The sequence below is a fragment of the Lampris incognitus genome, chromosome 8 (genome assembly GCF_029633865.1).
Source record: "Lampris incognitus isolate fLamInc1 chromosome 8, fLamInc1.hap2, whole genome shotgun sequence".
In the NCBI taxonomy this organism is placed as follows: Eukaryota; Metazoa; Chordata; class Actinopteri; order Lampriformes; family Lampridae; genus Lampris; species Lampris incognitus.
In genome coordinates this window covers 43,992,848-44,102,137 of record NC_079218.1, presented here as the reverse complement: position 1 = coordinate 44,102,137, position 109,290 = coordinate 43,992,848, and the positions used below count along the sequence as shown (strand labels likewise).

Genomic DNA, 109,290 nt, shown 5'->3' with positions numbered 1-109,290 from the left:
TGTTTCTGATTCTGATTCTGAAATACAATGTTTCTGATTCTGATTCTCATGCTTGGTAGCAAACTCCAAGCGTGCTTTCATATGCATAGTTTTGAGCAACGGATTCTTCCTTGCCACCCTCCCATACAGGCCAGATTTATGGGGAGCCTGTGATACGGTGGACTCGTGCACATTTACTCCCGTTTCAGCCACTGACCTCTGGAGCTCCTTCAGAGTGATCCCAGGATCATCTGTGGCTTTCCTCACCAGCCCACGTCTTGCTCGGACACTTGGCTCTGAGGGACGGCCTGTCCTACAGAGCGTCTGGGTGGTGTGAGACAGCGTCCACTTTCCGACAGTGGATCCGACAGTGTTCCGTGGGACATCCAAACACTTGGATATTGTTTTATATCCCTTTCCCGCCTTTGCATTTTAATCGCTTTGTCTCTGACTTCAGTATTATGCTCCTTTGTCTTCATTTTCTGCTGGACTTCACGCCCGGCTAATGAACTTTGGAGCCATTCCGCCGAATGGGTGCCGTTTGTTTGCTGCAACCTTTCCAAACTGAACTCAATTTTCTACCTTTTTTTTATCCCTGAATCTAATAACACACATATTTAGCTATTCAAAATGTGTATTGGTCAATCTCAGGCAATTTTATTTCATTTTTTACAAAGTTCGTAAGCGGAAGATGGTCGCATTTTAATCAGTCCTGTCACCAAAATTCATGCGCCATTTAAAACGCACGTTTAAAAGCAGGTGAACTAATTCCTTTGCTTTCCCCTCAAGAAAGGGTTTATTTTAAAGTACTAGTTGGCTACATGTTCAAATAACATATATTTGTGACTAAAAAAAAAAATCACTACATATGCACGCAAGTTGTATTTAAAAAAAAAGCGAAGCAATTTTTTTCTTTTTAAAGGAGACTGAAAACTCAAGTGTATATTTTTTTATCATGTAATTTGAAATTTATCATGTAATTTTTTTTTGAAAAAAACAAAAAACGAAACAAAAACTAAACCATTCAGTAACAGGAATGAACATTATGTAACAGGGGTGAACGCTGGGTAACAGGAATGTTACCCAGCGTGTGTGTGTGTGTGTGTGTGTGGCTTGTGCTCCTTATCCACAGTCGTGTGTGTGTGTGTGTGTGTGTGTGTGTGTGTGTGGCTTGTGCTCCTTATCCACAGTTGCCCACTGGAGATAAGACCCTTGACTCTCTGCACTGTACCGGCTAGAGATTGGGCAAGAGATGTCCTTGCACTCAGAGCCTTCTCCGTACATGCACTTTACATTTTCTGTGTCACATGTGATGGCTTTCACAAGGTCATCCAGATTGACGGGGTGCTGATCACTTTCAAGTGGTGCAGCTTCTGCACAAGAAAACACAGATTTTCATGCATCTTGCACATCCACTAAGAGTTGGATGAACAACCCAGAAAGGTGGGAGCAAACAGAAGAGTGAGTAAGAGATGCAGCTTGGTCCTTCAGTGAAAAACTTCTTGTGCAAAATTTTCACGTTATCCAAAAGGAAGCTTTTTGTTTGTCTTCCGAGTGAGGGTCTGCCTCTTCCCAGTTGTGATGTGACTCATCCCTTGAGTAGTTATCTCTCTCTCTCTCTCTGCTTATCAGACCATCCACAACCCGGTTGTTCCGCTTGAACCGCTTGCATTAGTTAACCATCTCCTTCTTCCCATTCTTCCATCTTTTCTTTGAAAAGCCCAATGCATTTTGAGTGAAGCATTGCAGCCTGTACTTTTTCAGGACTTTTCCTGTCAGTTTTGAAATGATCCGCCTTTCCATCTCCCCCTGTGCCGTTGTTCTTTAACATTTGATCCATTTCAGAAACTAAAACCCCTTTCCCACATGCACTGAAAGCTCTAAATCCACTGGCAATGTTCCACATTGGTGTAACGTGGGAACAGGGGCCGGGGTTGATTTATGTAAAAATTTGTTCTGTAAATTTCCTCACTCTCAGTCTAGTATCATCTCAACGTAATATCCGGTATTTCCTATTCTTGTGTGCTATAGACATCTCTCGCGTGAGCATTACCTACTGTACAGTCACCTAATGTGGGAACAGACACCATACAGAACTTCTCCAAAGGAGAAAGGAGGCCAATGTGTGAATGACTATCCACTGTCATTGCAGAAATGTTTTATCCAGCAATGTTATGGATTCCATGTGGGAAAGGGGGCTTAACTCTCATCCTGACCTGGAAGTACTTGGCTGTGGATCTAAAGCTTGCTCTGGTGATAGCTGGGGGCTGTGTGGCGGGTAGATGAGGTGGTGTAGTAGAGCTTTTTTTTCCCCGTCCTGGATTCTATGATAAGTCTCCCTCCACTTTCTACGATGTCTGCTTTTCACTCTCTCTCTCGCTAAGGTCATTGATGGTGTCTTCCTTTCTGAGTCTAGGTCCTTCCTGCATTTCTCATGTTCCTTCTCCGAATACGTCTTTCTCCTCTCTGGATCAGCATCGCGTCGAGCGCGATAGTGCCGCTGCCTTTCTGCAGCACTTAGTGGTGGATTGGCTCCCTGTAAGTATGGTATTTATATTGTACAACTGATCTTAAATGTCAACAACTTCAGTAATTTCAACAGTTACCACTACTACTTTTGGCTGCTCCCGTTAGGGGGGGCCACAGCGGATCATCTGTTTCCATCTCTTCCTGTCCTCTGCATCTTCCTCTGTCACACCAGCCACCTGCATGTCCTCCCTCACCACATCCATAAACCTCCTCTTCGGCCTTCCTCTTTTCCTCTTCCCTGGCAGCTCCATATTCAGCATCCTTCTCCCGATATACCCAGCATCTCTCCTCCACACATGTCCAAGCCATCTCAATCTAGCCTCTCTTGCTTTGTCTCCAAACCGTCCAACCTGAGCTGTCCCGCCAATATACTCGTTCCTAATCCTGTCCTCCTTCGCCACTCCCAGGGAAAATCTTAGCATCTTCAACTCTGCCACCTCCAGCTCCACCTCCACCTCCGCCTCCTGTCTTTTCATCAGTGCCACTGTCTCCAAACCATATAACATAGCTGGTCTCACTACCATCTTGTAAACCTTCCCTTTAACCCCTGCTGGTACCCTTCTATCACAAATCACTCCTGACACTCTTCTCCACCCACTCCACCCTGCCTGCACTCTCTTCTTCACCTCTCTTCTGCACTTTCCCTTAGTTACTTTGAACAGTTGACCCCAAGTATTTAAACTCATCCACCTTCATCACCTCTACTCCTTGCATCCTCACCATTCCACTGTCCTCCCTCTCGTTCACGTATATGTATTCCTTCTTGCTCCTACTGACTTTCATTCCTCTTCTCTCCAGTGCATACCTCCACCTCTCCAGGCTCTCCTCAACCTGCACCCTACTCTCACTACAGATCACAATGTCATCCACAAACATCATCGCCCACGGAAATTCCTGCCTGATCTCGTCCGTCAACCTGTCCATCACCATTGCAAACAAGAAAGGGCTCAGAGCCGATCCTTGATGTAATCCCACCTCCACCCTGAACCCATCTGTCATTCCAACCGCACACCTCACCACTGTCACACTGCCCTCATACATATCCTGCACCACTCCTACATACTTCTCTGCCACTCCCGACTTCCTCATACAATACCACACCTCCTCTCTTGGCACCCTGTCATATGTTTTATCTAAATCCACAAAGACACAATTTAGCTCCTTCTGGCCTTCTCTATACTTCTCCATCAACATTCTCAAAGCAAACATCGCATCTGTGGTGCTCTTTCGTGGCATGAATCCATACTGCTGCTCGCTAATCATCACCTCTCCTCTTAACCTAGCTTCTCTTACTCTTTCCCATATCTTCATGCTGTGGCTGATCAACTTTATACCTCTGTAGTTGTTACAGTTCTGCACATCGCCCTTGTTCTTGAAAATCGGTACCAGTATGCTTCTTCTCAACTCCTCAGGCATCCTCTCACTTTCCAGGATTGTGTTAAACAATCTAGTTAAAAACCCCACTGCCATCTCTCCTAAACACCTCCATGCCTCCACAGGTATGTCATCAGGACCAACTGTCTTTCCACTCTTCATCCTCTTCATAGCTGCCCTCACTTCCTCCTTGCTAATCCACCGCACTTCCTGATTCACTATCCCTACATCATCCAACCTTCTCTCTCTCTCATTTTCTTCATTCATCAGTCCCTCAAAGTACTCCTTCCACCTTCTTAGCACACTCTCCTCACTTGTCAGCACATTTCCATCTCTATCCTTGATCGCCGTTATGTGCTGCACATCCTCCCCAGCTTGGTCCCTCTGTCTAGCCAATCGGTACAAGCCCTTTTCTCATCCTTAGTGTCTAACCTGTCATACAACTCACCATACGCCTTTTGCCTTTGCCTTTGCCACCTCTCTCTTCGCTTTATGCCGCATCTCCTTGTACTCCTGTCTACTTTCTTCATCTCGCTGACTATCCCACTTCTTCTTTGCCAACCTCTTCCTCTGTATAATTTGTTGTACTTCCTCATTCCACCACCAAGTCTCCTTGTCTTCCTTCCTCTGTCCTGATGACACACCAAGTACCTTCCTAGCTGTCTCCATCACTATTTCTGCAGTGGTTTCCCAGCCATCTGGTAACTCGTCACTACCACCCAGTGCCTGTCTTAACTCCTGCCTGAACTCCACACAACAATATTCCTTCTTCACCTTCCACCATTTGATCTTCGGCTCTGCCTTCACTCGCTTCCTCTTCTTGGTCTCTAAAGTCATCCTACAGACCACCATCCGATGCTGCCTAGCTACGTTCTCCCATGTCCACCACCTTGCAGTCTCCAATCCCTTTTCTCCAATTACTGTTCAGTAATTTCAACAGTGAAACATAAAAATCTGTTGAATAGTATTATATCGACTAACATTTGCACTAATAGGACACCACTCACCCCTGTTACTGTTACTCAGTCATATATGAATAACAGGACGGGAAGTAACAGAACTGAGTTTTTAGCATAGAATTAGCAAATACATGAAATATGGCCACATGGCATCCATGCTAATAGCATGAGGACACTGAGCACATTGTAGTGATTTACCAGAAATGTGTATTTTTTAAATAAACAAATAACATCTGAGAAATAATTTAGGCAACAGGACAGTACGTTGACATAAAACTTTTCAGTCATAGTTACGACATCTTCTAATATACAGAAAAGAAAATGGGAGTGCTTACTGTTGGTCTTCCCATGGCATTCAGAAAATCAAGATGATGCAACTTCCTGTTGAACATGTGACTTGGGGAACGTTCCAAATGTTTCGGGGGGGGGGGTTACGGTAAAAGGACTGAGTGAAAACCTGGGGACACTAAAATGTGTATTTCAACTAAAATATTATGGGTTTCTTATGAAAAAAATGTACTTGAAGCATGGATGGGATACGGAGTCACAAAACAATGCAAAAAAAAGGTTTCTTTAGGATTTTAACCATATTTCATGGTAAAGTGTAGTGTTAGAGAGCGGCGACGGGTAACAAATGCCATTTTTTCAGTGTTCTATATAGTTTTTATGAATATTTTGAATCATATAGCTTAAACCTGCAATTAAATTATTGTGCAGGACCCTTTGCTTAATAATAAAATTGTATTTCACAGTTAATTTCCCTGCATATTTATACATAATGTCCTGAGGACGGAAATGGCACCCATTCGGCAGAATGGCCCTTTACACAGAGTACTTTTTATACCTATAAAGGAGACCGTTACTTTAATATCTCACAGGTGCACACTAATTATGTCCAATTGTGTTTACCTGGGGTTGTTTTAGGAATAATTTGTCATTTGTGTAAACTTGGAGCTTTCAGAGCACAACGGGCTGAATACTTATGCAAGCACTAAAGAATAGAATAGAATAGAATAGAATACTCTTTACTGGCCATTTTGTACATACATACAAAGGAAATGTACTGCATTTAACCCATCCTAGCTGTGTAGCTAGGAGCAGTGAGCAGCTGCCATGCAGCACCTGGGGGTCCAACTCCAGTTTTTTCTTCCTATTGCCTTGCTCAGGGGCAGAGACAGGAGTATGAACCCTAACATGCATGTCTTTTTAGATGGCGGGGGTAACGGGGCACCCGCAGGAAACCCACACAGACATGGGGAGAACATGCAAACTCCACACAGAAAGGACCTGGGACAGGGGGTGGGGGGCAGTGGTTCGGCCTGGATTCACCCTGTCCCGGAAGTGGCGAGGCGTCTCCGCCGAGGCTACCGGCCGGAGAGATGCGGTCGGCGAACGCATGCAGCACGAGGGTGGGTGTTCGAGCTAGAATAGGGACCGACTGGCCACTAAATTGGGAGGAAAGTCAGAAACAAATGTCCGAGAGAAAACAGCAATCAACCCCAATTTGCAAGAAGCAAATTGTAACAACAACGCCACGCTGCCTCCATGAAAACCCAACACGCGCTGTAGTTCAGAGGTCGCTTGCAGACGGAAAGAAGCTCGTTTTAGGGGAAGACGTGCAGGAGAGCGCGAGACACGAAAACAAAAGTGAGCTCAAACAGCAACTGCGAGCCGAGTATTTGCTGTCATTCACGCGATTAGGTCATAATGAGGAACATAATGAGGGACGGGGGGGAATCCCAGCCGAGGCGGCATACCGAGAGAAACCGATGTGGCGTGAACACACCTGGCACGCCGCTGCAGACCAAGGCGAGCGAGGACACGTAACAAAAGGGAACTCACGTGACTGAACAGGTAACAGCTTTACAGGTTTAACCGCCACCGGACGAGATACTCCTGCTGCTCGTCTCTTACATTGGTCTGGCCACTGATCCGCAGCAATTTGATTTAAGAGCGCGACAGGGGTCACTTCCGGGTCAAACAGCATGGGGTTCAACTTGACACATTAAAAACAAGAGGTAAGGGGGCGTAGCGTGGCGGTCTATTCCGTTGCCTACCAACACGGGGATCGCCGGTTCGAATCCCCGTGTTACCCCCGGCTTGGTCGGGCGTCCCTACAGACACAATTGGCCGTGTCTGCGGGTGGGAAGCCGTATGTGGGTGTGTGTCCTGGTCGCTGCACTAGCGCCCCCTCTGGTTGGTCGGGGCGCCTGTTCGGGAGGGGGGGTAGCCTGATCCTCCCAGGGGCTACATCCCCCTGGTGAAACTCCTCACTGTCAGGTGAAAAGAAGCGGCTGGCGACTCCACATGTATGGGAGGAGGCATGTGGTAGTCTGCAGTCCTCCCCGGATCGGCGGAGAGGGTGGAATAGTGACCGGGACGGCTCGGAAGAGTGGGGTAATTGGCCGGGTACAAGTGGGTGTAGTGATATAACGCCATGTATATCCACTGGAACTACACTAGGTGTTATGTACTACCCGGACTGTTATATGGTTACACCACTACCACGTATGGTTATTACGTCTGCCTACTGAGCCACGATTAAACCTGAGTTCTATAACCCGGTGTGGTAATTGATCCTCGACCAATACTACCCCAAGTATTACTTCAGTGGGGAGAACAAAAAAAAAGGGGGGGTAGCACCTAAAAAAATGAGCTATGCCTCTGGCCATGCCATTCATATTTCTGTCTCTAAATCTGAGTAACCCACATATTGACCTCTGACACAGACTCCCGGACATTTACAAAACAAGTGAAAACAACCCATATAGCGTGGTGTCCACAAACAGGTAACACTTTCCACAGGTAAACGGATGGTTTGACAGTATTTTTGAATGCTTCTGAGCAGCATGTTCAACAAGTCCAACAGGTGTGGCAATGACACGTCCCTTCACCAGTACATAAACACCACCACAGCAGAGCTGCAGCAGGCCTGGACCGACCTACAGGTACAGTATGCTGCCGTGCACTGATAACTATTGGTAGGGAGTAGAAAATAGAAATTAACTGTGACATCCAACTGACATTTATGTCATACCCTCAAGATATATCTCACTTTGTGCAGTATGGAATTTCACGCTGTTTCTAAAATTATGCTTTAATCCAATTTTTAATCAGTTTTTTTTTTTGATTGAAAATCTGGGTCTTCGTATTTCTCGGACAGATCCCGGAGAGTGACGATGACCTCGGGTTTGGCTGTGCTGTGTGTGCTGCTCTTGCAGGGCGGAGCTCTCGGCTTTGGGATATTACCGGGGAAGTCCCTGAACCACCCGAAAATCACCGAGAGAGCCGTTTTCAATGCAACTGTCCAGGTGTGCCGTAATCTGGCCCTGGCTGCTGGGACAGGCTTCACTTTCCCCGTAAGAATCAAACACAACCCAACCGGCGTGTGCAACAAAAGACGGCATGTTGATGTAAGGGTGTCTGTTCTTGTATTGTCTTCAGATGTGGTGATGGTGTGCGCGTTCTGTCTTTTCTAGTCACAGCCTTGGACCGCTGAAGCCGTTGCCGTCGCTTGTGGCTCGCCCTCGTCCTCCAAGACTTTCCGTCAGGCCGTTAAGACTATCAAGTGGAGGAACATACGGGTAGACATCCGCCATCCGCTCAACTCGAGCTTTCATTTTGATGAGGAACACTTCACACAGGGAAGGAAAATCATCACGGATGGTTTGTCAGTGGTCAAGGCCAGTAACAAACAAGAGAATTATGAGGCCGCCAGACAGAAGCTGGGAGAAATTTTACACCCCTTACAGGTAATTCTCCTCGTCCTCAGATGCAGAGCTGACGCCATGGTTTAGCAATTACATTTTCTATAACATTACGGTCCAAGTATTTGGGAGCTTTTAACGTTTGCAATGAAAAACCTTTGACTTTTTTTGTTTGTTTGTCAATCCGAAGGATTTTTACAGTCACAGTAACTGGGTTGAACTTGGCAATAAAATGCCCAACTCTAATCTCATCAAATCAGGCACCAGCATTGGCAACACAGCAGGTGAGAAGACCGGCGTTGTCTGTGTTCGTCTGTGAGGACAAAAGGGGACATTATCTGTGATCTGAATGTCAAAGATTGTTGCGGGTCTGTAGAAATATCATTCGCTCGAACAAAACATCTTGTCAAACGACTTTTCTACAGATTTGAACAGGGCAACCTGCCGCAACTGTGACGGGGACGACTGCAGGAACAACATCCTGGACGACATCCTAAAGGAGAAGATACTGACCACGGGCTACTTTGGTCTTGTGCCTTTTTTCTCAACCAAACCAAAAGGTAGAGGGGTCAGTTATCTTTCACAAACAAAACTATTTGTTTTTGCTCTATCGATCGTATGGCCTCTAGAAACGAAAGCCAGAGCTGAAGCAACCATGGCCCTCTAGTCTGGGGGTGACCAAACAGAGTGAATCCTGCAGCCTGAGAGGTTATGCCCCACATTAATCGCTTGTACATTTCATGTTCACTGGATAATCAGACACACTGGTGTATTTAATGCAAGACACATGCATTCAAGTTTTAAAAGAAGTTAGTTGATAAGAGGCCTGTGCTAACACTAAAAAACTGTCAGGCCTGCTGTTAAACCTGTGCTATTACACTCAACAAAATGAAATGTTGGATTCAAATGGTACCTACAACTGTGCAGAACCTCTAAGCCAGTGGTTCTCAACCTTTTTGGGGTCCTGGACCCCCTGTGTATTTTTGATCTACCCTGAGGACCCCTCCACCTGATCTTGGGGGAGGGGGGTTGCAATTTGATAGAAACAGTAGAAACTGCATTTTAAATTGCATTATAGCATTTATTCACTCCTTGGGGCAAAAATAAGAGCTTTCAGTTGTAACTTAGATATAGTTAACAAAACAGAATTCTTATGCAGTAACTTTCAGATATATGTAACAAAACAGAATATGTATTCAGTAACTTTCAGATATATGTAACAAAACAGAATATGTATTCAGTAACTTTCAGATATATGTAACAACAGAATTTTTATGCAGTAACTTTTAACAATGCAAACGGGAGCGAGATCTCTTATTAAAATACGATAAATTACACTTGTGAAACAGATGTAATTAGAGAAAAAAGTCCTGTTACCCTTTATAGTTTAGATAGATAAAGGTCTCAGTCACATTTGAGTAAAATAATCCTATTTCTATAAATGTCATAGGATCTTTTTTTTAAGATATTTTATTTTCACGGACCCCTTGCAATTACACCACGGACCACTAGGGGTCCGCGGACCCCCGGTTGAGAAACACTGCTCTAAGCAACTTGATTTATTCATATGTGATCACGGCGCTGGAATTTACTGATAAAGTTTCGTGGAACCTCTTGACAAACATTTTTAAATAAATCCAACATTTCTTTTGGTTTTATTTTGTTTTTTGGACCCCCCCCCCCCCTTTTTCTCCCCAGTTGTACTCGGCCAATTACCCCACTCTTCCAAGCCGTCCCGGTCGCTGCTCCACCCCCTCTGCCGATCCGAGGAGGGCTGCAGACTACCACAGGCCTCCTCCGATACATGTGGAGTCGCCAGCCGCTTCTTTTAACCTGACAGTGAGGAGTTTCACCAGGGGGGACGTAGCGCGTGGGAGGATCGACCAGAGGAGGCGCTAGTGCAGCAACCAGGACACATAGCCACATCCGGGTTCCCACCCGCAGACACGGCCAATAGACCCCCTTATCGCGTGACGTAAAAGCTGCGTTGTAAACAAGATGCCGCGCAGAACACGAGGCAAAACATGGCCGAGAAACAACGTGGGTACCTACGAAACTCACAGATGAAAGCGTATAAAACTTGAAACGCCCAACATCTCCTTTTTTTGAGCGTGGGACCAACAGAAGTCTAGCTTGAAGGTAAAGGTGGGAATTATGAGGTTGCCTGACTTAAAACTTGTCAATAGCATTAATAGTAAGTCAGCATCTCTGAGATGTTTGTTTGTATTGTTGTGGTATTCTTACCAAGGGCGCTCCTAAGTGGCATTGTTTGTTCGTATATGTTTGCAGCACCAGCCTCAGCTTTTTGGACCACAACCAACATGCTGAGATATTCTTGGATACTTGCGACATTTAATAAAAAATTGAAATCTACATTTATAGTTTTGGTTTCTACAATTATAGGAAAATGCAGCCATGGAGGAAAGCTTGATCAAACAAGTAGGATTGAGCCTAAAGGTGGGATCAATAAGGACTCCCAGACCTCCAGTCATGGGCATCTCCATTTTGACGCAGCCAATGTGGCCATCGCTGCAACCAGAGAGCTGCTGGAGGACGTCCAAGCGGCCGCTGGAGACATCGAGTTCCTGCAGTATGAAACATGGCTTAGTAATCAAATCAAATCAATTTTATTTGTATAGCCCAATATCACAAATTACAAATTTGACTCAGTGGGCTTAACAGCAACACAACATCCTGTCCTTAGTAGCTTATAGGGCTAATGTATAGTGAAAAGTTATTCCATGGATGATTCATCTTGTTTCTTAATATGCTCCTCTTTTATAGCTCCATCTCTTTGTCTATGTACGTTTGCATGTATTTATATATTGTAGCGAATTCGGGGGGCAGCCCGGGAACCGCCGCACCCAGGACGCGAACCCGGATCTCCCGCACCACGGCTGACAAAGTTAACCAGCCTATTTATCCGTGCACGTTACACTACCACCCCCGTCCTTCGGGAAGCGCGTCCCCGCGTTTCAGCATACCCGCTCCCTCACGCCTTCTGATAGCCTCACCATCCGACTTCTGTCACCAATGTAGCGGATTCGGGGGGGGGGGCAGTCCGGGAACCGCCGCCGCAGCCAGGACGCGAACCCGGATCTCCCGCACCACGGCCGACAACGTTAACCAGTCGACTAAAGGGTCCGACCCGTTAGCCAAGGGCCAGCGAGTCTATTCATCCGTGATCGTTACACTACCTTCGTCAGCCTATCAGCTCCCTCACGCCTCTGGGCGCACACGCTTCCGATGACCTCACGGTCTCACCATCCCACTTCTGACACCAATGTAGCGAATCCGGGGCAGCCCGGGGGCAGCCCGGGAACCGCCGCAGCCAGGACGCGAACTTGGATCTCCCGCACCACGGGCGACAACTGCGGCTGTTCCCGGGCTGCCCCCCGAATTCCCTACAGTATGTATGTATGTATGTATGTATGTATGTATGTATGTATGTATGTATGTATGTATGTATGTATGTATGTATGTGTGTGTGTATCTATCTATCTATCTATCTATCTATCTATCTATCCATCCATTTATCTATCTTGTCTCTTTGGCTCTCTTTCCATCAGAATGATGGGAATCTCTAAGGGATCCAACAAAGCTCTTTGCATTGTGATTGACACCACAGGCAGCATGGCAGATGAAATAGCAGCGGTGAAGGCTGTGACCTCTTTTATAATCGACAGTAAAGTAGGAACTGAGGATGAACCCTCTGTCTACATCCTGGTTCCTTTCAATGATCCAGGTGCAAGCTTACGTCTATTCTCTTTCTTTTCTTGTCAAGGCAAGGCCCGCTTGTGCTGTTTAGAGCAATGTTAACCATTTTATAACTGCCTGCCAAATCTATGAAGGTCATAACAATTAAATTAACACAAATCATCATGACTTTGTCATCCTAACAGATTTTATGATGTAGGCTTGCTCCAATTTAGCGGTATCAGCCTACAATAAGGCATGCTTTGTAAGTGGCTACTAATACCTTTATTAATGGTTAATAACTCATTATTTAATACATTATAAATCACATTATAATCAAATTATAGTCTTTTTATAACACATTGATAAAGACTTTATGCCAGGTTGGGTTGCCAGGCTTGGAGCCCACATTTTATCAATACAAGAGTCTCAATTGACATTGTCTTGGAAACTGTGACCGGCAAGGACCGCTGATTCAAGTTTTCCGTGAGCAGCACACAAAAACATAACTTGAAAATGCAGTGTAATGGTATAGTTTTTTGCACAGTAGTGACAGTAACTACCGTTACAGTGGTAAAGTTTAGGTTGGTAGCGGTTAAGTTTAGTGTTAAGGTTAGGTGGTGGTTGATGAGACTGCCATACCACCATTCAGTGAGCTTCGTCTAGTCACATGGTTTCTGGGAGAATGTCTGTGGAGAGTCTACCCATGTAGGCTCCCAACCTGGCAACCCAAAAAGCATTTTTGTTATGCATTATGACATTGAAATACTGATTTAAAATACATTTATAAATTACTTATCAACTATTAATAATGTAATTAGTAACCACTTATGAAGCCCTTTTTAGAGTTTGCCTTACTGTTAAGTGCTATCAGTTAATCACATAATCAGATGGAGACAACCAGGCAGTAATGTAGACTGGGAATTACTGTACCTGCAATGACCAGAAAACCAGTAATCAAACATTAAAAGCAAAAGGAATAAGTAAAGGATACATTTCTATCTCCTGCCCTCATGTGAACCCAAGACTTTGGGCCACTAATAAGGACTACAGACCCAGAAGTCTTCAAGACTCGAATTAATGCACTGTCAGAACACGGTGGCGGGGATTTTGCTGAAATGAGTCTTTCGGCACTTCAGGTACTGTGATACATATTGTAACATCGTCTACCGAGTCTACCTCCAATTCTGCCAGACAAAGCATGTTTATGAAGGATAGGCCAGGGCCGGAAAACCATCACATGTTCTCTCTCCCTTGTGTAGCTGGCTTTAACCGGTGCTCCTCCTAGTTCAGAGATCTTCCTTTTTACTGATGCCACTGCAAAAGACAAACATCTAAAAAGCACGGTGACTGCGCTGATTGAACGGACCAAGACAGTGGTGAGTAGTGTTGTCAATAACGTTAGACACTGCTGAGGAACTTGTTAACTACTATGGTACATGTCTATCTACTTTGGTCTACTCCATTCTCATCCACTTGACTTATTATAGGTGAACTTCATGTTAACAAATGTTTTGGGGCTACGTCGCTGGAAAGAGGGTGAAAAAAACCAATCTTACAGTCATACAAGGAGGACAGAGGACCAACTCTACAGGGAACTGGCTCAGGCTTCAGGAGGACAAGCTATTGAAGTCGCCAAAAATGAGCTGTCTCAGGCTGTTAGCATTATAACCAAGTCCTCCAGCTCCTCTCTGGTAACATCGAAGATGACTTTCTTGTACAAACCACATATCTAACTTAAAACAGAATTTACAATTGTTTTATCAAATTTCCCGTAGGTGACAGTTCTTCAGCTAGTTAGGAACCCAGGAACAGCAGAAAAATTCTTCTTCTCCATAGAAGAGTCTATGAGAGATCTTACCATTTACATCACAGGACGTTCCCTCACCTTCGCTCTCGTCAGCCCCTCAGGTGACACTACTTGAAAGGGAATACGTTTTATTTTCAAAAGTTAAAGCTGCATTCCCAGATGCTGTTTTATCATCTTATTTGTTTAATTTACTGACACCTATGGTGTTTTGTGGTAATTGCAGTGGTGTTTCACCACTCTAACTCCCAGAGACCATTCAAAATATAACAGTCTCCAGTTTCATATTAGCACCTCCTCCCCAAATAAAAATCTAGATTTGGGCAATTAATGTTATAGTATCTCTTGTTAAAGGTCTTTCAGGAGCTTGTTCTGCAATATCTGCTTGCAAGCCAATTTCTTCATATTCACTGCTTCATTTCTTCTTCTCCAGCATTTGCCTGCTATGGTGAAGACCCAAAATTTAATGTGCTGTATAATTTATTTCCCTTTCGTACTTCACAGTTACCATTAAGAACGAGCAACTATTAAAGCATCATGATCTGGGCACTTGTGGATTAGCCAATGTCTTCAATACAACAGCAACAGAAAATATTTAAAAGGACATTTGTTTTTTTTACACCCTTTTACTCCCCAATTTAACCCGGCCAATTACCCCCCTCTTCCGAGCCATCCCGGTCACTGCTCCACCCCTTCTGCAGATCGGGGGAGGGCTGCAGTCTACCACATGCCTCCTCCGATGCATGTGGAGTCACCAGCCGCTTCTTTTCACCTGACAGTGAGGAGTTTCGCCAGGGGGATGTAGCGCATGGGAGGATCACACTATTCCCCCCAATTCCCCCACCTCCCCGAACAGGCGTCCAGACTAACCAGAGGAGGCGTTAGTGCAGCGACCAGGACATATACCCACGTCCGGCTTCCCAAACGCAGACACGGCCAATTGTGTCTGTAGGGACGCCCGACCAAGCCGGAGGTAACACGGGGATTCGAACCGGCGAGCCCTGTGTTGGTGGGCAAGACTGTAACTTCTTGTAGCTACAATCCTGAGGCTTTGCGTACACAATCCAAATACTTCTATCTCAGATATTTTAAAGAACAAGCCTGTAGAGGACCTTTACCGACCGATACTATAAAAGCTAAATCCCAGGTTCAACCATGTTCTTTTTGTTTGGTGACTTCATTACCAACAAAACATCACTGACTGCCGTTTCATTTCTCGTTTCAAAGTGGTTTCTGGGATTTGGAGTGCTTAAACCCCACTGCAATTACCAAATATGACTACTGGGGTCAACAGGCACAAGTAAACAAAACCGTTTCCAGGACTGTGGCTTAAACTTGTAAAAGAATAAAGTGATGTTCGATCACATTTAAAACATAACACAGCTTTGACGGTTCTTTGTCTGCGGCTGTCTGTCATCACCTTTGTCTTCTTTCTTCCGAAAGGTGTGACCCAGATTAGTACTGAGAAGACCGGCTCACTGGGGACCATCCAGTCTGTGGGGAACTTCATAACTATACAGCTAAGCACGCAAACGGGAATGTGGGGAATCAAAATGGAGTCAGCAAACCCTTACACTCTGAAGGTCATAGGTAAGACTGGTCATCTATCCTCTTTTTGAGGGGGGGGGTATAAATGCTGACCCAGCTTGCAGTGTGACACACATTCGATGTGTTTTCCAAACGACTTTTTTTAATGAACTGAAGTCACTGGCACGTGTCGTCTGGGTTTTTGCTCCTTAACCAAACTGCGGTATAATCCCCGTACTAAGAGTCGCGCTGTGTGTGTCTGTACACGCTACAAGGTTAAAGGGGTCGCGCCATGTTTCACTTGTTGGGTTGCTAACTGGGCCTCCGGTGTCAGTAGAAAACATCTTCCACTTCAGCGGTTATGCAGTCCAGGCCTTTCCAGTCTCAGCAAACTTTTTTTTTTTCTTTTTTTTGTGATCAACAATTTTTATTTTTTTAAAAACAGGACACAACACACAAACAACAACAGGGCAGCACATTAATAACAATGTTTAAAATGACAGAATAAAAAAACCCGTATCCATAGTAGCTGAGAGTAAGAGACAGACATTCCCAAGGGGAAAGTCCCAGCAAACCTGAAATAATTGTTCCCCACAGGACGGCAAAATGACAAGTCAGCAGCGCGTGCCCATCTGTCTGTCAAACCAGACATCAAGCAAAACACCATGACACGCCTGACAGGGTTGGACAAGCAAGATACAGGCTCACCGATGTGTGCCGAGCCACGCGCTGAAGCAATACTAAAATCCCCAAAGACGTGGGCGTCCGGGTACCGTAGCGGTCTATTCCGTTGCCTACCAACACGGGGATCGCCGGGTCGAATCCCCGTGTTGCCTCCGGCTTGGTCGGGCGTCCCTGCAGACACAAGTGGCCGTGTCTGCGGGTGGGAGGCCGGATGTGGGTGTGTGTCCTGGTCGCCACACTAGCGCCTCCTCTGGTCGGTCAGGGCGCCTGTTCGGGGGGGGGCGGGGACTGGGGGGGAATAGTGTGATCCTCCCACGCACTATGTCCCCCTGGTGAAACTCCTCACTGTCAGGTGAAAAGAAGCAGCTGGTGACTCCTCATGTATCGGAGGGGATGGAGCAGTGACTGGGACGGCTCGGAAGAGTGGGGTAATTGGCCAGATACAATTGGGGAGAAAAAAGGAGGGGGAAAACTCCCAAAGACATAGGATAGTTAACTAATACATGTAGATGTGGGTCCCTTTGGTTGACTCATTTCTTCATATTCTTTCATCTGCAGGTCAAAGTGGCACTGACTTTTTGTTCGACTTTGTGGAGGTCTCCAAGGGCCCCTTTTCGGGGTATGAAGTTCTGGAAGCCCGTCCTAGAGCTGGTAAATGAGACATGATGTTCCTTTATCAGTATGGCATTGATGCCATGTCACGGTTTCCTATTCTATTATTCCATGCATGAACGGTATAAAAGTTAAAGATCTTTTTTCTGGAAGGTGTGAATGGCAGCTTGTTGGTTTCCCTCACGGGAAGTGCCGAAGCCACGGTGACAGAGGTATCTCTTGTGGAAGTAGCGGGGTCAGGAGAGGTTACCGGCACCATTGAGTCACTGGAAGATGGAGACTTCTTAGTTCACGTTGACCCGATTCCATCGGTGGAGTTTGTGGTTCGTCTTAAGGGGCAGGTGACCGTGATGACTTCGGCAACCACTTTTCAAAGACAGTCCTCCACCAGCTTCAGAGCCTCCAGCCTCAGTGTTACTGTGAGTACCCTTCCTTGACCACTGCCGACTACGGAACGAGGAGAGGCCACTCTGGTCGCACACAGAGTGGTGAACACTGACTATCACTCATATCTTTTATCCACATCTTTGCCTTCTTGCATCTCTTTTGCATACAGGCTGATGCAGATGACATCATAGTACCGGGGACGCCGTTCTCGGTACCCTTCACTGTTATGACCAACGGGACAGGGGGAAACTTCTCCATCCGAGCTACCAACGACCGCAGTTTTGACTCAACGTTTCCAACCAGCCTGATGGTGCCAGGTGTTGGCAGTGCCAACGGTACAGTGACCCTGACGGCGCCTCTTAACACGCCGTCTGGTAGCGATGTCACCCTGACCATTGAAGCAGAGGCTCCAGGGGCCACAGACACCAACTACGTTGTGATGCGTATCTCCATCGTCAACACGGTAATTCTCCTTGTGACAAGATTTCCACGTATAGGGCATCCGGGTAGCGTTAGCAGTCTATTCCGTTGCCTACCAACACAGGGATCGGCAGGTCAAATCCCTGTGTTACCTCCGGCTTGGTCGGGCATCCCTACAAGCACAATTGGCCATGTCTGCGGGTGAGAAGCCGGATGTGGGTGTGTGTCCTGATCGCTGCACTAGCGCCTCCTCTGGTCGGTCGGGGTGCCTGTTCGGGGGGGGGGGACTGGCGGTAATAGCGTGATCCTCCCATGGGCTACGTCCCCCAGGCGAAACTCCTCACTGTCAGGTGAAAAGAACCGGATGGCGACTCCACATGTATCAGTGGAGGCATGTGGTAGTCTGCAGCCCTCTCCGGGTCGGCAGAGGCGGTGGAGCAGCGACCGGAATGGCTCTGACAGTGGGGTAATTGGCCAACTGCAATTGGGGAGGAAAAAGGGGGACTTGTTGAGCACTACCAACACGGGGATCGCTGGTTCGAATCCCCGTCTTACCTTTGGCTTGGTCGGGCGTTTGCAGGTGGGAAGCCGGATGTGGGTATGCGTCCTGGCCACTGCACTAGCGTCTCCTCTGGACAGTCGGGGTGCCTGCTCGGGGGGGGGCTGGGGGGAATAGCGTGATCCTCCCACGCGCTACTTCCCCCTGGCGAAACTCCTCACTGTCAGGTGAAAAGAAGCGGCTGGCGACTCCACATGTATCGGAGGAGGCATGTGGTGAGTCTGCAGCCCTCCCTGAATCAGCAGAGGGGGTGGAGCCGCGACTGGGACGGCTTGGAAGTGGGCTAATTGGCCAAGTACAATTGGGGATAAAAGGGGGCGGGGTTTCAGGTATGCAAATGTGTATAGCGGCCATCTAATCTGTCAGCTGCATTAACCATGCCATAATTCTGCCCTCGTGTTCATTTGGCTAACTGACTGACCTCTTCCCGCAGGTGACTGATTTTGTTCAGCCGACGTGTCGCCTGGTCAGCCTTCAGTCTAGATGCCCAGGCAACTGCGCCTCATCTACCTGGGAGCTCTCCGTCAACCTGAGCGACGGGGCTGAAGGGACGGGCATCGGGCGTGTCAGCCTCAAACAGGGCAACGGGACCCTGAACACCAGCGCAGCAGTTGCGGCAAATGGCGAGAACATAACTCTGGTGTCTTACAGCGCCTCCTGCTGCTCACCCAGCGTAGAGCTTATGGTTGTAGACGGGGTGGGCAACGTAGGCTCCTGTTTCTTCACCCTCAGGGCAACAACAACAACCGACAGCCCACAGGTTGAGAACACTGTCACACCAGCCGCTTTGTCTGCGGCCACCAAGGCCCATTGGTCCTCCCTCATCCCCGTCCTCACACTGATGGCGGTCACACAGACACTCGGGGCCTTCATACCCACTGAACTGGGGATGCACTGATTGTTTCTGCGTTTTTCTGTTTTTTTGTTGTTGTTTTTTTTTTTGACAAATGTTTAACAACCATGTTGTTATGGTTGTTTGGAGTTGCTGTTTAACTAGTAAATATTTTCTGGCTGTGTTGTATCAAATCAAAGCTATTTTGGCATTTGTTTGTTAAAGCCAGACGTGACTGTGAAGATACTATGTTTGAAGGATAATTGTTTTGTTTTTTTTCCACAACCTGAGTGTTGTTTGGATAATTTTGGACATGGGACCACTGCTAGAAAAAATGTCCTTTCAACACCAAAAAAAAAAAAAGACCCACTAGTGTCTTCGTTAGAGCGTGGTACATGATTTCCCATGATGACTTTTCTGTTGCGCGGGCCAGGTATGGCTTCTCACCTACTGTAAATACAGGCTGCTCAGCAGTACCAACAACAGAATGACAAAGGCAGCAACACAACTGCAGTTTTCACCAGCAGGGAGATAGTTCCTGTAGTTTCGAGAGAAGCAGGCACAGGAAATATTATCAAACTCACATCTGCTATCCACCAAAACAATCTTCTTCTTATAATGGAAGGCCCCCCTGTGCAGAATACATGCTGGAAAAACTATTTAAGACCATTACTGGCCTCAAATCACTCAGCCGTTGATTATTAATTAGAAAGTTTCAACAAAATCAGAAAGTAGACATTTGTTTTTATTTGTTTATAGGTTTTATTTTTACTCTTACTTATTTGGTGTTAGTCTTATTTTTGCCTTGTCTGGTTTTATGTCTTTGTAAAGCACTTTGTAACTTTTTTTTTTTTAGAAAATTGCTAAATAAATAGTTATTCTTATTCTTATTATCTGCTGCGTACCACTTGTTTCCTCATGACACTCAGTCCTCACAGAAGACATATTTTTACCTAAATCTGGTAAACACTATCACAAAAGCACTGCACAAAGTGTTGCCTCTGCCTTTATTTATTTTTATTTTCATGTCTTCCTTAACGTGTCAGATAACGCTTATATGAGAGATCGGCGTGACGTCACAACAACCAACAACCTCTCTTCCGGGTGGCTAGCTTCGCGGTGTGCAATGTTTACACAACACAGAAGGCAAGAGGCGAAACGCGTCTGTAGCAAGGGGTCGGTAAGGTTGGTCCCATGTGTGTATGAAATAAAGAGCATAATATTGTAATTTTGAGTGCGGATTAAATTAAACTATTGTTTTTGTGTCCATTTTATCTTCAACTTGCTGTGAATAACGTGTGTAAACATCATTACAAAAGTTTGTTGGATTATGCTCTCTAGCCTATAGCTAGGCATATCATGCCCGAGACACGTGTCTCGAGACATGTGTCCACCTCTGGACGTTTTGCTCCTAACGGACATTTTGGATCGCCTAGCTGAATGAGAAGGTAAGGAAGTGTTGGCGACTAATTAATTAATAATTCTGTTGAAACAAAAATAAAGTAGTGGGCCTAGCTATAGAAAGCTGGGTGTTTCATCAACAATAATATATGTTGTCTTCATTAGTAATGTCGCGATCGGGGATTTACGTTACTTTGACTGATGTAAAATGTGGTTAACGTTAGCTAGCGGGTGAGATGGATACACAATCTCCCACTACACCAGGGCAACAATGTTAACTGTTACCTGTAATAAAATCTCTCCCACAAATCCGGTCATGAGTGGACAGTTTCCATCCTCCTCCCAGTTCAGCACAAGTAAGTCCTCCTGGCAAGTTCACTAACTTTGTAACGTTAGCAGTGCTCTTCGTCCCGTTTTACCCTCTGTACCCACAGACTTCGCTGGGGAGATTTAGATTTGTCTGATGGAAACCGGAAAAAGCCAAAAACCTTGTTTGCCGGGGTACATTTGGCATTACAGCCCCACACACACAGCACGGTTTCGGCATTTTGAAAATTTGTCTGTTCAACCGGTGCTATCCAACCGTTATGTACGTTAGCTACTAGCAAGGCACTACCCAGCTACTAGAATCCACCCGGAAGTAGCTTGGCGCTCCTTGTTTACAAACATTCTGATCTCTCGTATACCAGAGGGTCTACAAAATCAAAATCAAAAACGAAAAGCAATCTTTTTATTCTGTAAGGGACTAAAAGCCCATAGCGTCACCTTCTTAAAATAATAGCCTAGGTCATATTTTCAAGTTTTTTGAAAAACTTGAAAATATGACTTAGGCCATTATTCTAAGAAGGTGATGAAGAATAAACTGAAACTGAAACAAAATTTGTCAGTTTATTCTGCTTTTGGAAAAATTTGAGAATATAACTTAGGCCATTATTCTAAGAAGGTGTCGATATTGTAGTCCTACAGGAAACTCATTCAAGTCAATATGATGTTAAGTTCTGGTTTCACCAGCGGGGGGTAAGAATGATACTTAGCCATGGTTCTTCACGCTCAGGTGGAGTTGCTGTTTTATTCAACAACTGCCCAGGGAAGGTCATAGCTTACAAAACAAATGTAAATGGTTGTTGGATTGTGTTAGTTGTGAATATAGAGGATTCTTTTTTTTTATTCTTTGCCATCTTTATGGCTACAATTACAGCACACAGAACAAGGATTTGCTGTCAGATATTAGCACTTTGGTTGAGGAAATTAAAATCCTATATCTTACAGATAATATTATAGTTGGGGGAGACTTTAATATGACCCCCAGATGAATTGAAAGACAGGTGCCCATCAAGGTTTGATACAGATCACTATAGCAACACCATAATGGACTTCTGTAACACACTGAGTTTAGAGGATATATGGAGAGTCAAGAACCCTGAGAAAGTACAGTACTCTTGGTTTAAACCAAATAGAACATGTAAATCTAGAACTGATTATTGGTAAATTGTCAAAATCTGTCTCTGATTTATCAGTGGATATTGCCCCTTTAACAGACCACAGTCTAATACATTTGGAGCTGAAGCCAACTTATACTAATAGAAATAACAAAGGTTTTTGGAAATTTAACTCAAGTCTATTGCAAGATGAAGGTTACTGTCAGAAAATCAAAGCCATGCTGGAGGATTCTCAAAATGGCCCCTAAAATCCAATCATATGTAAACAAATGGAAATTCGTTAAGTATAAGGTCAGAAAATATTCAATTTCTTTTAATAAAGAAAAAGCTCTTATGGCTAGAAAGGAGGGAAAATATTTAATTAAGAAATTGAACACACATTGTAATAAAAGTAATCCCACTGAGGAGGACAGACAAAAAATTACGGAATTCCAAAACAAGCTTGATGCCATCTTTGTCTGCAAAGCTAAGGGTGCACATATTCACTCAAACGCTAAATGGATACAAGGAGAACAAAACATCTCTTATTTTTGCAAACTAGATAAAAGTAATCAAGAGAGAAATTTCAATTTCATAAAGGTCATAGAGACTTTGTACAAGGAAATGAATAGCCATGTTTCATTACTTCATGGTTCCTCGCCTCATTTTGATGTACAGAAAGGAACCCAGCAGGGTTGTCCAGTGAGTTCGGGACTATTCATTTTGGTGGCAGAACACAAAGAGCCATGGACATCAATAGCTATGATAATGACTCCAAAGAGGATAAATATCTGAGTTTCATCACCAGCCAGTCAGACTAGCTTGGTCTAGTCAGAAAGGCACGAACTGATGAAGCCTCTTGGATGAGAGGCAAAACGTCTTCACGGATATATACCAAGTCCAGTTGCACTTTTGCACAATTCCTTTGGATTAAGTAGAAAAACCATAGCTATGCATATTATAGATCATAACAGTGTTATTTCTGGTGTGTTATTAAAAGATAAAAGATTGGACCAGCTGATCAATGTTTTACTTATTTTAGCCAATTTTTTTTTTTTCATACAGCTAAATTTATTAAGACTCCACCCATCTTCATGTGCTACTCAACTCTATATTAAGTCCCTGAAATTAATGAAATCAAAATGTGCCAAAGCTCTCTATGGATTACTAGAAAATGATCTGACCAACATAATATCTTAAAAACTAAAGTCAATTCTTAGTTACAATTTAGTTATTTTATTGTTATTTTACATTTTATTCTGCTTGATTGATTTATTTTATGCCTTTTTTATGGTTTGTGTATATGTTTTACAGCTCTTGTGGTGCCTGCTCACCGTTTTCCGATTCAGTTTCAGACAACTTTATTTATCCCAGAGGAGCAATTCAGTTCTTACAGTCTACCCAGACCCTACACAAACTCAGACAAGCGGCAATCATCACCATGTCAGAGACAACAGACAGATCAGTACATGGGCAAGAGATGCACACTGTCACCCTCATGTGGCTGTGGCCCTCCCTGTATGTAGACACACACGAGGACCAAGCGAAGGGCAAAAATTCATATAAGTTAAAAGAATAGAATAATAAATAAATAAATGGAGCATTCTAAGATGTATTGCGGGTTACATTCCCCCACTACAGTCAGTGAACATACAGGCCCACAAGCCATGTGAAACTACAAACAAGGTATAAACCAACTATTGTGGTTTAAAACAACATAAAGCATTTATTTAAAATGACTACTCTCAGCATTTAACAGCCTGATAGCAGAAGGAATGAAGGACCGAGAACGGCGATCTTTTTTCCTAGGGGGCACTTTATAGCACCGGCCTGAGGGCATTACAATGAATTCACTGGACAGGACATGGTCAGATTGGCTAACAATCCCTTTTGCTTTCTGGGCCACACATTTCTGCCAGAGGGAGCACAAGTCTCTCTGCTGGACTCTGATTATTTTGGAGCAGACCTTAACAATACTGTTTAGGTGATTCCTGTCCTTCACAGTCAACCCATAAACCAGCAAATAGAGGAAAAAGTTAAAAGACTTTCAATAAATGACTGTTAAAAAACATACGATGGGGTTACAGACATTAAAGGAGTTAGGTTTCCACAGTAAGTGAATTCTCTGTTGTCCACGCTTGACAATTAAATCTGTGTTCACATCGAACTTGAGTTGGGAGTCGAACACGGTTCCCAAGTAAGTGTCAACAATTAGAACATCCTCGCCATGTATAGTGCTAGCTTTGGGTATATCACTGTTCTTCCTAAAATCAAAGTTCTTTAGTTTTTGAAGGTCAAGGAAGTTATCATCGCACCAATCAACAAAGGCAGGTAGGACACAACCATGATCTGACTCTGAGCCCTGAAGAAGAGACAAAAGTGCGGTATCGTCAGAGAATTTCACCAGGTAGCTACCCTCTTTAGAAGACCTACAGCTGTCTGTATACAAAATAAAAAGCATGGGGGAAAGAACGCAACCCTGCGGTGAGCCCGTTTGAGACCAGGACATTGGACATGACTCCATTAACTAAAATCTGCTGGGTTCTGTCTGTTAAAAAGTTTAAAAGTAAAATAAGACGCAAGCCGCTCGATCAAAATCTGAGGTTGCATCTTGTTAAAAGGCAAAGAGAAGTCAGCAAATAAAAGTCTCACATGAGAATTGGGTTTCTCCAGGTGCTTATATACTCTGTCAAGGATGAAGAGTTTTACATCCTCCACACCCTTGCCAGCTTGATAAGCAAACTGCAAGGGGTCTAGTTTGCCATCAACTAGGGAGACAACTTCATCTTTTAAAAATTTCTCAAAGGTTTTCATTCTAAGTGATCAAAGTGCAACAGGTCTGAACTCATTTAGTTCTCTGGAATTTTTTTATTTCAGAATAGGGATTACAGTGAAAGTTTTCCAGATTGAAGGTAACTGGCAACAGTTGGCACACATCTGAAAGAGTTTAGTGAAGACCTCACTGAGCTAGTCAGCACAGTAGCGCAGAGTGCGCCCGCAGGTGGCATCGGGGCCAGCAGCCTTCCTTATGTTCATTTTCTTAAATAAGGCTGTGGGATGTTTTTGAGATATCACAATATTCTGATACAGGTACGAGGGACTCCCTCAGCCTGGAAAAATTATGAGTAAAAATCAGACCTTTCAAAGCGAGAGAAAAAGGAGTTTAAAGTGTTTGACAGATCAGCATCCTCCACCCCATTAACACTAAGTTGCTTGGTCTCACTTGCATATTGGTTAATGGAGGCCATTGATTTGATCCCTTGCCAGGCTGCTCTATGGTCACCACTGCTATATTGCATTTCTATTTTTTTTCCCTATACCTCATTTTGGCCTTAGCTATTTCATTCCTCACTTCTCTTGACACAGTCTTTTTCTCGAATAAAAGATCCTTTTCTTTTTATTAATAACCAATTTGAGCTCTTTAGTTATCCAAGGTTTGTTATTTGGGCAAGTAACAACCTTTTTATTTGGGATAACTGAGTCAACACAGAATGTGATGTAAGACGAGATAGTGTCAGAAAGTTCATCAATATCATCACAAGCATCATAAAAACACTGCCAGTCAGCGCAATCAAAACATGCCCGAAGAGAGGAGACACTGTCCTCTGACCAAGTCTTTAGTTATTTCTGCCCACACTCAAGGTACCTGAAGAGAGGAGACACTGTCCTCTGACCAAGTCTTTACTTGTTTCTCCCTACACTCACGCGCCTGAAGAGAGGAGACACTGTCCTCTGACCAAGTCTTTACTTGTTTCTCCCCACACTCAAGCGCCTGAAGAGAGGAGACACTGTCCTCTGACCAAGTCTTTACTTATTTCTCCCCACACTCAAGGTACCTGAAGAGAGGAGACACTGTCCTCTGACCAAGTCTTTACTTGTTTCTCCCTACACTCATGCGCCTGAAGAGAGGAGACACTGTCCTCTGACCAAGTCTTTACTTGTTTCTCACCACACTCAAGGCGCCTGAAGAGAGGAGACACTGTCCTCTGACCAAGTCTTTACTTATTTCTCCCCACACTCAAGGCACCTGAAGAGAGGAGACACTGTCCTCTGACCAAGTCTTTACTTGTTTCTCCCTACACTCACGTGCCTGAAGAGAGGAGACACTGTCCTCTGACCAAGTCTTTACTTGTTTCTCCCTACACTCACGCGCCTGAAGAGATGAGACACTGTCCTCTGACCAAGTCTTTACTTGTTTCTCCCCACACTCAAGGTACCTGAAGAGAGGAGACACTGTCCTCTGACCAAGTCTTTATTTGTTTCTCCCCACACTCAAGGCACCTGAAGGAGGGTTTGTACATGGGATAAGATACACAATGTTATGGTACGACGCACCAAAAGAAGGCATGGGCAAGGACTTGTGAGCGCCGCACACTGAACCATAACACAGGTCTATCGTAGTGTTCTTTTGTGTGGTGGCACAGGTCACATACTGTTCGTATGGGTCAAGGGTAAATTTGAATCGAGCCTGTGTGTTACGGCAACCAGTTGTGCAGCGGCGGATGCATTAGCTCGCGGATGAATGTACGCTATCGTGAAGAACAGCTGTTGAAATTCACGAGGCAGTGAGGGCGGAGCGAGACTGACAGCAGGAGTACACATCTTCTCCCGAACCACACCGGCGTTACAGTACCTGTGGCTGACGAAAAAACCCACTCCTCCCCCTCGACTCTTCCCGGTAATCTCCGGTCACCGGTCCAGCCGAAATGGGCTACCTAACCCACTTATCGTCAGGTCCTCGCCCCGGTCCATTTCGTAAAGGCAAGAAGGCAGGTCTCACGTCTGTATCTGGCCCACGCTCCCAGCTCCTCTACCGTATGCCTGATAGACTGCACATCGGATAGCAGGACTGCTGGCCGTGGAGGAGGCCTGCGGCGATTGTCGAGCCTGAGGACTTTTCAGTTTGCGGCGTCCCCCTCCCCTTCCTCCTCTTTTTCGATGAGAAGTCCGACGAGAAGTCTTTTCATCCGGGCTGTACGGTATGTTCAGCTCCGTCGGTATACTCGCCGGCACACCGCCTTTCGTCGAGGTCCGTTGTGAAAGAAGGAGCTCGCGGCCGGAAGTGAGTCGTTTCTCGGAGCCGCCATGATGTCTTTCCGCGCCATGGCAGAAGACGCCCGGGGGCGATATTATGAACCCTACATAGCCCTCGCCAAAATCCCGTACCCTGTCCCAAATCTCGCGAACGGACGCCGGATTTCCGCTGCGTTGCTAAGGAAACAATCAACTATCAACTCGGTGCGAAGCAAAGCTAACGTTAGCTACCTTCAATTTTGTAATTTTGTATTTTTCGCAATTTTGGACAGCTGGCTGCTTTTGTAATTTTGGACTGCTGGCTGTCAACAACAGAACAGAGGTAAGTAACGTTAGTTGTCTGAAAATGAACATATATCTAATAAATAGACTTTCTCACATTTAAGAAAGCTGATCAGTAAGTTGTTACCTGTGTATAAAAAAATAATCAAAATATTAAGTTACATAACTTATGAATCGTCTAAAAAGTGAACCATGGGGTTGAAATTATGATTGTGAGGGAAAGAATAGCCTTAAGTTGACTAACCTAACAATTTTAGGTTACAAGGTCTGCCTCTGCTCCTTGGATACGTTATTGGTATTATAGTAATGTTGATTGTGGATAACTTAGACAGGTTAAATTGTGGGTGTACAGCGTTTCCTTGATGAGCGCTAACCCCATAACAACATATTTTCGCGTTGCTACGGTGGCGCACACGTGACAAAGCCAGAAACGGGATTTTGGCGAGGCCTATGTAGGGTTCATAATATCGCGCCCGGCGACAGCGCGTAAACGACCCCACAGCCCACATACCGAGTCTGACGTAACCTCTCTCACACACGCGCGCGCGCGCGACGTTAGAGAACACACTCAAAACATAAAAAAACAGCTAAAAACCGCTAGGTAGACTGCTTCCGGGTCGCACGCAGGAGCGCCCCACAGAGGATGAAAAGTTTTCAATTGTAATGTTTGCCTTATTGTTGTGGCTTTATTACTTGAATAAACAAAAATTGAAGAAGAAAAAAAAAACTACACAAAACTTTAAAAAAGACTGTTTTTATTGATGTCATAATGTTTCTTATGTATAATCCTTTGCAGAACACACAAAATTGTTTTTGGTTTTCACATTTTGGTATAAGTTCAACTTTTTTTTCTTTTTTCTCCATTTGTCCTTAATCGCTATTTACATTTTGAAAAAGGGTGTCAGAGATTCAGAGAGACTTATTTCCATGTGCTGGTCAGTGATAATCCTATAAGGATGGCAAGGTGAGTATACATATATACGCTGAAATGCATTGTGCAGATAGATGGCTGTGTGTTGTGTGTGCCCCTGTTACGTTCTACACGTGCATGCCTGTGTGTGTGTGTGTGTGTGTGTGTTTGGGCATGTGCATGTGTGTGCACACGCGTGTTTGTGTGCTTATGTGTGTGCATGTGTGTGCGCACATGTGTGCGTGTGTGTCCCTTTGCTTACTATTGGTGGCATGTGTTCATGGCTGTTTAGTTTGTGAGTTTCATGGGATGCAATCTTCTAAAAAGCACCTTGAGATGCCATTTGCACACAACCATTCTACACGAAAACACAAAGAAAAGTTTACTTTCCTCAGTCCTTACCGCCACACGTCTATCAAACGCACAACCCCCACTGTCCACCATGTAACCCTCGTGGGGTTCACCGTACACGCTACATACATGACCATCTATGAGTTTCTGTAACAGCATTAGTGGGACAGGCTTGTTAGGGCACTTTACTGTCCGCGGGTCAAAGGGGATGTTTTTCCATGCCTATGCAAGGGCAACGTGTCTCTGTGATATTAATATAACTGACTACTTCCTCAGCACGTGTGTGTGTGTGTGTGAGTGGGTGTGGAGGGGGGGTATGGGCGGGGGTGCTATCAGGCAGTGCCGTTAGTGTACTGGGAAAGCTTGTTCTCCAGGTCACAGATTCTCTTCTCCTGAGACAAAACTGTGGCTTTCAGGTTCTGTATCTCCTCCAGCAACCTCTCAATCAACTGAGGCTAGAGAGGAGAGGAGAGGAGAGGAGGGAAAAGAAAATGATAGACGAGAAGGAAAGAAGAAAAGGGAAAGAGAAGCAGATCCGGTAGGAGAGGAGGGGGATAAAAAGGACATAAGAGGAAAGGGGATACGAAAGGAAAAGGAGGAAAGACAAGTGGAAAGACAGGTCAAGGAAAGTGAACAACTGGAAAAAAACAAAACAAAAACAAACCAAAACGATGAGAAGAGCTTGGAAGAAAGGTGCTGGGGTAAGCAGGATCGAGAGAAGAAGAAAAAAAGAGATGAAGGAAAATATGGTAAACAGAGACAGGACTACAGAGTCAGGTAAAAGAAAGCGAGTGTAAGCAACAACAAAAAAAGGAAAGGAAAACAAGTTATGAATCGGTGTTATTATTCATGTCATATTCAAGAGATCTGTGGACTGTATTAACATGCAGGCACAAGAGATGGCGCCACACAGGACGTACACATAGCAACCCGCGCCATCACGGCACTTACTGGCAGGCTGTTGGCGTCACATGTGGACATGCTGCGTCGGGTGGAGGGTCTGGAGTCCAGAACGTTCTTCTTGGCCACTTTCAGCTCACGGCTCTTGGGCGGCACATAGCCCTGCCTCATGGACACCAGGATGGGGTCATCATCGCGGCCCTCCAGCCACTCCTCGGGCTCCATGGCCGGCTCAGGCCCCGCGGTGTCGGGGTATAGGTCATCCTGGAACAGGTCTGACTGGGGGACGGATAAGGCAAATTTCAAACAAAGGCCGATGAACCACTCATTGATCGATCCACCTACCTACTCAGACAGGAAGACCGGAGTGGAAGAAGATAAGATGGCTCGGAGTTCAGAGGAGAATAGAAGATAAACATACCAGCAGCGTAGAAATAAACAAATGGACATATGAGGGTGAGAGAAACTGTCTATTATTTCCTACAGGAGTAATAGAAGAGCACAACATATGTTAAAAAAAATGAATCCTGCAGGTGCAATTCAGAGGGGACTTTTTTTTGGGGGGGGGGGTTCCCCCCTTTTTCTCCCCAATTGCATCTTGCCAATTACCCTACTCTTCTGAGCCGCCCCGGTCTCTGCTCCACCCCCTCTGCCGATCCGGGGAGGGCTGCAGGCTACCACATGCCTCCTCCAATACATGTGGAGTCGCCACCCGCTTCTTTTCACCTGACAGTGAGGAGTTTCACCAGGGGGATGTAGCGCGTGGGAGGATCACGCTATTCCCCCCTCCCCCCTGAACAGGCGCCCAAACTGACCAGAGGAGGTGCGAGTGCAGCGACCAGGACACATACCCACATCCGGCTTCCCACCCGCAGACACGGCCAGTTGTGTCTGTAGGGACACCCGACCAAGCCGGAGGTAACACGGGGATTCAAACCAGGTCTATTTTGTTGGTAGACAACAAAATAGACCACTACGCTACCTGGACGTGGAGGGGACTCGTTTTGGGCTGAACTCTGTTTTTGTACTTACCTTTCTGGGAACTGTCATTGTTATAGGTTCACATTTCTTGTCATGGAGTTTGTATAATCTGAAAGGAGAGGACAGGAAAAGAGAGGAGGGCGAGCTGAGCTAAAAAGAGCAGATGACTTTTACAAAACTAAATTTGCGTTACTGTGTATGCGCTCCTGGCAGGCATCCCCGACAAACTTATTCACTTCAGCTCATCCAGAATTCTACAGCACGTTCAAAGTCCACTGACCCTGTCTGCCCCCTGCTGATTCAATTACACTGGCTTCCTGTATCACAGCGGATTAATTTTAAAATGTCATTATTAACATTCAAAGCTCTTCATAATCTATCCCCTGCTCATCTCACAGACCTCATTCAGACTTACACTCCATCTCGCTCCCTCCGGTCTTCACCAGCAGGTCTGTTGGTGCTACCAGCCATCAACCTCAGCACAATGGGTGCCAGGGCTTCCTCCTATGCTGCACCCATACTCTGGGACTCCATCCCCCATCACATCCGCTTACTGGACTCCATTACAGAATTCAAAACTGCTCTTAAAACACACCTTTTTAAAACTAGCATACTCACTTTAACAGCATTAACAGCATCAAATTCATCTTTTTTTTAACTCCTGCTGATGTATGTTCTATTGCATACAGTGTGTTTTATTGTTGATTCTACAAATGTTTTTACTGTTTGGTTTTATTGTATTTGATGTAAGGTGACCTTGAGTGTCTTGAAAGGCACATTTAAATAAAATGCATTATTATTATTATGACATTCTTGAAAGCTGCTGCATAGTTTACAATGGTTAATGTAGGACTATTTGCCAGGCAAACATCAGAGGATGGATGATGGATAATCCTTCAAATATGAAGGGACACATATCATATGTTGCAGGCCACATTAAAAACTAACAGAACAGACTTAGTTCCTCTGGAGATATTACTTGTGTGATACCACTCACTCAAATTAGAAATTGGAATGTGTCCATCAAATGACTCTCTACATTTCTTCTTTCTTTTGTCATTTTTAAAAAAAATCTAGAATCCATCCTCTTCTACTGGAATTAAGAGGGATGTAGTTTTGTCTTTGGATGATACCCACATGCTCTGCACAGATGTTCACCTTGACCATACAAACACTTAAGGTAAAACAACAATCACTGAAGCAAGCCTTGGATCTTTTGTCTGCAAACTCTGGCTTAACTCCCACACAGAGGTCCAGGAGGCTTGATGGTCATTTTATCAATAGGAATATCATCTAACATCGGCAACTTAATGCACAACAGAGGAGCTGTTTCCAGGTACTCATTATCTGGGCTGAGATGTGAGTGGAAGAAAGATAATGCCAATGCTGTCTCTTCTTACTCTGTGCAAATGTGTTGTGACTATCAACAAGGTATCTTTATGTTGTCAAAACACAAAAACACATACTACACCTGAATGTGGCTCTTTCTAATCATTACTGCTTTTTTGATGTAAAAGTCTTGATTTCTAAGATTGACACAGATCAGAAAGTAAGAAAGCGATATATTAATTCTGAGGTTACACAAGTGCTGCTACTTCTTCATGTAATGATTTTAGTGGACAGCTTCAATAATAGAATTAGGGAAAACACTGAAATTATTGCACCACTAAATATGAAAGTCATATCTGGGTAAAAGAAAGCACCCTGGAGAAAGGAAGTGAATGTTAGACTACTAAAAAGAAAATGGCAAAAATATGAGCATAAATAGAGGAAAACAGAACTTGACATTGATAAGCAAATATTCAAAGATGGCCAACACAACTATAGAAAAGAACTACAACTTGCAAGGTAATAATTTTTCTCCAATATCATTGAATATCACACAAATAACGTATATATATTTATTTTTTTTGTTTAGTACTATTGACTATCTGATAAACCCTATGCCTGCTATATCGTGTGACATACAGTATACTGCCAGATGTGAGGAATTTTCCTCCTTCCTCAATGATAAGCTCAATAATATTTGATCCAAAATCAAATCCACACAAAACAGCGGCTGAATTCCCATTTCCATCCAATGATGGTAACAAGGGCAGTGGTATAGTACCCTTTTCCATAATCGACTTGAAAACACTCACTGAAGTTTTATCTGCTCTAAAGTCATCTTCTTGTCCTTTAGAAACCTTCCCTACAAGCCTCTTCAAAACAGTTTTCAGTGGTTTGTCTGATGATATGTTAAACATTGTAAATTGCTCTCTGCAAAGTGCTGTTTTTCCTATTGGTCTGAAAACTGGCATTGTGAAACCAATGTTAAAAAGTTCAAACTGTTCCACAGTGAGTAACTACAGCCCTATCTCAAATCTTCTGTCTTTGTAAATTTCTTGAAAAAAAGTTGTGTATTCATAGTTAAATGACTACCTAAACAAAGCTGTTTCTAAGAATATTATCAGTCTAGTTTTCATGCACACCACAGCACTGAGACGGCACTAGTTAAAGTGACCAATGACCTGAGAAAGAACTCTGACACTAAGCTGCTCTCTATGCTTATTCTACTCGATCTAAGTGCAGCCTTTGATACCTTTGACCACAATATCTTATTTAGCAAACTTGAAAATTGGATTTGTCTCTCTGGGTCTGTACTTGACTGGTTTAGGACCCATCTGACAGGCAGAGACTATTTTATTGCTGTGGGCGATTTCGCCTCATGTGGTGCCCCGCAGGGGTCCATCCTTGGGCCTCTGTTATTTAATTTATATATGCTCCCTCTTGGAAAATTGATACAGAATAGAAATGTTAATTACCACAACAATGCTGATGACACAGCTTTATATATCTCTGACCTCGGGACTTACACCCCATACATTATGTAACTGTATCAAGGACATAAACCTGTGGATGTCTCAAAATTTCTTGCAGCCAAATGAAGAAAAAAATTAGTTTTTGATTTTACACTGAAGGGTAGTCGTCAAATTAAAAACCTATGTGTCATCATAGATGAACACTTTAATTTTCAGTCCCATAAAAATAGCATTACAAAATCTGCATTTTATCACCTAAAAACATCACTGAAGTTCGAGGTTTTGCCTCTCATGGAGTATTAGAAAAATTAGTTCATGCTTTTGTGACCAGCAGATTAGATTACTGTAATGCACTTTTCACTTGTCTCGCAAAGAAAAATCATTTATCATCTCCAACTCATTCAGAACTCAGCAGCATGTATTTTAACAAAAACAAAGAAAGGAGAGTACATTTCACTAATCCTACAAACCCTACACTGGCTCCCAGTTAAAGAAAGAATTGATTTTGAAGTTCTTCTCCTTCTTTTAGTACCCAAATATATTGGAGATATGCTCCTCAGCCAGAAATCTTCCGGACCCTTAAGGTCAATAGGTACTTCTGTTTTAAAAATCCCCTGGGCCCACATAAAACCTGCTGGGGATACTGCTTTTATCATCTATGCTCCCAGTTGGTGGAACAGCCTCCCTTGAGACATAAAAAAAACTTCCACTGGACCAAATTAAAAAAAGGACAGAAACATACAATTATTTCTTACTATTATTCTTAAAAAAAGAAAAATAAGAAATAATTGTGTGGTTCTGTATATAATTGTTCTTTTACAAGATGGCAGTGCTCGTGTGGTTTGCTCATAATCTAATTTACTAAAAAAACAAACTGGTAATGCTTTACATTAAGTGCTTGTAATAAGTGTTAGTTAATAGGTGATAAGGCCCTTATAAGTGTTTATGAAATGCTTATTAACATTATCATGCGTTAATAAGACTATATAAGTATTAATAATAGCATCATAAACATGTTTTCATCCACTGTCACTTGAGAAATACGTAAAATTTACTTTTTTAAACTCGTCTTGTAAGTCCAATCTGCATAAAACTTTGCATGTAGCATCTAACGACCCTCAAGATTAAAAGTTATTAAAAGAATTTTGTCTACAAAATACAAAAGTTATGACTTCTAAGGGCCTTATTACCTATTAACTAACACTTCTTAGATGCAGTTAATATAAAGTGTTGCATAAAAATTATGCAATTTACAACTTCATTTAGCAGACGCTTTTATCCAAAGCAACGTACATCTGAGAGGTAGCTGGCTTGTACAACATTAGGACTCTAAGCCATGGAATCTTACTGGAGGCTCATGCCAACCGGGGTTTGAACCCCAAATCTATAGCGGGAAAGCCTGCATTCTTGCCTACTGAGCTATCCAGCTGCTAACAGTTCATGAAATATCAAGTCATTTTAATCATGGGATACATTCTAACATCTATAATTTTCACATGTAGCATGCCATGTCGACGCCTTCAAAAGTGTAAATTAACAATAGCAAAAATCTTTCCATTTCCCATACACCCCTGAGAGACGCAGTCTCATTATCTGGGGGGTCTGTGGCCAAACGTGTCATATTTGCGCCCATTACATATACCGTATTTCCCGGACTATAAGTCGCTGGTTTTTTTTTTTGTTTTTTTTTTTTACTCGTCTGGCTGGTCCTGCGACTTATATTCCAAAGCGGCTTACACCATGTAATTTTGTTGGACGAATACGCTGCATCTCAACTAAGGCCACTAGATGGCACTGTTTAATCTTGTGACTAAATTGAAAATACTGTACCATCATATAAATGGGACTTCTACACCGAAGCGACTAACTTTTTTTTTCCTCGCGACAACACGTTTGTTGCTGAATGTAACTTTTACTCCGGTGTGACTTGTAGTCCGGGAAATACGGTAGTCAATTAAAGCCCCGAATCTCTTCTGATATTGTCTTGCCTAGCTTAGCCCTTGTTCACTGTTCTTTTTAATTCTGTGGTATGTTTAAGGTGGACAGGAGTGAACTGGAGCCGAGAGCCGCTGCACTAGATGAAGGTGTGTGTGTATCCTACCTGGCAATCTCACACTTGCTGACATCCACTCCTCTCTTGGGCATGAATCCCATTCCTCTCTGGGGCTCCTTACTGCTGAAGGTACTGAGGTAATGGACAAATGGTGGCTCCTCTGTGATCTCAAAGTAACGGATACTGCTGTCTCCCTACACGCACATATAAACGCAAACAGACACACACACACACATGCAAGCAAATACAGATGCACATGTAAATGTATGTATGTATGCATGTGCATGAACAACACACAGACACAGAAATACGTCCAAACAAAGACATACGGTAGACACATACAGGTTAGGAAAGAAAGAAGGAAAATTAACTGGCTACAGAATCATTTATTTTTGCACATATAGCATCCCCGCCACCCTGACAGCAGCATAAAGTGGTTTGGATAATGGATGGATGGATAACACACATTACCATACACTAACGACAAGGCCTGATATGTTTCAAAATGTACCCGTGCAAAGTCAGGCAGGATACACTGTACATTTATTGATCTGAATTAGAAAGTCAAACATCCACACTGAAGCAACGACACGGCCAGTACCTTTCCACAGAGGTAGACCATGTTGGCGTCTGCATCGTAGAAGGGCAACAGCACTCCGTTACTTGTGTCCAGCTCTAACAGTGCAATAGGCTCCTCGAAATTTGTCTGTGGAAACAGTAAAATGTATGAGAAGAGCATACAGTATTCGCTTGTGTGTGTGTCTGTGTGTGTGTGTGTGTGTGTGTGTGTGTGTGTGAGGGGTGGGGGCAGTGCGATGTTCACTACCGGGTCCCAGAGTCCCAGTTCTCTCTGGCTCATTCTGGTGAACCCTGTTGTGAAGATGTTTCCGTCTCTGGTGAAGATGGCTCTCATTGGTCTGATCCCCTCGTGCGGAGCCAGACGTTCCTATTGGTGGAGGGTGAGACAAGTATCACAGAGTTTAGAGGATCAGATCAGAAACATTCCTTCTGTTGTGTCCCTTCTCTCGTCCCACTTTTAACTCCCAGTCCCAGGCCCTGATAATGGAGACATTTGTCCTCATCAGTTGCTTTCTAGATGTTGTGGTTCTGGTGTGCACACTAGGAAAGTGAGTATGGTCCAGCATCACTTCCCTGTTGTCAGGACTACTACCTAATTGTGCTCCCTTCTCTGTCTCTGTCTGTTTTTTTGTCCAGCATGTCCTGAACTCCCTACCCGCCTGCTGGGATAGGCTCCAGCGTCCCGCGACCCCAACTGGGATAAGCGGCTTGGATAATGGATGAATGGATGTCCTGAACTCCGTCTGCCGCTCCGCCTCCTGTTTCTCAGCCATTACTCACTGACATGTTATTACCTGCCAACTTCTCAGCTTTCACCTGCATACCTGTCTCCCGTCAGCACTATCATCACATGTCTGTTTACGCCCGGCCCATGAAGTGTGTGCTTGTCAGATGTCTCTGCAGCCAGCGGCGGGTCCAGCCTGTTCTGCCTGGACTCTTGTTAGTTTGGTAGGTAATGTGCTCGGCCCGTTTTTGACTCTGTTTTTGCCACTGTTTTTGGCCTTTTCTGATCGCTTTCTTTGTTATTGACCCTGCCTGTAATCTGGACCAGGTTTTGCCTACTGTTTTGGATGTTTCATGGCATTAAGCTTTAACATTTTGAACCGTGATCTGATTCTGGTTTGCAACCGAGTTCCCCGGCAGTAAGCATTACACCTGTAATGGTTTTTTGGGGACCTGCTGTGGCAAAGTGTACACACTTCTCCTGAACCTATCTTTGCTTATTGGTTATTTGGGTCATTATTTGTATGCAGGACAAAAATCTTGGTCTCTTTTTCTGTTAGACTTGAAACTAGAGGTGAGACTTGATCGTGGGACTATCAGTCATGTAAACATCTTCCTGAATGGATAATCCCACCCCCCCCAATTGTATCTGGCCAATTACCCCACTCTGCCGAGCCGTCCCGGTTGCTGCTCCACCCCCTCTTGCCAAGCCGGGGAGGGCTGCATACTACCACATGCCTCCTCCGATACATGTGGAGTCACCAGCCGCTTCTTTTCACCTGACAGTGAGGAGTTTCACCTGGGGGATGTAGCACGTGGGAGGACCACGCTATTCTCCCCAGTTCCCCCTCCACCCCGTACAGGTGTCCCGACCGACCAGAGGAGGCGCTAGTGCAGCGACCAGGACACACCCACAGACATGGCCAATTGTGTCTGTAGGGACGCCCGACCAAGCCGGAGGTAACACGGGGATTCGAACCAGTGATCCCCGTGTTGGCAGGCAACGCAATAGACCGCCTAAACGGATAATCTTAAAACACACGCATATCCACCATAACAATGACGAGCAATATAATGAGTATCTTAAAATCCCTTCAAAATTTCAACCTCTGCTTCATGACTAACCGGTGCTCCACAAAATGGAGTCGGAGGAGACGCTCACTCACCGCGACCACCTCCCTTTTACGGGGGTCACAGACACGCAAGCGTCGATCCTTGCAGGTGGTGCAAAACAGGCTACCGTTGCGGTTCCAGCTGACGTTGTAGATGAGGTCCGGGTGGTCGTCCATTGTGATGAGGGGCTCCCCCGTCCCCACGTTCCAGATGATTATCAGGTTATCACTGCCTGAGAGGACGCGCGGGAGAAGATGGGGCATTAGCGGGCAGATCTTTCGGAAAACACTTAGCTTTTTTTTCCTTAATGCTTCCTCTGTTGGATTTCCTGACACTTGGCTGTTTGGTGATCATTTCCACAAATGATGTCAGCCCATTAAACCTCTGACTGTTGCACCAGCTACTACTGGCTGCTGGTAAACAGGCCTGGACTCTCATCTCTCTACTGTAGTGCTCAGGGTGAGGAACTAAGAGGAGGAGGGTCAGGTCCAGATTATCAGATGAAATGTTATTTATTGTTGTTGCTGTTGGTGGGGGTGTTGGTGTGTGTATGAGTGTGTACTGTTGTTCTTTTTTAGGGGGTAGTAGACCACCCCCCCCCTTCCCTTTCTCCCCAGTTGTACTTGGTCAATTACCCCCCTCTTCCGAGCCGTCCTGGTCGCTGCTCCACCCCCTCTGACCCATCTGGGGGGGGGGGGGGGGCTGCAGACTACCACAGGCTTCCTCTGATACATGTGGAGTCGCCAGCCGCTTCTTTTCACCCGACAGTGAAGAGTTTCACCAGGGGGACGTACCACAAGGGAGGATCACGTTACTCCCCCCAGTTCCCCCTCCCCCCTGAACAGGCATCCCCGACCGACCAGAGGAGGTGCTAGTGCAGCGACCAGGACACACCCCCATCCGGCTTCCCACCTGCAGACACAGCCAACTGTGTGTGTAGGGACACCCGATCAAGCCGGAGGTAACAAGGGGATTCGAACCGGCGACCCCCTATTGTTTTTCTTTGTGTGTGTCTGTGTGTTGTTAGTTGTTATTATGAATATTCATGTGTGTATGCCCATGCATGGTTGTGTGTGTGCATGCAAGTGTGGTTAATTGTTTGTCTATAAGTGTATGTGTATGAGAGTGAGTGTGAGCGTGAGTGTGGACATGAGGGCATTGTCTTATTGTGTTTGTTTAAGAGTGGTGTGTGTCTGTATGTGTTTGCGTGTCTGTGTGTGTGTGTGTGTCTGTATGTGTTTGCGTGTCTGTGTGTGTGTGTGTGTGTGTGTGTGTGTGTGACTGCATGTCTGTACGAGTGTGCATGTGCTTGTGTGTACCCGCAGTGAGTAGCATATTGCGCGCGGTTGGGTGCCAGCTGACAATGCCAACACGTTTGGAGTGGCCCTCCAGGACCACAATGGGCTCTGAGAGTGGGCGGCTCAGTGCCTGGTCTGGGATCTGCCACACCTGAAGGGGGACACAGAACACTGTTGGAACATTTGTATGGACGCTTTCACATAGCTCTTCTGTTGATTTGTCAGTGAGCACACACAAAATTCACACAGCGGACACAGAACACGCACAGAAGTGCAGAGAAACAGGTTTTGTGTCTTGTAGAGTAACAGTTACTGTCGAGTAACTAAAGTACTGATTCTTGTAGAGTGACAGTTACTGTTGAGTAACTAAAGTACTGATTCTTGTAGAGTGACAGTTACAGTAGCGTAACTAAAGTACTGATTCTTGTGGAGTGACAGTTACTGTTGAGTAACTAAAGTACTGATTCTTGTAGAGTGACAGTTACAGTAGCGTAACTAAAGTACTGATTCTTGTGGAGTGACAGTTACTGTCGAGTAACTTAAGTACTGATTCTTGTAGAGTGACAGTTACTGTAGAGTAACTAAAGTACTGATTCTTGTAGAGTGACAGTTACTGTAGCGTAACTAAAGTACTGATTCTTGTACAGTAACAGTTACTGTAGCGTAACTAAAGTACTGATTTTATAGAGTAACAGTTACTGTAGAGTAACTAAAGTACTTATTCTTGTAGAGTAACAGTTGCTGTAGCGTAACTAAAGTACTGATTTTATAGAGTAACAGTTACTGTAGAGTAACTAAAGTACTGATTCTTGTAGAGTAACAGTTATTGTACAGTAACTAAAATACTGATTCTTGTAGAGTAGCAGTTACTGTAGAGTAACTAAAGTACTGATTCTTAAAGCAGAATTCTTCTCAGCTTACAGCACATGGTGGGTGATCAGTTTGCACATGTGCAAAAGAACACACGTGCAAACACACGGACATAAGCACACCGCTGTCTGTCCCTCGCCGTGACACCTGTGCAGACATAAACACACTCTAATGACAGCCATTTTAGGTGGCACAATAATCCTTAACGGTAAAGTAACGATGACATCACAGTCATGGCCTGCCCTATCCCCACAGCGGCCAGAGAGCCAAGGCTGGACAGCTGCAACCCACTGCCTGTCTTTGTGCTGGACCAGCCTCTAAATTAACACACACACACACACACACACACACACACACACACACACACACACACACACACACACACACACACACACACAGGAATTACATAAAGGAATTACTGTGCGACCACATCGGACTCAAACACAGCATTACTGCAGCTGTTGGTGTGGAGACGCAGCGATTCGATCACTTGGTCACCATGAGATTCCTGAAATGTTTTAACTGAACAAGTGTGAGCGGGGTTCTCCTTCCTCTGCCAGATGTAACTGCTCAAATGCGTGTACTTTATGAGTATCCTGAAAAACTATACTTCCCCCCCCCCTTTTTTTTTAATCTCCAATTGTATCGGGCAAATTATGCCACTCTTCCGAGCCGTCCCGGTCGCTGCTCCACCCCCTCTGCCGATCCGGGGAGGGCTGCAGACTACCACATGCCTCCTCCCGTACATGTGGAGTCACCAGCCACTTCTTTTCACATGACAGTGAGGAGTTTTGTGGGAGGATCATGCTACCCCCCCCCACCCCGAATAGGTGCCCCGACAGACCAGAGGAGGCGCTTGTGCAGCGACCAGGACACATACCCGCCTCCGGCTTCCCACCCGCAGACACGGCCAATTGTGTCTGTAGGGACGCCCGGCCGAGCCAGAGGTAACACAGGGATTCGAACCAGCGATCCCCATGTTGGTAGGCCACGGAATAGACCGCTACACTGCCCGGACACCCCCAAAGAACTATACTTAATATAGGTATAAGGTTTATCTGGTATAGTCGTCACAGACAGACCAAGTAGGTCACATGACACTGAATGAGCTCAGCAGCAGTCGAGCTGGGTGACACCACAGTGGATCTGATGTCACAGTAAACAGATACCATTATGTTAAAAGCACAACCAAGGCACTGACATTCTTGCACACACACACACACACACACACACACACACACACACACACACACACACACACACACACACACACACACACACACACACACACACACACACGGGATACTTATTACAGCTGGCAAAAGTGAGTGTATCCTGTTCTTACAAGCTTTCTATAAAGGAAGTACAGCAGCTTTCTTATTGGGGATTCTGCGATAAAGAAATTGTAGCCTCCTGTTTTGGATCGCTCTAAGTACCTGGCTTTTCAGTCTAAAAAACAAGAAATCAGGAACCAGGAACATTTATTTGTCATTTCATTTCATGCACTTGCATACATGAAATGAAATGACATATCCATTCCCCAGCCCACAGCAGTGCAACACAAAGACAAAAACACATCCAAACTACAGAACACATAGTATATCCAAACTAACACATACACCCAACGCATTAAAAAAAGAAAAAAAAATCCACTGTCCAAGAAAGCGAACGCCAGGATGACTGTCGGAACTGCCGGTCTGCATGGGCTAGCAGTTAGCTTAGCCTGCCCCGCTTCCACGTCCTGTCAGACCACCCTCGGTGTTTCCTCCTTGGGCGCAGCTCCAGGCAGGGCCGTGGTCCCTGGACCCACCAGATGCAGCAGACCAGGCTCCCCCAGCCAATCCAACGCCAGCTCTCCCAGCCAGAGACCCTCGACACACCTCCCCACACTCCACACGACGACACCAAAAACACAGCCAACGCTAGGCGAGGCCGCCGCCAGACCGCCCTCGATGTTATCAGAACTGCCGGTCTGCATGGGCTAGCAGTTAGCTAAGCCTGCTCCGCTTCTGCGTCCTGTCAGACCGCCCTCAGGGTTTCCTCTTCAGGCGCAGCTCCAGGCACGGCTGTGATCCCCGGGCCCACAGGATGCAGCAGACCAAGCTCTCCCAGCCATCTCAAAGACACAAACTTTGACGCAGATGTTTGACAAAGACACTGCATGGACGGCACTGGGTCAGGCCGCTGCGAACATGAATTCACGCCGCCATCTTCCACTAATCCAGAATTTTACACTAAATATATGCTTTATTTCACAGAAGTGTCTACAGTTTTTAACAAGACAGAATATCCAGATCACCACAACAGGGAAAAAAAATATCAAAATCATCTGCTGCGTCAGAGTCTAGATTTCCCGATCATGAGCTTCTATATTTAGCAAGTCTAAATGACAATGAATAATAACTCGAGAATTTAAGAAACTTGACATGGCACCTTATGTTGCATCAATGAATAATCTTTCATTGGTGTCAGGAGTGGTATAATATTTATTCGTTAGAGACAGATACAAATTGCGCCCTTCCATAAAATGTTACTTTGTATTTACCATATGAACCCCTTCATTCATGGACCCACTCTCATTTGTCCCCTGACGATGGATGCATTCACACACATACATGCGTATCGTAGGTTCCTGGTGACATTCATGTCAAAAGCCGTGAGTTTAACCAACTTCATCCAACTAACCTATTTTACAACTACACTACAACCACGCCATATAACAAGCAACAGCGACCCCCTCTGGAAAGATACCACTAAGGCTCTTGTCCTGGCAAGAACTATGGCTTTATCTGAGCACGTCTTGCTTCAGTTCAAAACCAGTGTCTGTCAGAGTCAGTTCAGTTCCATGCAAGCTGGAATTACAACATTGTTAGGAGCACTCTTAAATGAGTTGGAAAACAGCAAATAAAGATTCATATATAATTTCCTTTTTACACACACACACACACACACACACACACACACACACACACACACAGAATAAGAGAGAGTGCAGCCTCTTGACATAACAACACAAGAGACTGCACAAAACTCATCTGCAAACCTCCATTGTCATAAAACCCAGCCACTGACGATGCACAAGTCAGTTCATCCTCAGTGCCGGTCCCAAGCCTTGATAAATGGGGAGGGTTGCGTCAGGAAGGGCATCTGGCCTAAAATCTTTGCCATTCAAATATGCAGATCATAAATCAGCTTTCCATACTGGATCGGTCGAGGCCCGGGTTGCCAACGACCACCACCAGCACTGTTGGCCAGCAGGGTGCCGGTGGAACCTATGCTACTGTTGGGCGAAGGAGAAGGAAAGGGGGAAGGCATGCCCAGAGGCAGCAGGAGAGGAGCAAGGGTAAGACTGTGGGGGTGAGAGTTGGAACTTTGAATGTTGGCACTATGAATGGCAAAGGGAGAGACTTCTCCTGGATTGCCAACTTGCCGTGGTGGAGAAACTTGCGTGTACCAATGATCCCAAGTGCGATGCCGTCCGGAGCTTGGCTCCTGGTAGGGTCACCCAAGGCAGATAGGTCAAGGGGGAGGTTCCAGACGAAGCGTGATCCAACAAAGACTTCAATGGTGGAACTAGTGGAAGATGTCTCCAGGTCACAACCGCAGTGAAAGCCGATGAAGGCTGCAGAGGGTGGTCCCCAGTCATCTTGGTTCTCCATGCCATTGGACTCTAGCCACCCGCTGCCAAGGACCATCTGGTAGCTGCAGGCACATCAGCCACTCCATGTAAAAAGCTGTCACACACAGGCCTCCTCCCATTATGCGGCTCCAGGATCGGCTTCTATGACCACCTGAAGACCCAGAGGGACCCAGAGGGAGGACAGTCATACTCGACCCTGAGTGACCACCAATGATGAAAGGGAGAGAGCTGGCTGACATAATGGACAGAAGAAGGTATATATACTTTGTGTGCAAGAGACCAGGTGGAAGGGGAGTAAGGCCCAGAGTATCGGAAGTAGGTTCAAACTCTTCTACCATGGTGCAAATGGGAGGAGAAATGGGGTAGGGGTAATTCTAAAGGAAGAGTACGTCAAGAGTGTATTGGAGGTGAGAGAGTGTCAGACAGAGTGACGAGTATGAAGCTGGAAATCGAAGGTGTGATGATGAATGTTATCAGTTCATGTGCCCTGCAAGCTGGGTGTGAGATGGAAGAGAAAGAAGAATTCGGGAGTGAGTTGGATGACGTGGTGGAGCATGTACCCAAGGAGGAGAGGGTGGTGATTGGAGCGGACTTCAATGGGCATGTTGGTGAAGGGAACAGGGTTGATGAGGAGGTGATGGGCAGGTATGGTGTCAAGGAGAGGAATGTGGGAGGACAGATGATGGTGGATGTCGTGAAAAGGATGGAAATGGCTGTGGTGAATATCTATTTCAAGAAAATAGACAGGAGTACAAGGACACGCAGTGTAAAGCGAAGAGAGAGGTGGCAAAGGTAAACGAAAAGGCATATGGCAAATTGTATGAGAGGTTGGACACTAGAGAAGGAGAAAAGGACTTGTACCGATTGGCTAAACAGAGGGAGCGAGCTGGGAAGGATGTGCAGCAGGTTAGAGTGATCAAGGATGGAGATGGAAATGTGCTGACAAGCGAGGAGAGCGTGCTGAGAAGGTGGAAGGAATACTTTGAGGAGCTGATGAATAAGAAACTAAGAGAGCGACAAGGTTGGATGATGTGGGAATGAAAAAAACAAGAAGAGCGATGGATTAGCAAGGATGAAGTGAGGGCAGCTATGGAGAGGATGAAGAGTGGAAAGGCAGCTGGTCCTGTGGAGGCATGGAGGTGTTTAGGAGAGATGGCGGTGGGGTTTTTAACCAGATTGTTTAACACAATCTCGGAAAGTGAGAGGATGCCTGAGGAGTGGAGAAGAAGCATACTGGTACCGATTTTCAGGAATAACGGCGACTGTAGCTCTGCACATCCAACTAACGTGTACATGTAACTACACATGTACATGCACATGTAACTACAGAGGTATAAAGTTGATCAGCCACAGCATGAAGACATGAGGAAGAGTAATAGAAGCTGGGTTAAGAGGAGAGGTGATGATTAGGAGCGGCAGTATGGTTTCATGCCAGGAAAGAGCACCACAGATGTGATGTTTGCTTTGAGAATGATGATGGAGAAGTATAGAGAAGGCCAGAAGGAGTCACATTGTGACTTTGTGGATTTAGAGAAAGCATATGACAGGATGGCAGAGAAGTATGTAGGAGTGGTGCAGGATATGTATGAGAGAAGTGTGACAGTGGTGAGGAGGTGTGTGGTTGGAATGACAGATGGGTTCAGGGTGGAGGTGGGATTACATCAAGGATCGGCTCTGAGCCCTTTCTTGTTTGCAGTGGTGATGGACAGGTTGACGGAGGAGATCAGGCAGGAGTCTCCGTGGACTATGATGTTTGCGGATGACATTGTGATCTGGAGCAAGAGTAGGGAGCAGGTTGAGGAGAGCCTGGAGAGGTGGAGGTATATGCACTGGAGAGAAGAGGAATGAAAGTCAGTAGGAGCAAGAAGGAATACCTATGCGTGAATGAGAGGGAGGACAGTGGCACGGTGAGGATGCATGGAGTAGAGGTGACGAAGGTGGATGAGTTTAAATACTTGGGGTCAACTGTTCAAAGTAACTAAGGGAAAGTGCAGAAGAGAGGTGAAGAAGAGAGTGCAGGCAGGGTGGAGTGGGTGGAGAAGAGTGTCAGGAGTGATTTGTGACAGAAGGGTACCAGCAAGAGTTAAAGGGGAGGTTTACAAGATGGTAGTGAGACCAGCTATGTTATATGGTTTGGAGACAGTGGCACTGATGAAAAGACAGGAGGTGGAGCTGGAGGTGGAGCTGGAGGTGGCAGAGTTGAAGATGCTAAGATTTTCACTGGGAGTAACGAAGAAGGACAGGATTAGGAACGAATACATTAGAGGGACAGCTCAGGTTGGACGGTTTGGAGACAAAGCAAGAGAGGCAAGACTGAGATGGCTTGGACATGTGTGGAGGAGAGATGCTGGGTATATCGGGAGAAGGATGCTGAATATGGAGCTGCCAGGGAAGAGGAAAAGAGGAAGGCCAAAGAGGAGGTTTATGGATGTGGTGAGGGAGGACATGCAGGTGGAGAGGACAGGAAGAGATGGAAACGGAGGATCCGCTGTGGGGACCGCTAACGGCAGCGGCCGAAAGTAGCAGTCGTAGCGGTCTCTTGTCATAAGGGACTGCTGGGCCTCTGAGAGGGATGAGAGTGTTCCCCTGGGGAGCGCATCCAGAAACCAGATCCTCGCTTCACCGTCAGAGAAGAGGTGAAATGAGTGCTGGCAGTGGGATGGAACAGGTGGGCAGGCAGATGTGAGTCATCGATGACCGATATGTCCCTGACTGTTCAGATGATGGGAGGGGAGGGCAGGCATAGAGACTTGAGTGAATAATAGCTCGGCCGACGATTATCTGAGTCACACATACACACACACACAGACACACACACACACACACACACACACACAGACACACACTCTCTCTCCCCCTATCTCTCTAGCTACCTCTCTGCTGCAGTGAAAATCTCAGCTCTCAAGAGTTGTAATTATATACACACAGTGGAAAAAAGCAGCCCTCCTCCCCCACACACCCCACACCCACACACACACACACACACACACACAGGATGCCATTACCATTGCGGTGCAGTCCTCCGAGCAGCTGGCTAGGATGTTGTCATTGTGGGGGCACCAGTCGATATCGAGGACGGGTCCAGAGTGGCCAATCACGAGGGGGTTGTTCTTGTCCACACGGCCTGTCTGCAACACAGATCAGTAGATGCAAATGCTGTTACCGCTGCTTTGTCTCACACTGCCATTTCCCCCAAGTCACATGATAAAATGAACAAAAGCTGAGAGCGGAGTGAAGTTTGTAAGTAGCTGTGCTATCATTATTATCATTATCATTATTATCATTATCATTATTATCATTATTATCATTATGATCATTATCATTATCATCATTATTATCATTATCATTATTATCATTATTATCATTATTATTATTATCATCATTATTATCATTATCATTATTATCATTATCAACATTATTATTATCATTATTATCATTATTATTATTATCATCATTATTATCATTATCATTATTTTCATTATCATCATTATTATCATTATCATTATTATCATTATCATCATTATCATTACTATCATTATCGTCATTATTATTATCATTATTATTATTATTATCATTATTATTATCAGTGTAATATATATTGCTTTGTTATTGTTATTGATTTCATATTATTATGATTATTATTGGATTATCCCCCCACCCCCCTCCTTTTTCTCCCAAATTGTACTTGGCCAATAACTCCACTCTCCTGAGCCATCCCGGTCGCTGCTCCACCCCCTCTGCCAATCCGGGGAGGGCTGCAGACTACCCCACGCCTCCTCCCATACATGTGGAGTCACCAGCCGTTTCTTTTCACCTGACAGTGAGGAGTTTCGCCAGGGGGACGTAGCGCGTGGGAGGATGACGCTATCCCCCCCCCTGAACAGGCACCCCGACCCACCAGAGGAGGCGCTAGTGCAGTGACCAGGACACATACCCACATCCGGCTTCCCACCCGCAGACAAGGCCAATTGTGTCTGTAGGGACGCCCGACCAATGTGGGGGTAACACGGGGACTCGAACCGCCGATCCTGTGTTGGTAGGCAACGGAGTAGACCGCTAAGCTACTCAAACCCCCATATTGTCATTATTGACCCATATGGTAGCTATGTCATTTGAAATGCGTCACTAATATTGTGATTTTCTAGAAATTGTCTTTTGTCTGGTAGAGAAATAGTTATCCCAGGACCCGGGCCAGTCAGGTGGCTGAAACGTTTGGCCGGGTGGGTTTGGTTTTTGCCTTTCTGGACTAAGTGGACTTGATGTGAACTGAACCGCGTGTAGGAGTGAAAAGCTTCAACCCAACGCACCACCGTACCGTACGTAGAACGTCACATGACCCGATGCATGGCCAGATGAGAACCCAGACCAATAAGCAAAACCACTTCCGGGTTATTCCATCTTTTCCTGCTCGGCTAGTGTGAACATGTATATCCAGCTTCTAATATACTACTCCCTCTACCCACACACACACACACACACACACACACACACCCTAGAGGAGTGTATTTATAGCTGAGTGATGAGGCGATGAAAGGGGAGTTTTTCTTTTGGGCTATTGGGGACCCGGAGCAGGGGAGACGGAGAGCAGGGCACTGTGTATTAATAGCCTGTCTGTCCCCCAGCCCACACATATATATTTAAAACCATGTCTACCTCTCTGTCTCCCTGCCTCTAACTAACTAACCAAGCAAGCAACCTGCCTTTTACTGCACACAAATCCTTGGTTTGCTTCACTCTATTTACCTCAGAGCCCCTTTCCCGTTCGGAAAAACGGGCCACAACCTTGCCCACCACGATCCGACTGGATGACTGTCGCCTGTGCCCACTGAGATAAGCATTTCCCCAACCAAGACCACTTCACCTGCAGGACACCATCTCACACTCCAGTATAAAAACAACAACAACTAATTAGCTTAGCATTCAAATGTTCCATAATATTACCTTTTCTTTTTTTTTTTAATATTTCATGACTTATTTAAACTACCATGTAGTACATTAAATTCAAATTATACCATCTTGCAGATAAAAGCGTTGCAGGATCTGGGTCTTGACTGGCGGGCGGCGTCAGCAGCCCAGCTCAGAGGGGTTTAAACCTGCTGAGCAGCAGCAGCAGCATTTCAGAGGAGCACGCCAACCAAATTACTGCAAACGTGGCCCTTCGGCGGAGATTCAGAGTGCTTCGGGGAGAAGGCCACTCGGCAGCCATCACCGCCGGGCTATGCGGAGAGGAGGGATGACCGCAACCGCTTGTGAAAAAAAAATGTTTCATTTTTGAACCCCTTCTCCACATTTGGACCACGTCCCCTTTACACCGCCCCCCGAGGGGAAGATCAATACAAGTTATTCAATACACCAAGCTTCATCTTTCGGCCCTGTATTAAGTTACCGTCTGCTCGTAAACAAGCAAACAGCCACTTAACACCCTGAGATCGAGTGCGTCGTGGTACACAAAGCACACTTGTACAGCGGCGAGACCACCGGACGTGTGGCCCGGTGGTCCCACAGCCAAACATCCCCCTCCCGCTGCATCGAGACGGTCACGCCGGCCTCGGCCCACGTCGTCCTGATGGCAGTTATGTATTTTAAGGAAATGTTATTATCGTCACACGGTCCCCGGAGCGCCCACGCACCACCGAAGCGTCCCGGCTTTAAATGTCTGACGACTTTCAACCCGCCGCTCCTTCTAACGCCGCGTTTCTATTTCAGTGGACCGGTACCGCTGCCCCGGGATTTAGCTCGGACCGCCCATGTGAACCAGCACCCTGCGGTTAAACAGTGGTAAAACTGGCTCATTAGTACTTTTTAAATGGGGGGGGCCGGGGGGGTACCTTTGAGTGGCTTTCGGGCCTCTTCTAAAAGCCAGCATGTAAACCTCACAGCGTGTCCGGCGAAATGTTGCGACCCGGCCTGAGGAGCGAAGGACTGCCATCCTCGCGGACGGCGACGCACACTGAACGTTAAGATATTGCAAACGTACGATACTCGAGCGCAAACGCGAGCGGCCACGGGACATTTTCTGACCTCAACGTGGGGTCGTGGGGTCACTTGCCAGAGAGAACTGGCGACCGCCAGCCTTTCCCGTTGGCCGCCGCAGGCCGGTGATTACGTAACGCATCTGTGGGGCGGCTGCAGCTGCGGATAGCCGCCATTACGCTGCACACGTGTGGCGGCATCGACGCGAGGCTGTCTTGACTTTGTTTAGTCATGATTTAGACAGCTTTGTCCCACCAGCCCGCTGGGGTCAAAATAGCCCAGCGTCCTCTGGACTGCTGGTGTAAACAATCTCACTTTGCTCTCGCTCCCTCACTCTCTCCTCTCTCTCTCTCTTCTCGCCCCCTCTCCCTCTGCCTCTCTCTCCCTCTGCCTCTCTACCTCTCTCTCGCTGTGTCTCTCTCTCCCTCTGCCTCTCTCTCCCTACCTCTCTCTCCCTCTGCCTCTCTCTCTCTACCTCTCTCTCGCTGTCTCCCTCTCTCTACCTCTCTTCTCTCTCTTGCTCTCTCGCTCCCTCTGCCTCTCTCTCTCTCGCTGTCTCTACCTCTCTCTCGCTGTCTCTACCTCTCTCTCGCTGTCTCTACCTCTCTCTCGCTGTCTCTACCTCTCTCTCGCTGTCTCTACCTCTCTCTCGCTGTCTCTCTCCCTCTACCTCTCTCTCTCTCGCTGTCTCTCTCTCTCTACCTCTCTCTCTCTCGCTGTCTCTACCTCTCTCTCGCTGTCTCTCTCCCTCTACCTCTCTCTCTCTCGCTGTCTCTCTCTCTCTACCTCTCTCTCTACCTCTCTCTCTCTCGCTGTCTCTCTCTCTCTACCTCTCTCTCTCTCGCTGTCTCTCTCTCTCTCGCTGTCTCTCCCTCTCTACCTCTCTTTCTACCTCTCTCTTGCTGTCTCCCTCTCTCTACCTCTCTCACTATCTCTCCCCCTCTACCTCTCTCTACCTCTCTCTCGCTGTCTCTCTCTCACTATCTCTCCCCCTCTACCTCTCTCTACCTCTCTCTCGCTGTCTCTCTCTCACTATCTCTCCTCCTCTACCTCTCTCTCGCTGTCTCTCTCTCTCTCTCTCTCTCTCTCTCTCTCTCTCTCTCTCTCTGTCTCCTCCTCTACCTCTCTCTCGCTGTCTCTCTCCCTCTACCTCTCTCTCTCTCGCTGTCTCTCTCTCTCTCTACCTCTCTCTCTCTCGCTGTCTCTCTCTCTCTCGCTGTCTCTCCCTCTCTACCTCTCTCTCTACCTCTCTCTTGCTGTCTCCCTCTCTCTACCTCTCTCGCTATCTCTCCCCCTCTACCTCTCTCTACCTCTCTCTCGCTGTCTCTCTCTCACTATCTCTCCTCCTCTACCTCTCTCTCGCTGTCTCTCTCTCTCTCTCTCTCTCTCTCTCTCTCTCTCTCGCTGTCTCCTCCTCTACCTCTCTCTCGCTGTCTCTCTCTCTCGCTGTCTATACCTCTCTCGCTATCTCTCCCCCTCTACCTCTCTCTCGCTGTCTCTCTCTCTCTCTCCCCCTCTACCTCTCTCTCGCTGTCTCTCTCTCTCTCTCGCTGTCTCTACCTCTCTCTCTCTCTCTCTTGCTGCCTCTCTCTCGCTCTTTCTCTCTCTCTCTCTCTCTCTCCATTAGACTTCTGTACATACCGCTTTATCTGTCTGACACTGCTTCAGTTTGTCTTCAAGTTACTGTCTTGACAAGGTGTCCCTTAAAAAGTAAAGACCAGTGAATCGAGTGGGACCACCTTAGTAAAACACAGTTATTACCGAGGGGAGTTCTCCAGACAAGAGAAGCCCCCAGTTGCAGAAATGATAAATCATGTCAGGGCGATGCACAGTAGAGGTATTAGAAATGAAATACGGTGTGAGGCGTTAGCTCTACAAAGGGCTAACTTGTTTTCGTCATTCATTATTTAGAAAACCAGTCTGTAACCTTTCTTTTCTGTATCTTTCAGTATCTTCGACTTAAACTACACCAACATGGCAAGACAGTACACACCACTCTCAGCGTATAAGACATTTGTAGTTGTTGATTTTTTGTTAGTTTACTTGATGCCCCCCCCCCTTTTTCTCCCCAACTGTACTTGGCCAATTACCCCACTCTTCTGAGCCATCCCGGTCGCTGCTCAACCCCCTCTGCCAATCCGGGGGAGGGCTGCAGACTACCACATGCCTCCTCCGATACATGTGGAGTCGCCAGCCACTTCTTTTCACCTGACAGAGAGGAGTTTCGCCAGGGGGACATAGCGTGTGGGAGGATCATGCTATCCCCCCCCCAGTTCCCCCTCCCCCCTGAACAGGCACCCCGACCGACCAGAGGAGGCGTTAGTGCAGCGACCAGGACACATACCCACGTCCGGCTTCCCACCCGCAGACTGCCAATCGTGTCTGTAGGGATGCCCAACCAAGCTGTGGGCGACACGGGGATTCGAACCAGCGATCCCCGTGTTGGGAGGCGATCCCTGTGTTTTTTTGACGAGCTCCCACAGTCAAACATTCAACATAGCATCACACTGCTTGAGCTGGAGCTCAGGCCGACTCCAGAAAGCCACTTCAGGTGCAGAATAAAAAGAGCAGCTCCTCCTCACCCTTCTCTCTGTTTCTCTACTTTCCAACGCCACCTCTTTCCCTCTTCCCCCCACCCCCCTCCCTCTCGCTCTCTCTCGCTCTCGCTTTCCTCTGCCCGATACGACAGAAACGTGATGCTGGTTGGATGGGGGAGGGCAATCCAAGACGAGAGGTCAAGAGGTGACTTGTCGGCTCAGGGAACGCGGAGTCCTCCGCGCCTGGTTTACACAGTGTCCTACGCTCAATTACCGAAACTCTGACATGAGCAAACATCCTGCATTTATACTCCCAACCTGTTGGTAGGGCATAAACAGGATGGGAGTATCAATCGTAGGGTTGATCGTGGGATTCTAACGTATTTCGGTCCTTCCCTATTAGAGAGGGATTGAAATGCCTTTTAATCCTGTAGTCCATTTAAAAAGGGTTTTATATCATACCAACTGTACTCTGGGCAGCCTTGTTGCGCTTTCCCTAACGCAGCAACCCTGTGAGCAAAGACTCAAACTTGCGGTAAAAGTCTGGAAAGACAGGTGCTCTGTATCCATTGACTCATCACGCCCACCAACGTCATCAGTTAAGAGGCAGAATTTTTCCTTTTTATACCTCATGACCCCCCCGGTGCTGTCACGGTCACATGTGCCATTTTATCTCCGTTCCCTCTCTACGGAGTAGCTCCAGACACTACATCCTGCTGAGATTCCAGGTTTTTTAGTCTCGGTTTCCCCTGTCTCTGGATTTGGGAAAGAGCCGTTAGTATTTGTAAAAACTAATTAAGGCGTTTGAAAAACATTTCGAATAACATAAGCGGCATTTTAAAGTCATGGCAATACCTTCTTTTATTTGATTGGCACTTATTGGAGCAGTGCATGGTCAGGAGCCAGCCAGGCTCAAGTCGTACGCCAGCGATGTAAGAGTTAAAGTGAATAACTGAACGACCTTCACACGCAAAATCAGTTCAGACAAATGTGACAGCAAATCTGTAGAGACTCGACTATCATCTGCTCCCTCTGTCGATTCTGTAAAAGCCCAACTTAATACCCAACTCTACTCCCTGGTTGTTACTGATGAGCCCTGCTGTATTGTATCTGCCATGCATATTGTGACATTTCCCCCTTTTTTTTACTGTTAATAATGATAATAATAATGGGGAGCCCCCTTATCTAATGGGTACAGCGCACACCACATGGCCACACCATCGCAACGTCACTGGTTCAATTCCAGCCGGCAACCTTTGTTGCATGTCATACCCCTCACTCGCTCCCTCATTTCCTGTCTACCTCTCCACTCCCACTGTCTAATAAAGGAAAATAATAATAATACATTTTATTTGTATAGCACTTTTCAAGGTACACAACGATGCTTTACACAAGATAAAATAAACATAAAAGCAACACACCAAAAACATGTAACACACGAAAATAAGCACACGTTAAAAGCAATTCTAAAAAAGTTAGATTTGATTAATGATTTGAACGTGGATCAGGTTGGTAGAGTCTCTGGTGTGTTTGAGGACGGAGTTCCAGAGAGAGGGAGGGGGCTGCTAGGGAGACGGCTCTGTCACCCAGGTCTGGTGCTTGGTGCTGTGTGGTGGAGACTGGAGGTTGGCGTCGGAGGAGCAAAGGCTCCAGGAAGGTGCATGTATGGTAATGGAGCAGGTGAGGTAGGAGGGGGCTGGGGGCCTCATGTATCAATTGTTACTATGGGCAAATTTGTGCGTACACACCCATGGGATTTTTTAGCCCTGAAGTTTGTCTCAGAGACCAGTGTAGAACCTGGGTAACTCCTGAATTTAGACACCGATTGGCTAACACTGATGTCTGTGGCTTTGCAAACCTGGGAGATTGCTCGTTGCAAGAGGTCGACAATAGATGTTAGGAGGAAGGAATTACAAATAACCATCATGCTTTGCTGCTGCCTGACAGACAATCTTGTGGGCTAAAAAGTTCCATGGGTGGGTACGCACAAGTTTGCCCATAGTAACAATTGATACATGAGGCCCCTGGGTATAGAGGGCTTTGTGAGTGAGGAAACAACTTTGCATTGGCTCCGTTGTGGGACAGGGAGCCAATGAAGGTTCTGGAGAACAGGGGTGATGTGGTCACAGGAGCGGGAGTGGGTGAGCAGGCGAGCAGCCGAGTTCTGGATGCACTGGAGTTTGTTTAGGACTTTGGATGATGAACCATAGCGTGTTACTACTGTTGCAGTAGTCAATTCTTTATGTGATCAAGGCACGGATCAAAGTTTCGGTAGCAGAGAAAGAGAGTGATGGGTGGAGATGAGCTATGTTTTTTCAGGTGGAAAAAGGCAATTCTTGTAATTTGATTGATGTGGTGTTCAAAGGAGAGGTTGCTGTCAAAAGTGATTCCGAGGTTACAAATGTGTGGGGAGGGAGACAGAGGGACGTTATCAACGATGAGGCAGAAATTGCAAGTGGTTTTGGTAAGGGATTTTGGACCGATGATGATCATGTCAGGTTTATCAAAATTTAGTTTGAGGAAGTTGGATTGCAGCTATGATTTAATTTCAGTGAGACAGCTGATCAGACTGGAGTAAATTGTAGTAGTGATGGATTTAGTAGAGATGTAGAGCTGAACATCACAAGCGTAGCAGTGGAAGTGTAGACCATGGTGGTGTTTGATGCTACCAACGGGGAGCATGTAAAGGATGAACAGGAGAGAACCAAGCACTGAACCCTGGGGGATGCCTTGGCACAGGGGAGTGGTGAAGGAGGTGCAGTTGTTGATGCTGATGAACTTGTTGTCTGATTGTGAGATGTGACTTTAGCCAGGGGAGGGCAGTACCAGTGATGTTAAGAGAGGATTCAAGGCGGGAGAAAAGAATGGTGTGGTTGATGGCATCGAAAGTTGCAGTGAGGTCAAGGAGGATGAGAATGCTGAGGTGGCTTGCATCTGAGGAGAGAAGGGTGTCATTGGTGACTTTAGAAAGGGCTGTTTCTGTTCTGTATGGTGAGCGGAAACCAGATTGAAACGGTTCGAATGGGCCATTGGAGATGAGGTGAGCTTTGAGTTGGGAGGTGACAACACATTCCAGTGTTTCTGACAGATAGGATAGATTGAAGATGGGCCGTAAAGTTGCTCATGATATCGGGGATGAGTCCAGATTTGATGATGAAGGGGGGGGACAGCAGTCAGTTTAAGTGTATGGGGGACTGAACCAGACCTGAAGAAGGAGTTAATTATTTTTGTGATGGGTGAGGAAATAGCTAGGAGACAGTCCTTAACAAGATTGGATGGGATGGGATCCAGAAGGCAAGTGGAGCTTCTCATTCATTAAGGTGAACAGCTCCATTGGGGACACATTGTTGAAGATAGTCCGAGTAGGTTTGGATATGCACTGTTAAACCAGTTTTTTTGGAGAGTCTTTCAAGTTGGCGCTTACAGGATTTCATTTAATGGAATTCAGGAGTATACCAAGGAGCTGAGTAAGTGAATGAGCCTGTTTTGGTTTTAATGGGAGCCAGCTGATCTAAGCAGGAGGAGAGTGTGTCATTATAATACTTGACAATATCGGAGGGATTATCAGACAGCGGGGGGGGGGGGGGGGCAGAAATTTTCTTGGTAAGAGAGGCAGAAAGAGCTGAGGGGACATCCATTTAAGATTTCTGAAGGACATTATGCATTTGACTTTTGAGATATGGATGTCAGTGTCCATGGTCATTGCCAGGTGGTTAGAAATATTAAGGTTGAAGCTGGGGAGTTGATGTATTGTGAGACTAGTGAAGCAGACCAAATCCAGGATGGGACCACAGCTGTGAGTGGGGAAGTTGATATGATGTGTGAAGTTGAAGCATTGTAGCAGTTCCAGGAATTCTATGGCAGTGTCCTCAATGTGGATATTAAAATCCCCCAGGAGGAGAACAGAAAGTGAAATGGCACATAGTTGGGTCAGAAAATCAGAGCGAAAGGAGGGGTTTGGCTTGAGGGGGTGGTAGATAATGGCAGTGACCAAGGGAGTGGGACAAGAGTTTGAAGGCATGGCATTCAAAAGAATGAGTGGCAGGAATGGAAACAGTGGTTGTTTTAATGTCACTCCTGTGAACAGCAGCAACACCACCTCCCCGCCCCTCAAGACGAGGTTTGTCAATGTATATGAATCCTGTGGATGTGGTCTGGTTTAGTGAGATATAGTCCAGGGGTTTACGCCAGGTTTCAGTGAGCCAGAGGAAATCAAGGTTACTGTCAGTTATAAATTCATTCAGAATTAGGCTTTTGTTATTGAGAGAACGAGAACTGAACAAAACCAGTTTCAGATGATGTTGCTTTGTGATAGGTAGGCATATGTGTAATGTAAATAGTCAATCATGAGCGGAGGACAGCACAGCATGCTGCAAAATAGCAGCAAGCATGCAACTACCTAGCATGTTCAGGTGAAGACTGTCTCTTCTAAACAGAGAGTAGTACTCCCAGAACAAGTCAAAGTTGTGAACGAAAACAATGTTGTGCGCTATACTCACAGACTGGAGCCACGAATGAAGGCTTAGAATTCTGCTAAAATGCCTCACACTGCAACCCAGAGTAGAAATTGGGCCCGAAATAAAAGCAGTTTTTCCACAACTTTTGTGGAGATTAACAAGTCGGATAAAATCACCTTTTGCCAGCTCACACTGCTGACAGGCGGTGCCATTGGAGCAGATGGGACTATTACTCTTACAACTGTTGGAAATGAATTAAGGAGTCCTGGGATTGTCTCCAGGATGTCAGGAGTAGTGGCTCCAGGGAAGCAGCATGTGACTGCCTTTAAGAAATGGATGGTTTGGACTATGGCATCCTCAATGATCAAGGTGGTGGGGAGGGGTGTGAGTGACTGATTGACAGCACTGCCTGGGACAGTCTTGGGAGGGCATGAATGTTGTTGGCCTGAGGGAGCAGCGTTGGGACTGGGAGTGACCAACCTGCCTGAACATTGGGGAGGACAGGGAAGGAGGACTCGTGCAGGAGGACCCGCGGTAGCCGTGGTAGCAGGAGGTGGGTCAGCCACCACAGCAGCCGGGTCAGCCGTTGCAGCAATAGTTTCAACTGCAGCAGGGACCAGTTCTTCTGGGAAGTGGCAACATCGGCCAACAGAACAGCATTGGCCACAGGGGCATCAACAGGGTGAGCCATGGCATCAGCCAGTAGCAGAGTAAAACAATGTGAGAAGTTTATGGTGCAGAGGCGAGGCAGCTCGGGGTCTTTCTGTCCTGCCACGTCTGACTACCACCTCCAACAGGTAAGCTTTGAGCTGGGAGTGAAGCAGGAGGAGGGCCGGCAACCAGATGATGGTTCTCAGAGGATGGTGTCATAGAAGGCTGAGTTCATGACTGAGATTGTTTTGGACTGTCAAGCTGTGGTGTCAATCAAATCGAATAAAACCGAGTCCTTTTTCGCAGTTCATCTGAGAGCCTTCAGATATCAGCCTTGATGTTGGTAATGTAATTTGTTGTTTTTAGGCGGTCCTCACAAGACTTGGTAATATTAGATGATCATAGAAAATACATGTAGCCGTTAGCGCCGTCAGCTGAAGGTTAAGTCCTTACGGTTCTCACCTGGAGTGCAGGGAGTCAGTGCAATAATTGACGATCGGGTAAAAATCCATAAAATAGGCAAACCATGTAATCAATTAAAATAATCCAAAGGTCTCTCACGGAGTCGTTAAAAGTTGTTAAAAGTTAAAAAGTAGGCAGAGCCACAAACAAACAAGCCACAGCCGCCAACCAGAACCGGAAGTGTAAAAACATTCTGTTCTTTCTGTCCACTGATGTTGTTCAGCCGTTTGATCAGCGTTAGTTGTTTCTAAGTGTGCTTTAAAAATAAATTTGACTCATTTGCATGCAGCTTTTTGTGTAGTTTTATCCCCTCTTTATACAAGCAGTTTACTGACCTTGATGAGGGGCAGGACCAGGAACGCACCTCCTCCACTGGATTCGACAATAACTGCCAGGAACTTTGGGTTGACGGCACAGAAGGAGCTGTCCCATGTCACCCTGGAGACCCGGATGTCATCATAGCCCTGCTCCGCTTTGACCGCCTGGCCGAAGACGTGGCGGAATTTACTCTGCCGCACGATGCTGCGACTCATCGCTATGGCGACGAGTGAGGGGGGGTGACGGAGGAGGAGATGGGGGAGGAGAGAAGGAGGACAAAAAGGTAGTAAGGAGGAAATGAAGGGACAAGGGAGAGGTAGGACAGAAGGAGGGCAGAAGGTGATGAGAAACAAAGTGATGAAGGAAAGCAAAAGAAAGCAGTGAGACGAGAGATGAGGAAGAGGAAGATGGGGGAATAAGAAAGAGAGTGTCATGGAGGTGGGCAGGGAATCCAGATTGTGCAGAAGAAAGAAAAGAGGGTTTGGGAAGGAGGGAAGAGAGAAGTCAGTTAGAGGTAAGGTTTGAATTTCACTTTCACGTTCATGAACAACAGCTATCACCAACACTACCTGGAATCAAACAAGAGCTCTTGTATAAAATGAGGACTATTCCTTTTGGTGTTAAAAGTGTCCTAATTTCTTAAACCATGGTCTTGGATTTTCTATATTCGTTTCAAAAACAACATTTTGAAAATACATAGAATTACAAAGGAAGGGCTGGCTTAGGCCAAGGGCCCACACATTGTGGGCCTGCTGTGATCAGTGACAGACTGCAGAGGCCGGGGATGACTGGTCATATCCTTCATGCTGAACATTGCCAGCACGAACTGCAACGCTGCACTGACGATAGTTAACCGATTTCACTTCCTGTCATCAAAAGTTTTCTGATGGCAGGTGTCTCTTGTTTCTCATAGGGTGTATATGTCATTTTGGATCAAAACTCATATCTTTCAGCATTTAACGCGGATCTGATTTCCTCGTATAAGCAAGATGAATACTGTCTAAATGAGCAATAGAATATAAGCAGAATAAGACTTCATCTTTCTCAAACGGTCTACCAATACACTAGTCAAGTCAAGTCAATTTTATTTGTATAGCCTAATATCACAAATTACAAATTTGCCTCAAGGGACTTTACAGCAACACAACATCCTGTCCTTAGACCCTCGCATCAGATAAGGAACAACTCTCTAAAAAAAACACTTAAACAGGGAGAAAAACTAGGAAGAAACCTCAGGGAGAGCAACAGAGGAGGGATCTCTCTCCCAAGACAGACAACGTGCAATGGATGTTGTGTTTACACAATTTACACAATACAACACTGAAAGAGGATAAGAGAATTATAATGGAGCTATAAAATTTATGAGGAATACGATGCGCAGGATGCCAAGCAGGGTCCAGACGCTAACACATCTACCACCATGTACATTTTATATTACACCAAGATAAAGTGTACATACAGGTACCACCTTTTTATGTGACGTTTTCCTGCTCTTTGTAATAATTCATGTGACTAAATAGTATTGGGACTATCTTATCCATCAGCATATATTTGATGTGCAGTGTTTTTAGCATGGTTTCAGAACACTGTTTTATCTTTTTTTTGGGCAACTGTCTATCAAATATTGTGATGAATCAGGCTTTACCTGTACCACCGTTACGTTCCTACAGAATAGAAAATGAGCTCAGTAAGCCATTTAAGCTGTTAAACTCATTCAAATATCTGTATATTTAAGAATATTTGTTTTATTCGTGTTGAGTATTTCGAGTAGCCCTTCGTGCAAATCTGTGAAGCACATTGTTTAGCAGGTATCTGATATTAGCCTGTTGACATTTTGTCCCATCATTTGCCTTGAAATACATTAGCATCAGGTCTTGATGCATGCTCAGTAATCCAGGTGCGAACATCAAAGAAGGTGGAATCAATTCACCTGGACACAATGTTTACTGACAGATACGTTTCTTACTTAGACGAGTGACGCAACAGTTCATTTGGATACATTTATCTGTCAATAAATGTATCCAAATGAACTGATTCAACCTTCTCTGACGTTGGCATTAGGCTTCCTGCTATTATTGTGTGTTGTACGGAGATTGTGTTTACTCGTTCCTGACATTTTACTAATCTTAGCTGTCCCGGGCTTTAGACCAGAGGGGCCGTGAGCCCTGAAAACACAGGAGGCATTTCAGAGCAGGGATCATCATGGATATTAATGGTCGATTGTCCCGGCCAAACATGCGGACAGAAAGCTCATGGGGCGAGAAAGTCAAGACAGCGTGTGGACGAATGGTACACAGAGGCGATATTGCATTCTGTCAGCTTGGTAACACACCCATAATGACGCCAACGTGCCCTGAGATGATGGACGAGGAGCGTGTGTAGTGTGTTAAACGCGTCTTTTGGTGTGTAAGACTTCCCATTCTGTGAGTGTGACGAGTCATCTACAGCCAACACTAGAAACTGAAAGAAGTAGGCCAGCGCCAGTCCCCGAAGACATCCAATAAATGCAGCAGGATTCTTTCCCGGGCGTAGCGGATGAGGGTAAACTCAAATTATCTGCTGCTAAAAAAAAATAAATCAAAAGAAATGATAAGCAAGCATAACAACGATATTAACCTCCAGCAAGGAGCTACGTCAGAGGTGGAGGTGTGTTGTGATTTAAAACTGTGGCCTTCTGGAGATGACTAAACAAATCCCTGCTGACAGGGCAGATAAATCCACCTCTTTCTTGGGAGGCCTCTGCTATCAAGGGCTTCCAGTCCAACAAGCACTGGGGAGTACGCCTTCCCTCAGGACAGTTCCCACTGAACCCATTTCTAACATGTGTGTTTGGAGGTGACAAGTCACCTGCTGACTTTGCTGTCGAGGCAAAAACAGTCTCCTATGAACTGTCTTTGATTTTAGCTTCCTTATGAGGGGGGGGGGTGTGCACAAGTTTGCTCGACTCTGGCAGCACGACACCACCGAGTTTCTGACTCGGAGTAAACTTTTGTTGTTTCTGGGCGACGGTTTAGTGGTCCGTCTCCCTTTAATCCCGATGAAGGTTTATGAGGTTAACCCTCTGGCATGGCTGCGGAGAGTGGAGACAGAGTGAAAGAATGACACGGCCACTTTCCTAATATAGACATGCCAAACTGTCCTGTCCCTCCCGGCCCGGCGCCCCCCCCCCCTCACCCACCCCCTCCTCCTCCTCTGCACTCCCTCCCGCCTGCATACCCCTCCGATTCTGCAGAGCCCTGCCATGAACCAGCGAGGTGTTTGGCTCTTTACTGTTAATGATACACAATAGATTTCACGCGCACACACACGCGCACAGATTATACGGGCACGCAAGACGCACACACCAAGGCTCCGTCGTATAAACTGTAGGGGTATAGATAGGGGAGAGCTCGCATGCCCCCCCACCCCCCCCCACCCCCAGACAAACCCGACTCCCTGATGTACAACGCGCTCCTTTAAGCCAACAGCTGCCGCCGCTTGACATCTCGACTGCCCGTGAGGGAGAGAAATGACGGCTTCGCGTGAAACGCTGCGATAACGTCCTGCCTCTCTCCGGTGAGCCTGGTGTTCGAGGCACCGCGCAGTGCTCCTGCGGCGGCGGCGGTGCGGCGGGAGGCGGGAGGCGCCGTCCACCCGCCGCCGCCGCAGGAGCACCGCCGCCGCCGCCGGCGCAGCAGACGCATGACGGCGCTGACCGTGCGGCGCCGGCTGATGATGGGACTTCGGCCGTCAACTCACCTCGGCTTTTGGAGACGTTATCCTCCGGATTCTCCCGCGCCCCCTGTCCTGGATAGTCCCCCTGTTTCCCGCGAGTTCAGTCAAGTCGGCTAGTTAGTTAGTTAGTTAGTTAGTTAACCCGGTTAGTTCCGACGTGAGCGAACTCCCTTCGAAGCCAGTTTGGTGGAGCCCGGACAACTAGCTACGTGACGCTCCTCAGCGGAGAGAGAGAGGGAGAGAGAGAGAGAGAGAGAGAGAGAGAGAGAGAGAGAGAGAGAGAGAGAGAGAGAGAGAGAGAGAGAGAGAGAGAGAGAGAGAGAGAGAGAGAGAGAGAGAGACTGTGTGTGTAAGAGAGACGGAGGGGTGGTAGAAGGTACAACAGGGGGAGAGGAGGGGGTGTGGGGGGGTACAAACTAAAGGGGTGCCATCTATTTTGGAAACGGGCTCATTCAGTACAGGGAGGCCTGTCGCGCCCACGGGGTCAAAGGTCGCGGACTGTTGAAAGAAAGAAAGTGCGTTTAATTGAGTTAGATTCTTGTGAATCTGGTCCATGCAAAACATTCTACTAATACTTAAAAAAAAACAGCCCCAGTGTCAACTTGCCTCTCCTACTTGTTAACTTGTGAGCGACTGGGGCGTATGTCTGCCAAGATGTCTTTATCAAAGTTAAATGACCCCCCCCCCCGTCCCTCCCTGACATCTGTCACTCTCATGCCCTCTTGCAGAAAGGAGGCTGTTATTCCTCCCTTCCTCTAGATGTCAGCAAAGCCTCAACTAAACATACCTGTTAAAATAAACCCATCCAGGTCGGTCAGAAGAGAGGGAACTAGGAGGAGGGGGTAGGGGGGTAATGCTTTTACAGCTACCTAAACGCTTAATGTAATAAGTGTGTTAAAGTTAAAGTGGTGGTAATGTTGAGGTCTCTTGTCCAGGAGTCTGGAGGTGTTCTTGTAGTTTTGGCTGGAATGTGATCTTGAGATTGGCACGTAATCCCCCAAGCAAAATGGGGGAAAACCAAGTGTAAGAAGTCTGTGAATGTTCTCATTCATCCAGGTCATGGTTATCCAAAGGACTTGAATCAAGTGCAACTGGACTTGGTATATATCCGTGAAGGAAAGGCACGAACTGATGAAGCCTCTTGGCTGAGAGGCGAAACGTCTTCACGGATATATACCAAGTCCAGTGAAGTGTAAGAAGATATATGTCGTTTTTAAACAGCGTGAAACGAGTCTGAAGTTTGAGATACAAAAATGTAACTTGTCAACTTTTAAATGAATGGGGAAATAGTGCTTTCTGTGTGTATGTAAGCGTATCAAGAAATTCCGTTTTCCCTAAAAACGGACTTACATTCAATTCAAGTTACGATCCCAAGGATTGGCGATTCTAGTTTACTGACGCCTGTGACGAGATCTGCGGCCTCCAAATCCCAGAGGTCCATTTGATACAAAACACAGACCACCTTCGCAACTAGCATCAACACGAGTCTGTCAGGTGGGGCCAGGTTGTGTTCGGATAGGGGTTAACCACACGAAGACACGACATGCAATCAAGACACACTGACGACTGTGATCGGAGGTGGTCTGACATGCATAGAGCACGTCACCATTTTGATACCCACTTATGATTAATGATCCACTCACATTTCAGCTTAATGTAAAAATGCACAGAAGTGTTTCAAATATGATCTACTGGGGCATCCAGGTAGCGTAGCGGTCTCTTCCGTTGGCAACCAACACGGAGATCACTGGTTCAAATCCCCATGTTACCCCCGGTTTGGTCGGGCGTCCCTACAGACACAACTGGCCGTGTCTGAGGGTGCGAAGCTGGATGTGGGTATGTAATAATCACTACATTTTCATAGCGCTTTTCAAGACACCCAAAGTGCTTCACATTGAAGGTGGGGGTGAGTACTGCATTGTGGATGACACAACTGGCAACTGTGACCCTGAGAGGCTACAGCGAGCCCCAAGTCACTTTCTGGGGCAGGTTTCAGTCTGGAGATTGTACAGAAGCTGGTCCTGCCTGAGCACTCCAAGAACGAACTCCCTCAAAGTTTGGGGCTTGCAGTGCTCCTTGATCCAACTGAAGATGCAGGCCGAGACTTCTTGGAAACTGTTCACTGATACAGAGTTGCTGAGGGATTGGAACACGGAGTACACGATGCTCTGAAAGATGCTAAACTTGACCTGGTCAGACACCTGCTCCTCCCCTTGCTGGGGGTTGCTCTGGTGGGCCTTCATTATGTGCTCATAGTTTGTTTTCATGATCTTTAGGGCCATCACTTCCTTCCCCAGTGTAGACACTTCCTCCTCTTGCGTCTTCTTCTCCTTGTGAAGAAACTGGATGTAGTCAATGGTGTTCTGCAATATGGTGGCCTTGCTTATTTTCTGTGTTCCCACAGCAAATTCAGACTGCTGCTGGCAGGTGGACACTATGGACTGAAGGTCATCATAACCTTTCTTAATAGCATCCCAATAGTATCTGTCCTGGTCGCTGCACGAGCGCCTCCTCTGGTCGGTCAGGGCGCTTGTTCGGGGGGGAGGGGGAATAGCGTGATCCTCCTACGCACTACGTCCCCCTGGCGAAACTTCTCATTGTCAGGTGAAAAGAAGTGGCTGGTGACTCCACATGTATCAAAGGAGGCATGTCAACAAATACACTATATGTACAAAAGTATTGGGACACCTGGCCATTACATCTACAGGAGGTTTTATGACATCCCATTCTAAATCCATAGGCATTAATATGGAGTTGGTCTCCCCCCCTTCGCAGCTATAACAGCTTCCACTCTTCTAGAAAGGCTTTCCACAAGATTTTGGAGTGTGTCTGTGGGAATTTTTGCCCAGTCATCCAGAAGAACATTTGTGAGGTCAGGCACTGATGTTGGATGAGAAGACATGGCTCGCAATCTCCGTTCTAGTTCATCCCGAAGGTGTTCGATGGGGTTGAGGTCAGGGCTCTGTGCGGGCCAGTCAAGTTCTTCCCCACCAAACTCACCCAACCATGTTTTAATGGACCCTTGCTTTGTGCACTGGGGCACAGTCATGCCAGAACAGAAAAGGGCCCTCCCCAAACTGTTCCCACAAAGTTGGAAGCATAAAATTGTCCAAAATGGCTTGGTATGCTGAAGCATTAAGATTTCCCTTCACTGGAACTAAGGGGCCTAGCCCAACCCCTGAAAAACAACCCCATACTATTATCCCTCCTCCACCAAACTTTACAGTTGGCCCAATCCAGTCAGGCAGGTAACGTTCTCCAATGCTCCAGCCCAGTGGCAGCGTGCTTTACACCGCTCCATCCGATGCTTGGCATTGTGCTTGGTGATGTAAGGTTTGCATGCAGCTGCTCGGCCATGGAAACCCATTCCATGAAGCTCCCGGCACACCGTTTTTGTGCTGATGTTAATGCCAGACGAAGTTTGGATCTCTGCAGTTATTGAGCCAACAGTGTTGGTGACTTTTATGCACTATGCGCCTCAGCACTCGTTGACCCCGCTGTGGGACTTTATGTGGTCTGCCACTTCGTGGCTGAGTTGCTGTTGTTCCTAAATGCTTCCACCTTTTCAATAATACCACTTACAGTTGACCATGGAACAACTAGCAGGGAAGAAATTTCCCGAACTGACTTATTGCAAAGGTGGCATCCTATGACAGTATCACGCTTGAATTCACTGAGCTCTTCAGAACGACCCATTCCCTCACAAATGTTTGTAAATGCAGACTGCATGGCTAGCTGCTGGATTTTATACACCTGTGGCAGTGGGTCTGAATGAAACACCTGAATTCGATGAAGAGGTGTGTCCCAATACTTTTGTACATACAGTGTAAGAGAAGCAACGTCCATAGATAGTTTTAAGAATCAGCTCAAGACCCATTTTATCATCTGGCTTTTAGTTAATACTTCTTCCTTTTTATTCTTTTTATCTTGTACTGCGGTTTTCTTTGTCTTGGGTTTTTTTGTGTGTGTCTAGGTCTGTGTTTTATTGTTTTGAACTGATTTTATCTGTATTGTTGCTGAGTTTTGTTGTTCCTTTTTTTATGTAAAGCACTTTGAACTGCATTTTGTGTATGAAAGGTGCTATACAAATAAAGTTTATTATGTGGTAGTCTGCAGCCCTCCCCGGCTCGGCAGAGGGGGTGGAGCAGCGACCGGGACGGCTCAGAAGAGTGGGGTAATTGGCCAAGTACAATTGGGGAGAAAGGGAAGTGGGGGGGGGGGGTGATCTACTCCCATGTCCAACAATGTTATTTGCATTCAATTATCTTTGAAGAGTTGAGGCGTTTGCTGGTGGGTATTTCAGCTTGTCCAAGGCAGAGTTGGAACAAAGTGCCCCTTCATATTTTTCCCATAACCGCCGTCCTCCAACCAGCATCCTCTCCCCAGTGTTGCGTGCCATCATGGCAGCATCAACTGTTGGTGTTGCAGCTTCTTTAAAGATAAAAACAGAAGTATTGAGGAGGAGGGGGGGGGTGATAGGAATGCAACAGCTGTGCTGATGAGGCTGACATTTTGCGACCCCTCTCAGGGTGGGGCTGAACTTAAATAATTATGGGAAACTTTATACAAGCATTACGGCAGTGTAACACTATAGGGAGAAAAGTTATAACGCAGTTTTGTCCAGGTTATGGAAAATGAGAATGAGGATATTTAAACCCCCCCCCCCACACACACACACAGAGCATGACAAACAAACCATTATTTGGATGCCACATTTATTTCAGCCTTTACTTCTCACATCTTTCTTTGGAGTTGTTGCTAAAACAGCATATTCCAAATATGATTGTCATGTTTGTCATAAGAGGTCGATTCATTAGTCGTCAGTAAAGTTACAAACAAAACAACAAAAATAAAATTTAAAAAAAAATTCCAGACGCTATCAATATCAATTTTTTAATAGTCACAGTTGAAACACAAAATATTTACAATTTAAAATGAGGGGGAAAGAAAATACACATCCTTTTTTACACAACACAGGCACATTGCTACTCACTAACCATGCTCCCAAATAGTAGCAAACACACATACACCCACACAGACATACACACATTTTTAAAAAAGGGAGTAAAGTGCACATTTGACAGACCTCCCTCCATGGATATTTGATGAAAATGGCAGAAAGCTGCACTTGACAGTCAGAGGCACACCCATACTGTGTACAAAAGATCATTAAAAAAAAAATGTACACATCCACATGGAGAAATTGTGCTAAACGTGTGCACAAGCCAGATAAAAAAAAACAAACATATAAAGATCCTAAAACGTCAACACGCACAATACAGATCTTCCAAAAAGTAAAAAAAAAAAGAAGAGAAAAAAAATGTCCTCCCCAAAGGGACGCATGAAAACATACACAAATTCAGGATAACTTCAACTACCAAATGATTTCCTCCTCCAAAACACACACACACACACACACAAAAAGACATGGGAAAAGAAACCCAGTTTGAGTGGCATCGAAACTCGTATCCGAGAAGTGTGCTCTCTTCAGTTAACCGAACAGTGAAATTGAGTTTGATGGCATTTCAGGATATTCCAGGAATTCAGGGCCTTCTGATCAGATGTGACTCTGGCCAACTGAGGTATTATGTATTGTTTTACAGATTTAAAAAAAAAACAAAACAAAAAACACACACACCCTCTTTGCATATCACACCTTTTGTGTTACAGTATGACAGACACGCAACTGACCAGGTAGCATCAAATCGTCTAAGTATTACGAGTCAATGGAAGGATGGCAGAACCCATTCGTTGCGTTTTACTCTCCAGACCTGCCGAGAGCTCCGGATCAGTTTCTTTGTGTGAGCAAAAGAGCAGTTTTAGACAAGTCTTCAGTTTTCATGTGGCCGGTCAAAGCCAATGGATTTTTGTTTTTTTGATTCTAGAGACTTGATTTGCAACAGGAGACTTTCTATGAATATAGTTCATAAGAAACCTGTCAAATAATATTTCCAAAATGTCTCCAGGAGTTTGCGGGTAGCTTAATTTCTGTCTGAATAATGCATTCACTTATATCTTGCAAAATGTTTCTGTAGTGTGGAAAATTCACATTCGAAACGGGTAGGCTGGCTTCAGGACTAAATCTGACTTAATGCATCAGACTGTACGAAGGCTGAAACTATGCCATGTGCTACGGTGTTTTGAATTCCTGTCCATCCAATTCGAGTGATGAAGACTGTACATCATGACAGCGGCAGTACAGCACGGGCAGGAGAATAACAGGCTACTGGACAGTTACACTCAGCGAGAACCTACTCAAGTCTCTTGAATCCATAGAATAAGGGTCTCGGATTGAAGACGACTTATTTTGATCAAACTAACAAACTTGGCTATGGGTGAGCTAACAATTTAAGAAGGGAATATTTAAGCTCGTGCATTTCAAGATACAGAAACAAACTACTCATCACAGTTGGACGATTGTTTGGCTGGTGTTTGAAGGACTTCTTGAGCAGATAATCATGTCCTATGGTTGCCTGGAAGTACATTCGTGGCAGGTCTGTAAAAAGTAATGCACAGGTCCAAAGAACCCTGAACCCAGCCCTTTAAAATAGTCAGCAAAGGTTTGCTTTTCCAGAACGTGTTGTGATAATTCATATGCACTCATTTTCCATCTGTCAGCACAGACACACACATATAGATACATACATACATAGTGAGGGTTACATGGTGTGGTAAAGGGTACTGACTGTCCTTTTCTTCAGCCTCCTCAGTGGGTGTGTCCTACCATACTGCTGCCTTGTTGCCATAGACATCAGCACTGGTGACTGTAGAGGGGTTTGGCCAGTGTCTGGGTGTCTCCCGCTTGGTTGGCTCTGTGTCAATGGAGAGAGTCCCGTTGGGGTTTTCTCAGCATCGCAGAGCCCCTCTGCTGCAGCTCCGAGGCCTTCAGGCTGGCTTTGTGAGGAAGGAGAGCTGTGGACACGTTGCTTCTTGGACTCGTCCGTGGCTGTGTGGGACACAGGCTCCGCTGTTGGGGACGCCGGAGAGGTGCGGCTCAGCTCCCACTCGCTCAGGTCATTGGCCAGCAGCTCAAGGCAGCCCAGCTTGGCCAGCGAGGCCGAGCGCTTCATCAGGGAGGGGGGAGTCAGTCCCGCCTGGCGAATCCTGGCCTCAACCTCTCGGACCCTCTGTTGGAGACCACGGTCCCTCTTCTGCATGATGCTGGGACATTGGCCCCAAACCTGTTCCGCACACCTGTAGTTTGTGACACCACGTGAGCTCACCTGCTGAAGGAAAGCCCCAAGTTCACACAAGGTCTCCCAGGTCTCCCTCAAAATGTTGTCACCTTGGGGCCCCTCTGTGGGGTAATCCCAGTCCGTGCCTGACTCATGCTCCGTCACACCCTCCAAACACAGGAAGTCAACGGAGGAGAGAGGAGCAAGGAAGGGGTGGATAGAGGGATGGAAGGATTGAGAGCGGTTAGGGGAGAAGGTAGAGAGAGATCTGCCACCAGCAGGTTGATATTTGTGCGTTGATGTACCTCTGACTTCAAATCCTGTCGCCCTCTCTTCCACTGGACAACACTTCCTGTGATCCTCCTCTTCCTGCACAGTGCTGGCACCCAACCCCTGCGAAAGAAGGAGTGCATCCTGGACATTAGAAACAGTGGGTGGAGTGGGCTGAGATACCGGAGAGTGTTCTCTGGAGTGCTGGAGAGACTGGGAGAGCTGCGGTGAGCCCGAGGAACTGACGGAAAGGGAGGGGGGAGAGGAGGAGGGGGACTCCTGCTCGTTTTTCATTCGTTGTTCAAGTTGCCTTTTGACACGTCGTACAGAGCCCCTTGTCCAGTCACTGGACAGAGGAGTGGGGGTTTCTTCCTTGGGGGTTTCTTCCTCCTCTTTGTTCTTTACTCCCTCCTTTATAGCTTCAGCCTGTAATAAAACTTCTCTCTCTTCCACTTCCTGCTTTGACCTCCTCAATTCCTTGTCCTGGGAGTCCCAAGGCCCTGGTTGGGTAAGGGGGCCAGGAGGAGGGTCTGTGGTCTGCAATACAGATTTTAGTTCTGTGACCGGCACAGGGACTAAAATCTCCTTTAACACAAACAAAACACAAAAAGTGAATTTCAAAATTGTACACCATGTATATGTGCAGTTGACACATCTTAGGAAATAATGATTTCCAATCAATTATTCAGAAGCAGATTAGATTAGGTTTTATTAGCAGTCCTTATCTTAATGCCACTAGATGGGACTCTAACGCAGGAATAAAAACCTTAATCATGGGCACAAAAACTTCCAATTTCTATTACACTAACAGGAGACTATCACCTTTAAACATAAAACAGCCTTACCTTTCTCCTCTCTTCTTCCTTTCGTGCTTCAGCGATGGAATCCTCCTCAGACAATGGTTGGTGGTCCTTGCCCTGACCCTTGAGCTGGGACGATTGCTGTGCTGCTGGCATGGCAATGCTGTGACTCTTACCATCTTGGGCGAGGCCCTGAAACTTCTCCCTGGCACTGAAAAAGTTGATGTGGTCTGTGCTGCGGGTAAACGACACCTCGAGGTCTTGGGGAGTGGCACTGGGGTGGCTGATATCATCACTAGTGAAAGGTGGAGGTGCTGTCAAATTGTCAAAAGACAGCAGAGATGACTGTTGGTCACAGTCTAGTTTCTCATCAGGCACTGGCACAGACAGACCTTGGGGCCCGGCCCTTTGTGTGCATGGTTTTGGGGTCGTTAAGGACTCAGGCACTGATGGGGGCATCTGTGGCTGGTGGCTAGTTTTTACAACACCCAAAGAGCAGGACTCCGGTGGCCTGACAGACTCATCTATGCAGGCTGGAATAGGAGACAGTGTAGGAGAGATAGGGAGGTGGTGTATGGATGGAGGTGGATGAGGTCGACCCACCAAAACACTCTCCACTATGCTCACTGTGGAGATGTCGGTCTTCCAGGCCTCAGGCACCACAGTGGCAGCTCTTGGCTGGGGGAGTGGAGGAGAGGACCGGTCTTCCTCAGAGTCACATAGGCCATTTGAGAGAGGAGGGGATGGCGGAGACAATGACCCAGCCAGCGGGTCAGGACAAGAGGCAGACATCTGAAGCTGGGCTACAGCAGTATGATTAGGGCCTTCAGAGACACCTGACAGAGCTGAAACCCCACCACTCGACGAAGAGGTGAGTCGTTCAGATTGGATTTCACTATCGGGCAAGCTAGTGGACAGTGCTATCCGGCTAGTGCAAGAGGAGGCTCCCAGTGGTTGCAGCAGCTCTGCAAGAGAGGGGGCAGTTGTGTTGCTAGCCTGGTTATGAGGGTCAGAGCGGCCCAGGCTCTGCGGCTGGGCGGAGGGTTTGGACAGCGGTGCATGGTGCTCTGACAGGTTGCTGTCCGAGTGAGAACGCCAGAGCTTGTTGTGCCTCTGCTTACTGCAAGGGTGTGTGTGGGGGAGAGAAAATTGAGGAAAATTTTATTTACTTTAAAATATTACTTTTCAATACAGCCTGGCCTTTACTTCATTGAATGTCAATTATCCGACACCTCTACCGGCTAACACAAATTTTGATTTCAGATGAAACTTAAAGCTGAAAGCCGGGCTTTTTCTCCACCAATGAATAGGTATTTTATCCATAAAGGCCATGCAGTCAGGTTACATAATACAAAACGGTGTTCTTTGTCATGGCTGGAGAAACTCTCCATATAGGCCTGCTGAAATTTTAGACCAGGTACGATGAACTCTGGTGCAAAGACATTCCTACTCAAACAGGGAAGAGGAACTCAGATATGATGACCATGTGGCTAAGCTTCTCTTGGTCAGCTAATCAACCAATTCTACAATCAATATCAGAGTACAACAGTGTTCCCCATGTTGTTTGATTTAGTTTGCTATACACTAGACTGCCTGTGATGGCGCTGGTCTCAGGATGCCGTTTTTAGGGGTGGGAACTGTTTGTTGCCGAGTTCTCACTGCTAGAGGGAGAGACGGATCAGGGAAATCACGGATTTCAGCTTCAGAGGTTCAAGTCAATGCTCCAAGTGCCGCGCTGACATGTATTACTCACAAAGCTACACAGCACCGCAACAAGCAAGTATACCTGGCCAGCAGTATGCCTTGATACTCCTCCAGCTGTCTCATAAAAGATGGGTTGGGCTTGGTAACGGCGCGACGTTCCTTGACATAATTGAAGGCTCGCTCCAGATCCCAGCCATATTCCTTCATCGCATAGGCAATTACTGTGGACGCAGAGCGACTCACGCCCATCTTACAGTGCACCAAACACCTGGCCCCGGCTTTCCTGGAACGAATATGAAGAATCACGTCTACGTGTCAAGCCTTCTGCCAACACCTGTATAACTCAGACTACCTGGATAAGTTCATCGTAACTAAATTAGACTAAATCCCCCCCAAAAACTATGAGTGTGAAAAACAGCAATCAAAAGAAGACTAGTGGGTCAAAGGGGCACAGCAGAGAACAGTTTGTGACTCACTTGGCTCGGGATATAAACTTGTAGGTGTCATTCCAGTAGGCCAGTAGGTCAGTGGCCTCCTCGTCATAAACACGGATGTTGTGGTACTCAAACAGACCAGGGAAGAAATTATCTATCTCCCTTGTTACATTCAGGATGTACTGAACCCTGTGTGTGTGTGTGTGTGTGTGTAGGGGGGGGGGTGAAGTAATGAGGAAAAGAATAAAATGTATGTAGGAGAGGGAGGCAAGAGTAAATCAAAGGGGCAAGAGAGAAGGGGAGCAAGGTAAACAGATGAATTGTTACAAAGAAAAATATGAGCAACACAACCAAGAGAATCACAGAAAGTTGAATCAGCTGAGAGAAATGGTTCATCATCATCTACGTGACCTCTTCAGTCTCAACTGACTGCAGGTATCCCCACCCTTATAAACAATACAGCGGCATAACGACCCAAACCAACGACCAGTTTCATATGCAAATTGCCATGACCATCAACTAGAATTACAATGGCCATGTGCACTATCCACCGAGGATCTGGGAATGTTTGCAATCAGCATTGTCAGATGGTGACAGATGTACTCTTAGCCCTCCCCCCCTCAGTTCAGGGATGGTCGTTCCCTCGTCACATAGATGTCCTCTTTGACTCCCCGTTCAAACCAGCATTCCTGCCTATCAAGTTTGTGCACATCCTCATCCTTGAAAGAGTGGCCACTGGCCTGTAGATGGTGTCGACTGTGGAGTCCTGGCCTGACGCGTTAGCTCTCCTGTGTGGTGTCATCCTCTTGGCCAGCGTCTGTTTGGTTTCTCCAATGTACAAGTCATGGCAATCCTCCTGGCACTTAACAGCGTACACTGTATTGTTCTGTTTGTGCCGGGGGAACTGATCCTTGGGGTGGACCAATTTCTGGCACAGTGTGTTTTGGAGTTTGAAAGCAACTGAGACGTGGCGTTTTGGAAAATACGCATCTTGGCTTTTCCGACACTCCCGCCACATACGGAATCACCACTGGTTTATGCTTAGGCAGCTGTTGTCCTTCTCCTCTCTTTGATTGGCTGGTGCACTGTTTGGGCGTCTTCTTAGCTTTGACAAATGCCCAGTTAGGATAACCACACTTAACCAGGGCCTGTTTAATGTGGGATTTCTCCCCTTCCCCGGCCACTGTGTCAGCGGGGATGTTGTCAGCTCGGTGGTGCAGCATCCTGATGACTCCTAGTTTGTGCTCCAGTGGATGATGAGAGTCAAACCTTAAGTACTGATCAGTATGTGCTGGTTTACAGTAAACATCAACAAAAAAATGTCCCCCATCACATTTTAATTCACAGTGTAAGAAGGCTAACCTGCCATTTTTCATATCCTCCCTGGTGAACTTGATGTGGTTGTCCACAGAGTGAATGTGGTCGGTGAAATGTGGTCCTGGGATTTAATTTTAACCCAGGTGTCATCCACAAATCTGAATCAATGGCTAGGTGGTGCCCCTGGATAAGACATCAGAGCCCTCTTTCCCACTTCCTCCATATATACAAGTTGGCCACTACAGGTGAGACTGGGGAACCCATAGTACACCCATGGCTCTGCCTACAGAACCGTCCCCTCCTTGTATGTGAAGTACGTGGACTGAAGACACAGCTTCAGGAGCAGATATACTTGGTCAGTGTTAAGGGCAAGTCAAACGTAACTAAGAGTACATCTGTCGCCATCTTACAATGCTCTGATTCTAACTATTCCCCAACCCTCTGTGAATAGTACACATCGCCATTGTAACTCTTGTTAATGGTCATGGCAATTTGCATATGAAACCGATCATTTTCGGTCATTATGCCGCTGTACTGTTTATAAGCGTGGGGATACCTGCAGTCAGCTGAGACTGAAGAGGTCCAGATGAACTGATTCAACCTCCTGTGAGTTCCTTACCTGGATTATTCAGCATGCAATAAAACATAAAGACAACCAAGGGGATGTTTGCTTGCATTACATAACTGCAGTAGATAGCCACAATTCTAAGGAAAAGTGAAAGGACCCCAATGGGGTGACTGCCTACATGCAAGTTGCTAGCCCATTAAAAACATCTGCCACTAAATACAAACATTAAGAAATCAACTGTAACAATAATCAAGTCAGTAGTATTGAATAATTGAGTAATTCAATTTAGTTTCCTATAAAGTGCATAAAGCAGAATTCGCAGTGAGCCCTTCATTTTAATAGCAAAATGGGCTATACATCACGATGTACTGCAACCCCCCCCCCTTACCCGCTGTTCTGCAGCTCCTCCAGATTGGATGCATTCCACTCAGATCCCTAAGAGAAAACAAAAGCAACCCTTAACTAGGTTCAGATCCTTCGACAGACCTTTTCATAATGCACAAATCCACTGGCAAGTAAAGCCCAAAGATTAGCTTCCGTTCCAACCGAAGACAAAACACCTTGAAATCAGGAGGTTAAAATCCAGCCTCTGCTATTTCCAATTTAGCGTAGCCTCGAGACACGGCTTAAGTTTATCCAGGACTGATTTTCAATTTTGATTTAAAATTACAAAAAAAAAAAAGTTGCAACAAGATTATAAGCGCTTTAATGCTTCTTCATTATTATATTCATCATAAAAAGACATTTCTGACACCCCCTCCCCATAAATCTAATCACTATGCAACATTTAGTGTTCATCCGGCATTAAAGCTTCAGAGATGAGCTGCGTTGACCTACCAGGTAGACATGGTCAAAGATCTCTGTTGGACTATCCATCTGTCCCAGGATCACAATCATCTCATTGTCGATGAATTCCTTGAATTCCCGCAGGTTACACGTCATGTGCATCTCCAGCTCCGTCCGGATCTGCACAACGTAACCCAACACGTGGTTGAAAACCTCAGGTGTCTACAGGGCCTCAAAAGAGGGATGTAGTGATGCCCGGCATAAAAGAGACGAGTTCACATCCATTAGAGAAACTACGGCAATGATTTATTCTAACCTCTTTGCAAGTAACATTTTCAAGGTCCTTCTGCATCATGATCTCCCTCAGACTGGTCTTGATGAGCCGCTCTGTCCGTTCCCTCTCAGTGGGCCTGCAAACACACCATACAGGGGGAATGAGCCTGCCAACATACCCGTGCATTTATACGAATGTATGAATGCAAATGCGCTATTGGGTCAATGCATTCAACCAAACCACCCTGAGAAACAACAAGGGCATTACGTCTTCACCACTGGAGCCCCAAGTTGGGACTGAAACCCATAAAGTTGGTAGTACTGGTGCCATTCCCTCTACTCTGAAATACAAGACAAGCACTGTTCAACTCAGACCTGAAAGACACCCCATTTCTCAACTCCTTCAACCTCCATTTCTATACTTCATATTTCTCCAACCTGTCCTTCCTATAACTTTTTTTTTTGTTGCAGGGGGACCCCCCCCTTTTTTTCTCCCCAGTTGTATTTGGCCAATTACCCTATTTTCCAAGCCGCCCCACTCACTGCTCTACCCCCTCTGCCGATCCAGGAAGGGCTGCAGACTACCACATGCCTCCTCCGATACACATGGAGTCGCCAGCTGCTTCTTTTCCCCTGACAGTGAGGAGTTTCACCAGGGGGACATAGGATGTGGGAGGATCACGCCATTCCCCCCAGTTCCCCCTCCCCCGCTGAACAGGCGTCCCGACCGACCAGAGGGGGCGCTAGTGCAGCGACCAGGACACATACCCACATCCGGCCTCCCACCTGCAGACACAGCCAATTGTGTCTGTAGGGACGCCTGATCGAGCCAGAGGTAACAGGGGGATTCGAACCGGTGATCCCTGTGTTGGTAGGCAACGGAATAGAGCGCCACGCTACCAGGACCCCACCTTCCTATAACTTTTTAAGCCCTGTAAACCTGGGAATATGTCAACGATGCAAGTTATGCAACTCAGATTTTAAATCGTGTTGTGAGAAAACGCAAGCGGCAGACAAATTTAGGGGATGCAATCGTTGTTCTGTGCTCGTCTGTTCAAATCTCAACACAGCAAAGTCCGACCTTATAAGCAGCGTAAAGCTTTTGTCTCGTGTACATTTCTGACATTGCATGACTTAAGCATGGCCGGACAATTGATTGTGTAATTGGGATTGTAATTTGTGTTGCAGTTTCTCAATATGTATAAAATGCCTGTGTGTTGCCAGTCCTGAAACACCTCAATTATATTGTCCACTGCTGCTGATCGTTTGAGGAACGGTTTCCAAAATGCAAAAGATTTCACCGTTGAAGAACATTTTTGGTTCGTATCAGCAAAATTATTCGGCCCATTAAAAGGCCTCTCTTGATAGATTTTACCATCAACCTCCAAAACAATGCAGAGATGCTCACACATCAGAGAAGAGGACGGGCGAGTCTGCGCGGTGTGACTGGACGTCCTGCATGGCGTTCCACTCGTTGATGCGCGTCTGGTCGGAGGAGATCCTGCTCTGGTAGTAGCTGACCCAGGTGAGGAACAGGCTGCCCGGGAAGTAGTTATGGCCACGGGCCACTTCGCATGCTTTATGAAGGGACTGGAGGGCCGACCTGTGAGGTGTGCAAAAGACAGCAAGATATGGGGGGGGGGTTGGGAATCATGGTGGCTGATAAGATTGACAAGTGTTAAAAGACATCAAACAGTTTTTTGTCTTTTTTGGGTGATTCCCCCCCCCCTCTCTTCCCAATTGTACTTGGCCAATTGTCCCATTTTCCGAGCCATCCCGGTCGCCGCTCCACCCCCTTTGTTGAGCTGGGGCGGGCTGCAGACTACACATGCCTCCTCTGATACATGTGGAGTTGCCAGCTGCTTCTTTTCACCCAACAGTGAGGAGTTTCACCAGGGGGACGTAGCACGTCCTCCAGTTCCCCCTCCCCCCCGAACAGGCGCCCCGACCGACCAGAGGAGGTGCTAGTGCAGCGACCAGGACACATACCCAAATCCGGCTTCCCACCCGCAGACACGGCCAATTGTGTCTGTAGGGACACCCGACCAAGCCGGAGGTAACATGGGGATTCGAACCGGCGAACCCCGTGTTGGTAGGCAACGGAATAGACCGCCACACTACCTGGACACTCCCATAAAAATTAAAAAAAAGAAAGGCATAAGTGGAATAATCCAAAATACTAGGATACAAAGTTATCAGACAAGATCTGTTCTGACGGAGATCCTCCAAAGTCTAATGACGGATACAGTGTGACTTACCACATGGCCTGCACAGACACGGGCTTGAACACGTGGACTCGGTTATCAGTCGACACGCTGAATCCCCTGGAAGCAAAAAGACAGACGAGAAAAAGAGAGAAAGAGATGGAGGCGAGAGCGAAGAAGCATTTGGTAGATTTTTCCAAGTGTCACCTTCTCCATCTTCTTTAGATCATGGATGGACACCATCACAACAGTGCAGTGTTTTGGTGGGTGTGTTAAACGGTTTATACGTCTTATTAATCTCTTTAGAGCATACGTAGCATGTAATAGAGAGATAAGAGCAGGTAGTGCATCAAATTCTTACCCATCTCCATCCAGATGTATCATTGTGTCACTCCATAAGGGCAGAACCAGCCCGACAGAACACGAGCTGGGAGAGACAAAATAAGGAGTATGCTAAACATGTGTTATATCTAAAACATTACACCTGATGTCAAACGGCAAGAAGTCCACGCAAATCCCATGCCACCTCTCTCCTCTCACCTGTCAATGGGGCTGAAATCCATCCCCAGTACCACACTCTCCTCTGTGTCCTGCCTGCCATTGGTGGAAACCACCACCATGTAGCGGGTCACCTGCTGGCTAGCGCTCTCCAAACGGACAGCCTTGAAAAAAAAAAACATACATGGGTGGTTTAAGGTGGGGTTCCCCCAAACACTTCCACATCATGGACTTCCCTTCTGTAGTCTCTCGTCAAGCTGTATTGTAGTAAATTAAAAGCTGAAACCAAAACTATTCTTCATTTTGCTCATGATCCCCCGGAGCCTACTCTTTTCCACCAGGACCCGCTGGGATCCCCGGACCCCAATTTGGACACCACCCCATTGGACCAGGGGAAAGAGTGAGAGCTCAGAAGAATGAAATTTGATATGACTGAAGCTGATGGCAGTTTGACACTGCTGAGTGTATGTGCACATGTGCGTACCCACCAGTTTGATGTTGTCCTCTGGTCTGAGCAGAGTGAACATGGTTTGCAGATGCTGCTGGAGGTCTCCTGATGAGGGACAGACAAACATTTTACCAAGAAATACAAATACTGGTCTGGTCTGGAGTGTGGTAACTCCAGTTGAGTCATGCGGCAAGGTAAATCCTAGGCCGGGCGATTGTTGATGGTGCAGACTAAATCTTACCTGCATGTTTGCTGCGCAGTTGTGAGAAGCGAGAGGCAGAGGAAAGACAGGAACCACTTCCACGCGGCAGGAAGAGGGCCGCTCCTTTAACTGTCAAGAAACTCTCACTGATACTGGGCAGAAAAAGAGGGGGAGAAAAGAAAAGGACCGAGTGATCCAACAGCAATAAAATCCTTGTTGGGGAAATACTGGGAATTATTAAGATCAAGAAAAGCAGCTCGCTGACACTTCCAACAGTTTAGTGCTCAACTGACTTCAATCCGAAAAGTCGTTTCACTCCAGGCAAGCGTGAGTCAAGATCGTTCTGCTTTCAGAGCTACACAAAGCAGGCATTACACACACAACAAAAAACCCACTATGAGCTACAGCACATGTGAGATTCTCATCCTGAAAATGTGGCCTCATCATGGCTGAGCATTTTTTAAGTTCCAATAAGGGCAATTTAATCCAGTGTTTTCTTATGAGAGACACACAACGTCCTACACAAACAGCAAGACATGTGTCTTGTGTGCTCACAGACTCACGCTGCCCCAACAACACCTGTGCAGCTCGCAAATGTACACAGCTGTTTCCAATAACACGCCGGCTTTACTGTACTGGACACGGCCATAAAATGACAGGAGGCAGGGTCACGAAAATATGGAGAGATAACGGGAAGGGCGACTCCTTTCAGATACAGGGTGCCATGAAAACAGCGTGGCAACAGGACAACACCCATGTAACCATCCCTTCTATTTTTCTTTTTTGGACCCCCCCCCCTTTCTTCCCAGTTGTATCCGGCTAATTACCCCACTCTTCCGAGTCTTCCCGGTCGCTGATCCAGGGAGGGCTGCAGACTACTACATGCCTCCTCCGATACACGTCAAGTCGCTTCTTTTCACCTGGCAGTGAGGAGTTTCACCAGGGGGACGTAGCGTGTGGGAGGATCACGCTATTCCCCCCAGTTCCCCCTCCCTCCCGGACAGGCGCCCCGACCGACCAGAGGAGGCGCTAGTGCAGCGACCAGGACACATACCCACATCTGGCTTCCCACCCACAGACACGGCCAATTGTGTCTGTAGGGACGCCCGACCAAGCCGGAGGTAACACGGGGATCAATTATATTTTTACGTAGATCTACGCGACTATGACTATGAATAACTGATGAAGATTTTGGTTCATAAAGTAAAAGGTGTGGAGTTCTGCTCACGTGTTGCATTTTCACCGTTTATACCAGTGGTTCTTAATCAGGTCCTCAGGAACCCAATAATCAGGTCCTCAGGAACCCAAATCCCCATTGCTTCTATTCTGCCAGGTAGTTACAGTAACCTGTTGTGTCAGGTCTAGATGATAGCTGTAAGACCTGAAGAACCACAGGGTTTACACAAAGATGACCACAGTCCTACTCTTCAAAACACTTTCACAGCCTCCAGACTAGGGACCGTGAAAGTACAGGTCTGCAAACAAGGAATAGCTACACCGGCAGCGACGACTAACTGACCAGTCAATCAGAAGGGGCTCAATTGAATAAAACCTCTGGTGGAGACACCTTCATACACACGGCCCTTTGTTTGTAGGCTGCCTACAACTGACCTGTAGGCAATAAGAGCTTTGTGGGATCAGCTCACCTCACACACACACACACACAGGTCAGACAGCACAGGGGTGGAGTTTGCATGGTCCATGTGGAAAACCCCTTTGGGCTGCGTTTCAGATTTTTCTGAACGTTTGCGCGTCCATGGATGTCGGTCTTACATCACACGCCTCCAGCTCAACAATTGCCAATTTCCTCAACCAGAAGCTATTTTCTCCCGCTAGAGCAGGATGGACACTAAATACACGCTGGGTGTCGGCTACTGTTGAGTCGAAACGGAAACCAGCACACACATGGCCACTGACGGCATGCTCAGCCACCAAACAACAATGGCCAGCTTATCCCTGACCATTTCCCTGGATGTTTTCTCATGTGAAATAAGGACTATATTACAACAACAAAAATGTTGACTGCGTAGATCAGACACCACGTGGCAAGTCAAGTCAATTTTATTTGTATAGCCCAATATCACAAATTACAATTGTGCCTCAAGGGGCTTTACAGCAACACAACATCCTGTCCTTAGACCCTCGCATCAGATAAGGAACAACTCCCTACCAGGGAGAAAGAAATGTGTCCCAGCAGGTCTTCAATTTTCAAATATGTGAACACAAAACCCTTGCATATCCCAGAATTAATGCCTCAAATGCTTCCTTTTTAGGTGCATGCTTGCTTAAGACATGAATCTACCCCCGGATTAATCACATCCACTGATTCATGGACAGTTACCGCTGTACCTGTTTAAGTGTACTTTCCTTACGCCCCCAGGTGCACACTGCCATACCCCAAGGCTTAAAATGAAATGGGACTAAGCTGATTAGCCAGACGTCCGGTAAACTGGGCATTTCTCATGACGCTCAAGGAAGGCAACATCCTCCTGCAGCTACTGACTAGCAGTATGACTCGCTCATATCCTTCCTGTTACGTCACTGTGGGAAAACCGCAGGCTGTTTTCACAGCCCAACCAAAACATGAGGGCTCTAGGTAGTCAACTATAAGCCATAACATCCTAAATATACACACACACACACACACTGGACATGTAGCTATGGGTGGGCCTAGGGGGGCCTGAGCTCACCCACTAGGCACTCAGGCCCACCCGAATCAGATGGCGCCCCTTTTCGCTGGCTCACCCAGTGAACAGCAGTCAGTGGATCCCGTTTCAATTATCCGAATACATGATCAATAAAAACCAAACCAATTCTTGCTTCTTGATAGGTCAGGTTTTCTCAGTGGCAGTGCATTTGGCAGATGCCAGATTGCGAGCAGCCCCTCCTCTTTCACTCAAGAGTACAGCCCGCGCCACCGCAGAGCAAGAGTACTGCTGCTACTGCAGGTTAACAAAAATCACGGCGGAACAAAGCTGTTTGTTTACGTTTCAAAAAAAAAAAGGTCATGAGGAGGAGCAGCAGGAAGTGACACCTCCTCCTGCACCATTTTATCAACAAGTGCCAAGTAACAACACGTACGTGGCTACTAATTCAGCCCTTTACCCATTCACAGCAGCATGTGACATAGCACTGGATTCTCCCCACAGCCAAATTGACCCCTCCGTGCCGAAGCACGGGTACCTGCAGCCATGCGCCCAGAAAAGCACATGGAAATGCCGGAGAATGAATATAAACCGTATTTTACTCGTGTTCGTTTGTTCCAGGCTCGGCTCGGCACCGAGGACGTACAAGCCCCATCAGACTTGTCCACCATAGATGAACCGGCGACCCAGCCCAAACGTGGTTCACCCCAAGTGACCACAGGCACCGCTGGGAGGCCTGCTGCCTGGTGATATGGACGGTTCTCACGGCTGGAGTACAGCCCCTCCGGAGACGCCACGTTCTGTACGGCACGCCGCCATTTCCCAGAAGCAGCCACTGAGGGCCGATTCGAAGCACACAAGCAAATCCATCAGCCGGGACGGGGGGGAATATTATCAACCAGCTGACCAGTGACGCTATCAACAGGGCGTTTGTGGAAAGGAATAAAGAGCACATTAAAGTTGTAATAGACCTCGTTTTACTCTGCAGAACAAGATATCCCATTGCATGGGCACCGTGGAAACAAAGAAGCATTGACGAGACAACTTCTTGGAATTATTTCAACTGATCTCTAACGGTGACCCAGAAACGAAACGGCGACTGCAGAATTACCTAGAAACGGGAAACTTACAAGCCCCGACATCCAGAACGGGATACTGGAAATGGCAGCATCGCTACTTATCTGGAAAATAAACACAAGATTTGCATGATGGGATAGACACTTATCAACCTGAGCGCTTGCTTGAGGCAGTCTGTATCAGATACACAAAGGAATGCTGACGGGAAGGGCTCCGGGTTTTGTGGAGACTGGGGACATGAACGCAACTGCTATACCAGCGAAGATCCTGCAAGTACTGGAGCTGTTGCAGCCGGACCCCGCGTTGGATTTGGTTTCGATGGGGCCTCGGTTATGTCTGGCAACAAAGAAGGGGGACATATGACTTTAAAGAAAGTGTTTCTCCATGCATATATATGTAATTCCCATCACCTAAACCTTGTCCTGTGCACAGGCTCGAAGGTGTCCCCCGGCATTTCAACATTTTTGATGTCTAACAACCTGCATAGTTTCATGACAGGATCACATAGACATGCTAGATTTATGGAGATCCAACAACACCCGTGACCAGAGAAACAAACTTTGGCACTAGAGAGATCCTGCGATGTCCAACGGAGCTCGTGGTCAAGTGCAGTAAGTAAAGTCTTGACCCTTTTTTGGTCCAATTTTGGAGACCCTTGCTGAGTTCTCTGGGCGCTCCGGCCACACAAAACTTGAAGCCGACCCTCTACCTCAGCAAACGTAAACGAAAAGATTTGTTTCTACTTGTCACATTCAAAAAGTTGCCCCCCGCTTTTTCTCCCAGTTGCACTTGGCCAATTACCCCACTCTTCCGAGTCGTCCCGGTTGCTGCTCCACCCCCTCTGCCGATCCGGGGAGGGCTGCAGACTACCACGTGCCTCCTCCGATACATGTGGAGTCGCCAGCTGCTTCTTTTCACCTGACAGTGAGGAGTTTCACCAGGGGGACGTAGGATGTGGGAGGATCAATTGTGGCCAATTGTGTCTGTAGGGACGCCCGACCAAGCCGGAGGTAACACGGGGATTCGAACCTGCGATCCCCATGTTGGTAGGCAACGGAATAGACCACTATGCCACCCAGACGCCCCCAACAAATTGGCTGAAATGCCACTAAGGGCTTGCAATCTTCCTCCGTATCAGTTACCGATTACACTGAGCTGACTGAGTGTCTTCAGGACAGCTACAGTACACCCTGGAATACAGGAAACGGCTCTGATAAAGTGATGACACTGACAGAAGCTCTGATGAAGAAACACGACATCCTCAGCTGGCACGTCACTGGGTCTCGAAAGAGGACGTTGTCAGCTATACGCAGGTTGAATCTACCATGGGCAAAGCATCACGTGTAAGGGACAACTCAGGCCTAAAAAATATATGGAGTGACATGCTAGACAGGCAGATCATGGGACTGAACACTGGTTTTAAGGTGGACACGTACGGGTTTATGAGAGCCGCTTCTGCCCCCTTTGTCTCGGTCAAACACCTTTGGTGACAAGGCGTTAATACAGCCCGCCAGCACACACATTTCCATCACTGTGGAAGACGCAGAACATGGGAGTGTTGGTACAGCAGCTGAAGAGAAAGGTCACAGCGGACACAGCCTTTCCACCACTTGTTGAAGTGCTCGTCAAATGCCCCAGTGACATCCATCCATCCATTACCCAAACCACTTATCCTGCTCTCAGGGTCACGGGGATGCTGGAGCCTATCCCAGCAGTCATTGGGCATTAGGTGGGGAGACACCCAGGACAGGCCGCCAGGCCGTCACAGGGCCCACACACACACATTCACACCCAGGGACAATTTAGTACGGCTGATTCACCTGACCTACATGTCTTTGGACTGTGGGAGGAAACCGGAGCACCCGGAGGAAACCCACGCAGACACGAGGAAAACATGCAAACTCCACACAGAGGACGACCCCCAAGGTTGGACTACCCCCGAGGCTCGAACCCAGGACCTTCTTGCTGTGAGGTGACCACGCTAACCACTGCGCCACCGTGCTGCCGCTTTAGGGACATGTTTCTCAAAATGAATCGTTTCCTACGGGCCCTCGTCACCCGACCCATAACAAGCTGTACTGTTGGACTCTTTTCAACTGTAAGTCGGACAAAAACTGGCATCAGGGCATCGACGATGACATACAGACTGAACTCTGACCCCGCTCTCCTTTGAAAGAGAACTGACTGGCTCAGACTACAACGGAATAATTTCAGGGTTCAACACCGAGCCCTGTTGTCTCCTGCTGGAATCATCAACAGTACGCTCGTTTACAATCTCAAGACTGTAGCAGCCCATTACAATATTATTGGTTATAGTTTGTGTTGGGTATACAGCTGGAATTTATGCTTGTGTGCGTGGGTGTGTGTGTGTGTGTGTGTGTGTGTGTGTGTGTGTGCGCGTATAATGCCAATTCGTGTTTTGAATCACTTCACATAGATGTTGTATTGTCAAGTGATGGTAACATAACAGGCACATTGGCCAATAACACAAAACTGGGAAGCTGACATGACTGAGTGTGTGTGTGCGCGCGCGCGTGTGTGTTTGTATGTGTCCCCGCCTTGCTAGGCTATGCTCAAGTCAAGCCAATTTTATTTGCATAGCCCAATATGAGAAATTACAAGTGGCATCTTTAACATCACTGAGCATGTTGGTGCTGGTCTACCTCCATCTACAGATAATGATTATTGATGCTGTTGTCTATCAGGTGTGTGTGTGTGTGTGTGTGTGTGTGTGTGGCTGCCGTGCCAGGCCATGTGACGTTGTTAATGTCTGTCTTGGTACCTGCAACATGACCTCTGATGATTTAAAAGCCTTGTATAATTAAACTGTGTTGCATTTGAGCAAATACGGTTGTAATTGCCTGTTGTGGTTAGAATATGCGTTTCAGGAGCCATCAAGCAGGCCCACCTGATGTTCTCTGTGCCCCCCCACACCGATTTCTGCCAACACGCCCCCCCTCCCCCCACCCACACCGATTTCTGCCAACACGCCCCCCCTCCCCCCACCCACACCGATTTCTGCCAACACGCCCCCCCTCCCCCCACCCCCACACACGCTGAAATTTTCACAAATTCTGCTTTTAATTTTATCCCCCTTTACTTCTTAGTTTTCGGTGAACGGATGGATACAGGACAACAAGCGTCCCGAGACGGTTCGGGGTTTCCCGGAATCCGGGTCTGGTGGGTTTTAACGACGCCACTCGGCAGTGTTTCCGTGTGAACTTACAGCCGGTTGATCCTCTGCTCGGAGATGACGGAGTCCCGCACGAAGAAGGGTCGGAGCCTGACGCCGCCACCGCCGCAGCAGCAGCGGCGGCTGCTGCACCAGCAGCCGGTCTCCGAGCTCCGCGGCGGGGTTACGGCGCCGGGAGGCATCGCCGCGCCGCAGCAGCAGCAGCCGTGTAGCGGCGGCGGAGAGGACTGGACACCGACCACAGTGGGGGAGTCGGGTGGGTGGTGGGTGGTGGGGGACAAAATCTGCAGCTCCGACCGAAACACACCACGGATTAGACTAACACGTGTTACCTAAAGTCGCGGGGGTTTTGTTTTCTCCATAAAAGATCGCTCAACGCAGACCACACGCTGCTTTACTAGCGTGAAACCGCCACAGATCCACAAACCAGCGGCTTGCACTCAAATCGGTGCTCCGCAAGTCATTAAGCGGCTCCTCAGACGCAGGTGTGTGCGTGTTCCTTCATCTGCAGCCGGCTGCGGTGAGTTGTACCTGAGGAAGAGGAGGGGGAGGAGGAGGGGGAGGGGGAGGGGGAGGGGGAGGGGGAGCTCGTAATCCAATGGGAAGAAATCTCGACAGTGGTGCGTTTCTGTGGATTGTGGGCCACGCACTGATCCACTGCCGGATTTGACGACGTCACGACTACCGCGAGGACTGGCCAGCTGGAATTTGGGCAAACGCCATTTGGGCCGCTCAGAATGAGAATATAAGAAGGAATTGTTATAGTGTGTGTGTGTGTGTGTGTGTGTGTGTGTGTGTGTATGTATATATATATATATATATATATATAGAGAGAGAGAGAGAGAGAGAGAGAGAGAGAGAGAGAGAGAGAGAGAGAGAGATGATGATGATGAACAGACAGCTTGATAGATAGATAGATAGATAGATAGATAGATAGATAGATAGATAGATAGATAGATAGATAGATAGATAGATAGATAGATGAACAGACAGGTTGATAGAGAGAGAGAGAAGATGAACCCAGGTTGATAGGTATATAAATAGATAGATAGATGAACAGACAGGGAAATAGATAGATAGAGAGAGAGAGGGAGAGAGATGATGATGATGAACAGACAGCTTGATAGATAGATAGATAGATAGATAGATAGATAGATAGATAGATAGATAGATAGATAGATAGATAGATAGATAGATAGATAGATAGATAGATAGATGAACAGACAGGGAAATAGATAGAGAGAGAGGGGGAGAGAGATGATGATGATGAACAGACAGCTTGATAGATAGATAGATAGATAGATAGATAGATAGATAGATAGATAGATAGATAGATAGATAGATAGATAGATAGATAGATAGATAGATGAACAGACAGGAAAATAGAGAGAGAGAGAGAGAGAGAGAGAGAGAGAGAGAGAGATTAATTCAGGGGGCAGCTGGGAATCACCGCCGCAACCGGGACGCGAACCCAGGTCTCCCGCACCACGGGCGACCTGGGTTCGCTTCCAGGCTGCGGCGGTTCCTGGCCGTCCCCAAATTCGCTACATTGGTGTCAGAAGTGGGAATGGTGAGACTGTGAAGCAGAGGCGTACGCCGAAGGAAGGGGGTAGGGTAACGGCCCCGGATGACTAGACTAGCTAGGCCTTGGCTAACAGGTCGGACCCTTTAATTGACTGGTTAGCGCAGTCGCCTGTGGGCAACCCGGGTTCGGGTCCCGGCTGCAGCGGATTCCCGGTTGCCCCCTGAATTCGCTACGATATACAGTCATCCTCTTAAAGTGCATCAAATCCCAGAATCCTCCCTCTCCTCGTTCTTCACAGGACAGCTACAGGTACCGTTATACGAGCGGCTTAAGGGTAGCGTAGCTCCTTTAGAGAACAGGGCAGTGCGTCACGCGTGTGCGTAGCAAGCGTGAGCGAGCGAGCGGCAGAGGGGTGACGGCGAATGCGTGCACAGCACAGGAAACGGTTAGCTTTGAGTGGTCAGTCTGGCAGGAAATGTACAGTTAAGCTTTCGGGTGTTGTTTATTTATCACCTGCTCTAGCTTTTCCAAGTCTCTGTACACAGATATGGTAATAATAATGGTCCAAATAGATCTGAGATCTTAAGGTTCTGGGTTCGAGCCCCCGCTGTAGTCCAACCTTAGGGGTCGTCCCGGGTCGTCCTCTGTGTGGAGTTTGCATGTTCTCCCCGTGTCTGTGTGGGTTGCCTCCGGGTACTCCGGTTTCCTCCCACAGTCCAAAGACATGTAGGTCAGGTGAATCAGCCATACAAAAAACTGTCCCTAGGTAGGTGGGTGGGTGTGTGTGTGGTGGGGGAGCGGGGGGGCTGTGATGGCCTGGCGGCCTGTACAGGGTGTCTACCCGCCTGCCGCCCAATGACTGCTGGGATAGGCTCCAGCATCCTGCGACCCCGGCTGGGATAAGCGGCTTGGATAATGGATGGATGGATGGATAGATCTGACATTGAATATTTTTTTATTTTGTTATTTTTATTTCCTTTTCTTGGAGAAGGACCCCCAAACACCCTGCCAAATACGTGCACAAAACCAAGGGAAAAACGCTGAAATTTTAAACTATTCTGATGCGCGTGAATACGGGCCGGCGTGGCCCACTCGTGGACATACACAACAGCACCGCTGCTGAAAAAAAATTCTAGGGCAGACGTGCCCACAACTGTTGATCTACCACAAAAATCCCATTGCTGAAAACACACAAAAACGTACATCGCATTACTGCATCGACCCGCCACAGCACAATAGATTTAGGGTCCCTACCTTATTCCGAGGACTTGCATTGAATTGAGTGAGCCAGGGTTGCATAATCTGGGTAGTAGCTGCTGGTAGCTAGTCTCCAGCAGGCCTCCAAATGATTAGCAGCCATGGTGGAACGGCATTCGGACTTAATAATCTTCATGTGGTAAAAGGCTGACTCACAAATAAGTCGAGCCAGACAATGCAGCCAGTGAGGAAGTGCATTTCCTCATGTTTGGACAGTTTTCCTCCCTGAGTAACTTCCAAAACCTTCCAGCATGGGCCTGCAACTTCAACTGCATGTCAGCCTGCAGCAACAAGATCTCGTCCTACAGCACCGATGGGTTCAAGCGAAACTGTTGAAATTTTTGAAGCCATCTCAGTGTCTTCTCCAGATCGGGAGCACATTGATGTGGCGATTGGTTCGAGTAAAGCAAAGCCTCGAAAGCGTTTGTCAAAGTCTGACCGGACATTTTCAATCAGCTCTGTGTAGCGTGCACTGTCAAGTTGCACATGTTCCTTCTTTTGCTTCTCCAGGCCAGATGCGGTGTTTTAGAAGTTCCCCAAATCGTGCCGTTGTGGCTTGGAAGACACCAGCTGCAGTTTTCCTTTGAGAGCTTTAACTGAGCTGATCGTGTCAACCACAGTCCTGTCTTTTCCTTGCAGCTTTAAATCAAGCTCACTCAACATGTTGGTCAGATCTGTATAAAAATGCCAAATCTAGCAGCCACTCGTCATCATAAGGTTGTTTGCATTCTGCATGTTTAGTGCCAAGGAGAAATTCCCTGATCTCCAGTAGGACCTCTCTGGAAATCTCTGCAAGAATTTGCTCCTACTCAGCTATCTGAGGTCAGTGTGTGGCAAGAATTCAGTGTGGTTGCAGTCAGCCTCCTCCAGATATGCAAGAAACAGCCATTGTTGAAGAGATCTTGCTCGAACTGAACAGGCGATTTTCACTGACACGCCCACGACCTCTTTCATGCTCAGTATTTTCGCACAGTGCTTGTTGGTGTGTTATGCAGTGATAGTTATGGCAGTCGGGAAACGCGTCCTCCTCCTTGCATTTGGCAATGGATCCATTAGAAGGGCCCACCATCGCAGGCTGGTGATTGACACCAACGTAGACATTGGGAGCTGGGTTTTGTCAACCAAGCCGAATGTCTGAAAAGCGTCGTCACCTCGAATGTGTCCTTTCATTGGTAACATTGTTAACAGTTCCTCTTCTCACTACTGTTCATTTTTTTCCCCAACATAACTAAAAACTGGTCAAAGTCAAATGGTATAATAAGTACTAATGCTGGTTCAGTAAAACTGAAATATTACATATTTCCATCCATATGGGATGGCCGTCACCCCTCCCCCCTTCTTCCAATTGTACTTGGCCAATTACTCCCACTCTTCCGTGCTGTCCCGATCGCTGCTCCACCCCCTCTGACGATCCAGGGAGGGCTGCAGACTACCACGTGTCTCCTCCGATACATGTGGAGTCACCAGCCGCTTCTTTTCACCTGACAGTGAGGCGTTTCGCCAGGGGGATGTAGCGCGTGGGAGGATCACACTACCCCCCCCCCCCAGTTTCCCCTTCCCCCCGAACAGGTGCCCCGACCAACCAGAGGAGGTGCTAGTGCAAGGAGCAGGACACATACCCACATCCAGCTTCCCACCCGCAGACACAGCCAGTTGTGTCTGTAGGGACGCTCGAACAAGCCGGAGGTAACACGGGGATTTGAACCGGCGATCCCCATGTTGGTAGGTAATGGAATAGACCACTACGCTATCACAATCCAAACAATCCAAGTACTTGACTTGAGGTTGGGTTTGGAAATAGGGCCATCAGGCCAGTATACGTCACAAATGCCAGGACGGTTTTTTTGATCCCAGTCTGTCACCGCATGACTCCACGGTGACAGGACACGTTACGCCAGAAGAGGGAATTGATTCTAGGTCTGCGAACCTTTGTGGCACTCTCTACCGAGAATCAGCAGCACTTGACACCAACGTTTTGTTGCTTTCAGCAACAACACAAACATGGACCAGAGATTGGGACATTTGAAAAGGGAGCAGCGGGGGGGGGGGGGGGGTGACGACCTTACACTCATGTGGGTCAAACTGCTTGTTGATCTCTCACAGTCTGATACACAACAGATTACAAACTGAGGATAAATAGATGGCCGTGACACCATCTGATCGCTGAATAATATCATGAGTCAAACAACAACAACCACCACTACGACTAGGGAGGCTTTTCTACAGGACAAAAAAGCTTGGTCAATTCCCTGTGAGGTTCTGTGTGTGCTTGTATTGCTGTAGTCAAAGGGGGGGGGGGGTCCAAAAAACAAAAGGTTCCCATAAGTCCAACTAAAGTGTGGTCAGAGAATATGAATCTTAAATCATACTGTTTGCTAGTCCGTTTTGCAGCTTTCCTAGAGATACACCAATTAAACAATCACAGAAAGTTGGGTCAGTCCATCCAGACACAATGTTTCTCCTGATAAACATTGTGTCCATTTATCACTCGTCTAAATCACCAGTTCAGGCTCTACACCCATCTACCGGCCGGTGGCCACTCTGCCAAGGATGAGCGAGGAGGTGCACATCCTTGATAGGGAGGAATGCTGGTTTGAACAGGGAGTCAAAGAGGCCATCTATGTGAAGAGGGAACGACTGTCACCGTCTTACAATGCTGTGATGGCAACTATTCCCCAATCCTCCGTGAATAGCACACATGGCCATTGTAACGCTAGTTAACTGGCCGGTCAATTTGCACATGAAACCGATCGTTGTTTTCGGTCGTTATGCAACTGTTGTCCGCCTTGGGAGAGAGACCCCTCCTCTGTTGCTCTCCCTGAGGTTTCTTCCCCTTCCCCTTTTGTGCGTGGGCACTGTTTATACACGAGGCACCAGGTGATATTGTGTTTTTGTGTCTGCCTTTTTCAGACAACCATTGTGGTCTGGGTCTCTCAACAATCCGTGTGTTTGTGTGTGTGTGTGATGGTAGACCCAGTCTTCCTGGTTTCCTTGTCAGCTGAAATTCAAACCACCCAAAGACAGCAGGTGAAGGCCAGGATGTGGTGGAGAACGCATGCAGACAGACACCGGACACTCCTCTGTTGTCCGAAACAACAGCCACGTCTCCACTCAACACACACACACACACACACACACACACACACACACACACACACACACACAAACACACTGTCACCGCAGTGATCACACACTCCTATAAACAACGCAGGCACACCCAAGGCCGCTGTGTTCCTCTGTTCAACTGAGACACGTGCACTCACACGCCAACACCTTTACCAAGTGGTCTACGGACTAGCATCGACCCTGGCAGCTGCTGAGTTCTGCATGCACCATGCTCTAGCACCAATCCAACCAGACCTGCCTCCTACATCCTCAGTCAGATAGATCATATCAGATTACAACAATGAGTGTGCATAAAGAAACAACCCCAAGAAGGGGGGAAAAAAATCATAAAATAAATGAAAAAATTACCCCCCCCCCCCGCTAGAGGTGCAGGACAACCCGCCATGCTGGAGGTACTTGGTAGGATGCCGAGCGCCCCCAGCTGGTCGGTGCGACTGGGTTGCCCTCTGGTACCGCGGATGAGCCGCGGGCCGGTCTCGGAGGCGTCTGCTTGGCTGCTCTCCGGCCGGCTGCACTCCTGTGCTTGGTCTTGAGCCTGGGCGACTTATACCCCCACACCCCACCATTTTAACTCCATACAAGCCCTCAGCCACAATAAGCACTGGGACTACTGGGATGGGTGGGACGATGGTAAGTTGGCGTGGGTGGGTGTGTGGTCGGCCCAGGTGGATCACTCTTGTCATCAGTTCCGGGTGGCATCCAGCCTGCTGTATACCAGCAGGGCTGCGGGGAGCTTTCCGGGGCCCCTGGGTGGCGGCTGGTCATCATGGGTGTGGCTAAAGGGTGGCTGTCGGGACTTTCTCCCATCTTTTCTGTGAATGGCGCCGTGGGTGCAAGGGGAGGTGGGCGGACCGCATTTCTAGGTGTGTGCAGGTGCTGGCGAGGCCCTCTCCACCCTGGGCGGGGGGAGGGGGGGGTTGTTACCGTCGGGTGGCCTGGGCCGGGTGTATTCAGCTACATGGCTGTATGCTCGGTGCGTGCAGATTATGGATGGGGCATCTAGCCAAGTGCGGTGCAGCAGGTCTCGCCCCTGTTGGGCGTGGGTGTGCATGGGTCCCCCCTGCCTGCCTGCCAGGACCTGCCAGGACCTGGTGGTGGATCGGTCATGGGGCCTGGCTCTGAAACAGTGGTCTGTGCTTATCGTCCGTGGCTCGAGGCCCACGCCTGCCGGTGCGCCCTGTGCCTGTGTGTGGGAGTTGGCGGTGGAAGTGCCCCTTTTGGGTGCGGGCCCAGCTTGTGCTTTTGGGACTGGTTTGTGTTCCTCAGGGGAGTGCGAGGCTGTTGCTCTGCAGGCCCCCCCCCATCCTAGGAAAAATATGATATGTCCCCCCCAATATTTCCCCCCTGGTACAGCACTACTTCTGGTGTCTCCCTCAGGAATTGCGCTTGAGAAAATGTCATGTAATTGTCCCCTCCAAAGTCGATATCAGATTTTCGCCCCTGGGGGTACCGGTTTAGTCGCTGACAACCCGACCGTTGCAGTTTAACGTCCTACCCAGGACACAGTTCAGCTCAGATCTTTCTTTTCCCTTGGGGGGAAATGTGATTTGCAGTAGAAGGCAAAAACACAAACACAAAAGCAAGAGGACATGGGACATTAACCACAACAGTTACAGCAAACAACCAAAAACTGTCTGTTAAAAGTATCAAACCACGGGAACGGTGGCCATACTGAAGTGCTGCTGATCAGCGCAGTCAAGGTTCAGTGCAAATTAAGTGCATTTATTGCACCTCCGCCCAGAGGGGAGAAGAGCGAATTCCTCCAAGAGTGGCTGGTCAGAGCTGGCCAAGAAGCGACTGTGCCTTCTGCAAAACCTGTCTGTTATAGATGTCTTTTAAAGGAAGCTGCTGCATGCCAATTATTTTGCTGGCTAATTTAACAATATTGAACAAACGAGTTTTGTTTTGCACTGTAAGGTTCCCATACCAAGAAATTAAAAAAAGAAGGGTAAAATAGACTCAATATAGGATTTGTAAAATAAAGCCATCAGTTTCTTGTCAGCATTCAAAGTACTCAGCCAGCGCAAAAAGTGAAGTCCCTGCAGACCCTTTTTGCAGATTGCAGATGTGTTGAGGTCATGGTTCAAGGTCTTGTGGATCACTGTCCCCAGGTACTTGTAGTACTCGACTGTCTCAACAAGCGAGCCCTTAATTTTAATTGGGAAGGTTGAGTGGGAGGTTTTCCTGGAGTCGATGATCATATCTTTAGTTCTGTGAACATTTAACTTCAGGAAGTGGTTGTTACACTACAACATCTTTCACAACTGGCCAATGATTGACTTTTCCATGCTGGAGCAGACCGATTGAAACAGTGTCATCTGTGCGGCATCCGGGTGACGTGTCGGTCTATTACGTTGCCTACCAACACGGGGATCGCCAGTTCGAATCCCCGTGTTACCTCTGGCTCGGTCGGGCATCACCACAGACACAATTGGCCGTGTCTGCGGGTGGGAGGCCGGATGTGGGTATGTGTCCTGGTTGGTCAGGGCGCCAGTTCGGAGGGGACTGGGGAGACTGCCATGATCCTCCCATGCGCTACGTCCCCCTGGTGAAACTCCTCACTGTCAGGTGAAAAGAAGTGGCTGGCGACTCCACATGTATCAGAGGAGGCATGTGGTAGGTAGTCTGCAGCCTTCCTCGGATCGGCAGAGGGGGTGGAGCAGAGATCAAGACGGCTCAGAAGAGTGGGGTAATTGGCCGGATACAATTAGGGAGAAAAAAGGAGGGGGTCCAAAAAAAAAGTGTCATCTGTGAACTTCAGGAGATGCCTGTCATCATAGTTACTCCTACAGTCATTTGTATATAGAACATACAATAATGGGGGCAGGACACATCGCTGGGGTGAGCCTGTGGATGACAACCACTTCTGGGATGGGGCACCATTAGCCCTGACTGCCTGGGTGAGACAGAATTGGTAAGCAATCAGATCATTCAGCGGTTGCCCTGTCTTAACTTCATATTTCACTGGTTTCTCGTGACGAGACAACACTTTTTAGTGAATGCGGCATGTTAAACAAGAAATGGATTGACCAAATGTCACAGCCTATTTGTTAATGATCTTGTTCACTCCTGTCCCCTTACATTGCAGCGGTGCAGCTCGAGATCGATACAGTTAAATAGGCTTCTAATCAGTTATCCTAATTATCACAATATGACCCTTGACATCTACTTGGTATTTTATAAGTCATTAAATATTCAATTCTTGAAAGCAAAATGTGCTTTCAACAAAAGCAGCCCGAACAAGCTACAACTTTGTGGGTTGCAAAGTTGAAATGAGGCTGAGGGAGACGTACGTAATTGTTCACAAATCAACATGAGCTCGACGCTTTCTCAATCTCCCATCATCTTTCAGCAGATAAGTCTTTTCACGTGGCTGCACATGAACAGCATGCTTCCTTAGGCCAGCCATGTCTGTTCTGCCACAGATGCTGGAGCATAACTCACAGCGGTGAGGTAGCGTTGCTGTCGCTGCAACATCTTTTATCCTTCTTAGGGGCATGACGCGATGAGACATTTAGATTCCCCTACACAAGAGACTGATTTTTCTTTTCAAATTTAAAATCGTGCAAAAACAAAACAAAAACACCCAACATCATAATGACACAGGTAGGTGTAGGAATGTGAGTTATTTTGTGTGGGCCTTGTTATGGACTGGTGACCTAGAGGGTGTATCCGCCTAAACCTACTGGTATAGATTCCAGCCCCCCAGCCCCCCCCCCCCGCATGCCCCATGACCATGATTTGAATTAAGCGGGTATAGATAATGGATGGATGGATGGACGGATGGATGGATGGATGGATGAATGAATGACAGAGTGAATGAAGGTGTATTGGTTGACCTGGTAAATTGGTGTTTTAGTTTAAGGATGAATTACAAATCAGATTGGCGGCCTGTCCTGTTTGTCTCCCCACCTGCCACCCAATGACTGCTGGGACAGGCTCCACCATCTCGTGGCCCTACTAAGGATACATGGCTTGGATAATGGATGGATGGATATATGAACCTCTGAATGTGGCACTGCAGTGATAATCAGCCTATTGCTAACTACTGTGGTACACTTTCAAAGACAGCAATGCCCATAACAGCAGTGTTGAACTGAAAGTCAATGCAAATAATTGACTGCAGGTGAGTTTGCTCCAGAGCACCTTGTCAAAAGATAAACTGCAGACAGACAACACTAAACCCTGGCACCCGTAACAGACTCGCCAGCCTCCCCAGGATGACAGGAAATACTTAGCCTGGAACGGCGCACTTGTATCTTTCTCAACACGCAAACACGTACACACGTGGTTCAGTATGAACATTATGTACATTCCTAAACGTGACTCCAGGCAGTGGATATGGGAAACCATAATTTTTGCTTTGCTACAAGATGCCAATTAAAATGTGCTCATTAAATAAGTTCATGTGTACTGTACAAGGATTAAAAAAAAAACATCAATAATTTGAAATATGCCAAAATATCTTAAAAGCTATTCCCTGCACTTAGCTATTAATCTATTTTGTTGGATGAGAACGTTTCATGGGCCTTAACAGAAGGTGGTGATAACAATAATGAGCTCCATGACATTCCTAGAAGTCCCAAAAGGGCCCATCTTCTCACATTCAACACCATGAGCTCCCCCAACAAGAAGCCCTGGCTTCACTTTATGAGCTACATGGAAACATAGGGATTCACCATGATACATGCTCCTGAAGCAGAATTCATGATGCCAATGGAATTGGGGGAGGGGGAAAAAAAAAGTCCTCATAAAATTTGACACTCAAAAGCAGGTTTGAAAATGCTTCTCTGGAATTAAGGCCAACAAGTTTCGTCACCCGAGCCAGACGAGTTGCGTGTGTTGATCACGCTTATATTGCAGCATAATCAAGGGGGTTGACTGCTGAGACTTGTCTGGCTTGTGAAGCTAATTTCTGTCGTAATAGTCAAGTCAAAATTATTTATAGAGCACATTTAAAAACAACCCAGGTTGACCAAAGTGCTGTACAGACCAGAGCAGGTAGCTTAAAACACAAATAAATACAAGAAACACCGACATAGACAGCAAGGCAAATAGTTTGTAGGCGTGAATAAACAACACGTGGAAAAAGGCACAAGCCAGAAATCAGCCACATCGGGAGGATTCAAACGCTAGAGAATAAATGTAAGTTTTGAGCCGAGCGTCAGAAGAGTCAATGGAGGGAGCAGATCTTATAGGGAGGGGGATGCTGTTCCACAGTTGGGCTACAACCACAAAGGCACGGTCACCCCTGAGCTTAAGTTTAGATCGCAGGGCAGCGAGAAGTCCCAAGTCAGCCGACCTGAGGGACCTGGAGGTGGAAAAGAGGGTTAAAAAGTCTGCGATATGAACCGTTCCAACACCAGCAGCAATACCAACATGTACCCTGGTTCTGCTGAATGACAGAAGCTAAGCAGGTATGGGCTTGGCTAGTACTTGGATGGGAGACCTCCCGGGAATACTGAGTTGCTGCTAAAAGTGGTGTTGGTGGGCCAGTAGAGAGCAGTCTTCCCTCTGGTCCTAATAAACACAAAAATCCCAGTGCAGTGATAGAGACACTGTGCTGTAGGAGATGCTGCCCTTCAGAGGAGACGTGAAACCGAGGTCCTGACCCACTGTGGTCATTAAAGAGCCCATGGCACTTATGACAAAAAGTAGGGGGTCCCTTGGTGTCCTGGCAAAATTCCCAACCCGGCTCTCTCCATCTGACCACATAATCATCCCCTCAGAGTAACTGGCTCAATGATTTCCTCCCTCTCCACCTCAAGCTGATGTGTGGTGAGCATTCTGGCACAAAATGGCTGCTGTGCATCAATCACCTAGGTGGGTGTTACACACTGGTAGTGGTTGAGGTGAGTTTTCCCCCTTCACTGTGAAGCACTTTGGGTATCAAGATAAAGTGCTATATAAATGTAATCTATTATTATTATAATTAATATTATTAACACCAACCCTATCCTGGAGACGGTCTATTAAAATGTCATGAGCCACAGTATTGAACGCCGTGCTGAATGGCACAGTCACCAGAGTCGCCAGAGAGGAGCAGGTCATTGTACACTTTCAGCAAGGCAGACTCTGTGCTATGATAAGCCTTAAAACCTGACTGAAATCTTTCCAAGATGTTGTTTTGGTGTAGGTAGGGTAGCAATTGACTGAGAATAACCTTTATGAGAACATTTGACAGGAATGGAAGTTTAGAAATAGGTCTGTAGTTACTAGGTAAGGTATGGTCTAAGTTGGGGTTTTTCAGGAGGGCCTGGCTGGAACGGTACCAGTGGCCCGGGGGTGTTGATAATGAAGAGGATGCTGGGACAGGCTAAGTCAAAGGCATCCTTCAGGACGGCAGCAGGGACAATGTCATGGGGGCAGACTGTCAGTTTCATGATGGAAACAATCTTCGTAAGGGTGGTTACATGATAAGTGGGAAGCAGTCCAGTTTAGAAGAACTGACTAGTATCCTCAACTTTGCTATTGAAAATGTTTAAAGGCAGGGGACATATCTAAGCTGGTACTGGGGGCGGGACAGATGACAGAATTTATGGTACTAAATAAGACCTTGGGATTTTTGGAAATTAGGTCAGAAAAATATTTTGCTTTCGCAGCCTGAACTGTTTCTTGACATTTGTAAAGACTTTCTCTTTCTGAGCCATCCTGGTTGCTGCTCCACCTCCTCTCCTGATCCGGGGAGGGCTGCAGACTACCACATGCCTCCTCTGATACATGTGGAGTCACCAGCCACTTGTTTTCACCTGACAGTGAGGAGTTTCGCCAGGGGGACATATCACGCTATTCCCCCCAGAACATATTCCCACCCGCTGACATGGCCGGTTGTGTCTGTAGGGACGCCTGACCAAGCTGGAGGTAACACGGGGATTCGCACCGGCGGTCCCCGTTTCAGTAGGCAATGGAATAGACCGCTATGTAACCTGGATGCCCTGTTTCTCAAAATGTTGAAGGAAATTTGGAGCTTATAATTTTTCCACTTTCATTCTGATATTCTGCACTCCCTTCTCGGGGCTCTGGCGGTGTCACCAAGCCAAACAGTCTCAGCAGTGCAGGTACTGGGATCAGCTATGAGAGCCTCAGAGAACTTATTGGCAGTCGAAGAGTTACTGTCGTGACAGCAACGTACAGGGAGATGAGTTTTAGCAGAAGAGAGCGGCAGCGACGCATCAAATATGGCAGCACTATAATCTGACAAAGAAGCATCAATCACATCCACATTGCAGATCGGAAAACCAAACGATAAGACCAGGTCAAGTGATGGCCTAGCTTGTGAGTGGGACTGGTGGTAAGCAGGGCAAGATCAAAAGACTCAACCAGATGTATAACATCGCGATATAAATACAATTTTACTTATTTGCTTACGAGAGGCTTACCGGGAACACGAACATTAAAATGACCAAGAATCAGAACTGGATCAAAGTTGGGCATGGTGTCTGCAAGGAAGTCCGCAAATCGAGTGATAAAGTATTTATGTATTTTTGGTGGACGGTAAACATGAGCAATTAAGAGGGAATTGACCGGTTCTATTTTAGTTAATGGCACCTGGAAACTAGGGAAATAATCAGAGTTCAGTAGGCAGCAATTAAATTGTTTTTTAAACACAGCAACTAGACCCCCGCTGTGCCCGGAGGGTCTAGCGTGCTATAAAAAAAAATAGTCATCTGAGCAGAGTTCAACACGTGGCGCAAGCGCACCAGTTTTCAGCCAGGTTTACATCACCGGTAGGAGATCCAGTCCATGGGCGGTGAAAAGGTCATTGAGAATAAAAGTCTTATTGGATCAGAACCTCACGTTGAACAGAGCCACTTTAACCATGACAGTGGTATAATCTGACAACGGCTCCCACGTCAGAGGGTGGAGAATCTGGAGGCCTACACCACCCCGCTTCACAGTTAGCCTGGTGGGGGAGCCTGCAGGGCAGCGGTCCAGCACCCAGGTCTGTGTCTGGGATAATCAGTCGGAGAAAGGCGTACCTGGTCTCAAGGGAGTGCCAAGGAATGCAGCAACGTGGTCGGCCAGGTCCAACATCATTGAGCTGTAAAAAAGTGGGCCGGTGCCGAGTGAGACTGGGCAAGATTCCTCAGTTTAACCGAGGCGCCTGCACGTTTAGCCCGTCTCCAAGCCCATACCTGCTTAGCTCCAAGCTCGGCCCTGCTATGGTAGCAGGGCCGAGCACATGTACCTTCCAGCAGTTGGGAAAATAAAGAGCTGTGAAAGCTTTTTTGTCCTGGATACCGAGCGTATAAAGTCCACGACAGAGGCTCGAATATTCAGTAGTGTTTTGACGATCGTAGACAACAGCGGCTTGCACACCATCCATACACAGAGACACAGCACAGCACCAGGACAAATAAGCGCGGCAACAGGCGATGACGAACAGCCAAACACAGCAGCGCGGACATCTTTACCGTGTGACGTCATACACCCCGAATTCTCAATATCCGGTGTGCTAAATGTGCAGAACGGCACGGATTTACTTCTTGGGGTCGGAGCAGACGTCTCTCTATAGCCCTGACATATCAGCAACAAGCAGTGTGCAGGCGTGCACGTAAATGTCATAAGGTTGCATATTTTGTAGTGTTGTGGTTTTGAATAACGAGCTGGCTGGCTGAGAAAACACCCGCAAGTCTGTCTGACAACGGCCGCTCCCATACACACACACACACACACACACACACACTCTGAGAATATCAGCTTTAGCTGGGAACAGCTCGGCCACATGTGTATAGCAATGTACCGAAGAGCAGCATGCCTGCTTATGAAATACTTCTGATGGCGTAATCTCTGTCGATGAACATGCATGGTATGTCATGAGCCTGACGGAATTAAGGAGGCGGTTTAAGTGTCAGTCCTTACCCCTAGAGCAAACAACTGGAGAACTAGAGAATAGAAAAAAAATAGTCAGGAAAAAAAAAAGACAATATCAGTTCACAAAACATAGTGAATCAAAACGAGATCTGACAAACATTTATGTGCACACGCACACACACACACACACACACACACCATGCGAATATAGATTTCACTCCCAGCTGCACAAATACAGACCGCTCTCTCAGTCCGATGGCATGGAGCTCTAATGACCACACACACACACACACACACACACACACACACACACACACACACACACACACACACACACACACACACACACACACACACACACACACACACACACACACACACACACACACACACACAGGCGGTCTGATTCAGGGAGTGGCCACCGAGCTGTCCCTGGATCGGCAGCACACAGCTCCCCTGACCCACATATCCATCGCAAGCCGGTTCACATCACAGAGAGCCTGGCGCCCCCCAGTGAGCCGCTGCGGAAACGCCATTTATCAAACCGTACATGAGAGGTTGACGTTAACCGGGCTACAAATCTGGTGTAAAAGGGCCAAATAAAATCAAGGGGGGGGGGGCAGTGAAGAGAGCCACCACAGCTGGAGCTCATGAGATTCCCACGTAGCTGCAGCAAGTAAGCCCAGTAGGCAGTGGCAAGAAACTGTTATATCTGATGGGCGGCAGCGGCTGAAAACGTGGTCTGCGGGAACAGGATAAACCTGACCGACAGCCCTCACCGTTCGCCACCCCTCAGCGACAAACGACGAATGGCAGGGCTTTGTGTGCTGTCTCAATGGCACAGGAGCTCTCTGTGAAGCCAGGAGGAGACTTAAACGGTATTATAGAGAAATAATTCAGGAAAATGTGGTAATTGCATAATGCCCCGTAAGGATAATCTCTTTTCACCGGCACCGCTCCCGACATCAGAACAGCCTACTGAAGCTGGCTAGGATCCGGTGCCTCATCCAATTTTACTATACGCGGGACATCACTCTAATCTCGTGCAACAACTCCGGTTTGTGACGTCAAGAGCCTGCCGGGGGGGGGGCAGAGGTGGGGGGGGCAGGGGGAGATCTTGCTGACGTCATGGAAGATCCGAGACTGAGGGATCTTTTCTGACTGTGTGTCACAAAGCAATAGAGGAGTGATGTCAAACAGGGTTTTCACCAACCTCCTTGGCTGTGAGCGGCGGTCATCCTCCCCGCTACCGGACTCCTGAGGAGATAAAAGAAAGAGACATACTTCGAATTAGCACTGCAGCCAATCCCCGAACCCTACAACTTAAATGTAATGTTTCCCTTTTAACAGTCACAGAATATTGGCTTGCAGGCAAGTGTAACATTTGACCTAGAACAAATACTGTAGTCAAAAATATTCAAGATGGTGGTTAAGGATTGAGCCAAAGTAACGGGGAGTGCAGAAGAGAGGTGAAGAAGAGAGTGCAGGCAGGGTGGAGCGGGTGGAGAAGAGTGTCAGGAGTGATTTGCGACAGAAGGGTACCAGCAAGAGTTAAAGGGGAGGTTTACAAGATGGTTGTGAGACCAGCTATGTTGTATGGTTTGGAGACAGTGGTACTGATGATAAGACAGGAGGTGGAGCTGGAGGTGGCAGAGTTAAAGATGCTAAAATTTTCATTGGCCGTGACGAAGAAGGACAGGATTAGGGATGATTATACTAGAGGGACCGCTCAGGTTGGACGGTTTGGAGACAAAGCAAGAGAGGCAAGACGGAGATGGTTTGGACATGTGTGGAGGAGAGATGCTGGGTATATTGGGAGAAGGATGCTGAATATGGAGCTGTCAGGGAAGAGGAAAAGAGGAAGGCCAAAAAGGGGGTTTATGGATGTGGTGAGGGAGGACATGCAGGTGGCTGGTGTGACAGAGGAAGATGCAGATGACAGGAAGAGATGGAAACAGATGATCCGCTGTGGCGACCCCTAACGGGAGCAACCGAAAGTAGTAGTAGTAGTAGTAGTAGTAGTACTACTACTACTACTACTAGTAGTAGGTGGTTAAGGATTGAAAGATACTAGATACTACTACTAGTAACTCATCGATGTAAGTAACAAAATTGTAATAAACAACCTGTTTAAACAAAATTGCAATAAACAACATGGCAATTACATTAAACAACTGCGATCACAATCATAAACAAAGTGATCTGGATCATCATCCGTCCATTATCCAAACCGCTTATCCTGCTCTCAGGGTCGTGGGATGCTGGAGCCTATCCCTGCAGTCATTGGGCGGCAGGCGGGGAGACACCCTGGACAGGCCGCCAGGCCATCACAGGGCCGACAACACACACACACACATTCACACACCTAGGGGCAATTTAGTACGGCCGATTCACCTGACCTACATGTCTTTGGACTGTGGAAGGAAACCGGAGCCCCTGGAGGAAACCCACACAGACACGGGGAGGACGTGCAAACTCCACACAGAGGACGACCCGGGATGACCCCCAAGGTTGGACAACCCCGGGTTTCGAACCCAGGACCTTCTTGCGGTGAGGCGACCGCGCTAACCACTGCGCCACTGTTGCTGCCCGATCTGGATCATCACTTTAACCATAATGATTAAAGGCCCACTTCAAATGAGAGAGCCAAGTGAAATAAAACTTCTACCGACTCAAAGCTATTGAGAAAATAAGATCCATTGCTGATGTTACAGGTTCTTCACACACGCACGCACATGCGCACACACACACACACACACACACACACACACACACACATGCAAACACACCCCCCCCCCAAAAGAAACGGCATGAGACAGCGTGCTGCCCAGTGGCCTGGCAGCTCTGCAGGGAGAGAGCTGCAGGAGACACTGAGTCCTGAGCGTGTGCAAAGTAAAAACCACAGGGAGGGTTACCAATGGAGTGGGACAGAGGAGAGGAAAGAGGAGCGGAGTTCAGTTCAGCCCAAACTCAATTATGCGCACGCTCTCTGGGAAAATGACCTCAGTCTGTTTTTTAAGGTGTGGCTGGTCAGAAAGTAATATATTCACATACACAAACATACAAAAAGCGATGGCGAGAGGGAGGGAGGAGATGGAGTGTGGAGAGAAGGTTGTGTGTGTGCATGCACACGTGTGTGTGTGCGTGTGTGCATGAGAGACAGAGAAATGATATCTTGTCAACAAACTATGAAATGGGAGGCCTCTCAGATTTTGGATAGGCAAGGCTTGCTGATAGATAGACATCAGACCTGGCACTAATAAAAATACACAACACTGGGATACCAGTGAGATTGCACATTTTCTGCACCATTCACATCCTTGAACCCTCATGGTGTTTCACAGAAACTGTCACACATTTGCAGAAAAAGAGGAACATGACTTCAAAAATAGTAAGATATCACTCACTACAGAACTGTAACTAGAAACACATCTTTGTGTTGCATTACCCCTGTTTAACTACAGATTTGGTACAATCCCCAAACTCTTGTTTCGATAGCAGGGTTAGATGAGACAGGATAAAAGACAAGATTCTTCAGCCTGAGAGATTTTGCATGTACGCAAATACCCGGTTTTTTTTTGTCAAGCTTATGGAATTGTCGCCTAAACGTGCCATTTAGCCAGACATCTGTAGGACAGGACGAGGCAGAAGGCAGGGCTGTACTGTGTCTGGTCACAAGTTACCATGGATATCTTTGGACAGCAAGTTAAGACTAGCACTGACTTTATCTCCCAAAGCACTACGGAGTTATGATCTGTGTGTGTGTGTGTGTGTGTGTGTGTGTGTGTGTGTGTGTGTGTGTGTGTGTGTGTGTGTGTGTGTGTGTGTGTGTGTGTTACCATCATAAGGCAGAAATACAAACCAATGCGAGGTTCAGTAAAAGGTTCAAGTAAAAGACAGAGGAACTCATGAGGTGTCTCATGAGATGCCTACATCTAGTAGGCACCTCATGAGACACCTCATACCAGACGTCATACACGCATCACAAGACAAAAAGACCCAGGAAAGTTCACGTCTGTATGTGTGCGTGTGTGTGTGTGTGTGTGTATTTCTTGAAGAGATGTGTATCGTGCACATCGTCTTCATCCTCACATCTTCACACAAACACACACACACACACACCCTGACTGCATCCCACTGTGCAACATTTTCTTCTTGCCCCTCAGTAACCCTGCCTGTCCTGTATTCATATTCATTAAGTTTGTACATATCCGTCATATAAACTGATTGTATAATACAGAAGTAGCCAATCCCAGCTAAGGACTTCGACCTCTGAACTCTTTCCGACTGGTGGCTTGTAATGGTCACGATCACGGCGGAAGAGCGCTACCTTTCTGTCCTACCCACTCCGGGTGCTCTGTGAAAGGTTATCAGGTAGAAACAGGACACATATACATACACACACACACACACGTGCTTGTCTGTATGTTTGCACACCGAGACAGTCTCTGTCACGCCAAGTCACAAAACCTGCTTGACTCACGAGAATCCAGATATGTGAATGACAGGGTCCTGTCCCAGACAGTAACACCCAACAATGGTTTGTGACACTGCTGGTGTCATAACTCACACTTGCAGCTTGTGATTTGGGAACCAGTTGGGGGGTTGAGCGTGCAGGGGGGGAGGAGGGGGGGATGCGTGGGCAGAGGAGGGCAGACACACTTTCGACATCATACGTGCCACAGCTGACACAGGAAACGTAAGGGGCCGCGTCACACAGAGAGCGACTGGGAAAGAACCGAGACTTAGTCAGCTCATCGACTTCAACTATTCGCGGATATTGACAAGACAGATTTGCCCCTCTCTCCGCCCCCCCCCCCCCCGCTAGTTGACTGGTTGACCTCCCCGCACTTCTGAGACCAGTACAATGAAGCAACACTACCACCTGCTCCGCTGTTTTGCATAAGCGCACTCCTCTTCCGTTCCTCAAACCGACACGCACGCACGCACGCACGCACGCACAATTTAGGCTACAGACTAACGTCGGGCAACGGCGCGGGAGTAAAAGCTCACGTTCATACGTGTCACGAGACGTTATTCCACGTGGACGGGGAAGGGACTGAGCGTGGGTTTTATCGTGGCCTGTTGCAATGTGATGGATTCAAAGCCATGAGGTGTATTAACCGGACGGATGCTGCTGATTGAAATACACGCGGGGTTTCGTGTTCATGAACATTAACACTGGCCGGCGAAAAGTTGCACGTTTCTTAAGTATCGTTACAACCGGCCGGCCCCCACTAAACGTGCCTAATATGATGAGCGTATTAACGCCGGAGGGAGATAAAACACCGAGCAGCCAGCTCGCATCTACTCCTCTGACGAAGGAGACGTCTTCGACCCCGCAGTAACACAACGTCCAGACGGCACCGGTGTGGCAACCCTTGAGCAATATTGCCACTGTAACTCACAAAAAAAAATGAGACGCTCCGTTTTACGCATGCGCAGGAGTACAAAGGCAAGGCACTCATGACAGTAGGCAAAAACAGCGGAAATCAACCCAAACCCCGTCGACCGAGACTCGGGTACGGGGAGGTGGGGAAGAAGAGGAAAAAAAACGGCAGCGCTTACCGACACACAGGGGCTGGAGCTGGTGCTTGGGGTCGGTGAACGCTGCACGGTAACCAGCGCCATTCAGCGACCGGGAAACGGATACCTTAGAGAAAGCGACGACGGCGAGACGGACATAATTGTTCCGGGAGAAAGCAGCTGAGCCCGGGTTGTCGGTTCTCCAGCGCGCAGACTACTCCCCGGCTGTTTCCTCCGTGGGCATGGACGGCGCATGCGCAACTACCCCTAGCTGTCAACTCCGGTTAACTGTTTGTGCGCCGGAGGCAAACGAAATATATTTGGGTGGCTTGTTTCATTTAACCCTTTCCCCCTGTAACAAAGTACTCTCTACAGGAGAAACGTCTCTTTTTTTCAAGTAATTTAGACCCAAGGCGTCTGTCAAACCGTTTCACGATGACAGCTTTTTAATTTCATTTCATTGCATTATTATTTATTCCACTCATGGTAATGCACAGCTCCAGACAGAAACAAGTAATTCATAATCAAACACAAATTACACATTCCGTGACTGAAAAGGAGCAGGGAGAAGATCTTGTTGGAGGAGATCTGTGCTGTTTGAGGACCCAAGCGGTGTGAGAATTTGTGTATATGCACTTGGTGGAAGGAGAAGGAGAGTCTGAATATTTTGTGTCCTGTGGTGAAGGTAGCCTGTCTGAGCCTGTACTACACACCGTTACCTTCTCTGCCTGTAGGCAAAGATCAAGGATAAGAGCAACATTAGCTTGCTTCCAGCTGCAAACTTAAATATTAAATATATTGTGGCGAACGTGGAAGTAATGACAAAGGTAACTCTTCGGTGTCCTTTATTGAACTCACGCAGAAACGGGAACTTAAGACAGCGATGACGCAATACATGGGTGTCATCTACCTGAACAACAATGTTCATCAGGGTTTCAGTACCAAAGCTATACAACACAACAGAACGACAACTACAATTACACCACACCAAATAGTCATCACATAAACGCATAAAACCACATAAAACACTTACAAAACATTTAATAACAACTGACAATCTGAACGCAGTGCCTGATGGGTAAAACAAGAGGGCACAATTCTCTCTTCGCTACATTACCCCCTCCAGCGTGTCGCCTGTCCTCAGCCGACAACAAAGTCTCTATAGCGAAGGGGAAACCGTCTCCGCCGCCGCGGAGGCACGGGGTCCCTGTTCCCCACTGTCCGTCTGGTTGGTAGGGCCTGTGAGTGTAGGAGGGACCGTCCCGGGTGGGCTAAACTGATCTGCAGGTTCTTCAGCCAAGGGGCGGTAAGGTGCCAAATGGTCCCGGTGCGGAACTACCACCCGCCTCCGGACACACAGTTTCACCCGGTACACAACATCCGAAAGCTGCTCCAACACCTCACAGGGCCCCACCCACTGGCTGGCGAGCTTGGGGGAGACTCCTCTCTTCCGAGTTGGGTTGAAGACCCACACCTTTGCTCTTGGGTTGAAGGAGCGGCCCTGACAACGAGCGTCATACGCCCGCTTTTGTTTCACACCTGCCTGTTCCTGATGCTCTCGAGCAAACTCGTGTGCCTCGGCCAGGCGTTGTTGGAGGTCCCGCAGGTACTCGAAACCGGGTATCTTGGTTAAGGTCAGTGCCAGGGGGCGTGCCAAAGGCTAAGTCCACAGGGGTCCGCAGTTCTCTCCCGAACATGAGCGCGGCCGGTGTACACCCACTACTTTCTTGTACTGCCGACCGGTACGCCCACAGGACCAGGGGTAGATGACAGTCCCAGTCTCGCTGGTGCCGTGAGGTGACAATAGCGAGTTGTGTTGTGAGCGTTCGATTGAACCTCTCCATCAGTCCGTCGCTCTGGGGGTGGAGGGGCGTTGTCCTGGTCTTCTTCACCCCCGTGCGTTGACACACCTCAGCGAACACCTGTGCCTCGAAGTTCCGCCCCTGATCGCTGTGTATTTCTTCGGGCACACCGAACCGACAGAACATCTCACACACCAGCTGCTCGGCTGATATTGTTTTAGAGGGGCATGGGAGCGTCTGGTTGGTCCTTTCTTGGCGGTGCAGGCATCACAACAGTGCACAAAAAGTTCAGTGTCATGCCTGCATCCAGCTCAGTAGAACTGTTGGCGCAGTTTGTTCGGCGTCTTGGCCACCCCATAGTGACCTGCCCCCACCGAGCCGTGGGCCGCCCGCAGCACTCGTTGGCGCCAGTCCTTGGGCACCAGTAACTGCCACATACTTCTTCCCCGGCCCGGCGCTTGCCAGACCCGGTACAACAGTCCATCACGCCGGGTCAATGTGGCCCACTGGGAAAAGTAGGCCTTGGTCTCCACCGACATGGCAGAGACAGCTTGCCTGTGGGGGCGTGCTTTGGCGTCCACCCACTGTCCTGGATCACTATCCTGCACTGCTTGCCACTCCTGCTTGTCCATTGCCATCAGCCACGCCTCCTCTGGCTCAACCTGCCACGTGGTGGACACTTGCCGGATTGCTCTGTCTCGCTCCTCTTGGTGCTCACAATGTCTGCAGTCCTTGCAGGGACGGCGGGAGAGGGCATCTGCATTGCTGTGCAGGCGCCCAGCTCGGTGCTGGGTCTCGAAATCGTAGCTCTGCAGCTCCTCAATCCACCTAGCCACCTGACCTTCGGGCTCCTTGAAGCTGAGCAGCCAGATCAGGGCTGCATGATCCATCCGCAGGAGAAAGGCCTGGCCATAGAGATAGGGGCGAAAATGACTGCCGCGACCACCGCCAGGAGCTCGCGTCGTGTAACTCAGTAATTGCATTCAGGTTTGCTCAAGATATGACTGTAGTAGGCCACCACTCTCTCTCCCCCAGCAACCTCCTGAGACAGGACAGCCCCCAGCTCCACACTGCTGGTGTCTGTGTCCACGATGAAGCTGCACTTAGGATCAGGAAGGGCCAGGATGGGTGCAGTGATCAAGACGGTGCGGAGCCGGGCAAAGGCGGCTGCACAGTTGTCGTCCCAGTTGAACTCCCGTCCCTTCTCGGTGAGACGGTCTAGGGGACTGGCAATGGAGGCAAAGTTGCGGACAAAACGTCGGTAGTAGGAGACGAGCCCCGTGAAGCTGCGCACCTCGCTGATGTTTCGCGGAACTAGCCATTTCTCGATGGCCTCCACCTTAGTAAGATCAGGGGCCACGCCCTCTGCTCCCACTACATGGCCCAAAAACTTGGTCTCATGTCGAAGGAGGTTGCATTTCTTGGGGTGCAGGCACAGGCCCGCCCCACGAATGACTTGGAAGACCTGATGGAGGTTCTCTATGGTCAGCTCAAAGTCAGCAGCATGAAGCAGTAGGTCATCAAGGTAAACCACGCACCGGTTGCAGGGAATGAGAGCCAGCACCCTCTCCATTAGTCTCTCAAACGTGGCGGGGGCATTGCAGAGACCAAAGGGCATCACACGAAACTGCCAGAGTCCTTGGCCAATGGTGAAGGCCATCTTGGGTCTGGCTTCTGGTGCCAGCTCCACCTGCCAGTAACCGCTCCGTATAGTGAGCTGAACCACTGTGACCCTGCGATGTCGTCCAGAGCGTCGTCAATGCAGGGTAAGGGTTAGGAGTCCTTACGAGTTGCATTGTTCAGCTGACGAGAGTCCACACAGAACCTCCAGGTGTCCTCCTTCTTTTTGACCAGGATGGCAGGGGCGGCCCAAGGGCTTTTAGATGGCTCTATCACCCTGGCCGCAGCCATCTCTAGAATCATCCGCTCTGCAGCTTCACGCTTGGCAAGCGCTAACCGGTAGGGTCGCAATCTAATGGGCGGGGTTGTACCAGTGTCGATTGTGTGCTGCACCAGGTTGGTCTGGGTGCACTCCTCCTCACGTGCAGTGAAAATCTCAGCGAACTGTTGGAGCAGGTCTTTCAGCTGTTGGCTCTGCTGAGGGTCCA

The 109,290-nt window shown here is 47.3% G+C and overlaps 4 protein-coding genes across 5 annotated transcripts; 1 reads left to right on the top strand and 3 right to left on the bottom strand.

The window, feature by feature from the left end:
- Positions 1-8,014: 8,014 nt before the first annotated feature.
- Positions 8,015-19,246, top strand: LOC130117128 (von Willebrand factor A domain-containing protein 7-like). Its single transcript, XM_056285278.1, has 15 exons — positions 8,015-8,200; positions 8,321-8,593; positions 8,739-8,832; positions 8,974-9,108; positions 10,952-11,138; positions 12,118-12,293; positions 13,271-13,383; positions 13,507-13,623; positions 13,735-13,938; positions 14,023-14,155; positions 15,495-15,641; positions 16,821-16,913; positions 17,028-17,293; positions 17,431-17,724; positions 18,674-19,246. The coding sequence occupies exons 1-15, from the start codon at positions 8,021-8,023 to the stop codon at positions 19,136-19,138; spliced, it is 2,877 nt and encodes a 958-aa protein (XP_056141253.1). The 5' UTR covers positions 8,015-8,020; the 3' UTR covers positions 19,139-19,246.
- Positions 19,247-27,960: 8,714 nt separating this feature from the next.
- Positions 27,961-61,739, bottom strand: coro6 (coronin 6). 2 transcript variants are annotated; one of them, XM_056284616.1, is made up of 11 exons: positions 61,563-61,739; positions 57,842-58,041; positions 46,432-46,554; positions 38,938-39,067; positions 37,672-37,850; positions 36,030-36,149; positions 35,805-35,909; positions 35,252-35,397; positions 30,401-30,458; positions 29,420-29,647; positions 27,961-28,923 (listed from the first exon to the last, which is right to left on the bottom strand). In XM_056284616.1, the coding sequence occupies exons 2-11, from the start codon at positions 58,037-58,039 to the stop codon at positions 28,801-28,803; spliced, it is 1,410 nt and encodes a 469-aa protein (XP_056140591.1). In that variant the 5' UTR covers positions 58,040-58,041; positions 61,563-61,739; the 3' UTR covers positions 27,961-28,800. The 2 variants fall into 2 exon arrangements, with proteins under 2 accessions (XP_056140591.1, XP_056140590.1); XM_056284615.1 differs by having other exon boundaries at positions 28,794-29,233.
- Positions 61,740-63,511: 1,772 nt separating this feature from the next.
- Positions 63,512-65,937, bottom strand: LOC130116407 (max-like protein X). Its single transcript, XM_056284320.1, has 2 exons — positions 65,908-65,937; positions 63,512-64,051 (listed from the first exon to the last, which is right to left on the bottom strand). The coding sequence occupies exons 1-2, from the start codon at positions 65,935-65,937 to the stop codon at positions 63,512-63,514; spliced, it is 570 nt and encodes a 189-aa protein (XP_056140295.1).
- A 1,963-nt stretch (positions 65,938-67,900) lies between these two features.
- Positions 67,901-105,607, bottom strand: ssh2b (slingshot protein phosphatase 2b). The gene is made up of 15 exons (XM_056284982.1): positions 105,423-105,607; positions 101,068-101,111; positions 78,257-78,369; positions 78,056-78,120; positions 77,610-77,731; positions 77,431-77,496; positions 77,124-77,189; positions 76,274-76,468; positions 74,909-75,002; positions 74,644-74,772; positions 74,195-74,241; positions 71,964-72,110; positions 71,570-71,770; positions 69,829-70,903; positions 67,901-69,568 (listed from the first exon to the last, which is right to left on the bottom strand). The coding sequence occupies exons 1-15, from the start codon at positions 105,483-105,485 to the stop codon at positions 68,198-68,200; spliced, it is 3,798 nt and encodes a 1,265-aa protein (XP_056140957.1). The 5' UTR covers positions 105,486-105,607; the 3' UTR covers positions 67,901-68,197.
- Between the last annotated feature and the right edge of the window lie 3,683 nt (positions 105,608-109,290).

What these genes read in the sequence shown, in the direction of transcription:
- LOC130117128 (XM_056285278.1), top strand. Translation starts at nt 8,021, where the DNA reads ATGACCTCGGGTTTGGCTGTGCTGTGTGTGCTGCTCTTGCAGGGCGGA. An exon ending in AAATTTTACACCCCTTACAG is followed by an intron (nt 8,594 to 8,738) that starts GTAATTCTCCTC and finishes GTCAATCCGAAG; the next exon opens with GATTTTTACAGTCACAGTAA. An exon ending in GTATCTCCATCGTCAACACG is followed by an intron (nt 17,725 to 18,673) that starts GTAATTCTCCTT and finishes CTCTTCCCGCAG; the next exon opens with GTGACTGATTTTGTTCAGCC.
- coro6 (XM_056284615.1), bottom strand. Translation starts at nt 58,039, where the DNA reads ATGAGTCGCAGCATCGTGCGGCAGAGTAAATTCCGCCACGTCTTCGGC. An exon ending in GTAAAAGGGAGGTGGTCGCG is followed by an intron (nt 36,150 to 37,671) that starts GTGAGTGAGCGT and finishes CTCCACCAATAG; the next exon opens with GAACGTCTGGCTCCGCACGA. An exon ending in CAATGACAGTTCCCAGAAAG is followed by an intron (nt 29,648 to 30,400) that starts GTAAGTACAAAA and finishes TCCGTCCCCCAG; the next exon opens with TCAGACCTGTTCCAGGATGA.
- LOC130116407 (XM_056284320.1), bottom strand. Translation starts at nt 65,937, where the DNA reads ATGGCACGCAACACTGGGGAGAGGATGCTG. An exon ending in ACACTGGGGAGAGGATGCTG is followed by an intron (nt 64,052 to 65,907) that starts GTTGGAGGACGG and finishes CTGACCGACCAG; the next exon opens with AGGAGGCGCTCGTGCAGCGA.
- ssh2b (XM_056284982.1), bottom strand. Translation starts at nt 105,485, where the DNA reads ATGGCGCTGGTTACCGTGCAGCGTTCACCGACCCCAAGCACCAGCTCC. An exon ending in GATTTCAGCCCCATTGACAG is followed by an intron (nt 77,497 to 77,609) that starts GTGAGAGGAGAG and finishes TGTCTCTCCCAG; the next exon opens with CTCGTGTTCTGTCGGGCTGG. An exon ending in AGGAAGAAGAGAGGAGAAAG is followed by an intron (nt 69,569 to 69,828) that starts GTAAGGCTGTTT and finishes TTTGTGTTAAAG; the next exon opens with GAGATTTTAGTCCCTGTGCC.